At 39.2% G+C, this 126,090-nt stretch overlaps 2 protein-coding genes and 2 long non-coding RNA genes across 4 annotated transcripts; 2 read left to right on the forward strand and 2 right to left on the reverse strand.

The window, feature by feature from the left end:
* Positions 1-20,579: 20,579 nt before the first annotated feature.
* LOC130550679 (uncharacterized) lies at positions 20,580-22,556 on the forward strand. The gene is made up of 3 exons (XR_008962465.1): positions 20,580-20,604; positions 21,085-21,293; positions 22,338-22,556. It is a non-coding gene; the product is annotated as an uncharacterized LOC130550679 (long non-coding RNA).
* A 10,067-nt stretch (positions 22,557-32,623) lies between these two features.
* On the reverse strand, positions 32,624-43,385 carry alg11 (ALG11 alpha-1,2-mannosyltransferase). The gene is made up of 5 exons (XM_057328183.1): positions 43,058-43,385; positions 42,142-42,363; positions 35,352-35,723; positions 34,468-35,045; positions 32,624-33,330 (listed from the first exon to the last, which is right to left on the reverse strand). Exons 1-5 carry the CDS (start codon positions 43,102-43,104, stop codon positions 33,047-33,049), a joined length of 1,503 nt encoding a protein of 500 aa, XP_057184166.1. The 5' UTR covers positions 43,105-43,385; the 3' UTR covers positions 32,624-33,046.
* Positions 43,386-44,870: 1,485 nt separating this feature from the next.
* On the reverse strand, positions 44,871-46,675 carry LOC130550676 (uncharacterized). The gene is made up of 3 exons (XR_008962464.1): positions 46,389-46,675; positions 45,942-46,012; positions 44,871-45,830 (listed from the first exon to the last, which is right to left on the reverse strand). It is a non-coding gene; the product is annotated as an uncharacterized LOC130550676 (long non-coding RNA).
* A 5,999-nt stretch (positions 46,676-52,674) lies between these two features.
* pwp2h (PWP2 small subunit processome component) lies at positions 52,675-120,018 on the forward strand. Its single transcript, XM_057328182.1, has 21 exons — positions 52,675-52,794; positions 52,959-53,071; positions 53,186-53,280; positions 53,373-53,472; positions 61,336-61,479; positions 62,436-62,571; positions 73,976-74,241; positions 75,469-75,612; positions 75,771-75,841; positions 87,405-87,541; positions 87,615-87,763; positions 89,423-89,570; positions 89,784-89,934; positions 92,207-92,387; positions 92,647-92,794; positions 93,080-93,188; positions 95,265-95,330; positions 98,802-99,020; positions 117,402-117,552; positions 117,664-117,738; positions 118,121-120,018. The coding sequence occupies exons 1-21, from the start codon at positions 52,777-52,779 to the stop codon at positions 118,194-118,196; spliced, it is 2,697 nt and encodes an 898-aa protein (XP_057184165.1). The 5' UTR covers positions 52,675-52,776; the 3' UTR covers positions 118,197-120,018.
* Positions 120,019-126,090: the final 6,072 nt, after the last annotated feature.

Raw genomic sequence — 126,090 nt, forward strand, 5'->3', positions numbered from 1 at the left:
AGTCCACGATCATCTCCACTATTTTGAGCGTGTTGAGCTCCAGGCTGTTGTGATTGCACCAGACAGCCAACTCTGCAACTCCCTGTCTGTAGGCAGACTCGTCTCCATTGTGGATGAGGCCGATGATGGTAGTGTCATCTGCGAATTTCAGGAGCTTGACAGAGGAGTCTTGCAGTGCAATTGTTTGTATACAGGGAGAAGAGCAGTGGGGAGAGCTCGCATCCCTGAGGGGCACCAGTGCTGATTATGAGAGTCCCAGATGTGAGTTTACCCAGCTTCACTAGTTGCTGCCTGTCTATTAGGAAGTTAGTGATCCATTGACAGATTGGGGTAGGCACGGAGAGCTGGGTCAGTTTGTCTGAGAGAAGGTCAGGCATGATGGTATTAAAGGCCGAACTGAAGTCCACAAATAAGTTCCTTGCGTAATTCCCAGGTCTGTGAAGGTGTTGTAGAACATAATGCAGCCCCATGTAGACTGCATCATCAACAGACCTGTTTGCTCTGTAGGCAAACTGAAGAGGATCCAGCAAGGGTCCAGTGATGTCCTTTAGATAGGCCAGGACCAGTCTCTCAAACGACTTCATAACCACAGACGTGAGAGCGACAGGTTGTTAAGTCAAGTGATTTTAAATTTTTTTGGGGACCGGAATGATAGTGGAGCAATCTAATCAAATGACTGTAATGGCTGCTGCTACAAATGCTTCACAACCAGCTGTCCAAACAACTCTGTCTGCCGGAAACCCTCCAGGTGCACACCAGATCCCTGCCCCCATCGTCAATGTTTATACTCTGAGACCAATCGAATGGGGAAGAAAGCCACCAACACGTGGACTGAGAGACAGAGGCAATTATCCTCCAGGAATGTGCTGGGGATGTGGACAGATGGGACATCAGAAACAAAAATGTCCAATTAATCCATGGCAACAGGCACTCGGGGGTGGAAGGGGGATGGGTGGGGAAGCACCTATTCATGGTCTGTGAACCCATGGGGAGGTCCAAATCAAGAATACTAGAGAATCCCAGAGAATCCTATAGGGGAGAGTCAGCTTCCAATTTTAACAACTTTAACAAATCAAGAACCGATATTGCAATTTGAAGTAGAAGGGAAACACATACCTATGATGATAGACACAGGAGCAGTTTATACGTGTGTAAAATAAAATTATGCCTCACACCTCCCCATGTCTGGAAAATTTGTAAAGGCAGTAGGATTCTCTGGAAAAATACAACTAATTCCTATGAATGCTCCAATTTGCCTGCAAACGATAAATAAAAGTGTGACCATGCCAGTCCTAATATCAGATCAGACTCCAATAAATCTGTTAGGAAGAGATGCATTGTGTAAATTGGGTTTAAAAATTTGGTGTTCTACAGAGGGGGTATGTACTCAAATGCTTATCTCTGAGCCAAAAGCAAATGTATACTGGATAGGACAAATAGAGAATGCTGTGAGACACACAATCAATAAATGGGGCAGATTCATTGAAGCACAGACCCTGAAGCACAAATACCCAAGTCAGGATTTCACTGTACAATGAAATATGACCCCTCGAGAAATGCAAAAATAGAACGAATGGCAGGAAGGAACTAAAGAGCCAAAAATTGAAATGATCTCTCAATATTTCATAATAAGTAAACAGGGAGCAGCCATGACAATAACAGAAAATGAGTTCATAAAGAAATGGTTCAATGTAGATGATTCTATTCCACATATCTTTATATGTAGGGGAAAATTGGAAGCAAAAGATATAGGACCAATGAGGAAAAAAGCTGCACAAAGCAAATGGAAGCCTACAATAAAATCCATTGATTTTTCATTCTGATAACAAGAATTACATAAAAAAAAATTTACTTTGCTAGGCATTCCTCAGGAAGTAATCATTAACCAAAAGCAACAAGTACAAATGACGTCCGCACTGGAAGTAGAGACTAATACTAAACTTTTACAGGAAGTTGAACAACAAGTGCCAGCTGAGCTATGGTCTCAGCATGAGACGGATGTAGGGTGAGTAAAGTCAGCCTGCCCTGTTCAAGTGCAACTAAAACCAAATGCACGTCTCCCCAGGAAAATGCAATATCCTTTAAGCCATGAGGCTGAATCATTGTAGGTATAAAGGATACAATAGAAGGACTTATTAAATCCGGAGTGTTAATAGAAACATTGCAACAGTTATTTGCAATGAAGTTATTGCAACACTCCCATTTATCCTGTCCTTAAAGCAAACAAAACTAAATGAGGTCTCGTACATGATCTGAGAGAAATCAATGAGATTCTCTAACCCACACACACTGCTGACAAATGTCCCTCCTAATGCCAGTACTTTACGGTAATTGATCTTTGTTCTGCATTTTTCAGCATTCCAGTGGCAGAGGAAAGTAGACATCTGTTTGCGTTCACATATGCTGGTAAACAATATTCTTATAATCGTCTACCGATGGGTTTCACATATTCTCCCCATATATTTCATCAGATTATCAAAGCTGATTTAGAAGATCTTATGCTAGACAGCACATTGATCCAATATATGGATGATGTGATGATATGCTCAACATCACTGGAACAGTGTCATAGAGATTCCATTAAAGTGCTAACAAAATTAGCTCAAGGAGGTCACAAAGTATCTAAAACCAAGCTCCAATATTGCCTGCCACATGTTGAATACTTAGCGCGATTAATCGCATATGGCACGAAGGCAATTGCGCCAACGCACATAGAAGGCATAAGTAAAGCACCGTTGCCACAAACAGTAGGCCAGATGATTCAATTTTTAGGAATGACTGGCTCCAGTAGTGACTGGATAGAGGATTATGCAATAAAAACAGCTCCATTGAGAGACGTTATGAAACAAGCAGGACTGCAAAACTTAAATGCATTATTAACATAGCATACTGATGCCTTAATAGCTTTTTAGGTCTATTAAGAAAGAGCTACAAAAAGAACCTGTCTTGAGTGCACCTGACTATACCAAACCATTTCACTTGTATGTTGTTAACCGAGCTGATGGATTTGCATCAGCTATATTAATTCAGGAGACCTGCAGTGGTAGGAAAAAACTAAGTACTAAATTAGACAATGTAGCGCAAGGACACCCACTATGTTATCAACAAGGTCTTACAGCCATAAATCAAGCATATGAAAAAGCATCGAGGATAACTATGGGATACCCAGTTATCATATACTGTACACACATCATAAAACGGCAGAGTTAATTGAGCAATGAAAATTTGTTTTGACGTCCTGAAAAGTGAAGCTGCTGGCTATTTGATCATCCCCTGGTGGCTGGCTGCAGTACAGGTAAAAAAAATCCCACCCTCACCATGTAAACAAGTGGGACAGGAGCCAAACTATAAAATACAATTATACTTCAAATATTTTTTCCCCAAAATATGTTTTCTTTTATTATAGTCAGATTTTATCACGTTGATGTATGTCCAAGTGTTCGTTTTTTAATAAGTTTGGTTTTAGTAAGTAAGATGTTATAAAAAAAGTGGTGTGGTAAAATTATTTCTTCGTTTATGGGCAGGACCTTGATACTGGGCTCCACTTCATGCTCAATACTGCGCAGACTCTGGTTCCACTGCCGATTCCTTTTGCTCATACCCAGGCTCTAAACTGACGTTTTTGCTTAACATGTCAGCTCCCATCGTCGGACGTTTTAAGCTCATTTCATTAGAATGGAAGGAAGCGGCATCACGTTGTCCATCTTTTATACAGTCTATGGTCAGAACTGATCAAGCATAACTAACACGAACAACCGACTATGAAGCCGAAACTCATGGGTGACCAATTCACTAGTTGCACAAGATGGCGCCGGTGAGCTTTTGGGATGCCAGAGTCGGCAGACTAATTTCCGGTCGTATAACACTGTATGGGAAAAGAAGGATTTTGGGCCGGCAAATGTGTGTTTTTAAGATAAAAAAGTAGAAAGTATTATTTCAGCGATATGACAGATCCTATTTACATTGCTAAGCCAAAACAACTCGATAGTGTTATACGACCAGAAATTTGTTTGCCGAACCTGGCATCGCAAAAGCTCACCGGTGCCATCTTGTGCAAGTAGCCCATCCAGAGACATTGAGAGAGAGAGTTGCGTCAACTCTGTTGACTCCAATGCAACAGGTTTTTTATAGCAATGATGGTTCATGGAGCTTTTTTCTTTTTTGCTTACTGTGCATTATTTTAGTTGTTTATTATTGTACAAATGTTTTACTTTTTATATCAGTGCTTTCTTTATTAAAATTTTGAGTTGTCCCAATTATTCCTGACTATTATCCTGATTTCCTGATATTCCTATATATTGCTTGCTGGATTTATATGCTTGTGAGCTAGTGCCTGTGGTTCCCTTTCTGTTGGTCTCTCGACGTTGTGTCGAACCGACAGATGGGGTTTGACTTGAGAACCCATCATCTTCTGATTAGCTTTGAAAAGGCCAATAAAATTGGCGAATGAAATTTGCATGCCAGACTCCGCCCCGGATATCCGGGTATAAAAGGGAGACGGCGTGCTGCATTCATTCACCTTTTGTTCTTCGGAGCCTTCGATCTTATGATCCAATTTATTATCTACACTGATCTTCAAATACTGCTGGATTCTTACGACGTGGTGCAGCGGGACTGTCCCTTCCTGCAGCGACTTACCCTGGGCGTCTCGGCAGTTCCAGAGGTGTTTTCTATCTAAAAGAGCTAGGGCTGCAACTAATGATTATTTTGATAATCGATTAGTTGGACGATTTTTTTTCGATTAATCGATTAATGAGATAACATGTCATTACATCTTTTGCTTATAATAAGTAAATCAGATATGGGAAAAGTATACACAACTGAACTCATTAGCCTTCTCCCAAAATGTTGTGAATATCTCCATAATTAACACACCTGGTGAGTTGATTCAGGTGTGTCATATTAGAAGCAACTGACAATAGTCTCTCCCAAACGTGGGAGCGAGGGGAGGGTCGGCCAAGGAAATAATTTTTTTGTGCCATGGAAAGTGAGATATTTGTCATTCAAATGTAGTGAAGTACAGTAAAAAGTAAACAGAAAAAGTAATACTTCAGTACAAATACTCAAAAAGTGTCCTTAAGTACAGTACTCAAGTAAATGTACTTCGTTACCCACCTCTGAACTAAATAAACCTCCAAATCAGGGTATTTAGCCTATTATGTACTTTGCAAAGTGCAAACGCCACAAATTGGGTTTTACTAATATAATCTTTCATTTTGTCATTTAAAACACCTCTCCCCTTTAAACTTTAAAACTGCGCAGCTTAAAGAGATGCATGCAGAACACGTCGGACTTTAAAACTGCGCACCTCGCGCTGCACGGAGAGACGCATGCACCGAGAGACACGTCTGACTTTAAAACTGCGCAACTTGTGCCGCACGGAGAGACGCATCCACGGAGAGACACGTCTGACTTTAAAACTGCGCACCTCGTGCAGCACGGAGAGACACGTGTGACTTTAAAATTGCGCATCTCGCGCTGCACGAAGAGACGCATCCACGGAGAACCACATCTGACATTTAAAACTGCGCAGTTCATGCTGCACGGAAAGACACATCTAAAACGGTAATTTTAAAAGGGAAGAAGACGCGCTTGATTTGTAACTGCGCAGCTCGCAAGTGATGTCACAGACCAACTAATCGATAATGAAATTCATTGACAACGAATTTCATTATCGATTATTATCGATTTTATAGATTAGTTGTTGCAGCCTTAAAAGCTAATTTCTCCAGCGTGGAATGTCCCGCTGTTCTCGTGGATGCAACGCACTCATCGAGGAGGGGGACAGACACGATGTCTGCCTCAAGTGCTTGGGTGTCCGGCACGCTGAGGCAGCTTTCGTGGATACATCCTGCCGGCACTGCGGGCGGATGGCATTCACGGGTGGCTGTGTTCTTTATGGACCCAGCCACCACCTCGTCTGCTTCCCGTTCCGTGACAGCAGCGGCTACGGCCCTGCAGTCCGCTACGGCGAGCGGCGAGGGTGATATGGGGATTACCGTGGGCGTTAATCCGTCAGGCTCACAGACTGTTTGCGCCCCGTCTCGCTTGTCTGACCATTCCCCAGGAGGCGGTCCCACCCCGTCTTATTCCTCAGCCACGTATTCGTAAACGGTGCGTGATGATGATATGTCCCTTGCAGCATCGGAGGGTGACTTACTGGCATCCAAACCCAACGATTCCTCTGAGATCCATCCCTCTGGAGGTCGAGCCCAGGAAGAAGCGGACGTCGAAATGTCAGCCACGCTTGCCCGGGCTGCCACGAGGATTGCACCGCCCTTTCCCCAACGCTCGCGGCTGGATACGTGGTACCTCGGGTCTGAGCGCGGCCGGCCCCGGTGCCGTATTTCCCGGAAGTGCATGAGGAACTCCGTAACACCTGGAACGCCCCCTTTTCGGCGCATTCCCGTCAAACTAGTTCAGTAGCAGCTAGAGGCTACATCAATGTGTCCCAGTTGGAGCGTGCTGTACATCTGTGCCCGCAGACGGTGGCCACCTGGAAAGGTCGACCTAGACTCCCGTCCAAAGCGTGTAAGTTTTCGGCATCTCTGGTGTCGAAGGCTTACACTGCTGCGGGCCAAGCTGCCTCCTCTCTCCACGCCATGGCCAGCCTGCAGGTCCACCAGGCCAAGGCGTTGAAAGATCTCCACGAGGGTAAGACCGACCCAGTGCTTATGCAGGAACTCCGCACCGCCACCAACCTCGCCCTACGGGCGACCAAGGTGACCGCGCGGGGCCTGGGTCGGACGATGTCCACACTTGTGGTACAGGAGAGACACCTCTGGCTTAACCTTGCACAGATGCGTGACGCCGAGAAAGTCCGCTTTCTCGACGCACCCATCTCGCAAGGGGGGCTGCTCGGCGATACTGTCGAGGACTTCTCCCAGCAGTTCTCAACAGTGAAGAAGCAGACGGAGGCCATCAAGCACATTCTGCCCCGCCGCGACTCGGCCGCCTTCCGGCCGTCGAGATCCCATGCGGCATCTACTCCTCAACAGCATACTCAGCAGCCCTCAGCACTCTCAGTTCAACGGTGCGTTGAGCTGCATCATTGCCGGGCAGGTAAGTCAGCAGAGCCGATCTCCTCCCCGGGGGCCAGGGATCCGCACTGCCAGCCATCGAACCATTCCCCCCCCCCGGGGTTGATGAAGCAGATCGAACCCCTAGTCCCCTGTCTCGGTCCCTGGGAGCCTGGCTAGAGCTTCACAAACCATCACGCTGGCTAGGAAATACGATTCGTCTTGGCTATGCAATCGAATTCGCCAGACGCCCACCCAAGTTTTGGGGCATCCTCTCCACCTCAGTCAGAGGCAAAGATGCTCCCGTGCTTCGGGCTGAGGTCGCCACCCTTCTGGCAAAGGAAGCGATCGAGCTCGTCCCTCCAGCCGAGATGTTCAACGGGTTTTACAGCCCGTACTTCATCGTCCCCAAGAAAGGCGGGGGGGTTGCGCCCCATTCTAGATCTGCGTACCCTGAACTGAACAGGCATATACACAAGCTGCCATTCAGGATGCTCACGCAGAAGCACATCCTGACATCTATCAGATGTCAGGATTAGTTCATGGCAGCAATGCAGCTGCCAGAGTTCTAACCAGGTCCAGAAAATACGATCACATAACCCCAATGTTATCGACCCTTCACTGGTTACCCATTAAGTATCGTATTGACTTTAAAGTTCTTTTAATTACTTATAAAGCCTTAAACGGTTTAGCCCCTACCTACATAACAGAGCTTCTACCACACTACAACCCATCACGCTCTCTAAGATCTCAAAACTCCAGACTTTTGATAACACCTAGAATAACTAAATCCACCAAAGGGGGTAGAGCTTTCTCATACGTAGCACCTAAACTCTGGAATAGCCTCCCCGATACTATTCGAGGGTCAGACACACTCTCCCAATTTAAATCTAGATTAAAGACACATCTTTTCAGCCAAGCATTCACTAATACATAGCTAATGAACAGCAGCTACGCTAATTATTCTCTTTCTGTTTCTGCCCTCGCCTCGGGATGCCCATCCCGAGGTAGGGAGAGATTCCGCCAGACCCAGATGAACGTCATATGCCCATCCACAACTAGAGATTACGCCAGCTACATCTGAAAATCCCGTGCCATCCTCCTGCGAGAGCCTGCGGACTGACTGACCATCCAGCTCCATCCAAGGCAATTCCATCACCACCCAAGAAAAAGGCGACCATCTGGCCGGCCCAGCTCAGACAATTCCATCCCCAGCCGAGAGCAAAGACGGACTACCTGTCACATAAATGCTAAATTTACAATACTTGGTATTTAATGCTAAACTTACATCACACGACAGCAGTTTGAAGTTATGGCTGCACTCAGTGACTTTGATTGGAGGTAGCTGGGTGGGTGTTGTGGGGAGTGGGGGGGCTTGTTGGTTGTGGTTCGGGGCGTTTCATTTGTTGGGACTGTGTGGATCTGGTCTGGTTGGTCTTGTTTTGTGGTCGATGTCGGACAACAGAGGAATAAAGTTAATTATGCCATTACTACTTTTCCCTGGTTGTTCCTCTGTTGTCTGTTGTTGATCGCGGAATGGGACCGGGTTGGACCTGCACGGTTTCGGCGGGTGGGGCTTCCTGGGTCGCGGCTCGTGGGCTCTCCCTGTTCTTCGTGGACGTTGCTCGGTGGCTTTGGTCGGGGTCACTGAGTGCAGCCATGACACGTCAGAGGAGATCTGGCCCTCCCGGCTGAGCCTGGTTTCTCCCGAGGTTTTTTTTTCTCCATTATTCAGCATTGGAGTTTGGGTTCCTCGCCACAGCAGAGCAGTGCAGTGTTGGCTTGCTCACCGGGAGAATGCATTTATTTATTTATTCATTTATTTATTAGATATTATTTATTATAATGATCTTGCTTGGTCTATAAACACCATGCACTGTGCTGTGTTTTACCTTTCTGTGTTTTTCTTATTTGCTCCTGTAAAGCTGCTTTGGAACAATGCACATTGTGAAAAGCGCTATATAAATAAAATTGAATTGAATTGAATTCATGGCTATCGACCTGAAGGATGCGTACTTTGATGTCTCGATTCTCCCTCGTCATCGACCGTTCCTGCGGTTAAACAGATAAACGTCATGACTCGTCTTCATCTCACCCCTACTAAAACAAACGCCTGTAAGAAATTAAGGCCACAAGACGACGAGGACATCACTAATGCAACTCTTCTGCAAGCCATAACTTCACTGACAGCCCGTTTTGATTCACAGGATGAAAAGTTAGAGGAAATGGCGAATCAAATGCGAAGAAACAGTATCATGGTCGCAGAGATTTCCAAGTCTGTCAAGATCAATGCTGCTGAAATTAAAGACTGCAAAGAAAAGTGCATTGAGATGAGCAAATCACTTCTGGGATTAACTACATCGTACAAAGATCTGGCAAGTAGAACATCTAAACTCAAGCGGTATAAGAGAAGATAGACTCTTCGGATCAATGGTATAAAAGAAAAGCCTGTAGAGGATCCTCGCAGGGAAGTGACCTGTCTCATTGCTGAAATCGTACTTCATATGATTCAGAAATTAGAGGACATTGTTGACACAGTGCACCCAATCGGCAGAAAGGAACCAGGGAAACCAAGGCAGATGATTGTGCAGTTTACGATGCGGAAACACATGGATGAAATTTGGAAACAACAAAGAATTTGTCAGTTTTCCAAGACCGAGGAGTTCGATTCATGGAGGATCTTACGAAGGAGGACAGGCTGGCCCGTGCTGCGTTATGGCCTTTGATCGATCAGGCGCATAAAGAAGGAAGAAAAGTGTACTACCGTGGTCCTTTCGGTTACATTGAAGGAACACGCATCGATTCAACGTGACTCTTAACTTGAACTGATTACGGGTAGGATGGTATGAGACATGACTGTTTTGGAAATACACTAGGTTGTGAGGTATGTTCTAGGTTCGTGGTTATACGAACTTGTGTTTTTTGTCTTTTCTCATACAAGTGTTTGCACTTTTTCTTATATTTTGCATTTTTATTGTTATGTTTCCAGTTAAGTTGTCATTTTCTTTCATGTCATTGAATGTTAGGGGCATTCAAAATAAGGTTAAAAGAAAAGCAATGTTCTTATATTGCAAAAGTAGTGGTTCTCACTGCATTTTTCTACAAGAAACACACTCTGTTGTAACGGATACTGCCTTTTGGTCTAATCAATGGTGAGATAAGATGCTATTTAGCCATGGTTCTTCTCACTCGGCGGGGACTGCAATTTTATTTAATAACTGTCCAGGGAAAATAATTACTTCTAGGTCTGATCAAAGTAGTTAGCGGTTGTTTTAGATATTGAACATATTTTTTTCATTGTGGTTAATCTATATGGCCACAATATCTCTAAACTGAATCAAAATCTACTTCCAAGAGATTTCCCCAGTAATTTATGATTTAAAGGGAACGTACCCTACAGATAACATTGTTACCGGAGACTTTAATGTTGTACCTGACGAGACATCCACCCAAAAGCATTACTTCTCGGCCAAATCCTTTGGTCTCCCATTTTTGCTCTAGTCTTAAATTAATTGATTTCTGGAGATATCTAAATCTCAGGCAGTTCTCTTGGTTAAGACCCAATGCCTCCAGCAAATCGAGAATTGATTATTGGCTTATTTCAGATAACTTACTGTTATTTGTTAAAGACTGCACTATTTCGGCAGCACCTCTGACGGATCATTGTGCTATTTCTCTATTGATCAAACCAAATCACAACACTTCAAGCTAAGGGATATTGGAAATTCAATTCTGATTTAATTAATAACGAGAGATTCTGTAATAAAGTAAAATATTTAATCCTAGAAATTAAGAACAGTAAATTCAATTCTAATAAAGCCAGATGGGAGTTCTGCAAATTTAAAATTCGTGAATTTTCTATTAATTATTGTAAAATACTTGCCAAGGTAAGGAGACAACAGGAGCATAATATTATTTATGAGATTAACAAATACTGTAGTGAAAGTGTATTGAATGATACTGAAAAAAGCAAAATGGTCTCTCTACAATTAGAGGGTGAAAAAAGTACTTCTTACTTTTGCAGACTAGAAAAAAACGACAATCGAGTAAATCAGTCCTTTCACTAATGATAAATGGTGTTGAATGCACGGATCCTATTTTAATAAGTAAGAAAATCTATCAATTTTACAGTGACTTGTATTCCTCCAACTTCTCCCCAATAGAGTGTAATAATTTCTTTGATAAAATGCTAGATTTTATTCCCCACATTGACAATGATTGGAGAAATAGCTGTGATGCTGACTTGCACATCGAAGAAGCCAATTTTAAAAAAAAATTTGGAATGATATAAGGTTTTTGTTATTTAATGCTCTTGTTATTTAATCCATTGAAGATGGGTCTTTAGGCACCACTATGAATCAGGGTTTAATAACATTAATCCTTCAACCAGATAAAGATTTACGATATGTGGATAATTTTTGTCCAATCACCCTGCTAAATAATGATTATAAAATTTTTACACAAATATATGTTAATAGACTAAAAGTAGGCATTAATAATTTAATAAATGAATCGCAATCTGTCTTTCTTAAAGGAAGATCTATCCATAATAATTTAAGGTTGGTATTGGATTTGGTGGAGTACAGTCACTTGATTGAGGATGATGGATTCATCTTATTTTTAGATTTCAAAAAGGCCTTTGATATGATAGAGCACGCTTTTCTTTTTAAATCCCTAGAACTTTTTGGTTTTGGTGAAAAGTTTATGAAGGTTATAAAAGTGATTTACAAAGATATGAATAGTTCTATTTGTCTCACTTTTGGTACTACACAAAGATTCCAGATTGACTGTGGAATAAGACAGGGTTGTCCATTATCCCCTCTTTTATTTATCTTAGCTGCAGATATGCTATCTACTCTGGTCAGTCATGATTTATCGGTGAAGAAATTAAATGTATTCGGGAAAATCTTAGCAATCATTCAACTAGCAGATGACACTACGTTATTTTTACAAAACAAACACCAAATTCCTCTGGCTATTTTTTTTATTAATTCTTTCTGTAAAGCTTCGGGTCTTCAGCTAAATTTAAACAAATGTGAATTTATGGCACTACACCCCATTCAAGATTTATATTTGTATAACATCCCAGTTATAGAAAAAGTGAAATATTTAGGAGTTACAGTGTCCAAGGACTTGAAGATTAGTATGAAGGAAAATTTTGAAAGTAAAATGCAAAAAGCTAATGGTATCTTGAATTGCTGGTTGCAGGGAGATATTTCAATTTTCGGGAGAATAATTTTATCAAAAGTTGAATATTTATCTAGGTTGATTTATCCTGCTCTGGCCTTTGCTTGTTTTTATCATAACTGAAGAGGGAGCTATCAAAGAATGTATACAGATCTAAAAGGTGTGCATTATAGCTGACACACACATGAACACTGTACAGTTAGTCTTGTGGGTATAAATCATTCCCTTTAAATGCCATTGAAGTTGGAAAAAGGTATTTTAATGTGTACTTTAGAGATGGTCCCTAAATTCACGAAAGTTTAATGTCATTCCAACTTTATGCCAGTGAAACGCGGCAATGAACGCATGCTTTATATGCGCCACGCACTCGTGTGTAAACACATTAGGACAATTTATATATAAAACAGTATACAATATTGGTTAATATTCCTGTAGGAAGGAGCTTGTTCTGTTGACAGACAGAGGCTTCACTTCCGCGAGTAGGCTACAGTTTGCAAAACCGTGCGCACAGATTGCGAAAGCGTGGGCACAGATTATGAATTCGTGGGTACAGATTTCAAAAACTGAGGGGACGGTTTACAAAACCGAGAGCACGGATTGTAAACTCGTGGGTACAGTTTATTAATCCGAGAGCACGGTTTTGTAAACTGAGGGAACGAATTACAAAACTGTGGCCACGGATTTGCGAGTCTTGTTTTTTTTTCTCCGATGGGTGACCAGACGGGCTCCGTAGAAGGTCTGGTAACTTTGGCCGCTTTTATTGGTCAAGGCCCGCCCAAAAGACAATATGACTGACAGGTGAAGCTACCAATCCAGTATAGTTTTGTGCTGCACCATGTTTAGTGGCGTGGAAATGTCCCCACAATTACAGACCGATGTGCAACTAGTAAATCATTCATTCACGATCGTCTCCAAATTTACTTTTACAATGTCGCTTCAGTCTCCTAGAGCACCGGCTTAAACACACATGTAAATACACGTAACTAAAGCAAACTAATGTAAGCATAAAACAGCTGTTTAGTAAGTTTTATGCATTAAAACAGAAAATACACTAAAATACTTGGCAGAGAACAGCATTACTTACCATTGTACAACGGTGTGCACTTCGTCGACAGCCATGCCAATAAGACGTTCCCAGTAAACATTTGTTTGGAGCATATCTCTCCACTTTTTAACTCCAACAAGCAGTTCTGGAGAACCAAACACAAGACTAAACCGTCCAACTGCTATGTCAGCGTCTGTTCTTTCATCTTGGCCCGTATATGCGGCGGATATCCCCTTCTTGTTGAGGTACTTTACTTGATCTTCCATAATAGATATGTGAGAGGGCAAACAACAAGCAAAATTGGATCTCAATGGTACCCCTCCAAATTCTGGGAGACGGTCGGCCAGGCTCGAAAGGTAAGACTTTTCCCATATCCAGTCGGCAAACACGTTAAAACATATCTTTTAGACTCCACTAAGTACCTCAAACAAAAGACTTGGACGTCTTTCAAAGAATCTATACTATGAACCTCGCATACTTTTAAAAAAGCAGCGTTTAGTCGGTCTTGATGAACTTTCTAATTCGATCGGACCGCTTTGTTTTGTTTCCCGGCGGACCGTTAAAGAACGCAACACACACGTCTCCCGGACATCCTGTGGAATTTAGCCAATCAGACAACGACTTCGAACTCGTTGAAGTGTTTCCAAAAAAAGTGTGCCAAATGTATCAGACGTTCAGCCAATGAATCGTGGGCATGACGTCTGAGGCTGAGACTAAAGCATAACCTTCTCAATACTGTTAGGTTGTTGTTCTTGTTGTTTCCTTGGATTGTTTGCAATGGCGAAAACACTTCCTCAATTATTAATTTTCAGTGGGTCTGTAAATGACGCGACTCAGCGCTGCCCTCTGACGGTCCGGTAGAGCAGACATACTCATACTCAAATCTTATCTTGTATTTAAAGGGGCCGCAAGCAAACAAGCTTGTTGATCTTGTGCAGAGTGACCACAAGAGATTGATCGGCGGAAAGAACTTTATTGTAGTTACACATTTGCTAACGAAATAAACCAATTAAAAGCCATTTGTGTGGTGTGGCTTTTGTGTTCATGCTAAGTGCTAGTCTAATTTCAACATTATAGGAGACATTTACTAGCCTTGGTCTTTAATTAACATTATTTGTGTGCAACCTACATTACAAACTCTCCTGGTCGAAGTGTAACGTTAGCTTTAATGCAGTTGGTCAAAGCGGTATTATTTTGAGCAAATGAATTTCATTCCCGCTGGAAAACAAGCGTTCTGTTATTGCATATAAATGTTGCATATAAATAGTTAATTTAATATTCTGCAGCAGTAACACTGTTTTGCATGCTCTGGCGCTAAAGTTAGCATGAAATTCCCGCTTATTTACAGAAAATTTATAACGTTAATGCACATCCTCAGCAACTCACCAGGAAAACAAACAATCTCAGACACCTTGGTCCACGCATAATTTTCTTTATTTATGTCCCTGTACGCAAACAGGGACTCGTCGTATAGGATTGGGAAACGCGCCACAGCAATTAACTTCTCCATTTTGCTTGGGAACCCTGCTGGAAAATCCAGCTAATACCAGCTCAAGCTGGTAACTGGTTCAAGCTGGTTATGAGCTGGTCAAAGCTGGTTGTAGCTGGTTTGACCAGCTTGGCCGAGCTGGTGGAGACCTGGCCGAGCTGGTGGGGACCTGGCCGAGCTGGTGGACCAGCTTGGCCGAGCTGGTGGGGACCTGGCCGAGCTGGTGGACCAGCTTGGCCGAGCTGGTGGGGACCTGGCCGAGCTGGTGGACCAGCTTGGCCGAGCTGGTGGGGACCTGGCCGAGCTGGTGGACCAGCTTGGCCGAGCTGGTGGGGACCTGGCCGAGCTGGTGGACCAGCTTGGCCGAGCTGGTGGGGACCTGGCCGAGCTGGTGGACCAGCTTGGCCGAGCTGGTGGGGACCTGGCCGAGCTGGTGGACCAGCTTGGCCGAGCTGGTGGGGACCTGGCCGAGCTGGTGGACCAGCTTGGCCGAGCTGGTGGGGACCTGGCCGAGCTGGTGGACCAGCTTGGCCGAGCTGGTGGGGACCTGGCCGAGCTGGTGGACCAGCTTGGCCGAGCTGGTGGGGACCTGGCCGAGCTGGTGGACCAGCTTGGCCGAGCTGGTGGGGACCTGGCCGAGCTGGTGGACCAGCTTGGCCGAGCTGGTGGGGACCTGGCCGAGCTGGTGGACCAGCTTGGCCGAGCTGGTGGGGACCTGGCCGAGCTGGTGGACCAGCTTGGCCGAGCTGGTGGGGACCTGGCCGAGCTGGTGGACCAGCTTGGCCGAGCTGGTGGGGACCTGGCCGAGCTGGTGGACCAGCTTGGCCGAGCTGGTGGGGACCTGGCCGAGCTGGTGGACCAGCTTGGCCGAGCTGGTGGGGATCTAGCTGGGCTGGGGAATCATATGAAGTTGTTTTGACAGTTGGAAACAAGCTACATTTTTTAAGATCCACAATCTAAAAATCTTTAATACTTCTTGAATCACAGGCATGCAAACTTTGGGGGGAGTGCTTTTTCCCATTTTTGAACTGTCAATTTGGCATATAATTTTGCTTAAGGATTGCTGTAGTATATTAATTATGCTGTATTTTATTTATTCATATATTACCATTATTTTTTGATCGTATGTAAAGCTGCTTTGCAACAATGAGAATTGTGAAAAGTGCTATATGAATAAAATAAAATTAACTGTTTTTTAATAAACAAGTGTTAAAGCAACTTTGATAACTTTGATAAAATTGTTTTATATGCAAAAAAAGTTAAGCTATTTTAAAGGAAAATTAAGGAAATTTCCATAAATATTGTATTAATAAATATTGTATAAATATCGATATAAATATATATTTTCCATAAATATTGTATAAATATCGTATTATATTGTATTGTCATTGTGTTGAATGTCTGTACTAGAAGCTTCCAACACCAAAGAAAATTCCTTGTGTGTGCAAGCACACTTGGCAATAAAGCTCTTCTGATTCTGATTCTGATTCTGATAAAATATTAGTGGTTTATAGATTTGTTATCACTTACATTAATTTGCTGGAGTTAAACAATTCAGTGTGCGCCTGCTGCACTACCGGTTGCTGGGACAACAGCAGCTGGAGACACGTAACAAAATGTCACGCGCACGCAATTTTTTAACGGTTTTCAGTGGCTTTACATACAGGCGCATACAGAGAAAGCCCAGTGTCGTTCTTAATATCTATTTACACGGTGTTTATGTACAAAATGTTCGCGTATATGTATTATTTAGACGACGGTCTTAAAGACTCTGTTAATGTTAAAGACATTAAACATTTTGGTCGAAAAAGTACGACGGATTTCTCATCGACTCACACTTAAGCCTGGCTCAGATTACAAGATTCTCGGCCAGAATTTACCCCGATTTCCCCTCCCGAGAATCTTTGAAAAAATCGGGTCCAGAACCTCGATCGGGTCCGAGATTCGGCCCAGATTATCACGTAATGTGAGGCGTTCACAGATCGAATCTTACACCTCCCGATCTGCTCCGAGAGAAATCGGGGCTGCCCCGATCATATCAAACATGTTTGATATTTAGGATTTTAAATCGGGGTGATGACGTTGGTACTTTCGCAACAGCCAATGAGAGGCACATCTGCAAGGTGACGGAGGTGACTGACAGACCTTTAAAAATGTCGACCGCGAAAGCTCCTGCAAGGGTACGTTGGACAGCGGAGATGGAAGAACAACTTGTGGCAACAGCATGATTGTCTATATAATGTATCCTCCAAAACATACCACAACCGCACAGATAAGGAAAAGAGCTGGGGAGAAGTCGCGTCGGTTTTAAATGTACCGGGTAAGTTAACTGCTAACGCGCAGCTTGTAGTTTCGTTCAACAGATTGTTATTTGGCTATAGGCATACAGATAACATGCGTTTATGTGTTTGTTTTTATGCTGTATCTTATAATCACATTGGCATTCATCTTTATTCTCGGCAGTGACAATTTTTTTTCTTCCGTTATTTATTAACATTAAACTTAAGCGGCTTGCCCAAAGCACAGTCATAACTTCAGCCCTAGCAAAAAGCATTATAGCACCCCCTGCTCAAAATACGTTCCCGCGGCTTTGGACAGACAGAGAATCATTCAGAGAGCGACAAAGACGTTACACAATCGTTGCCAGGTGAGATCACGTGAAATTAACTTTGCGATGTCCCTTTGTTTACTTCTGTTTCCCGGTGAGATGACTTAAGAGGCGTCCTCTGGTATGATAATCTTAATATTATCCTGTAGTTTGGGTGTCGGATGTCTTTTGATGTGCAATTATGAATTAAAAAAACTTCCAATCAAACTTTCTAAATTTTTATTTTTGCACTTGCTACCTTTAGTCTTATTTATAAACACAACTTAACGCCCCAACGTTTTATTATCTGGACATTTCACATTCATAAATGCAAGTTTGCAATGGGCAAACCTATTTTTGTAGTGCTTGAAAAAGAGATTCAAATGTAGATGTGATGTCAACATCTAAAAATAGTAAACCCATTAAAACGGTTACTATTAGCTCCTTTTACAAAACTGCATATCCTATGGATATGTAAAATATGTGTAATTTAGTTGTACACTGATGAGTGTGAGCTTGTTTAAGATTTTAAATAAGAGAATCTGTCAAGATTCTCCTTATGTGTGTGCTGCAACCAGAATTTGAAATCTGTCAGGATTTTAAAACTCCTGTAGTCTGAGCCAGGCTTTACTGGATTCTCCGAAAAGGACGGTTCGCAACAGGACAAATTTTATTCATGAAAGGTAAAGTATGAAATTAATTATCTCAAATGTGTAGAAGAACAAGTTAGCAAACAATTCTGAGGACATTTGTGAAACATGAAAATGCTCAGCTGCTAAATCAGGCTAACTTGATGTTGCTAGTGTGACCTGACACCAATTGACCACTGAATAGAGAGCGACTACGCCACCCTGGATACTCGCCAGGGACGAGAAGGTATTTACACTTTAGGCACACAGGTTCATTTCAGTAAGTGGCAGGAGACGTGAGCGTAGAAATATAAATATTTTTATTTTAAAAGGTCTAACACAATATTAAACCAACTGACACAAAAGGAAACATAATAATAATAAACAAAGAAAATACAACAGTAAGCAATCTGGGCCAACAGACACTTTTCAACTAACCACAAAGGAACAGGAGCCAAGGCACGACCACAGGGGCACAACAGGCCACACCGCACCTCACACTGGTTACACCGGTGCACACGCGCTCACACACACACCCACACACTACAGCACTCGTGGGAGAACACCGCCACCCCAAACTCCGCCCCGCCTTAGGCACTCAGCTCCTGTAACAAAAATGGATGGAAATATGTTTGGCACAAGTTTTAATAAGGCTTCAGGCACTCTGCAATCCCTGTACACTGCAATGCAGTATAACAAGCAGACACTCTCCTTGCTCACAATGATGCACCGTCACAAGAATAGGAAACAATATAACAAACAAAAATAGAAACAATAAACCAACAAATAAATTAAATATGTAACTACAGCAGCACCATCAGGGCTAGCCAATGTAGTACGGCACAGCTGTTTAATTGCAACAACTGAACAAAAGAAAACAAAAAAAACATGAAAACAGTAGTGCCAAAGAAAACAATGTAAATGAAAAAAATAAAGCCAAACAAAACAAAAAGGGTAAAGCGGAATTAACACTAAAATAAAATATAGCAACAGCGCCCCCGGATAACTTCCACGTAGATCAGGAAACGCGGGACGTAATCACTGGTAGAGACGCAACCAATCATGAAGGTAGACTCTTCCCAACCTCAACCCAACAGGTAACAAACCCCCGATGAATGCACTGGGCAGTTGCGGCTCGTTCAAACTGTCGTACTCCTCAGATCTCGTAACCCAGCTAATCGGGTAACCGCACAAATGTGCGGAAAACCACTCGCTACGTTTGTTGGAGAACTGTGTACGCAGCCCGACCCAGAACGTCCGTAATATTAACAGCCACACAAGCTCGACTCAACTCACTCAAGCTTGCGCCTAGCAGAGGGGCAACGCTAACCAAGTGTCAGCCACAAGGTTTTTCCTCACGTGCCGCTCTACTGGCCGACCGGATATGACACCGACGCCAAGGGGCGTGACTCATAATCCCAAACCACTTCACTACCAGCTCTATATCTACACCCCTCTGTCGCATGATAGGATGGTCAATAATTACAACCCCACCAATCACCGCTACAAGGGAAGACCTATTGGTTCTACCACACTAGGTTGCTAAAATGTTCTGTCAGTTTAAAAACATTTGCTTCATGTATACATCTTACGGTTTAAATATTAAAGTAATCAAGTCATTTTAAAGGTTATGAATCAAGAAATACCTGAGTAAAAAAACGTTTCAGACTGAAAAGAAACATATAAAAAGCGCTTACAATCATCTTTTTTTTCAGAAACTAGCGAAGAAATTGAACAATTTCTGGCAAAAGAATTCGAGTGCCAAAGCTGCTTGATAAAATTCCACCGGAGAACAAAACTTCAGAAAGGATGGAGGCTAAAGAAAATGCTGTATGTAACATTAAAACTGATTGGCTCCATTAAAAAATGAAGAGTTCAGATGCAAAATCAAAGTCCATCAGACGACTTTTCGTTTTTATCAGGCTCCTACGTTTACTATTATTATACACTTACTATATAATTATATATATATTATACACTCAGGTTACTGAATTTACCAGCGTCTGAGAGTTATAAAAATAAATATAATGTTTGACTTGATTTTCCAGGAAACAACCCATCTTCAGCCTCCATCCAGGCCCTTCCAGTGACAACTGGTAAGATTTTGTGCATAATAATAATTACAAGAAGAAGAATAAATAAATATAAACCATTTATGGTAATAATATATTATTAATTTTTAAAGCACCACACTCATGTTACGGATTGTATACCGGTGTCGTTGTACACACAAATATAATAATGTTTGTGACTTGATTTTCCAGGAAGCAACATCTCCAGCCTCCATTCCAGACCTTCCAGTGACATCTGGTAAGATTTTATGCATTAAATAATAGAATTGCAGAATTGTTTTGTAAGTATGGAATATCAGCGCATTTGTTTGATTCTATGCAGAGAGCAGCCCCCCTTCAGAAAAAATAAAAAACCCTCAAACAGCAGTTGGTAAGATCCTAATGATATGATCTTTGCAGAACATTTTTATTTAATCAGTCACAATTAATATTATTAGTATTATTAGTATTGCCCATATGTTTAATCTGGCCCCACTCTTAAAACTCCAAATCCCTAACTTTACACCCTTTCCCACAGAGAACAGTTCTGCTGTTGTTACCTATCAAATCGCTGAACAAATTTTGGAAAACCAAGAGGTACGTATTTATTGAATTCAATAGTATTTCTGTTGGGCATTTTTGGAAATAATGTACAAAAACACCAGAACATTATTTTGGCTAACAATACTATAGTTAATTAATTGTAAAACACTACACCATATAAAAGTGTGGTCTACTTCTATGCACTTCTGTACATAACAGCAACAAAAATATTACACTGAATTGACTGAAATTTTTAAAACTGTTGACTAGCTCTTTAACCCTACTCCAGGGGACCCATTGCCCTGCAAATGTTATTTCCAACATGTGGCCTGCAATTCTTTTCAAGTAATCCTGAAGCACATGAGCTGGTTCATGTGTGTTTGATTAATGTTGTAAGTAAACTCTGCAGGACAGTGTGTCCCTAGGATCAGGACGGAAGATATTACTTTCTTTGAGTTATTGCTTATACATCAAGAATGAAAGACTACAATTCTTTCACATTTCTTGACTACTGTTGAATGTTCTTCCATACAGGTTGATATTGGTGAAGGTGTTGCAATAGACAGTGAAAAATGGAAGAAGATTCAGGCTAATTTAAAGGACAGCTTGTTTGTAAAAGAACTGGCAGTGTGCATTTGGAGAACAAGCACACTGGCCAACCGTAGCCTGGAAGGAAAAAGTTGCCCCACCACAAAACCAGATCCTAGGCCCTCTGACACCTCACAAATATAGAGCAATTAAAGGTAAGTAAAATGTGAAGTGCACTGAAAATAAATGATACTTTGGACAAACTTTACTCTAAATTACTCTAATTTGTTACAGCCATGCTACAGTTTTTCTCAAATTATATTAAGGATTTGGTTTAGACCTTTACTTTAATATGAGCCAAAATTTTGACATTGACACAAAGCAAAAAATTAATCAATTAAAATAAATTACTTTATTGTGTCAACACAATTTATTTGGTTTAAGTTAAATTAAACTGTAACTTCATGTCTCTTATTGTCAAGAGAAACTTATAATAAGTTTCCCTTCTAAACAAATGCATAACTCTTCATAACAATGGTAACCTCTTAAATCCACAATTAACAAAAAACTCATTAAAATACCAACTGAACTTAATAGTAAACATTAATAATCTGTTCTCATCTCGATTTATATGCATAAAATAACACTTATTTTGACATTACTCTCATTTACCACTCCATTGCAGAGCATGCTGGGAACTGAAAATCTTCCATGTCATAAGTAATTTCAGGAAAAACGAATAAAATAAACCACTAAAACCATAAAAGTGTCAGTGTCATTATAGGATCAGTATTGACCAAATACAGTAACCATTTACCTTGATAGTGGAAATGGAGGTTTATAAGATGCTTCTTTCACAGTCCTGTCTGGTCCCTGTTTCCCTATGTTTCTCTCCCTCTATTACCCATGCACTCCATTTCGCATCATCCTCCACTCTCCTCACCTATCTCCAGTCTTCAATCACCAACAGCTGCACGTCTTCATCAACCTCTTCTTCCTCTCTACATTGCTCCCTCTGTTGTCTGTTTATGTTGTAGTGTACAGTATATACTCTTGTTTTTGTAATTGTTAATAAAAACTCTGTTTTGGATTATTCGTCAATGCCTTCTGTGAAGTTAGTTCTGTGACAGCTAATACAGCAAACAAAATAATTGGTTCTTAGTAGATGTTTCTATCCGACAACTTTTATTATTTTATGTAACCTGTTAAATGTTTTTAGCTGTGCAATTGATTGATCTGTTGTATGTCCTTTCTCCTAGGTTGCTTTCAAAAGTGGCTGGAAGGAAAAGATTTCGAGGAAGCAGAGCTGAAAGCCAGAGCGGGAAAACTTGGGTGATATTTAACAGAACAAATTCAAGATATCAACAAAAAAATAAATCAAAAAAGTGAATTTGCATATATGTAAGCTGCTGAAAACTGTTAAGTATTTGTATTTCAGTTAGGTTATTACTGCCAATTATTAAGTAATGTATCTCATATTAAGGTTACACACACAAAAAAAGTGTTTTTAATGATTATATAAATAAACTGAATTCTCCTCCTGAATGTCTGTGTTTGTTTTACATTTTTAAAGCAGAACTGGCCTATGACATGTATTGTAGAAGCTGTTGTTATTAAACAATTGTTAATTATTCATCAATATTTAGCTTCTGGAAAAAAAATGAATTGAATTTAACATTGAAATAAAATGCAGCTACCAGCATAAGCTGGATTTGGCTGGTCTAACCAGCTACCATGTTCCAAAACACAGCTTGAGCTGGTTGACCAGCTTGAGCTGGTCTAGCTGGTTTTTCCAGTAGGGAACTAATGTGGTCGGAACCAAAGTTTACAGGGCTGCTTTCTCTAGAATCATCTCAAGCGATGGACTTCTACGTTCTGATTGGTTGCCGCCGAATCGCGTCATAGCTCATTACCATAAAGTTGACCTGATTTCAACTCTCCTTGACGCCCTCAACGGCGAAGACGTGCCGCTGCTCGCTGCCGGCTCACATTGAAAATGAATGACTTCCAGCCACTTTGATGCTCTCAACAGCGGCGGTGTGAACGCAAAGTTTGTCCGTGATGAGTATGCGCAAGAAACTGTGCTGACGCATTTGTGCGCGACGCGGAAAGTCAAGTATTACCGTGCTTTAACACGCCGAAGCCGTTTCCCATGCATTGTTTTATTTGTGGCGACCTGGTATAATGTTAACATTAACGGCCACAAGCCACCGATCCTTGCCATTCAGGTCCCGTGTCACACACAGTCGCGTACATACCGTTGACAAGTGACTTTGGTACTATATTTAGCGAATTTCAGACCCCTTTTGTCCACAGCTTTCATTCAGTTGAAAAAACTCGTTTGCTCAGCATTTATTTTGTGCAGTGTGTGCGGCGGATAAGCTAAACATTCAGTTGCCTGAAACTCGACGATTCATCAACGAGTACAACACAGAATTTAAGCATCTGTCACTGTTACTGACTGTTTTGGGTACACGTACATGAACATAGTAGGCTACCATAGGCGTAATTTGCGGGTGGATGGGTGGGTCATGTCCCCACCACTTTTTGCCATTGGTCAATTTTGTCCCCACTACTTATTGTAAGAAATAAAAAATACGGGGCGTCTATTTACCGTGCAAGTAGCCCGCTTTGTAAGCAGAGGCTATTTGTCAGTGTTGTAGTCGAGACCAGCTCATTCGAGTCCGAGTCAAGTCCGATTCCAGAGTAGGTCGAGTTCGAGTCAAGACCGAGTCCAGAGAGGGTCGAGTCCTAGGACAAGAGATCTGAGATGAGACCTATAGAAATCTTCAAGAATATGTTAAATGTTTGGTGGAAACATTAAAACTGGCACCGATCTCATAGAGTGCTCAGTGCATTAAATATACCATGGCATGTACACTGTGTTTTATTTACTTAGACTGATATTAGTTTAAAAATATTATTAGCTGAGGGTAAAAAAGGCCACATAGTAAGTGTTGTAAAGGTAATTTTATTACAATTATGACTTCCCCTGACCAAAGATATGTCCAAAAGACGTCTTTTCTGCATCTTTCGATGTTGAAAAGACGTCCCTTTATTGGCTCATTATTATGTTTTCTGAACGTCTGATATTGACATACAGGGGACCTTGGTACAATGTAAAAACTGGTTCAAATCTGGAGTTTATCAGACTACTTTCAGTTTTCACATGGAAATAAATGAAATAAGACTCTGTGAAATGAGTTTTGTACCCACAATAATAACCATTATTGTGATCAGTGTTTGCTTTAGTTGGACTCTTGATCCTTGACTTTTGTTAAATTAATTCGTTCAGGTCATGTAGTAGTGTTATAAAAACACTTGTGCACTGTGAAAGACAGACATGCTTTTACAAAAGTTAGGGTTGTTCTCATGGAAATAGTCATGCTGTAATAAAATGTATTAGTTTTAAACATTATTGATCAATTGATGACTGGTCTGAGTTCTCTGGCTAGTCAATGCACAAGTATTGAGAGAAAATAAACAAACATATTTCACTGACATCAACCCTCATCATACAACCCTCAACAATGATGACAATCGTCAAAATAATTCAGATAAACAGATCACCCAGCATGCATTGCAGCATGAAGCTTTCTTTTGTTGATTGTCACCATTGTTGAGTTTCATATGCAGATTCTTGATGTCGTTGTGTGTTAAAGTGGTTTAACAGATTGTGAATATGTTAATTCCTAAAAAAATCACAGTATATCAAACTACAGATCCACAGAGCTGACACATTAATAAACCAAACCCAATTATTAACAGTGATCTAAACAATTTCAAAATGCATGCATTACCATTCAGAAGTAGTCATCTCTTTGCCACAACTAATTTATTTTAACACACAGTTATGGCTGAAGGAAACCTAATTTAACATTAAAATAGAAGAGCCAAGAGCTCAACTAAAGCTAAAAAAGATCACAATAATGGTGATTTTTGCAGGTACAAAAGTGATACTGATTCAATGCAATGAACATTGACAAATCATCCATTTTTAACCTTGATTCAATGGTTGCTTGCTATCTTACTGCACTCAAATCATTCAGCTCAGTTTATTTCAAAGAGTCTCACTTAATTTATTTCCATGTGTAAACTCAAAATTTCAACCAGTTTTTACTTTGTACAGACTGGACATCAATATTACACAATCAGGAGACGCCATGAAAAGCTATAGAAACAACTTTCATTTTTGGCCCATAAAGGGACGTCTTTTCAATGTATTTAATATTTTTGCTGGGCAGTGTTAATTTTGACAGCAAATTTTGATTTAGTTTTAGTCTAGTTTTAGTCGACGAAATATGAAAAACATTTTAGTCGAATAAATATACATTATATTTAGTCTACTAAAATCTAAATGGTTTAAATCATTTACTTGGTGTAATTAAATGTTCCATACAAAGATTCAACTGTTTTGACATAATTTACTTCACCTTAGAATGAAATTAAACCAGGTCATTACCTTTATTTTTCAGAAAAGTTCAGTAACTAGATTTGCATTGTTGGAACACAGAATATTAAACCATGAACGACATGTTCCAGTTCATTCAATCCCATTTGACTCAAATGACTCGTTAAGTAAGGCGTATTCATTCAGTTCATTCAACCAATGAAACGCTCTGACAGGGCTCACACTCAAAGGCTATTGGCTCATGGCGTGTGTCTTTGAAGTATGCGCTGCACTGTCTTTGCTTGAGACAGCAATGAATGAGAAATAGCTTTCAAAAAGACATATTATATAAATTGCATTACATTTCTTTAGTCATGCAAACATGTTACATATTTGGTTGGAATGGACAGTTTGACTCACTTCATCACTTCTATAATCAGTAGAGGACAGCGCTGGTTTCTTTTGGCTGACTCTATGTTGCATTTCATGATATGCAGCAGCTCGTGTTAGCGGATAAGTTAACATTGGCATATAAAAACCTTTGTGCTCCTTCGTAATGTGTTTTGGGGTGACTCGCCTGCAGTCGCGCTTCAAGTTTGCGGCGTTTTACTGGCGATCGTGAAGGAAAGTAGACGCTTTGTAAACCGCGTGGAGACAGAATACATGTGTGTGCTTCCCCTTCTCCCAGAGACGTCTCTCTAACGTTTATATGAGATCAGCACATGCGCGCTGATGTCCGCCAGGTGGGACAAGAATGTTTTACTCTCGTTTTTATTAGTTGACGAAAATGTCAGTATATTTTTATTACAGTTTTCGTTATAATGCATTCATTTTTATTTAGTTATTGTCTCGTTTTCGTCAGTGAAAACATGTCGTTAACGAATACTTTTCGTCATAGTTTTCGTTAAATTAACACTGTTGCTGGGACTCGAGTGGACTCGGGCATAAGTCCAATTCCGAACATGTTCGAGTACGAGTCGAGACCGAGTCAAAATGCACACAAGTCCATGACAAGACCAAGACCATTAAAATAGGGTCTCGAGACCGAGTTCAAGACCGAGTCCGAGTCTCGAGACTTCAACACTGCTATTTGTACTAATTCCACCCATCAGGTTCAGATTGGAATAGACAAAATGTAAGAATGGCACACGAAACTTAATTGCTCCGGTGGCGTAGAGCGTAAAGCAAGTGTTACCTGCTTCATGTCGTTTGGGTTCGCGACTGCTGTTTGCTGATATTTTTCCCTATCACATATCAGATTGTAAAGGTATTTATCTTTTATAAAATGATGAAAATATTTGAAAATGGCTGTTCAAGTCATACATGTACCAAACATTTTGCGCTTAATTGCACTTTGGTGCTATATATTCGTCCTTATTGTTCTCGACATGCGGTTGCTATCGCCTATTGCAAGATTACATTTTGATACTTGATAGAAAACTCCAATAAATGGAAAAAGTCACAACTTTGTAGTTTCATGAGTTCAAAACAAAATTTAGAAAGTTTGTTGTATATTTGTAGCCTATCAGGCAATGCCCGTAGTAATTAGTGAAAATAAGATTTTTTAAAGATATTATTTTCCATCTGTTTCCCCTGTATACTTGAATGTTTGTCCTTATTAGCAGGGGGTTGTCAAACACCAAATTTTTAACATGGGGAAAACACACAGTCGTTTCAGTAGTTTTTTGTTTCATCACGAATTAATACGTTTAATTACGAACGGCAACAGCCATCCTTAAATAAAATAGAGCACAACATGCTTTAAATGCTCTATTGATGAAAACATGATATAGTTTAAAAACAAATGGAAGCAGATCTGATATGTGAAAATTTAGAATAGTGAGATCAGCGGATTCGAACCTGGTTCACGGCAGTGTCAATATTACTTGTCATGAGACTTTCGGACTAACGTTACGCCACTGAAGCCGTCGATAGAGCGGTGCAGTTTTTATACTGTTTTCTAGAGGAGTCACCTACATGTTTCGCGCTTGTGACGTCCATGAATATTCCCAACGAGTTCTTACAGAAACAATTTATTAAAGTATTGTTTGTGTCGTCTTTGTCCCCACCACTTTTCAAAACAAAGTTACGCCACTGCATACATCTATGCACAGTTTGTTGGCGGAGGCAGTGCACTACATGGGAAAATAACCACCGCTCTTTAATGTAGATGGTGACTTTGTCAGACAATGTTGCAGTATAAATCAGGATAAAAAATTTAAAAGTGTTTAACCCTCCTATAATGTTCAATTTTTAGCAACACTTTTAATATGTGGGGTCATTTTGACCCCAAACACTTCAATATATACAAAATTGCTCAAAAAGAAAGTTTTATGTTTTGTTATTTATTTACTCACAATTAACCTACCTACTATTTTACTTAGTATTAAGAAAAAACACTTCAATTATTTCATAATTTCTTAATATTTATATACATTTTTTTCTACATGTAACCTGTTGTGTTTACCTGGAAAAACAGCATTTTGCACCACATGAATTTATAGAATATTTAGGATAATATTAACATTTTTTACATTTGTTGCAAGTTTTTTTCAAAGGGTAAATGCATTCAAGCTATACATTATTTGTATACTGTATCTACAGTATACATTGTTTTATACACAATATTTGTATACCCTGTTCACTGCCTTTCATTTTGAATAAAAAGATCCACCAAAATGCAAAATTGTAAATGTAAACTGCACACTAAATACAATTTCACAATAGTTAGTACTTTTTTTGCTACTGGGAATCTGTTGTGCAGATTTTGTGTGTGTGTGTGTGTGTGTGTTCATGTTTGTATATCCCGGTGGGGACCTAAACCTGAATACACACCAACACATGGGGACTCGTGTCACCGTGGGGACCAAAATTGAGGTCCTCATGGGCACAAAAGCTAATAAATTGTACAGAACAATATTTTTTACAAATCTAAAAATGCAAAAAGTGTTCTATGATCTTTAGGTTTAGGGATAGGGTTAGGGATAGGGGATAGAATATACAGTTTGTACAGTATAAAAACATTACGCCTATGGACTGTCCCCACGGGGATAGTCAACCAAAGCCTGTGCGTGTGTGTGTGTGTGTGTGCGCGCGTGTGTGTTTCCGATGTTTGATACGATAACTACAAACTAAAACTAATATTTTACTTATGTTGGCGTGATGTTGGCAAGAGAGATTCATCAGGAAAAGGTAAAATAGAACAAAAAAAAATTATCTTAGAAAGTTAAGCATAAAGAATTTTGACCCCAAACATAAACGATTAGGTTTAAATGTGTACAGACATTCTGGAAACTCTGTAACATAAGATGAACATGTCTATGAACTATTTTAATGAAATTAGAAAAAGTCAGAAAGAATCAAGTTTTAAATATGTATTTATCATATTTAAAAAAAATGTAAAAGTAGGGTTAACAGGAGGGTTAAAAAGTGACTCATTGTTAACATGTAGTATCATGGGTAGTGTGTTTTTATACTTGTTTCCTGTCTTGACAACTGAGACAAAAAAAAAATGTAAATGGAAACAGCTTTATTAGGTGTTCACTTGTATGTATAGTACGTGGCAGTTCAGTTATAATATGACTGCACATCTGCATGATAAACCTAGGAACCTAGCGCATATTGTCGCTTTGTGACGTAGTAAGTACAATCCCAGCCAACATTGGTATGTGGGCCCCATGTGGGTTATATCTGGGCGACATGGGCTCCACATGGGCATGGGCTAAAAAAGGGCAAAATATATGGGCCCCATGTGGGATTACAAATGTGGGTCCCATATAGGTTTGCCCTTATGGGACCTTTATGGGCTGCATGTGGGCACACAGATTGTATGCTTAAAATACATATTATGCCTTTAAACTCCTTTAAATGTGTACATTTGAAAATTGGTATGTGGGCCCCATGTGGGTTTTATCTGGGCGATATGGGCTCCACATGGGCATAGGTTTAAGATGGGAAAAACAAATGGGCCCCGTGTGGCATACCAATATGGGTCCCACATAGCTTTGCCCATATGAGACCTTCATGGGCTCCAAGTGGGCATATGATTTCATGCTTAAAATACATTATGCATTTGAACGATTTAAAGTTCTTATATTTGGTTGATAATCCTTTTAACATACAAATATCTCAGATATTTAGGCTGATTTTGTTATGTATTTAATGCAAATGGAGTTTCTGGAATATTTTTTTTAATTCATTCAATAGGCCTGTATCAGTATTTTCTTCCTTTCACTGTCCTAACTGTATGAAAATCAACCACGATAGATAAATGCAGAAATCCAGGTCAATTTACATGAGTCTCACAAGCTACGTTCTTGCTCAATTCGACTTCGTGCTGAGCTGCGCAGACTGACATGCCTACGTCACACTACCGCGAGATCGATCAGGAAGCACTTGCCTAGAAACGATGTCGCGGTATCTTGATGTCATAACCCGATTGCTTTGCGCAGGTGATGCATGGAGTCGAGCACACCCCTGTCTGAGAACACTTTGTTCCGCTTGACAAAGTAGTTCCCTGAGTTTTGGTAGATTTTTCTTAATCACACAATTAAATATTATTTTGTTGAAAATGTTTAATGTTTAAATGACAGCTATGATTTAAATAAAATAAATAAAACAAACTACAGCGGAGTTTCTTTATCAGCGGAACGATATCTTTGGCAGAGCAATGGCGCGCTGGCAACTCCACCGAGCAGCAAGTTTATCGAGTCGGGACTGGAAATAATCAAAAATAAGAAGGTAAAATTCATATTTTCTTAAGCGTGTTTTTGTTATCCGTGTTATCAAGCACCGAGAACCCTGTTTTTGACCGTCATTTTCCTTTGCATTTTGTAACCTACCATTAGTTACCTGCCATTTTTCCACCCGAGGTAACATTTAATTGACTTTACCACAGCCTATGACGAGTGACACTAATTTACTATATTTAACCATTTAATCCCATTCTTTTTAATTCCTCAGACGTCTAAAGCTCAAAAGGCTGATGTCAGAAACGATGTGACATTAGGACATAAATTGTAATCTGTTCTGAGACCGGATTTATTCAGCCCGCGCTATCGTTGTCCGCTGCCTGTGTAGTGCTAGAATGCTAGTTCCCATTACATTTTAAATACGTTAATGTGTTCTTCAAGAACCTTGTTTTTTTATGACAATGTACATTATATAACACGGATTTGTTGTATTTGCGTGACATTTCTGGTTCGTGTAGTGCTAATTATAAATGAAAAGCCTTTGAGGGTTCTCAGCGTAATGTTACCAGAGAGTGATTGACAGCACGACGTGATAATTTCCCACCACTTATAACAATGTATTAAAATATGGGTGCATTAATAAAAAGCACAAATCTCAGGACATCACAAAATTTCTACAGGATTTAAAACCCACTCGGACCCCAGGGGGTTAAATGATTGACCTGCAAATAGATGCAGCATCTTTGCCTTCATTATGCAGACTACACATAACAGATTGTTCATAAGAGTATATAGTATATACTGTACTTGTCAACTAATAAATCTGTTATTGTGAGGTGATGCATTTTTGAATTGTTTGACATTAAATTGATAGCATTTAGAGTACTCATTTGTGCTGTAAACTATATGCTGGACATATCAAATAACTGTATTTGTGTTCTTCTGTTACAGGTGTGGACTGAAACCACTGGAGCACGAGACAGGGGTGGAAAAAGAGCCCTTAACGCAGTCTGGCACAAAACATCAGAACAGAAAATATTTTTTGTTCAGTTGAGTTTAAAGTACCCTTTCTAATCTGAAATCTATCAAACTATTTTTAATGAATTTAACATTTAAGACTGTTTTTAAGGTTGAGTTAAATATTCTGTATTAAGGATCAGAAAATGATAATACATTTGATATTGAACATCCATGTGTTTTTCATTTTCAGAATGCACCTATTATGTTTATGATGTACAGGCAAATGTAAAGTAGTAGATTATTCATTTTGAAGACTAACATCTAACAAAGCAACATCCAAATGCTGCAGTTATCATTTAATCCGTAAAAATTGGTAGTTGGTAGAGCATAAAAATGGGAAAGGTCAATTACAATTTAACAATAACAAAAATTGTACTGTCCAGGTAGGAAACCTCAAAAAACATAATCTAGAACCACTCAAGTATACAAAATGCAGGGCTCCTCCATTAAACATACAGGGCCTTGGTTTAATCCACATGGGCTTTATAAAATGGGACCAATATGGGCCTTATGCATGTTGTCCATTTGGGTCCCACATGTGCCCCACTCAGATTCTACGTAGGATTCATATGGGCTAATTCACATAGGGCCGACATGGAACCCGTGGACAAACCCACTTGGGGCCCATGCCTCAAGCCCATATGGGGCCTACATTTGCCCTTGAGAAATTTATGTTTATTGTCCCCCTCTACTGTTAAATGAGATTTACGCCCCTGCTATATACGTATAAATACAAGCTTCAGTAAATAAAGCTTTTCAAACTGATGATGCAAACATATTATCTTTTGACCTTTTTGTAAACCTATATAAATTATTTAAATTCAGTTGATTCTCTTGCATTGATATAGTCAACTCAGTAGCTGTCTTCTCAAACGTTCACCCCAGCAGTGTTTATTCCTGCATTTAAATGTTTCAATTCAGGAGATTTTTTTCATAATGATCTCATTATCTTCAAGTGAATTGCGTTGACACCCGCAAAAAGTCAATCCAATTTATGAACCTTTCCATGTACCCCGTGATTGGCTGTTTGCCCCATGTGTCACACTTTCAGGTGCATGTTCCTCACAAACCTGAGTTGACAGAGAACGTTTATACCGAGCGTTGTGCAACAGCTGAACCTGAACTAAACTAGGTTGGGTTTGTCTGGTTTTGTCATCTCTAAACCTACTCTCCAAATATATTTGGATTGTGAACAATGCAAGACCTTAAAAACAAACTGTAAAACCTTAAACTTCACCTTGAAATTAACTGGGAGCCTCTGCAGCGAGGCTAGGACTGGGGAAACACTGACCAGCTTTTTAGAGCCTGTCAAGAGCCTAGTAACAGCATTTTGTAAAAAAGTCCCAGGTATTAAGAAGTCTTAACATTATAAAAGCCTATATAATATTAAAATGTTTGAAGGTGACACTCAAAGAGAAGAATCGATTTATTAATAGACTGTGGTTTGTTGTGGAAGCCTCTTAAACTCGTACAGGTTTAGTTAAGGGACTATCTTGTAAACATACATGGATTTAAAATAGCATGTTTCTGCTTTTAGAAAAAAATTAACTGCATACTGTTAATCCGCAGTTGCTTTTTATTCAATGTCACTTGTGTCAAAGCATCAAGGAAATGTATGTACGTGCCCAACTCCAAAAAGGCGGGAGAGCTACAAGCAGGAAATACATACAAAGAGCCTAACCCTAACTGTAGATTGAATGCCTATCCTCATTAAGAGATGAGGGCAGCAGCCAGCTACTTGAAAACACCATCTCACCAGAGTCAAAAATTTAGTAGAAATTTGGCCAGCACAGACTGGATTACACTGGAGCATATTTGTTTAACTTACTATATTGAGTAAGAAAAGACAAAACACAGACAGTTACTCTCACTGCCCTCGTGTAGCCATCAGATGTTCCATGGCAGCAAGAAAGGAGTTTTCAAACTCTTGGTCTGAGAAGCGGGTGACAGATGAACGTGCCCGCCGTCGAATCTCCATCTGAGTAGCTGGAGTCAGAGAAAGGATTTTTTCCATGGTGTCTGCATAACTGTCTTCATCATCTGCCAGAAAGCCCGTTGGACCACCATCATATGGTACTACGATGTCTGACTTTGGACCACCAGATTTGTGAGCAAGAATGATTGTTCCTGCAGCCATGCACTCCACCACACCTGCCAAAATGAGGAAAAAGTTAAATGTTCTCAATGTCTGTTTATTAGGGGGTTACTTAAATGTATTGCATGACTGTAAAAATAGAAATTAAAGGGATACTTCAGCCAAGAAACAACATTTCCCCATGTTTTACTCACCCTCAAGGCATCCTGACTGAATATGACTTTATTCTTGAAAAATAATGCAGTCGGAGTTATAATACCATGTATCCTTTTTCTTCCAAGCGGTAGAATGGCATTCAACAGTGAATGAGGGAGCACAGTTTTGAAGCTCCAAAAAGAGCATCCATCGATCAAAGAACTTCTCGACACGGCTCCATGGTCTTAAAGGTCTTCTGAAGCGAATCGATGCATTTGTTTAAGAGAAATATCCATATTGACAAACCCTACTAACAATAATGTATAACTTCCGCTATCCCTCGGCTGCGCGTGAACCAGAGGCTTGTTTTTCTGGCAAATGATGGTGTTGAAAGCTCTCGCACAGAGACTGTATCCTATTAGAACAAAACGCCTGCGTTTATTTGCCGGAAAAGCAAGCCTCTGGTTCACACGCAGACGAGGGATAACGAAGTCAGACATTATCGTTAATAGCATTGTCAATATGGATTTTTCTCTTAAACAAATGCATTGATTCGCTTCAGAAGACATTTGTTAAGACCACAGAGCCGTGTCGAGCAGTTCTTTGATAGATGGATGCACTTTTTGGAGCTTCAAAAAAGTGCCCCCATTCACTCCCATTCGACTGCTTGGAAGAAAAAGGATATGTGGTGTTACAACTCCGACATTATTCTTCAAGAAGAAAGTCATATTCAGTTAGGATACCTTGAGGGCGAGTAAAACATGGGGAAATTTTGTTTCTTGGCTGAAGAATCCCTTTAATATGAAAAAGTCATTGAGCCACTAATTTCTTATTCACCAACTACCAGCAATGAAGGATAGGACTTCCAAGAATTGATTGGATCATTGGAAGTTGGCAACCTGTCAATTCATTCTTAATAAAATTAAAATGACATAATTAAAATTTTGATCTGATTTAACAATTTTATTTACTGGTTCCAAAAACATTTGACCAAATCTCTTATGTTTTTACAGCTTAAATGTTGTATTTGGTCATGCTTAAAGCATTAATATTCTTACCAATACCAAAATGTTCATTCCACATTGTGTGCAACCCGATGGTGGCATCTGTTATTTCTTTCTTCAGTTCCTCAAAAGAAATATTCAGTTTAAACTCCACCCTGTTCGCCACACCTAGCTCCTGACACAATCCTCTCAGCATCAATACCCTGATTTCATCATCCTCATGACGACATCCACCAATCAAAACGAGTTTCACAGTCTCTTGATCAGCAGATTCTGTCTGCATCCTGTCCAATAGTTTTTTGAAAGCCCTGATTTGCAGCTGATGGTTCTTCTCAGGCCTGAACTGACCCACTGAGACTATAGAGTGACACTTTTTGTCTTTTTTCAACTCATTGTCTTCTGTTAGAGGGACTTTAAGAAAGGCTTGGACATCGCATGGTGGGTAGACCACACTGGTGCGGTGAGGAGCATGCCACAGAGCCAGAATGTGATCTAACGTCCAAGTGGAATTTACCATGATCACATCACTACAGGAGCCAGACAAGCCATAGAATAGTGCGAAGACACAATAGTAAATCAATTTGATGATGCTCAGAACAGGATTACTGGAGATGTATTCTGCATTATTGAACCTGCGGATAAAAGTTAAAGAAAGCACACATGTAATTGTCCATAATACGTAATTTGACATGTCCTGTATATCAAATGCAAGTGTGCAAAACGTGACTGAGACAAAAAAAGAATTAATGCTAAGAATGGAGAAAGACCTGAAATGCAAGACTACTGTAGAGGACGACTCCCTTCTCTAAAACACTGAGAACACCCATACAGATTTAAAAAGGTTTTCGAACTTGAACAGGTGAAAAAAATGGTAATTCCCTGTTTGTACTCCCAATTTTAGGCTTTTAATCAATATATCTGAATATTTGTTTACTAACCTTGGGTTTCTTTCACGAATTACAGACAGCATATCAGTGCTGATGGTGGGGTAATGCACGTAGCTTACCACATGACAACCAGCAAGGTATCGGAACACAGGTAATGTAAAGGCATAGCCCATTGAGTCAATGAAGAGGTCTGGGACAAACTTAGTCAAGGCTTCCCATCCCAAGAACATTGACCCCAGGCTCTGCCCTAGAAGAGTAAAGTATGGGTAAAGTTTCGCATCCACTAGTTGACGATGTTTCAGGAACACAAACTTAACAGCTCGGGGGAGTCTGATATTGAAGTGCCGTCTTGCTCCATCTAAGATTTGTTCTGTTGTTACACCCTGATCTCCTGTGTAGACCACAAACGAAACATTCTGGTACCTGTATGTAATAAAACACAAAAAGGTAAAAAAATCTTGAACATGTTTCCATTATATAACAAGCTTGTGGTGTATCCCAGCCCTACTGATTTAAGTGTTTCAGGACAGCTTTGATTGTTGTTTTTTTCAACCCACTTAATACCATCGGTCATCGGTTTTCATTAATAAAGCTCTAATTATTGATTATTTCAAGGGGTAAATAATGACACATCATTTAGATATTTTGAAGTTTGGGAAAAATTTGGGATTAAATGGCTTAAAGCTGTAGTTCTGAACTTGGGCCTCTCTACTGCCGTCTCTTTTGGAAACATAAAATTGCAGATATTTTCTTCATGTTAGTTGTATATCTGCACTGCTGCTGTGCACAGATAAATCTAATGTCTGTGACCACCACATCAGAGCGAATCTGTCATTGCACATCAAAATGACAGTAAGAAGCACATGCTACAAAGCATATATCTAAAACTTGTCATCTAAATAGGTAATATCTGCTTTTAAATAAAAATGTTCATTAAAAAAGCCATCAATGCATCAGTATTTAATACTTTCTGATATCATAGCCACTCTTAAAATCCCTATTATCTCTTGCTTTAGCATGGACTCTATCACTTTCCCTTTTGACTGAAGGTCCTAACCCCTAACCCACAGCTTGAGCTTTCTTAGTCTGTAGGTGACACATAACTAGAGGTTGACCAATTGATCGGCCGGCCGAAAAATCGGCCGATTGTTGGGATTTTTTAATTAATCGGCATCGGCCGATTGTGCTGCAAACTAGGCCGATTAACAGGCAGGTGCATCTGTGAGCAGCTAAGCGTTGTTGTCTTGCGGCATAACACTGTGATGTACCCCTCTGCCTGCTAACTTTTTAACTACCTGATAACTTAACAAGAAAATGGTAAGACTTAAAGGAGAGGTTTCTTTCTACTTTTACACAAATGTAATATAAATCTTAGGGGTCCACAGAATGTGTCTGTGAAGTTTCACCTCAAAATACACAGCAGATCTTTTATTTTACCATGCCCAAATTGCCCAGTTTTGCATGTGAGGAAAAACGCGCTGTTTTGGTGTGTGTCTCTTTAAGTGCAAATGAGCTGCTAGTCTCTGCCCCCTTTTCACAGAAAACTCAGCCAGGGCTGTGAGCCTGTGCTTCCATCGACAAAAGAAGGGTCACATAAAGCGAATGAGAAATGCTGTTTCCGTCTTTAAACACCAAACACATTGTTTCATAAAAGTGTACAGACTCCTAACAAAGGCGTCATGTTTTCTACATGCGAAATTACACATGACAAACCGGTCGCGTGTTTACAGACCATACACACTGCTTTCTATAAGTGAAGATACTCAAGACAAACGCATCGCGTGTTTACAGACCATACACACTGCTTTCTATAAGTGAAGATACTCAAGACAAACGCATCGCGTTTTCTCTAAGTGAAAGTAACGTTACACAGGACAATCCCGTTGCGTGTTTACAAGCCATACGCAATGCTTTCTTTGCGTGAACGGACAAACGTTTCACAATGACGTTTTACCTACTTTTAAGTGCCACAGGTCCCTGAGGTCTTACTTAAAAAATAACGGTACTTACAATGTCTTTATTTGCAGCTTTGCGTCGTTCAGTCTGGTGGATTTCCATTGAAAACTAAATAAATCCATTGCTCTCCAGGCAGGCTGGGAACAGTGTTCTGTGCTGCTCTGTGCAGCCAACAACAGAACACTTAGCATGCTTTGCTTACTTTTGCCATGGTGTCGGAACTAATTCACATATGTCGCTTGCGAAAACAAAAATGGCGGCAGCGCCATGGGTGGACACATTCAGAAAAGGGGGCGGTAATATTATAATAAGAACGACTACCTACGTCAGAAAGCGAGCGAAATCTGAACGGCTCGTTTTCTCACAGGCTTGCAGAGATAGGCTCACGTAAACAAAGTTACTGGATTGGAGTTGGTAGATGCACCAGACACCCGATTATAGCACTTAAACATTGAAAAAGTCAGATTTTCATGAAATGTCCCCTTTAAATTCTTTTTATCCTTTGTTCTTAATGTAGCCTTGTATATTTCATTGATTAAATATGACGCTACTTGAGAATGCGAGTCACTTTTTGGAACTCTATTGTTAGCGAGCCTTCAACCACATAGTTTAGGCTAATGTTACATGTATGCACGGGTACGAAAACCTGGTGACGAGCACAGCGGCTAAATTATTACAGTTGTCCGCATTGTATAGCTAGATAAACTCCGACGACTGATCATTTCTCTCCCTCAGAGGCTGCGTGTGAGATGGAGTAGCTCGCACTCTGCAGCCATGCCTTGTTAAAAACTTTCCTGCTTAAATGTGTCTGTGGGTCGGACTCTGTTTATACTTGGTATTAAGATGTGTTTTGGTCGATCTTTAAAATGGACGAAATAAGTGCACACAATTTACAAATGAACGCGACCGGGGCAGATAAACATACAGAGAGAAGCAGGTTTTTTCTGCTCTGACAGCCGCGAGACACGCTGAAGAAGTGTTAGAAATCTGAAATGGAGAGTGTAACACGGTTCAATGTAAGGAAGGAAGGAGGCGGGAACCAGCGAACATTTAACAATAAACTTTTATCAAAAATAAACAAACAATAATACGGAAGTAAAAGGCCGGCAGCCCCTCACGGACGGCTGCCGGCCACACAAACATAAACACAAAACTTAACATTTCCGGGCCCGGTCCTCTCTCGTCGGCAGTCCCGTCGCTCGTCCTCTTATGCTCCCGAGCTCCCCCGTGAGGCATGCGGGACCGGTGCGCGTACAGCTGATACTCATTATCACTCACGCCACCGGCCCCGCCTTCCTGCCCCACAGCTCTCGTCCCACCTTTCTCGCTACAGAGAGAAAACATTCTGCTTGCTTGGTTTTTCTTCATTAAACCAAACTTTTAAGTCTTCTGCCAAAGTTTAAATCCTGACATGTTGTTTCCCCTCGTTAACGCATTATGTCTGTCTGCGGTCTTTTGCGGCTGTTTAAACGCATTCGACCACAAGAGCATCTATTTTTCTGTCGGGCTAGAAAAAGGCTAAAAGCTAAATATAACTAAAAACGCAGTTGTGAGCAGCAGGTTGTGTAATATGAGTGTTTTTTTTTATTTTTGTTCTAACTTAGATTATGACCATTTGACTATAGCAGTGTCTGCCAACAAACATAAACTAAAAGCATGCTTCAGAACAGTATGAGAAGGTGCTTAAAAGTTTTGAGCAACGTATTATTACTGCCATCTTGTACCCTGCAATAAACACTTACTCAATCTTACTCAATCTTTCTCAATCAAGTGCACTGATTTGAAAAGACATTTCTTCAATAAATGTTTCATTTAAGCAATATTCTGTATCACTTCTTATTACTTAAGTAGATTTAATGAGATGAAGGTGGAAAAAAGAAAATCAGCCAAACATATCGGCCATTGACTGGCCTGAAATCGGCATCGGCCAGAGAAAAACCCATATCGGTCGACCTTTACACACAACCACACACAACCATGTGATGACATAACAACTGTGACAGAGGCATGACAAATGACAGCTACGTGAATCTACTATTAGATAAATATTAATAACCTCTAGGTGTTGAGGAATACCCTTATTTTCTTTTTTCTGAAATATGGAAAAAAAAACTTCAAGTGGATCACATTGACTCACTATTCCAAATTCTGCATTAATTCTTTTTTTTAATACTACAATATATCATCTACAAATGCCTCAACTATCCTATCCCAAAACTAAGACATTAACACAGCTAAATTGAAAAAGACATGCTACAGATAAAGACCATCTCCTGACCATGGATGTGGAGGCTAGAGTCTTAGAATCCATTATTAAGAAGCTGGTTTCAGAATGTAAAGACATCATCTTGTCTGTACATCGCACATGTACAAATTGAACAACTACAAAACAGAGGTGTAACGATATTCGAACCGAACGATCCGCGATACACATCCTTCAATACGAACGGCGAAAGCTAAAGCAGCAGTGCAGCAACCGTTGATCATGCTCAATAATGTGATGACAGTGCATTGTCAATGGCCAAACTTCACAACGATTGACAGGAAAAAGTAATAAATTCTCATTGAAAGAGTCTAAGGCCCAATCCCAATTCTATTTTATACCCCTTCACCTAATCCTCACCCCTTGAAATAGAGTGGCAAGAGGAAGGGCTAAAAACATTCCCCTAAGAAATGGGACACCATTACTACTACTACTTACTGTCATACGTCATTATAATACATCACTGATCCTACGGAGTTGCGGCAATGTTTATCACTTCCAAGATGCTGCTGTCAGCTGTAGTCATATCAGTTTCGTGGATTACACCCTAAAAAATAACCCTGAACTTTTTCAGAATTTTTTTTTTTTCAAAAGCAGCTCAACACACATCCCTCCGTTCGCTGTCTCCGGAGTGCGGTCGTTTGCTTAACCTGGTGTTTGTGATCGCATTCCGTGGATCTCTCCCTCTGTCCGGGCATGGAATCGGAGAGCGATCGCGAAAAGACAACCCGGTCTGTTCGCCGCATTGGTCGGAGGCTTGGAGCGTGTTCTGCTTCCCCTGGTTCGTGATTTAATTCCGGAGAAGGCCCTGATTACAATTACTGTTTGCAGTTGTATGTGTTGCGGTTCTATCGTGCAACCAGTAATGCGTTACATTAGCACAATTTTGCGACTTTGTATTAATGTTTCAAGTATTCAAGACAAGAAACTGAACACAACATTAAATTTAACATAAACAAAATTATTATTTGTCGTTTAAATCCTTAAGAGATACAGAGAGATTTAAAAGAGAGCTACAGCTGTACCATTTTTTCCGGAAAAAGACGAGCTGCTGGAGGCAGGCAGGGGGACGGAACTACAGCACGAGCACACTATATGGACGTTATGGAAGACTTTTCGCGCGTTTTTTACGCCGTCAATCCTGACACCATCGGCTTGCCATAAGTATATCATGTGATACGTCTTAATCTGATAATAATAAAATGTTAATAAGAGCACTTTTCCACCATCGCGCCGAATTATTCTTGTTGCTTAATCGTTTCACTCCGTGCCGATCCATGCCAGCCGGTACGTAAATGGTTTCATTTTCCACCGCAGGGCTGATAACGGAAAATTTTAGAATGTAAACACAAACGCGCTGCTTCGGTAACACAAGAGACTGAGCTATAACGGCTCTGCGCGCATTCATTAGCACAATTCCGAGCCGAGAACAGTTTGTAATCGTGTCGTGTCGAACCAGGCTCATGTGGAAACATAACTGTAACCGTTTCAGACTGTGCTTAGAACGATTCGGCGCGATGGTGGAAAAGTGCTCTAATAATTTTTTTTGAAGGAAATGGAATCTAAATGTCTAAAATTGAAGATCAAAATAAGTTTATAATTCACTTGGAACATTTCCTCACCAGCACATCTCTAATGGGCTACAACTCGATTGTTACTTATATTTAGGATATTTAAAAAAGTTTTATTGTTTAAAACTGCCCAAGCTTTCTTGTTAAAGGTTTAAAATGTCAAGATTCTAGACTACATAAGTGAAACTCACTTTTCAAAAAATACAATAAATAGCCTTACTTGGGGTTTTATTTAGTTATTATAAGCAAAAGATCAAAATAAAAATTGTTTGGCCTTTATCCGATTAATAAAAAAAAACAATCGTCCGATTGTACGATTATTAAAATAATCGTTACTTTCAGCCCTAATTTATTGTGTATGTCTGAACATAAACTTTATGTACTTTTACTACTTTTTGCTCCTTTGTTTCATTATTTTTCAGATTGTTATTTATTTTTTCAGAATTGTGTATCTGTTACACTGTGAAGCAGTTGGAAAAGTGTTTATGTAAAAGGAAACCTTTATGCTTCTGTTATAGATGCAAATCTGATTGTCACCTTCACATGATGTAAAATATAACTAGAATGACTCCAAATGTAATATACAACTTGTCTGCAGATATTTTATTTGTTGTGTGTTTTCTATATTGGGGTGGCCGATGGGGGGAGCCAATACTGATCTCGCATACCCCTCAGAAAATGTGCAGTTGCACCCCTGAAGGGTATTACAACATATTAAGCCATACATCTCTATATACCTTTACCCAGGGTTCCCTTTAAATATGTTATTTAACATGCCATAAATTGATTGTTGTTGTAAATATGCCTGACAAATGTTTTAAACACCATTAAAGTACGTATCACTATTACACTGACAACAACTAAATCATCTTCTGTGAATCATGGTAGAAATGTATCAGCACCATAAAAAAAAATTTTCATAAAAAAATATTTAGCACATTTAATGTACAGACAAAAAGTTGTATTACGCTTTTCTATATTTACATTTTGTAAACCCCTTTTCCCCATATAACTGTTAGAATGCACACTCTTACGATGTGAAACATCTGACCTGTTTTGAAGTGTGCGTAAAGCACACCAAAGTACTCTCTCTCCTCCTCCTCCAGCATTGCAGTATGGGTGAAAGAACGCAACGGTCAGCTGGCTATCCTGAGCTTTCCTGGTTTTTCTTTTCATATGAAACCAGGTTCTCACTCCAGTGATAAGGAGAAAGAGGATGGCTGTGAATGCAAGACTCAGATAGATGCATGGTACCAGTAGAGACCACAGCAGCCTAAGGAACCGAAACATATACAATAACCCATTGCCATTTGCCATAAATATTAATTTACATACATAACCCATGTTATTAATATTAGTGCACATACAATACCTTATCTATATGCAAATATAACAAATGAGCAACACAAAACGTATTGTATTGTAGAATATCCACGAACGCTGTGGTTTAAGACACTAGTCATCAAACAGGAATGGCAAATTGGTGCGAATTGACCTGAATATTGAATAGTTGCTGTCAATTCGCTTGTGGATATCTGTACAGTAGTGATGTTACAGTTATACATAGCTACAGATTAATTCCCATCTGGTGGGAAAGGCAAATAATCGTTGTACTCGTTCTCCAAAGAGAATAGTGAGCGAGTAGTTAAGGGCTGTCCATTGAAGTTTCTTCATTTAGCATTAGCTTTAAAAATGTACACAATGGCTGGCCTGGTTTCACAGACAAGACTTGGCTTAAGACAGGACTGCCTTCGTTTAATTAGAATATTTAAGTTGCTTTTATAAAAATGCCTACGAAAAAACATTACTGGTGTGCATGTTGAGACAAAACAATGGCACTGACATATTTAAAGACATGTTAGTACAAGCTGTTATCGGTATAGACAGCTTAAGCATTAGTTTGAGTCTGGGACGAGCCTTAAACCTTGTCTGTGAAACCGGGCATAAAATTAAATTAAAGTATTTACCTAAATAAATCGCAAAGACATGTGGACAGATGTTCCTGCTCCGACATCTTTTTAGGTACTGTCACTACTCGATCCGTTCCGGTGTTATGGATCAACTGTGGATCGTGTTATCTGGGGGCATGCGCGTGCATGGTGACGATTTTACCCGATTTCACAGCAGATGTCGGACGGCGGCAGATTCGACGAATATGATTTTCCACGGATTTCCGGTTAAACACGAAGATCGTTTAATGTTTGTATCACTATCTATCGACGCATGTCCTCGATGGCCTTTCCCATGTATTTGACGCCATTTAAGAAACATTTAAACGAGTTTCAATGTCTGGCCGGAAACCACGCCCGCTTTCGTTGTAACGGAAACAAAATATTGTAGGTGTGTTCAAATTCATTCTACCCTGCGCAGACCAATCAGTCAATGACATCAAACAACCAATCACTCTCGGGTATGATGCCATACGCCGATCGGTCTGCGCAGCACAGCATGAAGTCGAACACACCGTTTGCGCTGCAGCCAAAGCTCGCGGATTCTTTTTTTTTAAGTTTCCGTCTCCTTCTCGGAGACGATATTAATTAAAAGCTTAGTTTAAAAATCACATCCGTAATTACTAACTTTAATCTACACAATGGGAACACCAGAATGGGCCTGTTTTTTCCAAAGATTTCACAGGTTTTTTTCTCGAAAAACAACGACTTTATTCTCAAAGTATGAGTTTATTCTTTACATCTTATTTCGACTTTTTTTCTCGAGATTTAACGAGTTTTTCTCGAAACACAAGGACTTTATTCTTAAAGTATAGTGAGTGTATTCTCGACATTTTATTTCGAGTTTTTTTTCTCAAAATGTAACAAGTTTTTTCTCAAAACACAACAACTTATTCTCGAAATTTATTAAATTTATTCTCGACATTTTATTTCGACTTTTGTTCTCGAAAAACTGCGGGTTTAATCTCGATTTATAATTACTTTAATCTCGACATGGTTTTATTATTTTTTTTATTGCTTGGCCCTAATACTCTTCCGTAGGTCTCCCAACCAAAAATCTAAATAATTTTTACAGAAACGCCAAACAAATAAAAACACATTAACAATAACCTAAATATATTTAACCATTTTAACAACATGCTGGGCATCTGTATGTGCCAGCTGAAGAAGGTCTGTCCACAAAGTCCCAATGCCACATTCCTTTCCACATTCCGAGCATTCAATCTGAAAAGTACAAACAATGCAGTTAGGACATGTTACTGGAGAAATGATACTGTGTTTATATTGTATAATTCTGCACTCACCCATTGGTCAGTGGGTCTATACTATGATCTGATACTATGAGCATCTGAAAGTGACACTAGCTTTCCTGTGGCTCAGTGGTAAGAGCATGGCACTAGCCATGTTCAATCCCAGGGGATTGCACATAGTCAGAAACAAATGTAAAGTATAATGCAATTTAAGTCACTTTGGATAAAAGCGTCTTCCAAATGCATAAATGTAAATGTATACTAGCTGCATAACATGAATGGCTACATAGCTTCCCATATTCTAGATGTTTTGGGAAAGAGGCAAGTTACCAAATAAGATGCCAAAAGTTATGAAATAACTTTATTTGTACTATGCATGTAGAATGTCATAAAGATATATCTGTAAGAATGTATCATGGATATGTTAATGCCAGTCATTAAGTAGTTGATGGCTTTACAGGGCATACATAGAGGACAGCTGAAAAAATATTTTTAAAAATTCCACGAGAGCTACAAATAAATAACAGGATATAAGAAAATCTTGTGAGTCACACAAAACTTTAGTAAGACAATATAAGAACAAGCAAAACAGAAAGAATATTTGCAGAAAGAATATTTTATTTGTGTTGGAAACCTTAACAATCATGAAAAGTAAGGTACTGCACAGTACATTTAGAGCTTTTGATCTCATATAGTACACTATTATAGTTTTTCACTTAATGGCTATATAGTCTTTAGTCAAATGTGTGAATGCAAGTTTCATGGTCATTTAAATTTAAAATTATATATTACTATATTACATGCTATTTTAAAGTACCTTAAATAAAACATTGAATTGTAAATATGCCATAACCATAAAATAAATCCCGCACCAGCAATATTTCTCATAGCCTGAAGAGCACCAGTGAGATTACTGAAGTCAAAGTATTCCCATACGTCCAATGACAGATGTCACAGACACAATGAATGCAGTGGCTTAAATTTCAGATACAATGATTTCTAATACTTTGAAACTAATACAAAGAAACTAATACTTTAACGTGATCGTTAAGTTAACCCAAAAACTAAAATTATGTCATTATTTATTTACTCATCCTCTTGTCATTTTAAACTTGAGTGACTTTCTTTCTTCTGCAGAACACAAAAGATATTTTGAAGAAAGTTGGTAACTGAACAGGTGAACAATCTAATTTTATAAAAAATAATTTGTATAATTGCAAAGATTGTAAGAAATTTAGAGCTGTTATAAACATAAGGTAAGTTATCAAACAAACCATTACAAATAACAAACATATGTCCTCGCCATGGTTACATTTCATCAGGACCCAGTGTAACGGAGGCCAGCTAGTGAAGAGCTGTGCAGTGTGTAAACCTCACTCCCCGACCAACAGAGACGCTCTAGCGACAGACGCTAGAGACTGCGGTCTTTAGCCTCCTCGTTAGAGCGCCCGTCTCCCATCCGGACCGTCGCCGGTTTGAGGCCCGCGCAGAGCGGTGCAAGTGGGACCGGTTACACCAGCTAAAGCATTCGCCTCATTCACCTGTAACAAAAACAAGATAATGAAATAAATCACACATACAGAATAAAGTCAGAATATTATAAACTTCTCATAAGAGTTACACACAGTAGCTAGTAAATACAGCAGAGTTACCGTTTTAACCATATAGCCATAGCTGCTTTACGTACAGGGCACAGCATATGGGGACATACACTCAGACAGGTCTATTAATACAAGCAAGAAAAACACAGATAATAAGAAGAGTGAAAAGCCACTTCAGTACAAATCAACTGCATCTTGTCTGTATGCTTCCTACATCTGAAATGAACAGTAAAAATGTACTTGATTAAAAACAGCAATGCACTACAAAGAGTTAAGTTAAGTCTTATATAACGTTACATGCATTTATTTAGTTAAAACAGAAGGAATTAGTTAAAAGAAGGAACCCCCGTTTGAAAAGCATGTTTGTTTGCCTTAGCTTCTGGTAAATTTAAACGAAACTATGCCACAATAGTTTGTGATATGCGATTGGGACACACGTCATGCACTATAGACGCATATTTGCCTATTATACGATAGTGTTGCAAAGAAAATACTTACCGTTTTACTTCAATTCGCAGACGAGTTTCATAAACACCCGATTTCACAGCAGATGTCGAACGGCGGCAGATTCGACGAATATGATTTTCCACGGATTTCTGGTTAAACACGTAGATCGTTTAATGTTTGTATCACTATCTATCGACGCATGTCCTCGACGGCCTTTCCCGTGTATTTGATGCTATTTAAGAAACATTTAAACGAGTTTCAATGTCTGTCCGGAAACCACGCCCACTTTCGTTGTAACGAAAACAAAATATTGTAGGTGTGTTCAAATTCATTCTACCCTGCGCAGACCAATCGGTCAATCACATAAAACAAGCAATCACTCTCGGGTATGATGCCATACGCCGATCGGTCTGCGCAGCACAGCATTAAGTCGAACTGTTAACACAGCAAACTTAAAGCGTGGCTGCTGGCGAGTCACCCCGAAACTCATTACAAAGGCAGCACAAACGTTTTTAAATGCCAATGTTAATTTATCCGCTAACGTGAGCTGCTGCATAACGTGATATGCAACATATAGGCCATAAGGTGAACTAGTAAAAAGTGGCTAGAAATTGATTTTCGTTCCCACGCCTGGGCACTACTTTTTAAATGCATTGTTGCATAGACAACACCCTTTTGGACTTTATGTTAAAAATTCTCCGCAAAATATCCTGCAGTTTTTTGTCACGATCCATAAATGTGTATAATTGTGAATACAAAAAAACGAAAATCTTATGCTGCTGGTTTTGCTTATAACTTTATTTATATTCATTTTAGCAACACAAAATCTCTCTTAAACTGACCTTTATACATGTACCTAAACATTTGAGAAAAGTTTTGGTGAATTAAATACTCAAGTGTGAATGTAGACCATAAAATATGGCAAATTTGTAGAAAATATGCTTCAACTTCATGAATTGGCACCAAACAAAATTAAACATACACATTGTAATTTTAGCAAAACTGTGATTTATTATACATCAAAATGTTCAGTAGGTACTGTGTAATCACAGAAACATAAAGCAGCACACTTTGGCCCAACTTGGCTGAAATGACTCAAAATGCGACCACACCCCCCTTAATTATGAATAATGCCAAAAATGAACAAACAGATTCCACAACAGATTAATTACAACTGAAAATCATCTTAAGATAATGCACATCACATCTTTACTCATCAGTACCATCCCTATCACTATCATCGGAGCCATCATCCCATGTTGCTCCTTCCTCTGTTTCCTTTGAAACATTTGCACAATTTTGGCACCAACAAAAATCAGTACAAGTACAAGACAGTCTTGTAGACATACAGGAACATCTTCCAGTCTCACATTTGCCTTGCTTGCAACTGCAGTAGACTACCTGCAACACACATTCAGGGGCAGGATTTCTAGTCACCCAGGTCACTGTTAACTCCCCATCCTCGAGGTGCCATCCATTGCCAACGGGTGAAGGGGCACACATTATACCTTTCAGAGAATGTCTCATTATGACTGCTTGGTAGTTTGCCCTTTTGCAGTGTTGGAGCAGGGCATCACGTGTCAGGGGGCATGGATAGTTCTGGAAGAAGCATCTTTAAAATCAATGCTGCACTATACAATGTCCTTGTGTCTTCTGTAGAATTGATGGAGGCCATTGAGGTTTGTCTTTGCGGACCAGCTGTTGTACTTGGCATGTTTTCACTGTCACTTTGGCTAGTTACCTCAGTTGACTCTGTTGTTTCTGTACCTGATGGATGAGGGAGCCTGTCGATCAGCTTATCTGCAGACAGTGTCTCGACAAAAACCAGCTCACTGATGTAGTGCTTGTTGAGCGAGTGAAACACCAGCTGGGGGAAATCACAGATCAACCTCCTCTTCAATTTATCCTGCCTGAAACAAAGATACAGCAAAATATGATCACAATGGTATAAAGATATATTTATACTGAAAACAATTGAGTTAAAATACAGTGTGTATGAGCTTCAACACTTTATAAAATATGATTATGGTTGTCATTTTTATAAATTAAAACTTTGTAATAAAATATAAAAATGTTGCAGAAACATTATTTCCAAAGCTGCATTTAAAAGAAACTTGTGGTATTTAAATTACCTGTAGTTTGAAGCATCAAGATCTTCATGTTTTTTCACAAGATTTAAAAAGATCCTTCTTAGCTGCATCATTGTCAGCACCTCTTGATTTACAATTATTCTATGACGGATGATCCTCTCACAGAATATCTTGTAGCTGGAATCGAAGGTTGGCTCATTTTTGAAAGAAAACACAGAAAAAAAAAGAAAAGATATATTACTTTATGTGCCATAACTATTTCACAATTACTTCTATTTTAGATATAAAACATAATAATTGTTAATAAAACATTACTTTTGTTGTGCAGTCAAAACGGTGTTTACAGACAAATATACAGAATATGCAGATGGTCAATGTTTTACCTCTGAAATGTACTACCATTTTTAATTATCATTTGATAATGCAATATAATAACTCACTGTTCTTCTGAGGTCCCAGTAACTGTTGCAGTAGACTTTGTCAAGAACCTGGTGTACTGTCTGTAACAGGACTTGTGGTATCGCACCTCCAGAGACACACAGTCTTTGTCTTGAATATGCACAAGAATGCTAGTGTCTTCATCACAGCAGCTTTCAGCAACTGGTCTGTAAATAAATATTATATAATTTTATATATTATGAAACAATGTTGTAAATAAAAATCATTATATAAAAACTGTGTTAACCGTTAAACAATATTGATTGTTCTGGCTGTAGCTATATGCAAAACAATGAAAATCTGTAAAAATTAAATATATTACCTAATTGTAATTAAAATTTTGCCATAGTATCCAACATATAGCATAAAACTTCAAAGCTAAACCGTGTGCGTGTGTGTACCCACCTGCTGACAACGTTTCTGCCTGTGAAAGATGGTCCTTCTGGCGTTTGCCTGCCACAGTAATGTACTTGTCCGTTTACTTACAAATTATGCACAAGGCAGGAAGCACAGGACCTGCACAAGCTACTGGCAGGCCCGTCCTGGACCTAAGTTTCTTTTTAGGACATTCAGTTGTTGAAGTACCATTACTCGATGACACAGACTGATTTTTGTGAGCATCTTGAACTTCAGGACGCTGTATGACACGTTTCTCTGCCGCATCCAGGCGCTTTTTGTCAATGAAACGCCTGTAGTAAGTGGAGTGAAACCCAGCGTCTTCGGGAACATTTTCAAACTCGATTTCTAGACAATGTTTGTATGTTTCTGCTATTCTCTGATTCTCACCGTGCAAAACAAGCCACCGTTTGACGCTATTTCTGTATGTATCCCATCGTTTGCGTGTAAAATCCTTTGTTTCTTCTTTCTTTATGGACGTGAGATGCATATAGTATTGTTTATAATCCTTTTTACGGAGTTTTGAAGGAGGTCTGGCCGTAATTTCCTCTTCTTCGCTACTCGAGATTGATAACAAGGGCGCAGACATATTGGACTGTCGTTCCAAATAGCGGCCACCTCATTGGCCGTGCTTCCTACACGTGACGCGACGCCTAATCACTCATCATCAAAATATGATTACGCGAGGAAGGAACTATTGCCGATTTTGAACACTAATAAAAAAAAACTGCAGGATTATACATGGAGAACTTTTATTTTCTCGCTCAAAAACAATAGCTCTTTTTATTGGAATGAAAATAATTTAGTGCCCCATATATGGGAACGGGATTAAACGAAAAATGGCTTCACTTTACTGCCTAATAAAGCCAAAAGAAACCAGTGCTGTACCGATTAGAGAAGTGATTAAGTGAGTCGTACTGTAGATTAAAAGATTGAATGACATCCTAAAAATCGAACCAAGTATGTGATTTGCATGATTGAAGAAATGTAATGCAGTTTATGTAATATGTCTTTTTGAAAGATATTTCTCATTCATTACTGTCTCAAGCAAAGACAGTGCAGCTTGAATGAGACATGAGCCAAAAAAAGTTACTGAAATTGTTAATATTTTGAAAATAAATGTTATTTGAATTTCAGTTTCATTTTTTTATTTTTGTTCAAAATATTGAGATGTGTATCATATTGTGAACCCAGCATCGAGATATGCACCGAATCATGAGCTGAGTGTATCGTTATACACCCCTAGCCGAAAGTTCTCTAAACATGTTTAAAGTCATGTGGGTGATTAAAAAATCACACAAAGTTGATTTTTGGGTGAACTTCCACTTTAAAGGGATAGTTCACCCAAAAAAATGAAAATTCTGTCATCATTTACTCACCCTCTTTGTCTCAACCTGTATAACTTCTTTCTTCTGCAGAGCAGAACTTCCATTGACTTGCACTGATTTTGTGTCCATACAATGGAAGTCAGTGGGTGCCGCCGCAGTTCGGTTAGCAACATTCTTCAAAATATCTTCTTTTCTGTTCTGCAGAAGTAAGAAAGTCATACAGATTTGAAATGAAAAGAGGGTGAGTAAGTGATTACACAATCTTTATTTTTGTGTGAACTATCACCTTAAAATGTTATAGTGCACTGCATTGGGAAACCTTTTGAGGTCAATGTGAACAATTCTTGAACAACCCTTGTTTTGTTTTTAGCATGTTATTCAATATGTTATTTCTTTCCCACTTACACGCTGTGACCAAATGCATCCAGCCCACAGAATGTTAAGCGGACATCGTAATGCAAGAGATAGAGATGGGGTACGGCAGGGAAGAGTCAGAACTGTAACAAGAGATAAACTTACTGGTGCCCCTCATAGTATTGATTTTTCCTTTTTACAATACTTTTAAATGTTCTGTGGTTGTGTTTTTGTGTTTACTGCTGTTTTAAATAGCTGTTAAGTGCTGTTTTCCTGCATGCTGTAATAAAACAAATCTCGATATATTTTGTTATTTTTATTAATGTAATTATAATTTTTTTGGGCTGTAAATAAATTATTTTAAAATCATGGTTTATTACTGTTACTTTTTACAAGTACAGTTGTTCTGCATACGCATCAATAGTAATATTGTGGTGTTCTGCAGGTATTAAGGAGAACCACATTCCCCACTCTTTGTCAGTGTGCGTACAATAAGCCCACACTTTGCCCAGTGTGCCCAGAGTATGTCTACACTTCGCCCATTGTACCCACAGTAAGCCCACACTTCCCCCAGTGTACCCACAGCATGTCCACACCCGGCCCACACTTCCCGCAGTGTACCCACACCCAGCCCACACTTCCCCCAGTGTTCCCACAACCAGCCCACACTTCCCCCAGTGTTCCCACACCAAGCCCACACTTCCCCCAGTGTTCCCACACCAGCCCACACTTCCCCCAGTGTTACCACACTATCCCCACACTTTGGGCTGTCCCATTAGGATCCCACCTGGGCCCTATAGTGTGGGGCCCACACGTGCCCCGCATTTCACGCCGGTAGCTGGGCCCACATTTTCTGGCCAACTAGAGAGTCTAAAAATAACTTCTAACAGTATACCAAATAACTAAAGGGTTACTTATAAAACTTATAAGTTCAACTTTGAACCTTTTTGATTATTACACGTTCATATTTTAACTTTAAAGTTCTTTTTCTAACTCTAAAGGTTCAATCTCTTCTAAGAGTGTAGATCTGCTAGATAAATCTTTGTTATTGTAAACCACAGGCATTAGTTTTGTGTACAATAGAAGTGAATGGTTATTTGGTTACTTACTTTCTTCAAAATATCTTTGTGTTGTGTGGAAGAAAGCCATGAAACCCTGAAAGGAACCTTTTAAAATAGCTACACCTGTATAAGTATTGCTTCCATACTTGGAGCTCCCTCTTTCAACAGCTCTGTTCTACCCAAGCTGTCTTAACTGACTTCATCAGAGAAGGATAACCACTAAAGGGAGGGAGTGCATTTTCGGATTTTGGTAAAAGATTATGAGAGCACATGAATTAAAAAACAATGCCCACATGGATATATTATATTTATAATAAATTCAGTTTTGAATTCATGGTGTTCTACTAGTTGAGTAGTTTTAATTTAATAAACTTAATATACAATAAAGTATATACAATACATATATTTACATTTATGCATTTGGCAGACGCTTTTTGAAGAATGTGAAATCCCTGGGATTGCATCCATGACCTGGCGTTGCTAGCGCCATGCACTGAGCCACAGTAGGCATTCTAAATGTATATTTCTGTAAAAAATTTGGGACTGTAGTATAAATTATTGATACATTTTTTAATTTTAACTAATATTAAACTATTTTTTTCGTTAGGGTTTTTTTATTTGTCATTTCTAAAGCTGAGATACTTTTAGTTTGGAATGTTATGCTCCGGAAGTGTATCTGTACACACGTGCGTTCATGTATTGGAGGTTTTTCACGTGTGGGATGTTTGCTTGCTTCTGATTATTAATAACATAGCACGTCTTTTCAGAGAATATGAAGTTTGCTTACAAGGTATGAAAGGATGTATTTAGCGTGTGTTTTTCACGATTTTACTAGTATTTGTGTATTAAAAGTCGCGTGTGTTGATACTAATTGCAGGTTCAAGGCAAATAAAAAAACGTATGGCTTATATTAAAACAGAAAAAACTTGAATGATGAGGTGTTTGTCTTTTCAGTTTTCCAATTTATTGGGCGCATTTTATCGTCACGGGAACTTATCTTTCTCAAAAGATGGCAATTCTGTCATCAGTCCTATCGGCAACCGCATCTCCGTTTTTGATTTGAAAAAGTAAGTGTAACTTAAAAGTGTGCATTCAAAGACTTGCTGTTTGAACAATCACATAAACAAATGAAAGTGCTACTGGTTTTACTTAAGGTACTGTTATACATTGTATTTCTTCAGCAACAAATCGGAAACCTTACCTGTGTCCACCACAAAGAACATCAGTTGTGTTGGAGTATCTCCAAATGGGAATCTCGCTATTCTTATAGATGAAGGTATTTGGAAAGCATTTATGTTGTCGCACATTCCTGTCATAACTTGATAAAGATATGTTCTGGCATAGTTTGGTGTTTAACATGTGTTTCAGATGGAGCAGCTATACTGGTCAGCCTGGTCACTCGGGCAGTACTCCACCATCATCACTTCCATAAGCCTGTGAACAGTGTTTGTTTCTCTCCTGATGGCAGGTAGACCATTAACACCTTATACACAGTGCAACTCATATCAAAAAAACATAGCTGTGTGCATGAGCTGCTGCAGTGGCCTGTATCATGAAGCGAGGTGAACAAACACTGAGTTGCAGAGTAAGTTTTGAGTTGACAAAACCAGAAACCCAACCTGGTTTAGATCAGGTTCAGCTGTAACACAACACTTGGTATAAACCTTCTCTGTCAACTCAGGTTTGAATCAGAGTCTGTGAGACGTGTGCACCTGAAAGTGTGATACGTGCGGCAAACAGCCAATCACACGGACATGGAAAGCATCATCAGTCTGATAACATTGACTTCTCGCTAGTAACAGCATAATTCACTTTTCTGTTTAAGATGAAGAGATCATTATGAAAAAATGTAATGAATTGAAACACATTTACAAGGCAGGCATAAACACAGCTGCAGTGAAAGTTTGAGAAGGCTATATCAATGTCTATATCAATCAAAGAACTGACTATATCAATGCAGAATTGACTGAATTTAAATTATTTATATAGGTTTACAATAAGATCTAAAGATAATATGTATGCTTCATTACTTTAAAATTCTTTATATATTAAAGTTTGTTTTTATACGAATATAGTTATATTAATTTATATTTTTAATATTAATTAATAAATATTAATGATCAATCAACTCATAATAATTATTTGAATGTGTTTTGAATTCAATCAATAACATCAATAAATGTAAATATTAAGGCTGTCAACGTTAATGCCATTAATTTTTTCAGATTAAAGAGTTAAAAATATTTATTACACGGCTCGTTGGTATGCTTGATTCTGATTGGCCAGTCGTGACATTTGCAGGTTTGTTATTCCCAGATAACAACCTCTCAAAACTAATAACACACGGTGACCCGGACGCAACAAATCATTTTGACAGGTTTTTTTGACATTTGAAGGTTGTTTCTTACCTTAAAACCGAAAGTAAACAGATTTTCGGAAGGTCTGCATTCAGTAAAAATGAGCTAATAAAATATTTCAAATTCACATTTCATGTCCAGATTTTTCTCATGTGGCAAGTAGCCGTGTAATAAGCAGGATAATGTACAAGCAGCCGGCTGTTATCGCCGGATAAGCCCCTCCAGTGTGAAACAAGACCCTCCGCTTCGCGTCGGGTCCTGATCACACTGTCGGGGCTTATTTCTACGATAACAACCGGCTGCCTGTACATTATCCCTTACTTAACGCCATTAACGCAACATCCGTTTTTTTCTGTCATCATTGGCTAGCGTTACAATGTATAATCAATAAATGGTTGTAATGACACGTCCAGTATAGATTGACAGCTTCTGGCTGTGGAACATGGCTAAACGCAATGCGACAGCGGTCCCGTCTGGTGTACACATGGGCTAAAGGCTGCGTCAGAATCTGTCATACAGCGCACCAGTATTAACTTCTCTTTCGCGCTAATATACACAAAAACACAATCTTATGCCAGAAACCACATTTTATCTAGTATTTTCGCAAGCACTGTCTTCAAAAAGTTAAATAAAGTCTTAAATTAATGCAAAGAGTTGTGAAAATAGGAAGCGCATTAGACCTGCTTAGAGTGGCAGCCCTTAAAGGGGCCGCGTTCTTAAACGTGCTACTATGACTCCTGTCACTAATGTTAATCAAAGAACAAAAAAAGAAGTCAGTGTGATTTTGTAGCTTTAATGAGGATTATTCTGTATTTCATGTATTTAGCAGTAAAGACTGTAAAGTGTTTGAGAACTTTCAGGGCTGCAGACTAACCTTTTTTACTAGGGGCACTGTAGCCCCGACTGAAATTTTTAGGAGCGCAAGCAGATAATTTAGGGGCACACCTTAAATCAGCCTGCAAAGCAATTATTGACATTTTCCCCCCAAATAGCTGTATTACTGTCAAATACTTTGATAATAAATAGACTCAACTCACAGAAATTACAATGTGCAGTTTTATTTTGTTTCAGAGGGATATGAAATTACTCAATACCAGGGTCATACTTTTTGTTTTTTCTGCAAAAATTTTGGAGAAATCTGATGAATTTGCGTTGACATTTGTACTGAAATGTAAATTTGTAAAAATGGTTTTAAAATACTACCTGTCTAATAACTGCAGGTGACATGGTTTGGGTCTGCTCATCATTTAAAAAGAGGCAGAGCTTACAGAGAGAGAAGTGCTAAGTAAAGAGACTGTTTAAACTCTGAATACACCAGACCAAATTAGTACTGAATTCATTTGAACCAACAGAAAATGTGCATGTCATTTTGTATGAAAAAGTATATATTTTATTGTTTGTAGTGTTCAAGCAAAACGAAAGGGCTCGTCTTAATACGTTCTTATGATGATTTTATTGTGTATTAAGGTCACTTTTCATCTTGTTCACAACAAGAGCATTCACCTGTCGTTCATTCTTGTTGTGAACGGATTGGAAATGATTCAGCGCTGTCTCAAGTAATCAACAGATAAATGGCATATTCTGAACTTCTCTGCGGTTAGTTTAGTTTTAAACGTCTCAAATATCAAATTGTTCATCCTCAGGCTCAAAAAATCCGTCACAGCAAACAGCGAATCATAGTAATGCGCTCACATTGTGTCTATTAACTTGTCAATGATGAGCTCGCAGAGCTGTGACCGACGCGACTCACCGCTTCTCACACCCATAGGCCTACACTGGTGGGCTCGCGATCTACTTGTATTTTCACATGAGATTTAACAACTAGACACGTCACACTATACGTGTGAGATTAATCTATGGAAGTAAAATAGAGACAAATGTGTTTGAAGCAAAAAGACGTGCTGAATAGCACTAACTGAAAAAAATGCATTGTATTAACAGAGCTTGCATTTTAAGGTTCTGCAATTCAACATGGTTGCATATTTAAGCTGTGATTTTTTTCAAATGTAAAAATTTTACACACAGTTTCACAGTTTAAAAATTCAATAATCAAAATTCACCTTTTAAATTTCGTTAAAAATTTCAGCTTGTTTTAAAATACAACCTTTAATATTTGATAGACAAATTTCAGTTCATATTATTTCGGTTTAAAAATTTGCTTCTACAAAATCAGTGGTTCAAATTCAGCTTGAAATTCAAAGTTTCACATCCGGGAATCCCAGGAGTAGCAATAGAGCGCCGATTCCGCCAATGCATGATCTCTACCTGCTGCCTGACCGCTTCACCAGCAGGTGGTGCAAGTCGGTTCTGAAGAAGACCAAAGCAAGAAATGCAGATACTTTTTATATGTTTGCAGCACAGTCCACTCATCTGCTCGATTAAGTGAATTTATTTGATCTCATAGATCTCTTCTTATGCATCATCAAGAAAAAATTTATTGTTTCTTGTACTGGCAGTTTAGCTCACCACTATCAGCCCTGGAACGGACATGGAGCACGGGGACAATTCCAGGTGGCCTGGAATCAGTGGACTAGTCATACATTTATAATATTAATTTAATTATTTAAATATCCTACCCGATCTACTAGTACTGCCCATCTATAGTAAGAGTTTATGTTTGTATTTGGCTTGCTATTTATACGCATTCATTACTTTTTACGGGCATATGATTACCCCCTTGGTTAAGATGGTGTGGGTTAAGTCGGTATGTACATAAAAAGTGCACGCAAAACACATGCGTATCATATGCACGCAAAAGATAATTTCTGTAGCTCGCCAAATACAAACATAAAATCGTGCTTTTGATAAGCACGATCTTTAGTCATCAAATAATGGTTTGAGTTTCAGGGATGAGAAAAATTGTATGTTACAGTGAATTACTGAATCATACTGTGTTTGATTGAGTTTGACTGAGTTTTTTAAATAAAATAAGGGTGCGTTTACACTTGGCATTAACATGCGACCTGTATCTGGATGTTGTCCACATACACATTGAAAAGACAAGTGTAAACGCGCTTCTGATCGGAATGTCAGCCGTGTCCTGATCCAGAGGTAGTCGAGGACGCATTGTGATCGGATCTCAGTGTAATGTAAACGCAATCCAGACAGTTTATCTACATTTACCAGTACAATTTCACAGAAAACCCTGCCCGCTATCATTATTTTCTCGTCTGTCCGAAACCTGTCAGACTGCGGAGCAGCTGACAAATGCAGCGGAAAGTTTACTCTTGCTCCCGAACGTTGCACAGTCGTTCGTTTTCCCACGAAATTATCATGGATACTTTAACCTACAGAGGATTTATGTCAAATCACGAGATGTTTTACTTGACCACTTCAGCTGTATCATCGCTGTATTTGTGACTGCCATGAATGGCGTTGACTCGCACACACAGCGCCAGCTTAAAACGCATCATTTGTTTATTTTCATGTCACAGACACGAATGGCAACACTATACCAGCTTGTTTCTAAGATACGTGTGTGTGTTTACTGTAGCCTATACGGCGTAATCAACTCTCCGGTTCCCCGAGGGCTGCTGCCGCTTGTGTCTCGTACGGCTCTCACTAAATCCTTGGTGTTTCGAGTCTGACGTCATCACCCAAACGTGTTTTTTCATCAATTTTAACAATCATAGGTAGTTTAGATGGTTAGAGTAAGGTTAGGGTTAGGGTGTGGGTTAGGGTAAAGGTTTCGTAAGACTTGAAACACCAAAGATTTAGTCAAAACCAACAAGCCACGCCCACGGATCTGACTCAAAGTACCGTCCCCGGAAGACAGATTAAGCAGACGGGCAGCTTGAAACGGAGCTCTGAATACACATATATCATTTACACACAGAAACAAGATTGTATAGTGTTGCTAATAGCTGATGTCAGTAAGCACGCTATTTAGGGCGCAGTCCAAAGAAACGACGCACTGTCACTTTCAGGCGAACCAACCCAAATAGACGAGAACGATGTAAGTGGTCGCTTTTGATCATAGGAACTTCGGCCTACTTATGTGATTATTTTATGTGTCTGTGAAATGAATAAACAAATGATGTGTTTAAAAACACCGTTAGAGTCTGTGTGTGTTTGTGTGCGTGCTAGTGAAACCCGCCACAGCTCAAGTACAAAAGCGGTTGTTTGTCATTTTACAAACATCCTCTGCTTATACTTTCACATATAAGATCATTAATCGTTTTAACCGCGGTTTACTTCCCACCGCTGCCTCGAGTTCAACATGGCTGCGTATCAAATGTGTAACATGCTCATACTCCCCGTTATACGTGTTGTGTGAAATCTCCCCGCACCGGGGCTATTTTTAAATTGCAGGCATATTAAAATAATCGGCGGGAAACTACAGAGATCCGATCAGTTATCCAGATGTGGAAGCCACTTGTTGACAAGTGTAAACGCGCTGTGTCCTGATTGTCTGAAGATCCGATCTGCTTTTTCGGATCACCGAGATCATGTTAATGCCAAGTGTAAACGCACCCTAAGCTAATTGCATGAAGCTATTTGAATGACACATGCAATGGTATCTGATTAAATGTGCCAGAAAACAAGACAACAAGATTTTAAAGCATTGCATTAGTTACATAACACCATCACAATAAACTTAACATTTAAATTCAAATAAAACATTTTAGTTCGGTTTAAAACTAAATAGGAAAATAGCAATAATTATACATTTTAAACAGACAATAGTAGTAGGCTAACTGAAATAGTAGTGCAAACAGATGTAAGAACAAGCCATGAACAATTTTTCATCAGAACGTAAAATAATCTACAATATAAATAAGTCTTTTCTTAAAAACGTAATTGTAAAATATTTAGTAAATGTAGGATATAAATGTAACTTAAACAAACAAATAACTACACCACTTAAAAGAGAAATATCAATGGAAATAATTATGCCTATACTTTTCATCTGAAATCTCAGAACGCAAACAAAATAAATCCAATTATAGCCTATTGTATGAACGAATGAAGAGCCTAATCTAAAAGTATACGAAATACAATGCGTCAAACAGCAACATCTACAGATAGTTGTGTATATTGCCATGGAGCACTCATATTGTTCTCTGACCAGTAATTAAATATATTTTTTCACTGCTCGGCCATGCAAACTGACTTGCGTTGAGGTGTATGTTAGAGAGGTCCTCATGTGTCCCAGCGGCTTCGGGTCTAAAACGTTGACAAAATATGCCTTGGGCACAGGTCGTGTCCGATATGGCATCGGGTCTCTGGTAATTTATAATGAATGTGCTTTTACCATTCGCCCGAAAGACACAAATTAAATACATTTTATGGTTAGGTAAACAACAAATATTTGTTATGCCAAACTTTACAAGACATAATTAGGTTAATATACCGTGATGGATTGACATTTTAGCATTTAATGAACAGACAGCAACTCAAGCAATTGGCGTGTAGTCATACTCGCATGTTCGTGTGTGGCACATTATTGAGAAACGCACACAGCATGCAACAAAAGTTTTTATCTTTGCGCTTAAAAACCATCTTACAGCTGTATACTGTAGATCCTAACGCCGTGAGGTATCTTGCTTGGCTGCAGGCTGCACAAGACGTTTCGGGTCTAGTCGGGTTCTAAAGAAAGTGCTGTCTATTTTTATCTGGTCTATTTTATCTGGCCTGCTCAAGAAGTTCGCTTGGCTAAAATATCAGTTTTTCTGGTTTCCACAATTCCACAACATCCAGCATTTTCTGAGAGTCTCAAATTAAAACAAGATCATGCGAGGAAAATAAAAAGAATGTTTATTGAGATTGCAGCTATGTCATATAAACAGAAGCACATAGGAGAGTACGTTAAAATCAGAGCATTTGTCAATAAGCTCCTAGTTGAGATCTCAGTTATTTGACCGCTTCAAACACAATACATGTCCTGTAAATGCTGATGATGCATGGTATTTATGTGAACACGATGTGCTGAAGTAAAAAATAACTTAATTCCTTGAAGCCAGAGCAGGAAACCTAAAATTTCTGATGTTGATGATGCATAAGAAGAGATCTATGAGATCAAATAAATTCACTTAATCGAGCAGATGAGTGGACTGCTGCAAACATACAAGAAGTATCTGCATTTCTTGCTTTGGTCTTCGTCAGAACTGACTTGCACCACCTGCTGGTGAAGCGGACGGGCAGCAGGTAGAGATCATGCATTGGCGGAATCGGCGCTCTATTGCTTCTCCTGGGATTCCCGGATGTGAAACTTTGAATTTCAAGCCGAATTTGAACCACTGAATTTGTGGAAGCAAATTTTTTAAACCGAAATAATATGAACTGAAATTTGTCTGTCGAATATTAAAGGTTGTATTTTAAAACAAGTTGAATTTTTTTAATGAAATTTAAAAGGTGAATTTTGATTATTGAATTTTTAAACTGTGAAACTGTGTGTGAAATTTTTACATTTGAAAAAATCACAGCTTAAATATGCAACCATGTTGAATTGCAGAACCTTAAAATGCAAGCACTGTTAATACAATGCATTTTTTTTCAGTTAGTGCTATTCAGCACGTTTTTTTTGCTTCAGACACATTTGTCTCTATTTTACTTCCATATTAATCGCACGAAAAGAGTGCGATTAATCGCGATTAAAATTTTTAATCTATTGACAGCCCTAGTAAATATGCAATACAAATAAACACTTTGCAGCAAATATTTTCTCTAACATCTTATCACTTTAAACATTTTTTAATTTGGAGCGAGAGATACATGGGGAGTGGCTTCACTGCATCAGATAAACGTCACTTTTCCCAGAGCTGATTGGTAGAGTTTTGGTTTCCGATCTCTAACCCAGAATAAAACCTGCTCCGGAGAAGGTTAGCCGTGTAGCCTAAGTTACCATGGCGACGAAACCCGCTCAAAACCAATTCTTGAGCCCGAAAACTTTGAGTACGCTCAAACTAAACCGAAACCGGCTGCGTGATACAGGCCACAGGTGTTTTCATGTGTTGTCTTTTGTCTTTTGAAAGGAAATTTGTGATAACAAAAGAAAATGTGGCTCTGTTGTACCATGCCCCTGGAAGAAACCAAGAATTTAATGTGTTAACATTAGACAAGAGCTATTATGGACCATTTGATGAAACAACTTGCATTGACTGGACAGATGACTCCAAGTATGTAACAACTTTTTTATTTATTTAAATGTATTAACACTTGTGAGCGCTTTTGCAATAGTGTAGGATAGTGTAGAAAAATGTTCATGACAGAAAATTATGTCATTGGATGCATTGTCTTTAGCCAAAGATTTAGAGGAAAAACTTGGATTCTAGGACTTACTTTTAAAAGTTAAAATTTTAACTGTTGGTAGTGCTAGAGGGTTTAAGAGGATTCAGTTTGCCATGGTAACATTTTATACTGTCCTCTATAGCAGGGATTCTCAACTCCAGTCCTGGGGACCCACTGCTCTGCACATTTAACAGTACCTAATAACATTATTACAGTAATAATGACATTAATTTGATCTGAATGGATTAATCTTTAGATGTTATTACTCCTCCACCTGTGTGACGTCATCAACTATATTGTTGAACGAACGTGTTTCAAATGACAAACGTTTTCGTACTATGTTTTTGGAAAACAGTTGTGACTAGCTAGTTAGTTTCTCCAGTGATGCGTTGTACTATGGTGGTTAAGCAGCAAATTACGCCGTTGTTTGAGAAACGCCCCCCAGCTCAATATTAGTTATCTCCATGCACTGTAGTGCTGCGTTCCATACACTGAGATTTCAGATAATACCTCAAACTCCGAAATAAACATCTGGAACAGCAGTCGACATCACACATGGCCCGGGTCATTCGATGACACAACCACCTTATAGAGATGTGTCATTTGATGTCATGCCCAAGTTGTTTCCAGTGAGGTTAGCGCAGCGCTACCTATTGTGAAATCGTAAAAATATTCTACCAGCCTAGACTGGTTTAAGCTGGTATCCCAGCCTGGTTTTAGCTAGTTAAAGTAAAAACAAAATGTAAACTTACATTGTCTGTCACAGTACACTGTATTTGCTTTATACACAATAACAAGCAAGCAAAGCAAATGACTAAGAAAATGTTATCTAACTCGCACTCAGGTGTTTTGCGGTTGGTAGCAAGGACATGACCACATGGATTTTTGGAGCAGAGAGATGGGTAAACCTCATCTACTACTCATTGGGTGGACACAAGGACATCATAGTTGGCTGTTTCTTTGAGAAGGACAGTTTGGATGTAAGTATACAAGAAGTTCTTTGGTTATAATCAACCTTCAATAAATAACTAAACTAAATTTCCACCTAACATATAGCCCGAACAAAAAAAAGTTATGTGAGTTGGTGCACCTTTTTTGAATTAATACACAGAATCCTTTTCACGCAATATGATCAGTAAGGACAGTGGACTTTATGTAAACGATGTATAGATTTTAACGCATTCAAGTTTTAAAAAATCCATTCGCAATTTAGCACCTTTAATGTCACCAAGTTCATGCAACCCATTCTAGGAGTCGTTACAGAGCCCCTCTGCCACACCTTTGTGCCAGCCTTTGCCCGGCCCTCTGACATTTGTGTAAAGTAAAGGCTTTTGAGTATGTTAAGGGCCCCAAAATGCACATTTTGTCTAACAATAATAATAAAACTTAGCCATAAGAAGAATACGCCATGGCAAACAAGTGTGTCTTTAGTTGTTTTAAAGGTGTGATGAACTGGGCTTGTTTATTGTTTTATACTGTTGTATGAGGTCTACTTATGACGTTCGCGTCGTTTTTACTTTTAAAAACATCAAAATCAATAAGTAATAGGATATTTCTACCCGGGTTTTGAGCCCAGCTCTACAAACGCTCGGTTTCAATGGGCGTTCCGCCATGAAGGCTTGGAAGTAAACGCCCACTGCTTTGATTGGATAGCAGTTTGCTTAGTAAACTTAGTTGAAGCCTTCTGTGAATTTGGTTAGAGACATAACGTTTAGGTTACACATTAGCACCATTTGCACGAGATTAGCATTATCTGGGGACCTCGTGTGATTTATAAATTACCTCCCCACATCAGTGTTTCATGTGAAGCATTCGCACGGGATGATTTTACTCAAATTTACTGACTTATTTCGCGGATGTGATTGCAAGGCTTTGCGTATAGTTTGTATAGCCTATAGTTGTATTGCGTTTTATGATATATGACCAGTGTTTCCCACAGAATTTTGTGAGACTATGGGCGCTAAACATATTTTCCTCTAGGGGGATCTGGGGGCATGCTCCCCCGTAAGAAAATTTAGCATATTTTAAAGGTAAATGCTGCAATCTGGTGCATTTTAAGAGCAAAATTAAGTGACTCAATCTATAAGAATACAATAGCTATAGTAGTAATTTAATCATTGGCACCATAGATATAAATGGGGATAACACATGGTAAAATGAGAGTTAAAAAAGTCAAAAACATGTAGAGCATGAGCCATCAAAAAATGAAGCAAAAAAGTGTTTAACAGTTGAACTAATTTATATATTACCATATATTAAAACGCAGGCTGGGCAATCAGGCCTTTTTCACAGTGCCATTGTCCCACTACCCCGCATGGCAGTAGGCCTATCACTTTACTATCCGGACCAGAGCATTCATACATTATTATGATGCAGCGACTGTTTAGAGTTAACCCGTAAGAAAAGCGCACACTCTCTCAGCACAACAGAGTAATGTTAAGTTTGTGATTTATTATGTTTTCAACTTTATGCGCGCGTTGCACAGACCTAACACGCGAGCAATTAATGACAGACGCTTTCTCCTGCGGTACACGCCTATCGGTCTGAGCAGCGCTGCTTGATGTCCGACAAACCAAATATTGACAAGTTTTGGACACGGTGACACACAGGGCAGCATGTAATCGTGTGTGGCGCGCCCCCGTATAATTTATTTTTCTTACGGCGACAGCCGAAGCTAAAGGAGGAATTTAAGCAGACTCATGCCCATCATGCATTCAAATCATTAAAATTGGCGGTTGGCAATCAAACTACGTTCTGTGCCTGAGCAACAAACAAATATACTCAAAACATTTTTCTAACCTAATAAAGAAACGAAACGAAATATAACTTTTTAACTGTTTATTTATTCTAAACTATTTTAACAGTTTAAACAGTGTCATTCACAATTCATATTTGTGCTCCAGCACATTTGGCTATCAAACTATGCGTCATAATCATTATAAATGTCATGGGTGCGCGTGCTGCGTACAGCTCCGTTGTGTAGACGCGCTGCTCATTTTAAACGACAGAAATGGTGTATGTCAAATGTCCCTATATGCAGACTGCTATTTTAGCTGGAAATAATATGCTGCTGAAGCTGATGAAGCTGAGCATAATGATGTTAATGCCATGAGGTAATGCTATCTGTTTTCTGTCTTACACTGATAAAATCATGTTTGTACTGTGGATAACCGCAGTGAATACTGAAACATTAGATTTTACTTCCCTCAAACGATGTTGTATTCCGTATGGCTTGGCGACATCTTAAATCCTGGCCAGTTCACGTGTCTGCGTTTCAACCGCGAAAGCTGAAACAGTAGCGAGCGTGCGTTTGTACAGAAGCAACAGAGAGGGGGGCGCATTTTTAGCCGTGAACAATGGCACAACAACGAAACAGCGGTGCAGAATTCAACATTACAAATAGTTATGTTGTTGTAAGAAAAACAATTCGGCTCGCTTTAAGACTGTGGCTGAACAAAATAGTCTATGGCAGGCCGCCATAGTCTCGTCAATGAATGGGAAACACTGTATGACCGTACCTGTCAGCATTTGAGACCCGTGATCGTGAACCTGACAAAAGATCACAGCGAACGCGGGTCTCAAATGTTACGAGAGTTTCCATGATAAATAAACAACGGGAGACTCCCGTTAACTTATGACAGTGTTGGGTAAGTTACTCTGAAAAAGTAATTAATTACTAGTTACTAATTACACATTCAATAATGTAATTAGATTACTGTACAAGTTATTCTCTTCAAAAAGTATTTAATTACTTATTACTAATTACTTTCTATATCCTACATCAACCTTGATGAGTTAAGTGATTCAAGGATGAAACGGCTCTTTTAATTCATTCAAATAAATAATATAAAACTACATAAAGTATTATTATTAATTACAAATGTGGGAATTATACATTAAAGCACGGATTTTGAAGTTAGACTTTGAATTTTGATGTAAATTCCTCTTCTGCACACACACATATTACACAAAGTATTTAGTTTAATTACATCAGAAGTAACTGTAATTAAATTACAGAAAAAATAAGAGTAATCCCTTACTTTACTTTTCAAGGGAAAAGTAATAAATTACAGTAACTAATTACTTAGTAACTAGTTACACCCAACACTGCTTATGGATATGACCCAGCACCCGAAAGAATATGAAATATAACTTTTTAACTGTTTATTTATTATAAACTATTTTAACAGTTTAAACAGTGTCATTCACAATTCAAATTCGTGCTCCAGCACATTTGGCTATCAAACTATGCGTTCTGCACGTGAGCCACAAACAAAAAAATACTCCAAACATTTTTATAAATTAATATCGAAATTAAACGAAACATGAATAATTTGCCATTAAAAACAAAACTGAACTATTTTGGCGATTTGGAAATGGTTAAACGAAGTGCTTTTGGCTCTAAATAAGGACGGATATTAGAGATATAGCACCAAAAGATAATCATTATAAATGTCATGGGTGCGCGTGCTGCATACAGCTCCGTTGTGTAGACACGCTGCTCATTTTAAATGACAGAAATGCTCTCTATGCTCAAAACATGCTCTCTTTGAGTGAAACGCGTTATGTCTTTACAATGTGCACATTGTTTTCATACGTGACAATACACGGGAAAAACGCATCATCTATAAAAACGAAAACATGCTCTCTGTGAGTGAAACGCGTTATGTCTTCACAACGTGCACATTGTTTTTATAAACAATACACGGGACAAATGCATCATATCTATAAAAACCGAAAACATGCTCTCTATGAGTGAAACCGAAACGCGTTATGTCTTCACAACGTGCACATTGTTTTTATACGTGACAATACACGGGACAAATGCATCATATCTATAAAAACTGAAAACATGACCCATTATGAATCCAGCATTTTACTAACATTCGTTTATGAAGTATCCCAGTGTAAAGTGACTTCACCTGATGTTTTTTGCACACCGATGAGAAATAAAACGAATCCACAGTGTCTTCAGAGGCATTGCATCATCAATTTTAAAAATCACTGCACAAGTAAGTCTGTCTCCCTGCACTTTGTAAACTTGCAATTGCAACTTGCAGTGAAATGTTCATCTGGTACACAAAGAGGGGAATATAAAAAATATATGTTGGAAATACAAAGGAAAATAACAATGTATTTACATACTAAGAAGTTTAAAGATTGTTCTCTCGCCGTCAATCTGTAATAAATCATCAATAAGTGCATCTAATCTGAATGACACATAGTCATTTGATGCATGGTTATCGACTTCATTGGCTAAATGCTGTAACTCTCTAGCTAATTGTGCGCCCGCCATAGTTACTTAACGTTATACACGAAGCAAACGATCAGTGAGTGACGTGACGTTAGTCCAAAACAAGTCAAGAGTAATCGATCAAACGCTTCAATCTACGCTGAACCAATAGTAGGCAAGACCAACCCATCTAGTTATCATACAAGATGCAGAAAAGTAAGAATAAATACAAGAATAAATAAATAAAAGTGGAAATAAATACATGCGATAATGAATAAATATAAAAATAAATAAACGTATAAATAAATAAATGTAAAAATAAAAGGAAATGATAAATAAAATAATCTAAAAATAAATAATAATAATAATAATAAATAATTTAAAAATGGACACAAAAAATAATAAATCAATTTAAAAAATGAAAAGAAAAGTTAAAGCTAAGATCAATAATAGCTAAAACGAATTATTTTGTTTTATCAAACCATTCATTCCTTTATTTATTTTCATATTACATTTATTCGTTTATATATTTATTTATTTATACATTTATTTATTTATAATTTTTGCAGGTTTAGTCCTCCATACATTACACTGTCAGAGTCCTTAAAATGCGTGATGTTTCCATATTAAGGAGTCTAATGGCCTGGGGTCTTGAGCCTCTCTGTTCTGGCCAACCGACTGCGAAAACCAGACTGCAGTAGACAGAAAAAAGAATTAGCAGGGTCTTTAATGATTTTGACAGCTCTGGCTTTGTATCGCCTGTTGTAGATGTCGTGCAGAGAGGGGAGAGCAGACCCAGAGATGCACTCAGCTATAAGCGCACCACTCTGTCTGGGTCGCACGCGAGCAGCGCTGTGCGACACGACAAAAGACAACAGAAACCATTAAGAACAAGGCGTTTATCGCACTGCATCCAGTGGGGACGGAATTTCTGTATACAATAGGTTCTGTAGTCTTTTGTCACGTCGCAGCGCAAACAAGCCAAAACTTTCACGGCTCTTTCTTATCAAAGCCCCGAATATATACTTCAGTGGCGTGAGTTTCTTTAATGACGCGAGTAGATGCTTTTAAACGCAGTGTGGCGTCTTTAACATGTCGATCGATTGCTTTACATCTTAAACAAATTTAAACAGCAGTTCAAGTTAAAAAATATATGAAAATGCGCTTTATTTACAGTACACGCTAGGGATGGGCATTTAAAGCAAAAATAATATTCGAAGATTGATGAGAACTATTAGAAAATTATTCGAAATTCGCACCCCTCGCCCTCATGCACGCATGTACAGTATTACATACACATAAACAGAGAGAGAGACCATTTACGCTTTAAATCCGTATGACGACACACTGCTTTATTTATTATGGAATAGGCAATCTTATATCAAGCTATACATGAAGATAACGTGCTGAAACATTAATATATAATTAACAACCGAATGACGGCACTTATTAACAGTACGTCGATCAGCATCAACTGCTCATAATGCTAGTACATTTCCTTGTAAAATATGAGCATGCACATTTATACCAATTAAAAAGGCAGTGTGATTGATCCAGGAAAATATTAAAGCCATAAGGATTTTAGACCAGACTTAAAATGCGTTAAAACATATTTACCGAATGACGGCATTTATTAACAATCCGGAACGATTTCATAAATTAACAGCTCAAAAGGCTTCCTTTTCTAATGGAGGTTAGTGAAATGGAATAAGTCATGAAAAAGTTATTAAAGTTGATCAGTCAGGAGCAGTGAGTCTGTTTTGTCTTCGTTTTTTGTTTGATGAGCATTAAAACAGATATATGTATTATATGTATATACTCACTGCTCCTGACTGATCAACTTTAATAACTTTAATATGGTTTGATCTATATTTCAGTGTACTGGGAAGACTATGAAGTGGTATTTTACATTTGTCTCCTTTAGTAGGTTTCTGTACCTAATAACCACAGACCAACCTGAAACGCCTAAAAAGCACTGTTCATTTTATTTGTGTGTTTGCTTTATTACATTTATTTGTAATATTTGACTTACCTGGTTAAATAAAGGTGTGTATATTATGCTGCTGTCCCTTTAAGAGCTAGCTCACACGGCTCACATGCTTTTTTTTCCCCACTGTTTTCGTTTACAGCAAACTATAATGGATTTATCCCAATGTGATATAGAGCCCATTCGCCAAATAATAACATAAAATAAGTTAAATTGGTTCAACTTTGAATTTGAATTTGAGCTTGCGCATACAGAATGTACTCATCCTGTGAGCTGTCCTCGACACGACGCTTCTTGTCCGGTGTGCTAATCCGTTAATTTACATGCCGCTTGCACTGAAAGCCCAACTGTCACTACTACAGCCTTGATTGTAAATGTACATGTAAGATTGGCTGTTTGGTCTCTCTGCCATAGTTAATCTAGTGTGTGTCGTGTCCTCCATGTCTCTGATAAGCACGGCTCTTTAAGCTGGTGCACCACTGGTGTAACTTTGTTTTCATTTTGTTCAAGTTGCAATGTTTCCGTATAGTGAAACAGAAACATGCAGTGTAACGGAGCTCTTACGATTAATTAACAGTGACGTTTTTAAGCGCGGTTAATAGTGAACCACGGACAGGGAGTAAAGTTGTATTGGGACGTTCCTTAATGCCTTTCTGCCTTGGAATGCAGCCTCCGAAGGCAGCACTTAGCTGACGGACACAGCCTGTGTGACTGTCAGGACTCATTATATGATACTTCATATTCACGTAGCAGCAGTGATGACAGAACACGCTTGTGAAACAGTTCAGAGAAATCAACCTACATATTTTTACCGCTGCAAATATGAAAGAAACGATGCATCGCGTTGCAAATGGCAACTTGTATCCGATGCACAACTTTTTAAATCGATGCTTTTTATGCTTTATGCATGAAAATCGATTAATCTTCCCATCCCTATCACGTAGAAATGATATTTATATTGCGTTATCATGTCTCCTGAAGATGTCCATATAAAGTGAAAAAAGTGTGGGGGCCAATGTAGTGTGCCTTGCGGCACACTGCATATTAGAGATGTGGATCTCAATGTATGCAGCGTTTCTCATACAATGCATTTACTTGGGCGGTCTGCCCAGGTATCTTTATGGCCACCCAAGTATATTTGGCAGCACATTTTGTAATTTTTTACCCATCCGGGATAATGACCGTATCTGTGACCGATTAACTAGTGGATAAACAGCACTTCTGCCTCTTCTCTCTTTCCTGACTTGTTAAGCAGAGCGTTAATATTTCTCACGGAGCGGAGAGCGCCTTTTTGAAGATTCTGCTCCTCTCACTCAGCCCAATTAACTTTTTTGCTGCTGGATTATTGTCCCATGTACACCGCATGAGCCTGAATAATAGCGCAACGGCATGCGCATCAACTACAAACACCTCATCCATTTGCGGAGGTGCGCGGGCAACAAGAGGTTTGATACAGGCTCATTTCAGTTAAAAAAACATTATAACATTTATATTTATTTCTCTTAAGAAGACATTGTGTCACTTACCCAATGTAACAGTTGCTTTTCTGAAATAAAACCTGAATAAACCTTGATGTCATATGCGGCTGAGGCCGACAAATGTGAACTCCGGAGGACAGATGCAGCCTTCGAAGACGCAGCTACTCTGTCTAAGTTTCTAAAAGTACATTCTAAAATGCTGCAACGATTGAGGTTTGACGTTTTAAGACCGCATTTCCCCTTGTTTTGTTCTATTTTTCTTAGAGCTTGTTTGTTTTATTAACCCCAGTAATAATAAAGGTGTTCATAGTGCATTTCATCTTTTGTGTGTTTATTTTGAATGTTGCACTATGGCAGCTATATGTTAACAGAAGTAAAGTAATGAAAATCAGATATACTTTATTAGTTATTATACAGTTATTTTAGGCACTCTTTAAATATATAATTACTAAAAATATTGGCTATAGTGTCACAGAATGTCGGACTGAACATAGCTACTCTTTTTTAGCCTACTACTTAAACTAAGACAAACTGATTCAAGACGTTTATTATAAACTGTAAACAATTAGGCTTACTAGACACATTTTATGTCAGAGCAGGATCTGAGCGGGATTTAATTTACCAGTTGGTGTAATGTGAGTGTAGCGTTTGCTTGGTCCATGAGCGACTGAGCGAAGAAGCGCACAGTCATTGAGCGAAATATTGAGCGGAGCGACACACCGATCCGATTCACTCACATGCCGAGTGGCGCGTGGCTGTCCACGTGCACGTCTTCCTCTTCCTTGTTCGCATGCACTCTCTTCCGATGAGCTCCATGTGTGTGCGAGCCCTCGGACTCTTGGCCGCGCGTGTAGTTACCTCTGTGTAGTGAATTTTACTGTCACTTGCATTTAAAATCAAAGAAGCGTTCGTAATACAGCAACACATTGTTACAACACAACAGCATATAGTCGCTCTTTAATGTAGATGTATTGTATTGTGATTTTGTCCAATGATGTTGCGTTTATAAATCAGGATTTTAGCAGCAGTTAATACTGCTGGTGGCATTCGGTTGTAAAATACAGTATAATGTGACAGATCAAAGAGTAGAAGAAAAACAGATATCAAGTGCTAACTCTAACACAACGCAAACACGACGTGATGACGTCACAAATATGCTAATTTGTTCGTGACGTCACCAGCGCCACAAGTCTGTCAAAATCCTGTGGGAAACACTGGTATGTGTGCCAAAACTCACTGCCATATTTCTAGCAGTGAGGTATGACTTAAACCAATTTTATTTTTATTACTTTTAATAATTCTGAAACATGTCAAATAAAGCTCTGATCGTTTTCTTTCAAATTTTTTTAATTATGCTCATACTTCTAAGGGTTAAGGAAAAATAGATGATTGAATGAAAGTAGGTCTTTTTTATGTATTCCTGTCTGGGGAAAAAGCAGATATTCAATTCAAGAATATGTATTATGTTCCTATTTATTATGCATGTTTAAGTGAGCCATTGTTTTGTCCTTATCAATACTTGAACACATCTCACAGTAGACTCAAGGAGACCTAGTCTGGGTCTGCCAAAAGTCTACTCCATTACAGAGGCCCATTATCACTAGCTGCTCTAGCAGGGAAGTAAACACGGTGGACTGTGTGTGGCCTGCTCAGGTCAGGATCTATAAGGCAGAGTTTGTCATCTGTCATGGCTGGGCAGGGCTCTAGAGTGCGACTAATTTGGTCGCACATGCGACCTAATTTCTCAATGGTGCGACCAGCCGTTGGAGGGAAAAAAAAAGTCTCTGCGACAGTCTCCCTGTGGTTCAACAACAGACACATTAGGCCCATATCGTGGTCTAAACCAATCAGAGATAGTGAAGGGCGGACCCCCCTCTGATTGGCCGTGGTCCAGATATTCCTGTACATGTGTACGTTTGAAAATGCTGTGCTGCAGTCGGACAGAGAGGTGAGTAGCCTAGGCCCGTCAGATAAACAGAGTGGATGTAGCCGCGGATGATGAGAGAAGATGAAAAGAACGATTGACAACTTTTTCGTTAAGAATGTTAAGTTAAGGCCTGATCCGTCCGAAAATCATAACCAATGCTCTGACACGCTAGACTGCGACTAAACGGTCTCATTTTGCGACAAATTTTCCTGCCAGTGCGACAAGTTTTTCTTAATGGTCGCACCGGTGCTACTGTCAAACTGATCAATATATAATTTTTGTGTATTATAAATTTAATGCGCAGAAACGTTATATTGCGCAAGCTGCGCATTCAGTCACTCATTTTCGTCTCCCCTCCTTCAACCATTCACTTATCTATCAGTGCCCCGCCCCCAAAGACGTAATTCGCGGGTAAGAGGCGAAGGACCGAAAGAGCAGACGAGTGAAGCGCTCAATCTTGCAATTTAAATAAATATGCAGAATACAAGAATTTCCCCTGCTAAGGTACATAACAGCAAAGATAACGAAATGTGTTGCAAGTATTGTATGCATGTGAAGCTAATGCAGGAAACATGTGTTTAAACTTTATGCACTAAACTATTATATAAAGATCTCTATATTGATAGAAGCCAAACGTGTATCAATGCAGCTTTCATGAATAATAATCACTAAAAGCCTTCAGGTCTCACGGGTTGTTTGAGATATGCGCGCGCCCAGAGAGTCAGAGCACAGAATACTAAACGGAGTTCTCTTTCACGCCTTCTTACTCTGAAACGGACATATTAACACAAAATAACCTAAAAATTCCCATATTAACAAGAAACCTTGTAAAGGTATTCAGTTTGTTTCGTGACCAAACAGTTGGGAAACAAAACACGTGTTCCAGTATATTGCGCGAGCTCTTAAAGGGGCTGCAGCATAATAAAGATATCTGTTTATAATGTTCATCAAACAACAACGGACGGGCCCAAAAACACTCACTGATATTAAAGGAATTGTGTTCTCTTATAGGAGTCGTTCACAACAAATAAAGGAAGAAAGTAGCTTTAAGAAAGATGTGCTTTAAATATGGTAAAGTGTTGAAAGAGAGTTTACATATACAATAAAAATAATTCAATCATAAACAATGATTTGTATTAATTTCTAATTGATTTATTAATGTATTAAACACATTTTAATGAAGTTTTAGTGATTCTTTTTTCTTACCTCACCCCACGACTCTGGTGCTATCAAATTAAGGGCTGGTGCCACCAACTGAATAACTTGGTAGCACCAGTGCCACCTCTCTCAAGTGTTAGTCTAGAGCCCTGCTTTCTTGTAGAATTGTGCTTCAAATAAAGAAATTTATGTTGACCAGATTGTTAGTTAATCGTTTACAAGTCAATATTGCCTATATGGACAGCGATTTAAAAAAAAAGTGAACTTGTAAAACTGCGGTGTTAAATGCGATGCGGTCAAAAATTTGGGTGCACCTAACTTTTGTGCTGGTGCACCTAAGACAAAAAGTTAGGCGCACCAGTGCAACCAGTGCAAAAAGTTAGTCTAGAGCCCTGCTGGGGCCTGTGCCATTGTGACATCACATAGGGACAAAAACTCAGATGACCCTGTTTGAGAAACTTTTAGACTTATTGGCAAAATATATTTTTTTGTATTTTTGTCAGGTGGTTATGTACTTACTGCAAACAGATTTGTTCAAACACCATGTAAATGTAAATTTTGGATAATAGGTCCCCTTTAAGCCTTTTCTTTTTTACAACAGATGTACACGGTTAGTCAGGATGGCACCCTGTGTATATGGGAAAGTGACACAGAGCTAGAGGGCTTACGGAAAGGCCCAAAATTCTCTGAGAGAAATAAAGTGGATAAGAATAAAACAAAAGACACTGAGGACAATGGAGGGTATGATGATATTGAAGATGTTGGAGAAGAGGATGGAGAAATGAGAGGAGAGGTTATTAAAGGAGGCGCAAATGCACCCAAAGAACTGAAAGGCATACAAAATGTCTGCTATACACAAATAAGCAAGTAAGTCACTTTTTATAATCTACTCTTTTCATTATGTGGTTTTTCTTCTAGGCTAGTAATAAACCATGGCTAAAGCTTTTGGACTATTTGCCTGAAAACGGAGTAAATGACAACTAAATTTAGATTTTTGTGGGCTAATTGCGTAAACTGAGATTTTAAAGGGTTAGTTCAGAGTTAGAAGGAAAATGCAGTCGTGATTTACTGAATTTTACCACGTTAAACAGTCCCAATAAACAACTAATGAGTAATAACTATAAAATAATATTATGTTAGACTGTGCTCTTTTGTGGTGTCATTATGTGCGTTTGGGTAGAATAGGTGCATGTGTGCATTTGCGTGCAACATTTGTATACTTTAACCACCTCCGAGTATAGTGGGGGTCTCGAGTCACTGGCACTGTTATTTTGGGGGTCGCGGGCTGAAAAGTTTGGGAACCCCTGCTTTAGCGCCACCATGTTGCCCATTTGTGTAATGCAGTATCTAAAGCTCAAATCTCAATTGATGCCGTATGAGTGGTTATGTTCAATGTAGACAGCAACGCAACGTATACTCAAAACACAGAAAGTTAGTAAAGACATTAAAAAGTCCATGTGACTACACTGCCCTCCAAAGACAGTGCAGTAACTATGCAAACACTGGAACTGAAAAAAAATCCCTTTAAAGTTTTACTCGAGTAATCAATTTAGTAGTTACTGCAATTTTGACACACTTGTTTCTCTGAAATGGTACAAGATTTAACCAGGAGACTTTGTCACAAGACAAAGCAGGTGTCACAAAGCCCATTTCAAACCTTAACTCAATTTTGAGTAAATGTGTAGTTGCTGCGCTTTGCCTTTGTAGGGCAGTACAATGGTTCAACCCTCATTTAATGAAGCGACAAGAATACTTTTAGTGCGCAATAAACTTTGTTCAACAATTTTCTGACTTTGTCAGTTTTTAATGCAGTAAATTTGCAGTGCTTTAGCGCCACCATGTTGCCCATTTGTGTAATGCAGCATCTAAAACAGTCAAATCTCACTTAACGACCCGTTTCTTCGCCAAACGAGTGGTTGTGTTCAATGTGAAATGGTTGTGAAAGGGACATTATGCAAGTAACTTGAAGACCAGTTTAAAAAAACGATTGAATGATTAAATTGTAAGCCTAGTCTAAAACATTTATGAAACGAGCCCTAGGATTGTCTCTCTAAGTCCATTCAGTTTTGTGTTTCTTATCTTCCATTGAAATAGACACTATTTTAACAAGGATGGTGATTTCAGCAAATTGACAGCTGCAACCTACCACAAGAAAACACACATCCTGGTGACAGGCTTTGCATCTGGAGTCTTTCACTTGCATGAGCTGCCTGAATTTGACCTCATTCACTCACTCAGGTTAGGCATCTCAAGTGAATGCTCTATTTGTTAGTATCTCAAGAGCATCTTGGACAAACAACTGTTTGTACTACTAAATTGTTGCTCTATAGTTTCTTCTAATATAATGATATCAATTACATTTAATGTAACCTTAGATATTTAATGTTTCTTTTCAGTATTTCAGATCAGAGGATTTCTGCCATAACTATGAATCATACTGGTGACTGGATTGGCTTTGGCTGTTCAGGTAATACACTTACTGTAACTAGTTTTTTTCATCAGAGCAGAATGAATGATTGAATGAGTGAAGTAATCATTTTGAAAAACACTATGGTTTTTATGTTTTTTTAAACACTTGTTTCGTATTCTGGCCTTATCTGCTTGCCTATACATAGTATACTTTATAAGGTGTGTACTAAATTCAGTCGTTTAATATCAAGTTTGACCAACACAGTGTTAATTATTTAAAGAGTGAAAGTGAAGTGAAAGTGAAAGTGACCTATTAGTCAGATATGGTGACCCATACCTGAAATGTGACCTCTGCATTTAACCCATCCAGAGAGTAGTGAACACACCCATCAAGTGGTGAACACACGTACACCCGGAGCAGTGGGCAGCTATCACTGCAGCGCCTGGGGAGCAAGTAGGGGTCAGGTGCCTTGCTCAAGGGCACCTCAGTCGTTACCCGCCGGCCCTGGGAATCGAACCGGCAACCTTCTGGTCACGAGTCCGACTCTCTAACCATTAGGCCACGACTGCCCCTAAAGAGGTCCTATTACTCCCTTTTACAAGAGCTTCGTCTTTGGGGAATGCTTAGAAGGGTTGAGTTCCATTCACTATGAAGCCTCTCCTTCGGAAATACTCTGATTGGTGACTGTTTAGACTGTGTTTACGGGAATGTCCTGATCGTTACCATAACTGCAATATGCTCATGTGTAATGTGTAAATATAGTATTAAATATTGTCATTTATCTTTTAAGTTAAACGAACTGATCGACCAGAACTGGTATGCAAGCTCAGCGAAGGCCAGCTAGTGGGTTAAGGATGTGTATGCGTAGGGCTGGGCGATATGTCAAGTTTTGGGAATATGTTGATTAGGGGTGAAATGAATTCGTGGACTGGACTTGGTTCAGGAACCGGCTCTTGGACTTGACTAGACTCAGAAGCAGACTTTTGGGTTTGACTAGACTCAGGAACGAACTTGTGGACTGGACTTGGCAGAGGAACGAACTTGTGGACTGCACTTGGCACAGGAATAAATTTGTGGACTGGACTTGTCTCAGGTTCGTGGGCTGCAGCAACCTCTGGGGAGTCTGAGGAACAGAGTGTAGAGCATACACACCACAGAGCTGTAGGCACCACAGGAAGCACAGTAGATAGGGGACACACCTCTACCATCTCCCCTGCTGGAAACATTGGGATGCCAGCTGCTCTCACCGACCTCAAAAGTGGGTCCGCCAAACTGGAAGCCAGCTTCAAACGCCTAGGGAAAACGTTTCATCTTCAAATGCAACACTCATGACGATCGGGAATTCTGGCTTGGTGTCCATGATGACCGGAAACTCTGGAGTGTCATCCATGACACCTGGGAACTCAGGTGTGTCGTCCATGGTGGCTGAAGACCTTGGCGTGGCTTCCATAACAGCTGAGGGCTCTGGCCTGGCAAACAAGACAAGTGATGAGGCAACTCTGGCCGATGAGGTGGCAGGTGAAGTAGCTGCTCTGGCAGGTGGTGGCTCTGGCTGTGGACTGGCACCCATCATGGATGCTGACTTAGGCAGGAGCATGGTGGCCATCTTGTCTGTTAACACTGGAGACGCATCTTTTCTGCTGATACTGGAGACGCGGCCATCTTGTCTGCTGATACTGGCTTTGGTGCGGCGGCTCTTGTGAGTGGGCTCTGGACTGGTGGCCATCTTGTGAGTGGGCTCTGGTGAAGCGGCGGCCATCTTGGCTGGGGTCTCTGGTGTGGCGGCCACCATGAACACAAGGCTTGTAAACCTCAGTGTGGAGCATGCAGGCTTCCATGACTGGCCCAGCTCCTTGGCCAGCGGAGCCGGACACCAGCTGTCCTCCTCAGCCTTTCTGACTGTAAAGGGTGAGCCACAAAGCTGTAACTCAAAATCAATAAATTTAGCCAGGGTCCAGCTAGGGTCATCATCAGGTACCTTTAAGTCCTTCATTATCTCATCTGCAGGCAAATATTGGCTATGCCAAAGGAACTCATCCACAAAATCTCATGCTGCTATTCGGACGGTAATTGTTTGTCATAGGGACATACGATTTACTGGGGTAAATGGTGATTTTATTGCCATCCGAATCCAGAATGTCGGTGTTTTTCTGTGAAAAATCCCCGGCCGAATTACCTACTGTTTTTTGACAAACACCAAGGTCGTGCGGTAATTTAATTGCCCTTCTAATCGACATTTCTGAGTTTATAACAGGTGTTAAATCCAAAATACGTTTTGTAAGTCCGTTATGACCACTTAAAAGCACCGCAGACTGTTGCACTTTAGGAGGTTCAGGGATTATAGTAAATGGCAGCATAAACAGCACAACATGTCTCACACAACGTGTCTCACACAACGTCATATCACACACGCACCTGAAGCGCTTGTGCAAACAGAGAGAAACAGTTCACCGACTGCAGAAAGTGCATCCTTCAGGCTTTCTTTATTTTGCAAAAGCACAATGTTTTGTGGTTATCGTGGATCTACTCAAATAAATGTAAATCTTTTACAGCTTCGAACGATATCATACGTCTGTATGATGACCAGATGATACTGAGTTTAATAAGTTTCGGCTGTAAACGTGGTCACGTAGATGCATGACGCGAGCACACACAACATATACACACATGTGGTTCACATAAATTCTAGCTAACTTGACCGATAGATCAGGATCGCTGCTTCACTACACAGGGAGAGAGATGATAAGAACAGAAAGAAGACAAGAAAAAACATGAAAACATTTGCTATTGGCATTTTAAAATATCAGTTTTATTCCATTATAATTATTAAATACGTGCAATTTGTCATATGACTGTGTGCACTGAGTGCATTTTCCAGATTACAAACTCGCACCTACGCCGTGAATTAATGTTTGTCCGAATGCATGAGTTTTATCACCAAGGAGCCATGCAGATTTATTCTTACAGATGTCCTTATGAGAAACAATTACCATCCGAATAGGGCTCAACACAGGTGAAAACAATAATTGCTGATGAGTCCGGGCAATGGATTATGGGAACTGTAGTGAAAACTGTAAATTCGGTTAATGTCTGTAGTGCCCTCTGGTAGAACTCGAGGAAGATCATAAGGATGATCGTAACAATAGTAGAACTTAGAATCTTTACTTGTCTCAAGATTATATAGACCTCCTCCTCCAATTTTAATGTATTATTAATGATACAAACACTTTTATTTACAAGCTTTTTCAAACTAAAGAACATGTTTTCCATGTTTTTTTCTCCAAGTTAGTCGGCAATAATATTGGACAAAAAACACTTCTGTAGTGCACTGTAAACAGTGCTCTAAATGACTCTTATGGGGGATTTATTAGCTTTGTGGGGACTTGCAGAAAGACAAGGGCACGCGAGGGTTACGGTCATGCGCAGGTGTTTAAACGGCCTGAAGCCAGGTGCTTCCCAGATGTATCGCCACGGCGTCCAGTTGGGTCTGATCACCGGGCAGAAGGTGATTACGATGGACGCGTCTTTGACGGGATTGGGTGCCCTGTGTGATGGCATCCTGGCCTCGGGCTCCTGGTTGAAGTCGGAGAGGCAGTGGCATGAGCTGAGAGTGGTTTTCTTGGCCCTAAAGTCCTTTCTCCTGCAGATCGAGTCGCAGCATGTATTGATACGTACGGACAACACGTCGGTAATGTCATACATAAATCAGCAGGGCGGTGTTCGTTCGAGAGCCCTTTTCAAGCAGGCGGTACACCTCCTCCTGTGGGCCGATCGTCACCTCCTCTCGATCAGGGCAGTACATGTTCCCGGTCAGCTAAACCACGGTGCAGACATGCTGTAGAGGGATGGGCTTAACCCTCAGTCAGTGGGCTTAATCCCCGCTGGGGGGAGACGCGCTCATGAGGCCATGGCGAAGAGTCAGCCTGTATATGTTTCCACCAGTGAACATTTTACCATTGGTACTACGCAAAAATCAGGGCAGAAAAAGCTTCAGCGACACTGATTGCCCTGAGATGGACGATTCAGCCGTGGTTTCCTGACCTAACTGCTGCTGACGGTGCCTCCATGGCCGATCCCGTTAACAAGAGATCTACTGACCCAACCGAGCGGCACGATCTGGCATCCCAACTAGGGGTGCGGGAAAAATTGGATTCTTAGAGGCATCGCGATGAAGACGTGGACGATTCTGAATCGATTCACAAATGTCCAAAATCGATTTTTAAATGTATTAATAACGTGATGTTAGCAGAACAAAAAAGGCAGAAGTCATTCGCGGATGCGGACAGTTTAGAGTGCGCACACCTCACGCACAGCAGAAAAGCTACACGAGCAGTAAAGATAGAGAAAATGATCCAGCCCCCTTGGACTAAACTGCAAGATAAACAAAATAAATTTTAGAATGGTCTTTCTCGGTCTATTCTCTGCAGTGAGCGGAAGGTAACAGCAGCGCATTTAATTCACTGTGCCGCAGCATACTTGTCACTAAATGAGTGCAAATAGCGTTTTCCCAAAACCTGTCACTAACTGTTAAGATATAAGAACATGAACATACTTCTGTAAATATGCACAGTTTGTTACCAGAGGTGCTGGGTGCGCTGCATTTGATGAATACACTGCTCCATAGGTGTATGATGATTTTGTAAGACGATCAGGCAATTCCTGAATTTACTGCCGGTGTCCTGAAAAATTTTTTTTTTTTTTGTAAATGAAAGTACACAGCTACTGTACCATAGTAGAACAATTAAAATGGTGGGCAAAGGTGCCCCAGAACTCTTTGTTTTCCTAAATTCTTCGAGTTATATCATTTTGTGTTCAGAACAAAAAAATGTACTGTTATATACTAGGGCTGCACGATATTGAGAAAATATGCGATTTTGTTGTTGAATATTGCGATAACGATATTTCTTGCAATATAACATTTCCTAGAGAAATGCTATTTTTATTAGCTATTTTTTTATTATTTATATATGTAATTATCATACTGAAATAAACAGGTAATAGATATTCTTCTGATGTAATTAAATCTAATTCAGTCTAAAAAAAACTATCTAGGAAGAGGCAAACATTTAGACTTAACACTACAGTGTGTGTTCAATTCAACAGGACTTTTATTTTGACAGGTTTTCTGGGAAGTTTTTGTGTGTTTGCCAATAGCTTCACTCAAACAGTAAAGCGCTCCAACAACTTTAGAGATGAAGTTCATGTGTTCATATCCTCATACAGTGCAGACGCAGATAAATCCTCGACCATCACCCGTGTTGAATGTTAAACTGTGCACATAATTCACTCAGACACGCAGAACAGCCAGATGACATTGAAATAACAGGATTCCGCGTTCATATCTAGTTAACGTACGTTACATGGACTCAGTTCAGTGCACTATTGTTTATTGTTACACAGAAACAAGCGCAACCACGACAAACGCACGTCACACATACACGCAGCTCTGTCTAATGCACATATTCGTATTATTCTACTGTACATATATGTCGCACTGTTGTTATTCATTTTTTTTCAAGGTACTTGTCCGTAATATTGAATATTGTAATATATAGAAACCATTTCTAAAATAGAAGCGGCCGTTGCTCGTCGCGGCTGTTAGGACATGGTGTTAGAGTCTGTGTGCGTGTGTGTGCAAGTGAAACCCGCCACAGCTCAAGTACAAAAGCTTGTGTAATTTTACAAACGTCTTCTGCTTATACTTTCACATATATGATCATTAATCGTTTTAACCGTGGTTTACTTCCCACCGCTGCCTCGATTTCAACATGGCTGCGGCGGATACTTTCCAGTGTATCAAATCCGTTATACGTGTTGTGTGAAATCTCCCTGCACCGGGGCTATTTTTAAATTGCAGGCTTATTAAAATAATGGGCGGGAAACTATAGAGATCCGATCAGTTATCCAGATGTGGAAGCCACTTGTTGACAAGTGTAAACGCGCTGTGTCCTGATTGTCTGAAGGTCCGATCTGCTTGTTCGGATCACCGAGATCGCATGTTAATGCCAAATATAAACGCACCCTTAGATAAAGCCTTGCAAAGTATTTTTGTGTCACATGACATTAAAGATATTGGCCTATAGGATGACTTATCGTTAGGTGGCTTGCCTGGTTTTAATACAAGAGTTATAAGTGCTGATCTTAATGAAGGGGGTAGGATTCCTCCTTCAAACGACTCATTGAACACTTTGAGTAAGTCTGGCATAAGTTTTCCTGCAAATGTTTTGTAAATTTCTACTGGTAGGCCATCAGGCCCAGGGGCTTTTCCACTGTTCATACACTGTAGTGCCTCTAGCAGTTCATCGATGCTTAGATTTCTATCCAATTCACATCTAGCCTCTTCTGATAATTCAGGGAAATTTAAGTTTATCTAAAAAAATGTTTTGCCTTTACAAGGTGTTTATGTATTCAGATTTTTATATAGGTCCTCATAATATGCCTTCAAAACATTATTTATTTCCGCTGGATCTACAATTTTCTCTCCGTTCTCAACTGTGATTGAGTTAATGCTTCTATCTGTTTGTATTTTTGTAATTCTCCATGCAAGTAGTTTCCCAGGTTTTATGCCCTGATTATAATAAGATTGTTTTAACCATAACAATTTTTTTACTATTTTGCTAGTAGTTAGTTCATTATATTGGGCTTTAAGTACTAAAATTTCTTTTTGCTTTAAAGCAGGGGTCTCAAACTCAAATTGGCTGGGGGCCATTGCTGTGACGGACATCTGATAGGAGGGCCGTTTTAACATTGAAGCACAAAAAGATAGCACAAAAGTTCTGGACATTTACTTTAATTGCTGAGATGTTAGCTCACATTTCTTTTAAAACATTACTAACATATTTGTGTCATGCTTAACAAAAATACAAACAACTGTGTCTGTGCATTGTTATATAATTTAAAAATTTTAACAGTTACCTACTTTATTTTAACTTAAGTAACTTATCAAAACTGTGCTGAACCTTACATTGAACAACTGCGATCTCTGAATACATTTGCAAACTATTCTATTTCTTGCCAGACACTTGGCAGCGCTTCTGCTCACACAACTGAGCCACGTTTGCCCTGATGGAGTTCACAGTTGAAACCCTGAGTACAGCTTCAAGATGAGCATCACTAAGCCTGGACCTGAATTTGCATTTATTGAAGTTCATAGTTGAGAAAAGTTTCTCACACAGGTATGTGCTTCCAAAAAGGCACATTAACCGACTGAACACTTTGGAAAGCTCTGGGAAGCATGGAGGTACTGTAATTCTCTTAGAAACTGTGCAGTCTTGTCTGCATTTCCTTGTGCCTCTCTGAATTTAGTTTTTAGCTCACTGTTGCACTGCAAGTCAATAAGTTCCATTTGCAACAAATTTGGGACACTCTCCACATCAGCTGAGAAGGGGTCTGCAAACAGTTGGAAAGTGTCACGGTGTGCCTTGAAGTCAGCAAAACGCTGATCAAATTCCTGAAGTAGGTTTTCAACAGCAGAGGCATATTCATCACCATTGAATGCTATGCCCTCCACAAGAGATCTGCATGTTGTGAAATGACTGTGGAAAACTCAGTTTTCTGCAAAAAATCTCAATTTTGTGGAGAAGGCTTTCACACTTTCATACACTGCTGTGATGAGCTGACCAGGGCCCTGGAGCTTCAGGTTAAGGATGTTCAGTTCCTGTGTAATGTCCACTAGGAATGCAAGGTCCATGACCCATTTAGGATCATCAAATTCAGGAACATCCATTCTGCCATCTTCCATAAATCTCTTCACCTCTGTTCTTAACTCAAAAAATCTCTTCAAGACATTTCCCCTGCTGAGCCAGCGTACCTCAGTAAAGTAAAGTACATCACCATATGTTGCCTCAATGTCTTCCAAAAAGGCTCGAAACTGACGGTACTGTAAACTTCTTGACCTGATGTAATTGATGCATCTTAGGACAACAGACATGATGTGTTCATATTTTAAGCATTTGTTGCACAGTGCCTGCTGGTGTATAATGCAGTGCAGAACAACTGCTGGATCTGCATTTTCCTCTTCCAACTTTCTTTGTACCAGCGCTACCAGTCCATTTTTTTTACCTAGACGGGCGCCATCGGTGGTAATGCCTAGTCTGCTCCACGGCAAACCAGCGCGTTCAATTGCGTTGCACAGCTGCTGAAATATATCTTTGGCTGTTGTACGGCCGTGCATTGGACACAAACTCAGCAATTCTTCCGTCACCTCAAACTGGTCATTAATACCTCTGATGAAAATAGCTAGCTGAGCAGTGTCAGTTTTGTCTGTACTTTCGTCAAGCGCCACAGAGTATGAAGTGAAAACTCTATCTTTCCCGCATAGCTGATCATAAATGTCACTCGATAACTCTGTAATCCGCTCTGCCACTGTATTTGCCGATAAAGAGAGATTGTTGAACATGTTCTTCTTTTCTGGACATAGAATATCAGCGACCTTCAACATGCAGTCTTTCATAAACTGCCCTTCAGTGAATGGCTTTCCTGCTTTAGCGATCATTTCACTCACCACATAACTCGCTTTAACGGCAGCATCAGCATCCTTTTTGGCTCTGTGGAAAAGGCTTTGCTGAGACGTTAGCTCTCTCTGCAACTGTGTGGCTCGTTTTTTTCTCTCGTCTTCCTGGTACTTCTCATATTGGTCTCCGTGTTTAGTCGAGTAATGACGCTTGAGATTGTATTCCTTCAGAACGGCAACTTTTTCTTTGCATATCAGACAGGTGGCGTTTCCATTAAACTCCACCAAAAAATACTGCAGCGTACATCTTTCTTGAAACAGTCTGTGTTCATCATCCACTTTCCTTTTCGGTTTGGAATTAGACATATTTTCGTTCACAGCCAAACAAAAAAAGAAACTGCTAAAGCCCAGAAACCAGCTAACGTCTTATCAAGTCTTCCGGCAAGCGTGGGTTTTTTTTTTTACCGTGTTTTTAGTAGCTACATATTGAATTGTGTAGTTTAAATTGCTATAAAACAACTACAAATAATAATAATAATAATTTTAAAAATAATAATATTTTTACGGGCCGGATTGTGTTATATTTTTGATGTCAGTTGCGGGCCGGAGGGAGGGAGAGTGGGGGCCGTAAATGGCCCGCGGGCCGGCAGTTTGAGACCCCTGCTTTAAAGAGTCATTAAAGAGTTGTTGCTCCAAAGCTTTGTATAGCTTAATATCTCTCCTCTTATATAGGCTTTAAAGGCCTCCCATTTCACTGACGCGTTCGTCTGGTCTGTATTTACAAGAAAATACTGGTCTATTTTAGTATCTAAAAATTTCACAAAATCTGGATCTTGAACCCATCTTGCTTGAAATCTAAATCTAAAAGGGGAGGATGGAAGGTTGTTTATCTTAATTGTTACTGTAATTGGGGCATGATCAGACAGTATGATACTATCATAACATTTAGCAACTTTTGAAATTAGACTATTGGAAATTAAAAAATAATCTATTCTAGAAAATGTTTTGTAGGTACTTGAGAAGCAAGAAAATTATTTTTTGTTATGATTAAGGTATCTCCAGATTTCAGTTAAGTTCAAATCTACCATATACTTTTCAATTACCTTTTTAGACTGTTGATGAGTATTGCCTGTTCCTATAGAGCGGTCATATACTGGGTTCAGTACACGGTTGTAGTCTCCTCCTATTATGTAGTGCCCACTGTGTGAAGATATTGTGAGAAACAAATTCTGATTGAAATTGGGGTCGTCTTCATTGGGTGCATATATATTTATTACATTAATTTGTGTTGTTAAAATTGTACCATTGAGAATTATATACCTCCCTAAAGGATCTACATATTGTGTTCTTAACTGAAATGGGATTGACTTATGAATAAGGATCATGACTCCTCCAGCTCGAGAGGTGAAAGAGGCATAGTAAACTTGTCCGGCCATCGCTTAGTAACTCTGGTGGTATCATCTTTTACCAGATGTGTTTCTTGTAAGAAAACAATATTTGATTTCATTTGTTTCAGTCTAACCAATACTTGTTTAAGTTTTACAAGATTATTCAACCCTCTTATATTCCAACTACTTATTTTGATCTCTGAATTTTTAATCATTAATTACTTTACTTTGTCCTGTATATATTGCTGCGACTGAAAAGACAATAAAAAATAACATCGATCAAACTTTGCAGGCCTTTGTTTATTATATTCCCAATGGGCTCACTGCCCAGTATTAATCTAGCTTAGACCCGAACTTTAACTGTTTTAACTTTCGCTCATATAGTGGAACATACTGAACCGTGAACTTTCACTTTTCATACACTAACATGTTAAACCCATTATTTACTAAGTAGAAAAAAAATAACATTTTGGAACGCTATTCAAACTGACAAGAGCTTCTAGGGCTTTTATAGTGCAGCCTGATTCACAACTTTTATATAGTTACGTACTTCGTTAAGCATTACCTTTGCTTCATTGCACATCAGAGTCAGGAGCTAAGTTCGCCATTCCCTTTTTGCATTACAATGTTCATCCAGTATCATTTATTGATTGGATAAAGTCGACTGCTTTAAAGATGTGGCATCGTTCAGCGTGTGTTACTATCAGGTTCGCAGGGTAAATCATGCCGTAACGGATCCCCTTGTTTCTGAGCTGTGCCTTTACTTCGTCAAATTGGCGTTGCCGCTGGCGAGTCTCCGATGATAGATCCGGGAACAGGCTGATTCGTTGTCCTTCATGCCGCAGTTTTTTAAGTCTCCTTGCTGCTCTCAAAGATTTCTCTTTATCCTTGTAATTCAAGAACTTCACGATCGGTCGTGGGGCTGTCGGGCGGTTATGGTTAATTTGTCCGATCTGGTGTGCTCGCTCGATAACAGGCACGCAGTTGAAAGCGTCTTTGAAAAGTTTTGGGAGCCAGTGTTCAAGGAAAGCGCAAATGTCGGAGCCTTCTGTTTTTTCGGGTAGGCCCACGAGCCTCAAATTTGATCGTCTTCCATGAGATTCCAGATCTTGTACTTTATTGCGCAGAGAGAGTGTTATTCCTTTGAGTTCTTTAACTTTGTGCTGGAGAGATGTGACGTCTTCTTCGGTTTAAGCGATTCTCTCCTCGGCCTCCCCTATTCTTTTGGAATGAGCTACTAAATCGGATTTTATGCCCTTTATAGCATCTAGCATGTCGGTGGTTTGTTTAGAAAAGTCCGCCCTCAAAGAGCAGATTGCGCCTAAAATGTCGTCGTTTGTAGCCACACTAGCAACGTTCTGTACCTCATCCACTTGTTTGCTAGCCTGCGCTAGCTTTTTTCCATCAACTTGTGTCGGTGGCTTCGCTTGTTGTCCTGGTTTAACAGCTTTTTGCGGCATTTCGTCCCGTAGTTCTTTATATTAGCTTTCGAATGATTACATACAAATTTGGGTCTTTTGAAAGAATTTTTCCACAGAAATTAAGCAGCGAGCCCTCCTCGTGCGTTTTAACGGCTGCGCACCATAACCGGAACACCTGTAACAGTAGTTAATAGCATACTTCAAATCCAAGTTTCAACATAAACATTGGTGGGCCTCAAGTGTTTTTCCCCTCATCTAAAATGTTGTGGTTTTGGGGATATGAGGTTTCCACATAGTGACAATAGGGATTACAGTCCACATGTTGTTTGCAATGATACCTTATTGTTCTTTTGTTGGAGGTCTGGGTCAGTTGCTGGTTTGGGAATGGCAGAGTGAGTCATATGTGTTTAAACAGCAAGGACACTTCAATAACTTGAACTCTTTGGCTTATTCACCTGATGGACAGTATATTGCCACTGGAGGGGATGATGGCAAGGTAAGTCTTCTACAGTTTTTTTATTATTAGGAGAAATAAGTGGCAGATTAATTTTTTTGTTTGTTCTTTTCAGGTTAAAGTGTGGAACACTAACAGTGGCCTCTGTTTTGTGACATTCACCGAACATTCCAGCAGTGTAACCAGTGTTGCCTTTACGTCCAGCGGCTTTGTGGTGGTTAGCGCATCACTAGATGGCACCGTTAGAGCATTTGATCTACACAGGTATCTGTATATTGTAAGAAAAAATGTTGTGAATGTTAAAGGTAAAGAAGTTTATTGTATTAGCAGTAGCGAAGTACATAAAACTCTGTGGATTCAACAGGGTCAGATTCTAACCCTTCTTTTAACACTTAATATTAAGTGTTTAATATTAAGTGTTTTACACTTAACACTTAATATTTACACTTAACACTTAATATTTACATTGACAAATCTGGAGCCAAATTACGGGGGGATAATGAGTTTTACACAGTGGTTGTTAGGCCTATTAGTAGAATCTGTTGACTGTGGAAGCTGTTTTTGATGCGTTACTGGCTGATGGTAACAGTTGAAAAGAAGAAAAAATTATATTACATGCCAGTTAGTTCATAATTATTAAAGATGTAAGAGATATAAAGATATTTTGAAGAATGTTGCTAACCGGACAACAGCAGTACCCATTGACCTGCATCGGTGTCCATACAATTGAATTGAATGGGTACCGCCGTGGTTTGGTTACCGACATTCTTTAAAATATCTTCTTTGTATCTCTAACATTTTTTATAATAATTTTAAAAATATATAAAAATACCAATGTATCAATTTACTTATTGGATGTATATTTACTATCAGGATGTTAAGAGACTGCCAACCAGCATGACAAAAAAAGTTTCTGGACAGGGTTGCCTACTCAACCTTTAACTGCGATAACAACAGCTTTAAACAGCGCTTCAAGTGCAGAAATACAAATGAAACTTGATTTGCACACAGCTCGTCGAGAGAGAGAGAGGGACTCAATCGCCGGTCTGCTCCCGCTTTGTTTTTGAGCTGCCCTTCACGTGCCTGAGTTACATGATAAATAACTAATGACTAATGATAAAATAACTGACTAATGATAAATAAACAATAATAAAAACTTTTTTAAAATTGCACATAGGCTGAGATGTGTTCCGTATTTATTAATCATGTATTAAACATTTGAAATTATATTTAAAACACGAAATGTATAGCCTATAGAGTTTACTGTCGTGTCACGTACCACCAGGGTCTATTCAAGTACCACTTGTGGTATGCGTACCACAGTTTGAGAACCACTGATTTAACTGATTCTTTCATTTTCAGAAAACAGCACTCCTGCTTATTTTCTATTGCTAAACTGTGTTTTATTTAATTTTCCAACTCTGACTGAAGGAAATGTCTGGAGAGAGTATTGCACGTCACCGCGTCAGCAAACGACAGAATACAGTCTTCTTTAAAGATAGTTTGGTGTATTAAAGTAATGTTTGAGCTGCTAAGACTCATGATAAAATGCAGCTCAAGCAACAATGTGCAACGTGAAAGTAATTCCAGATTTCACTACGTGAATTGCTCTTTTATAATAAAGTCTCACGCTCAAAAGTCGTGTTTGAATCGATTTTAGGCATACGAGGGAAAGACTCAAAAAAAGAAGTAAAATCAGATGGACCGAAAAATGAATAAGCTATGAATAAATGAATAAACAAAACGAAGGTGTTTGTATGTAACTGGCTTGCGCACTTGCAACATAAGTTACGGTACTACCGTACTGACGATACACTGTGGCATCGCCAGTATTTTTAAGCTTTAGCATTGCGATCCTACCGTGGCACCGTGCAACCCTATTTTGTAAAGTTCGAATTAAGATTTTTTACTTTGTTCTTTCAGGTATCGTAACTTCCGTACTATGACATCTCCACAACCTGCTCAGTTCTCCTCACTGGCAGTGGACAGTAGTGGGGAGTTGGTGTGTGCAGGTTCTCAGGACTCTTTTGAGATTTTCCTTTGGTCTTTGCAGACTGGGCGGCTGCTAGAGGTCAGAGACCACTGAATTAGTGTGCTGTTTCCTAGTCCCTTGTTATATGCATGTGTAATACAATTTTTGATAGTGTGGATTATGATGTAAATTCGGAATGTCCAGCAAAGGCAAACACCAATTTGAAATATGTTTAAGAGACTGTTAGAGTTCCATCAGATTGTTCAACTACAGTCAGTTCATATGTAATGCAGTTTTACTCATCTGGTACAGGTGCTCAGCGATCATGAAGGTCCTGTCAGTAACTTGTGCTTCAGCCCAGTCCAGTCTGTGCTCGCCAGTGTGTCATGGGACAAAACTGTCCGGCTGTGGGATATGTTGGACAGCTGGCAGACCAAAGAGACTTTGTGGCTTACCTCAGATGGTAAATTCACAACATGTCAGGTGTATTCCTGGTATCTGCATATTACATATTTTTTTATAAATGCCACCAACTGGCAGCAGAAAGTAACTTTAGCATTACTGGTTTATAGAGCTTATAACAAAAGGGGAATACTTCATTTGTCACACCTTTTTTTGTTTTTGTCAAAGACAGTCTCCCTTTGGTATATATCTGCTAAGGTGGGCGTAGCAGAACATCATGAAATTACTTTAAACATATCAAGTACCACTGTGGTAACAGATTGCAACCATTTTACTTTTTTGTGGGGGAAATCAGGCTCTGATGGTCCACTTTTACTTATACTGTACCACCCTACACACCCCACAACTAAATGTTTATGTTAAAAAGTATTTAAAAAATATATAAAGTAGTAGTCTTGAAATATAAAATCTTAAAGGGACAGATCACCCCAAAATAAAAAAAATCTGTCTTCATTTACTCACCCTCGAGTTGTTCCAAATCTGTATAAATTTCTTTGTTCTGAAGAACATAGAGAAAGATATATGGAAGAATGCTTGTAACCAAACCATTGACTACCAAAGTAGGAAAAATCACAATGGTAGTCAAAAGTGCCTCAGAACTGTTTGCTTTTCTACATTCTTCAAAATTAGGGCTGCAACGATTAGTCGACATGATTGATAACGTTGACAATAAAAAATTGTTGACAAATAATTTTGTTGTCGAGTAGTCGTTTTGATTTCACATAATATATTTTGAAGGCCCACAATAATGTGGCTTGACCTGTGGGGCGCTGTAGCGGGCCTACCTTTCAAGAGACAACGCAATAGAAGAACATGCCGCTTGCCAATGCAAGCTGAACTAGCAGAGTGGTCTGTGACAATTGGCACAGAGAGATTTTTGCATTTTACGCCTAGCATATAAACACATTAACCCACCTTCAGTTGGTTTATTGAAAGGCACGTGTGTAATTTAATGTGACGGGTGCATCTTTACTGTGAATTTAAAATGCATCCAGATTCACAGAGTGAGCATTTTGCAGTGAGTGAGGAGGAAATGTACTGTAAACTCTTTCTTGACCCCCCAAAAGCATGTTCTCTTAGAAGCTGAAGTGTATAGTTTAAAATGCTCCATCTGTACATGCATAAGAGGATTAAACGTTCCGGCAATAAACAATAGAACCCTGCCCAAAATACCATAGTAAATGTCATTGATTATGGTAATTGAATTGGTTTTAATGGAAACTAAAAAGGTCTAATGTTTATTGGTACGTGATGAATTCTATTGGTGGGAATAATTAGTTTTGAATTAGTTTTGTAACGGTTTTAATGAAAAAAGTGTATTGTTTATAATAGTATTTGAATGGAAACCATTCAAATTTCTTTGATGGGTTTCTATTGTTTCTTTCCAGCTGGGGTAGCCTATATTTATCTTAAATAAATCATGTAATTGATCAGTCTTTAGAATCATTAGTTATTAATAGAACATGAGTATTTTAAAATCTACAGTATATGGAGTTGTGTACAAATAAGACTTTGGTTCCCTGTATAGTTTTTACATCATTAGTTGCGTTTTTCCGTAAGAAAAAAACTTTTTTTACATTTATGCATTTAGCAGACACTTCTATCCAAAGCGACTTACAGTGCATTCAAGCTATACATTTTTAATCAGTATGTACTCTAAGAACTTGCTTTATATATTCAAATAAATTGATATAGAATCAAATTGCAAGCTTAGAAATCAAACTGTGAAATGTGTCAATACCCTACCTTATTTAAAACACAGTAGCAGCAGTTTGACTATTGATGACTATTGATGGAAGACAGAAAAGGAAATTTCTCCATTCAGCTGTCTCGAAGTTCACTCAGCTATTTTCAAAAGCTGAAATAATGTCCTTGTTTTATTTATTAGTTAAAATAGGTCAAACTCAATATTTTAATGAATTGCAAAAACTGAATAATCGATCAAAACCTACAGATTAATTGTGAAATAATCGATGATTAGTCGAATAATTGGTCTAATAATCACTAGATTATTCGATTATCAAAATAATCGTTTGTTGCAGCCCTATTCAAAATATCTTCTGTGAAAGCATTTTTTTTCTACTATGGTAGTGAATGGTGGCCAAGAACTGTTTGGTTACATGCATTCTTCCAAATATCTTTCTCTGTGTTCATTCGAACAAAGAAATGTATATAGATTTGGAACAACTTGAGGGTGAGTAAATGATGACAAAATGTTCATTTTTGGGTGAACTGTTCCTTTAACATAGATTCTTTTTCCTGCACTTTTTCAGGACTCGCTGTAACATTTCGTCCTGATGGTCAAGAATTGGCAGTGGCCTCCCTAAATGGTGAGATCACGTTTTGGGACCCTCAGACTGCAGCACAGACTGGCACAATCACTGGCCGCTCTGATTTGCAGATGGGACGTAAAGAGACAGAGAAAATCACTGCCAAGCAGTCTGCTAAGGGAAAGTACGTTGTAAATTTTAACCAAGAGAAACTATAAACCGCTGAATGGATTTTTTATACAGCCTGCCAGCAGTATGATAATAGTAAATAAACTAGGTTCTTTGTTCAATTGGAAAAAAACGATGATTGGAATTTTTAATTAGTGCTATTTTATTGCAAAATGATAAGCAGGACATTACAGTACATTTGAGGTGCCTAAAATGTTCTATACCTAAGAATCCATACCTAAGTATTTATCGTCTCTTCTTATTGATCTTTATAGGTCCTTTACCTCCTTGTGTTACTCAGCGGATGGTGAATCGATCCTTGCAGGTGGACAGTCAAAGTTTGTATGCATTTATAATGTTAAGGAACAGATTCTGATGAAGAAGTTTGAGATTTCCTGCAATCTCTCTCTGGATGCTATGGAGGTACAAATTTATATGCAAACTCAACCCAGATGCAGACAATAAAGAACTACATAGCTCCTTTTTAATCGTATGAAGAAAAGTGTAGGAAGTTGAAGCACATTTAAGTGGTCATTCAGTTGTTCATTTCTGTTTTGAGAATGATCTTAGAATTCACTATTTTAAGGATTAAGTGTGTTGGTCATGGTGTGTTGAGTAAAACATGGCAATTAAGAATGTCAAACAACAAATTTCATAATATTGTTTGCTGTTTTTTAATACGTCAATTCTGTTGTCTCCTTTTTTTAGGAGTTCCTGGATAGGCGCAAGATGATAGATTTTAGGCATCGCATTTTAGCAGACGAGGGAGCAGGTGATGGAGATGAAGTGAATCTCAGTCTTCCTGGAGTCAGGAGAGGTGAACCCACATGTCATATCCATTAAACAATACACATAGTAGACATTATAGACTGATTACACTCTGCCGCCATGTTGAAATCCAAAAGAGGCAGAGATTGCAAGAAAACCGGAAGGGCAAATAGACTACAATGGTTTGGACTAGGGCTGTGACGGTGGCCGTGACAACCGCACCACCACGGTGGTAAAGTGCCATGACGGTGGTGAGCTGCCACCGGCGGTAGTTCACGTCACTGTGACAAATATAAGTGTAATAAAAATGATAGTTGCGATCAGGATTGCTATTTGTACCCTTTCAGTTGTAGATGGTTTCATTTAAAATATTTTACATTAACACAGAAATTATTGGCATACGTTTCTGTTGGCGCATTCGAGTATGGGCCTGCCCGGCAAAACCCAGGTTATTCTGCGGGTTCTGCAATGGATCTTGTTGTAAAATTAACAGTTACATAAAATCACAACCGGCTATGACCCGCTTGCTTAGTGTCGGAGCGCGCGCAGGTTTTGCCGCGGTTGCGGAGAGACATGAATTCGTTTGCGCTCTTCTGAACGCACATTTATTGCAGCTGTAAACATTTTAATCTGGACAATGTCACCATGTTAGTTTTCCACCAACGAGTAGGAAAAAGTAACATTTTAATGGCAATCTGAATAGGAAAGCCAAGGTAGGTTTAAACAGTTTGTTTCAAATGGAATTGTCAAGGACTGTAAGGGTTAATACGCGACTGACTGAAGTTGTCACTGCAACAAGAGCTTTTTTATTTGATATTTAACTTTCTTATATCATTTAAGTTTTCATTATTTACTGATGTTTATTTAAATGTTTTATGTGCTGTATTGTGCCGTTTCACTGATGGATTTTTCATGCTCATTTATTTCAGATATCATATTTCAATTTCAAGTATTTAACTATTTAACAATTTCAAGTATTTAAATAAGGTCTATATTTCTCTTCCACTCGTCATGTGGTTGCTACACGCAAATGTAATAATATAAATATTATTTATATAAATAATATATATTTCCCAACCACTGCACCACCGCGGTTCATTTGTCCATTACCATCGCGGTGGTAAAAAACTGCCACCGTCACAGCCCTAGTTTGGACTACCAACCTGGAGTTATTAAAACGATTTATGATCTTATATGTGAAAATATATGCTGAGGATGTATGTCAAATCACATGAGATGTTTTACTTGACCACTTCAGCTGTACCATCACATATTTGTGACTGTTGAAGCTTTCATAAGCGGGTTTCACTCGTGCACACAGCTACTCCAACAGTGTTAATTTGTTTATTCATGTCACAGATACCCAAATAATCACATAGAAAAAAAAATTTTACCAATAGAAGTGATCACTTGCATTGTTCTCATCTATTTGGGTCGGCTCGCCTGCAAATGACAGCGTTTCCAGCTGCGCTGCCCTGAGGGCTGCTGCTGCTTCTGTGTACCGGCCCTGGTACAACACAGAAAAGCGGCAGCAGTGCAGCTGTAAATGGAGCGTTGATTACACTGTATACATAAGTATTTACACGCACGTATTAGCAACAAGTTGGTATAGTGTTGCTAATAGTTGATGTCAGTAAGCACACTATGTAGGCCGCAAACCTCCATTTAAAAGAAATGACACGCTGTCACTTGCAGATTAGCAGACCCAAATAGATGAGAACGATATAAGTGATCGCTTCCACTGTTGGAAAAAACTTTGATCATAGTCATTGTTATTTTCTGGGTATCTGTGACAGGAAAAAACAAATTATGCGTATAAAACACTGTTAGATTAGCTGTGTGCGAGTGAAACTCGCTTATGGCTGCTTAAACGGTCACAAATATGTCATGGTACGGCTAAAGTAGTAAACAGCTTGAGTGATTTGACATGCATCCTCAGCTTATATTTTCACATATAGGACCATAAATCGTTTGAATAATTTCAGGTTGGTAGTCCGAACCATTGAAGGTTCTCTGCCCTTGTGGTTTTCTTCCCACCTCTGCCTTGTTTTCAACATGTTGGCGGAGTGAAATCAGTCTAAAGCTAAATCCTGCATACATCTTTTTCTCTCTCCTCATCCCACAGGTGATATGAGCTCACGACACTTTAAACCGGAAATCCATGTTAGCTCTCTCTGCTTCTCACCAACTGGTAATGTTTTTGCTCTTTTAACACAACATAATACAGATACTGATAGAAATTGCCCCAGCAATAATGCAAGGATTAAAGTTCTCCGTCGCTATGACGGATTTCCGTCAATTGCAGAGTTCCAGCCTGGAACCCTGTGTAGCGTACGGTCACACCGGTGTGATTAGAACATTCAGCGCTTTGGCTGGCACTGAGCCAGAGACAGACTCAATCCTGTCACATATCACAACTGTGCAGACTTTAGCCTTCAGACATATACACGTGCCTACAAGCACAAAATACATTTAGAGATTGCATAATACACACTGATGTCAATGGAAGCGGTAATAACAATCTCCTCAAATGTAATTTAACGGATGTGTTTTATTCAGATCAGACACAGTATCTGCAATTTAAGCAATTGTTAAGATCACTCAATTCTTCTACCAGTTCACCAGGCACTTACGTTTGTGTTTTTAAGAGAAGTAGATGAATTCACGTGACGTAAATCCGACAGATCTCAGACCACGGCAGAAACAAACATGGCGGCGCCCGCTTATAGCTCAACTTACGCGATCATTATAAAAGTGTTTAAACAACAAAACACATTCACATGCACATATTTGACAATCGGAATGTCAGATATTTCATGACATAGTTAACAGTTTGTGAATTTTTTTGAGTAAAAAAGAAAAATTATGTAAAAGCAATGCATCAGTCATACAGCTGCTGTGGCTCTGCGGTGTGTCACATGATAAGCAGTGCCGCGTCGCTATGGAAATGTTAAAGTGATAGGCTACCTTCTTAACGGTCGCCTTGGGAAAGCTAGTCAAACACTGAAACTAGTCACTGTAGCTTGTCAAACACTGAAACGGGTGTCAGGTGTAGCCAAGCTTCAGGAATATGGTTTCACAGCCAAAAGGCAGAAAAAGTGAAAAGCACTCTGGAGACAAATACAAACAACATTTTTGGTCTTTCGTGGTTCTTTTTTTTGTTTTGTTATTATTAAGAGTTTCAGAAAACATTGTTTGGTCTTATAAGATAAATTAAAAAATGCACTGAAAAGTTATAGATGGTTGATTATTTGTCTAGGTAAGTATATTTTTTTCATAGATTAAAAATAGCTTTTAAAATACGCAAACTGGCAATACTATGGAAAGTGGTTCAAAACACAGTTTTAAAACGCTATTGGTTAAAGCACATGTGTCAAATACAAGGCCCGCGGGCCAAATCCGGCCCGCCCCCTCGTTTTATGTGGCCCGCGAGAGCTTACAAATTATTGTATTGTTATTATACATTTTATGTCCACGACCTGAAAATGCAACTCAACTTTATTACCTTCGCGATGACGACATCTAGCCAGTAGGTGGCAGTGTCCGTATATATCGCAGAAATAAGCCCCTCCAGTGCGATCAGGTTGTTTCTTGTTTCACACTGGAGGGGCTTATTTCGCGATAACAGCCGGCTGCTTGTACATTATCCCGCTTATTACGCGGGATACTTGCCACATGAGAAAAAAACTTGACATGAAATGTGAATTTGAAATATTTTATTAGCTCATTTTTACTGAATGCAGACCTAACAGGAAAAGCTGTTTACTTTCGGTTTTAAGGTAAGAAACAACGTTCAAATGTTACGAACATTCAATTTGGTTTAATAATTTGTAAATATAATGTCATATATGTTATTAAAATACATAATTATATTTAATTTGTCAAAAAAACCTGTCAAAATTATTTGTTGCGTCCGGGTTACCCTGTGTTATTAGTTTTGAGAGGTTATCTGGGAATAACGAACCTGCAAATGTCGCGACTGGCCAATCAGAATCAAGCATTCCAACGAGCGGTGTAATAAGTGAGTGATATGATATAAATATTAATTAGACACATCGTGTCAAACAAAGAAAAATTGATGCAGAGGGGAGGCTGTTTCAAGAGGGATGGGAAAGCAAATACATGTTTGTGCTTAATGGAAACAAGCCGGTGTGTCGTCTTTGCCAGGAGGCCATCCCTGTTAAAAAAACCAGCATATGCTTGTTTGGTATGTTTTGATGGTGGTTTGTGCTGGTTTAGTTGGTCTTTAGCTGGTCATGTGCGGTCCATAGCTGGTTTAAGATGGTCCAACCAGCATCAAAACATACCTAACCCAGCATATACTGTTTTTTTCAACAGGGGTGGCTGTGCTCAAAGAATACAGTACAATTCACGTCGGCACTTTGAAACCAGACACGGAGCAAAGTATATGCTAACCTTAGCCTCCTAGAAAAGCAACAAAAGGTACAAGACTTGAAAAAAAACTTACATTTTTGGCAGAATTTGTTTGCAAATGCTTCTGCAAAAAGTGATGCAGCCGTGAAAGCCAGCTTTATTGTGGCTGAAGAAATCGCCCGAGTTACCAAGTGTTTTTCAGAAGGTACATTTTTAAAGCAGTGTATGCTGAAGATATGTGAGCAAGTGTGCCCTGACCACAAAGGCCTTTAAAAATGTTAGCTTGTCAAGAAACACTATGCAGACCGACTATGTGTTCATACAGAAACATATCATTTTTTTAAAAATAAACTGTACAATCGTTGTACACTTGAATACACTTTATTTTACTGGTCTTTTACTGTCAAAACTAGGTATTAATTGAGTTATTACCAAAAGGAGTAATTAAATGCAGATGTAATTATGCAGTGTGATAAAAGAGTAGATACATTTATATAGTCTTACAGTTACAACCGGCCCTTTGAGAGCAACCATAATACTGATGTGGCCCGGGATGAAATTGAGTTTGACACCCCTGGGTCACTTTAACCCATGTGCCCTGGGTTAAAGTAATATGACTTGGCCTGAAAAAAAATCAGTCACAAGAAATGTTTTCACTTTAATCCATGAATAATGGAAAACCTGAAAATATCAGAAAAATTGTGATATAAATAAGTCTTGAAAATGTGAAAAAAAGTACCTGTGGTTAATAGAATTTGTTTTCTGGCTATGCTAATTTCTCATATTTATTTAATTGTCTTGAAATGTTTGAAATTATTCCTAAATGTTTATTACAAATCATTATCCTGTAATTGAAAAAATCATTTAAATCTTTCTCCAAAATTGTGGGATCCCATAAAGGACTGCTGAGGCATGTAGGCCCGGTTTCAGAGACCGTCTTGAGCCTACACCCAGACTGAAATGTATGTTTCAGTTGACTTAATGAAAGAAAGGAATTTACACTAACATGTTTTAATATGTCAGAGCCATTGTTTTGCCTTAGGGTTCAGACCAGGAATTTTTTAAAGTATTTTTTGTATAATTTATTTAAAGTTGTGAAATTATATTAACAAACACACAAAAGGTAACCAACATAAAATAACAAAACACCCCCAAAAATGTAATAAAAGTTGCTAAACCCTGTCTGTAATTCTGTGCTATAGTCTCCTATACTTAATCATGCAGCATCATGTTTCCTGGGTTGCATCATGGTATAATTGAAGGACTTTTTTTATTATGCTATTTTCAGGGCGCAGTTGGGCAGCAGCCTCTACTGAAGGTTTGCTCGTCTATTCTCTGGATGCATCACTTGTGTTTGACCCCTATGATCTGGACATGGATGTCACTCCAACATGCATACAGCAGCAGACGAAGAAGAAAGAGTGGGCATCGGCCATCTTGCTGTCCTTTCGCCTGAATGAAACGTCACTCATAAGAGAGGTTCTGGAGGCAGTGCCATATGACCAAAGTGAGTTCCATTTTACAACAGTCAAATCTGTTATGATCTTGTCTTAGACCTTTATTTGTAACTTCTCATGCCTCTGCACCACGGACAGTTCAGAATTGTATTTGTTGTTCATAACGTTTGACCTGTAAGTTTAAAGACGTGATTTTCTGTCATTAAAATTTAGAATTTTTGAAAAAAAGCTTTCTCAAACTTGTCCTAGAGTGGTTGCCTGACTTAAACAAAATTTTGTTATGCAGCATCTGGAGATTATATTTCTATAAAGGTGTTTGATAATTTGGTGGTGGTGAGTGCACCAAAATGGATGAGGCTGTTTTCGTTTGAGTTTTGTTCATTGGTACGAAACTTGATATGACATCACAATCATGACATGATTGTAAAGGCAGTTTTGTCATAGCGCCACCTACTGGTCAAGACATAAAAATGGCATATTTTCCTTCCACCTTTTGAGTTATTTGGTGTAAAATCATAGTCTATTTAGATTATTCGAGTTATGAAGTGACAGGATACCCAGTTTTCAGATTTTGCCATTAGCCATTTTGACTTTTGTTGTAAAAAAAAAGGTTTTAAACAATATTGCCATAATATTTGGTGGGGTGTTCCAGAAAGCAGGTTATGTTGACATACCAAGGTATGTTTAAAGGGATAGTTCACTGAGAAATAGGTTTGGGCGATAGATGATGCCATTGTCCATAACCTATTGTGATTCCAGGAACAGTTAAGCAGGTCGTACAGTGTGACAAATGACACAGACACAGTTATAAAAATCTGGCGGTGCACGTATGTACAGGCGCACTATTGTGATGGTGAAATTAGCTTCTAACACATTGTACGCGGAACCTCACGTACATGTAAAAAATCAGGCATACTTTGGCCTTTATGTGAAAAATGCTGGTTCATAACACCATCAGAAATCTTTTCCATGGTGACTTGAGAAATCATGATCCATTGACAATGGCATCCATCAGTGTGGTTTGACTGGGTAACTTTCAGTTGGTTGATTAAACTTACCCTTCGAACAGGTTCTGGAACCAACATACCGCTAAGTAAGCAAGGTTTGGGTGAATAAACACAGAATTCAGGGTTTAGCTAATGGTAAGTTAACCATGCTTACTGGAATACATACCCCCTGCACCATGCTCTGAGTACCTGTAAAGTTTTAGGCTGGTGCCCCATATGCAGAGTATCATGATACCATTTTTGACCATACCTGTCTTCTGCCATTATTAATCTTCCGAAAAACTTGTAAATAGCATCTCGCAACCTATGGCTGTTACAGCAACACTTTGGTGTACTGGCATGAAACTACAAGTGTCAGTGTCACAACATCCAGACTGCCTCATAATAGAGGATATGCATAGACGTCACTTTCCCATGAACACCACATGAACATGCTGGAGCACACCTCCTTGAGTGGTAAAGCACTAAGCAACTCGACAGTGACTCGACAATGATCCTTATGACTGATAGAGCGTTCCCACCAAACGTGACTTGCGCGTATAAATCGCGCTATTCGCGCGTAGTTGGACGCTTGAACATTTTGAGTTTACTCGCTTCATTCGTGCGTGAAATTCACTTCACAACAGACGCGAATTTGCGCGAGTTAACCAATCAGGAGCTTGCCCTAGTAGTGACGTGATTATGACGCAGCGAGCGAATCACGCGTTACGCACGTCAAACACCTGAAACGCTTAGTTCGCGCGAATCGCGTCATTCGCGCAGTCTCATTTGCGCCGCAGGATGTCCTATCGTGTCTTTGCATTGACTTAACATGTAAATCACTCGCGCTTAACACTTCATTCGCGTTTGGTGGGAACGCAGCATGAGAGCTAGACCTTATCATTATTATATAAATATAAAAATTCGTTAGAGACATCAAATGAAAACCCCACTATAATCGGGTCCCCGGTGCATCTAGCAACCCAGAAAACGTGAAAAATAAGAACCCAGTAAGTTTGTTTTGGTGTGCCTTTCCCTGCAAGCATGTTGAGAAATCGAGCCGTTTAGATTTCGCTCCGATTGTGACGTCCAAAGCGGATTTATTATAATGTTACCGGCCTTTAATCTACACAGTTCCACCCACCGCGCTCCGCCATTGTTGTTTTCACAAGCGACAGCGGTGTACGTGACGCCATGGCTAAAGTTTGTGGACAACATGCAATGTCGCTGCACAAAGTCCAAACCTAGGAAGAGACAGGAGTGGATTTATTTTATTTTTAGTGGAAATCCATCAGAAACCATAAGTAAAAACCTGCTTGTTTGTGCGAATCACTTCAAGCCAGAGTGCTTTATCAATTTGGGACAGTACAAGCAGGATTAAGGTTAGCTTCAAAGTTGTTCCTCAAGAGGGATCGAGGCCAACTGAACGAGACAAAGCTGGCGATGTAAGTAATATTTATCAACAGTCTGAATTGATGTACATGTACCGTATATACAGTATATAGGAGGATAACGTTAGCATATGATAGCGAAGGGAGCTAAGTCAGTGACGGGCTAAATAGAACATTCAAAGTCAGTGTTAAACTTACTGTATGTAAGTGCAGATGGACACTTGGAGTTTAGCTGTATGAATGTTAATACTTTATGTGCGTTAATGTGTTTAGCTGCAAGCTGTTTGTTTTGCTAATGAACAGGGGCAAACACTGGGGTTAGTTTCGTTTTAAACGTCTCAAATCATTCGTGCTTAGGTTGGAAAATCTGTCACACCAAACTAGCTCTCACGTTGTGTGTGTAATGTTATAACTTGTCAATGACAAGCGCTAAAATCCATGTAATTCCGCTGAGATATGCAGTGGATTCCGTGGATTTTAGGTAAGCATACACGCACAACGTAAACGCATTAGGATGAGCTGTTTGCTGTGACTGATTTTTTTTGTCTGGACAAATGATTTGTGATGTTTAAGATGAAACTAACCGCAGAGGAATTCAGGAAATATCATTTAGCTAAACCATTGCCATGGCAGTACTACACGTGTGTTGTGTTGACACGCCGGACAAAAGCGGGTGGGGTTCGCTGTAACTCATTATCAGTTAAAGAGACATGCACCAAAACGGGTTGCTGTGAGCATAGCTGTTTTTGACGAGGCAAGAAGGGTTTTGTTTCCACAGCCATTGAGTGTTTTTAAGCAAAATATGCTCCAGACATTTCACGAAGACCCTAATAAATCATACCAACTTGTTGAAAGTGCTCGTCTGAGGAGACCTTTTATGGCAATTAAACGTCAAAATTATGATTCTCAACTCAACTTTATTTATATAGCGCTTTTTACAGTTTTCATTGTTACAAAGCAGCTGTACATGAGACATATTGACTATAAGCAAAACAATTAAAGTTGTACCTGTAAAAACAAGAAAAAATGTGAAAACACAGAAGACAGACATACCCACATACAAAACACTCCACACACACAATATGCACACGTACTAACACACATAGACATAGACACACACACGGATGCGCAGATACACAGATGGACAAGCTCGACAGAGCACACACACGTACACAGACAAGTACGCACACACACAGACGCGTGCGCACACACAGTGAGAGCACACATTTAAGATAAAGGAGAGAGAAGCACAGGTCAAATATAACAGACTATAAATTCCTATATGCAATATTAATTAAGTAAAACTTTAAAATTCTAGAGCAGTCCCCCCGGCCAGGCAAATAGTGCAAAAAAACAGTATGCAAACGGTAGCGAGGAACCCAAAACTCTAATCGAATAAAGAAAACTCAGGAGAACCCAGGCCCAACCGGGGGATTCCAGTTCCTCTCTGGCAAAAGCTGCTGCCTCCGCACAAGCTCGACAGAGCTTGCACAACAAGGTTAAATAAAAATAAATAAACTTACTAATAAGGTAAATTATAGTTTTAAGATTATCATTAATAATCTAATAGCATTTGAAATTTTGTGGTGAAGACGTTTCAAGTGACTGCGTCCTTCTTTATCCAGCTCTATCATCTCAGCTCTTGTCAGGTCGCCGCTTTCCATTCTCTGCTCTACCATCAGGTCTGGCCATGAACTGCATCCTGCTCGCTGTGGTAACCTTGGAACAATGAGACAAGACTGGCTGAGAGTAGAGTACTGTTCTGCACTCTTTGATGCAACAAGTACTTCAGTTGTGTTTTTGGTTCCGGTTGGTCTAACTAATGCAGCCTAAACCCTCAGAGGATTTATATTATGGAAGTGTAGTGTATGCAAGATTAAAAAGATGCGTCTTTAGTCTAGATTTAAACTGACACAGTGTGTCTGCCTCCCGGACAGTGCAGGGAAGACTATTCCAAAGTTTAGGCGCTAGATAGGAAAAGGATCTACCACCTGCACTTGATTTTGAAATTCTAGGTATTACCAACTGACAGGACGCCTGAGAGCATAATGCACGTGAAGGACTGTAATACAAGAGGAGTTCACTCAAGTACTGAAGAGCTAAACCATGTAGGGCTTTATAGGTAATAAGCAAGATTTTAAAGTTACCGCGATGCTTTATAGGTAACCAGTGCAAGGTTGACAGAACCGGGCTAATATGTTCATACTTTTTTGTACGTGTAAGAACTCGAGCTGCCGCGTTTTGGACCATTTGGAGTTTTTGTAATAAGCCTGCAGGGCAACCACCTAACAGTGCATTACAGTAATCTAGTCTTGATGTCATGAATGCATGAATTAACTTCTCTGCATCTGACATTGACAGCATATGACGTAGTTTAGATATATTCTTAAGATGGAAAAACACAATTTTACAGGTGTTGGTGACGTGGCTCTCAAATGACAGATTACTATCAAATAGAATGCCAAGATTCTTTGCTGACGACGAGGGTTTTATGGAACATCCGTCAATAGTTAAGCAGTATTCTTGGTTGTTACGTATAGCAGTTTTCGGTCCAATAAGTAACACTTCTGTTTTGTCCGAGTTCCGTAATAAAAAGTTGTTACTCATCCAGTTTTTTATATCGACTATGCATTCCATTATTCGATGGAACTGCTGTGTTTCATGAGGCTTCGAGGAAATATAAAGTTGAGTATCATCAGCATAACAGTGAAAGCTAACTCCGTGTCTCTTTATTATATCTCCTAGAGGTAGCATGTATAATGCGAAGAGCAGAGGCCCTAAGACTGACCCTGTGGTACACCGTACTGGACTTGCGATGACACGTCATTGTTTATTGCTACAAATTGAAAACGGTTGGATAAATAAGATTTAAACCATTTCAAAGCTATTCCTTTAATGCCGACATAATTTTCGAGTCTATGTAGGAGTGTGCTGTGGTCAATGGTGTCAAATACAGCACTAAGGTCTAGCAGCACCAATAACGAGATACAACCTTGGTCAGACGCCAATAGCAGATCATTTGTAACTCTGATCAAAGCAGTCTCTGTACTTTGACATGCTCTAAATCCAGACTGGAATTCTTCATTGATGTCATTCCTTTGGAGGAAGGAGCATAATTGAGTTGAAACTACTTTTTCCAGAACTTTAGATATGAAAGGTAGATTCGATATAGGCCTGTAGTTCCTTAGTTCTCTAGGGTCGAGTTGGGGTTTTTTGACAAGGGGCTTATAACAGCCACCTTATATGCTTTAGGCACATATCCTAATGTCAGAGATGAGTTAATAATACTAAGAAGAGGATCTATAATTTGTGGGAGCATCTCTTTCAGTAGATTTGTAGGTATAGGGTCTAGCATGCATGTTGTTGATTTAGATGATCTAATGATTTTAGACAGCTCATCGTGATCTACGGTATAAAATAATTGCATTTTCTCCTTAAGGGCGCTGTAGTTAGTTTGTTCAGCGGGTTTCACTTCTGATTGCATTGTTATAATTTTTTCTCTAATATCTTGGATTTTATTTGTGAAGTAGTTCAATAATTCATCACTGTATCATAATTCATGCTGTTATACAGGATCAGAAGTCACTGACGATTTATTTTTTGTTAATTTAGCCACTGTGTTAAATAAAAACCTTGGGTTGTGCTGGTTTTCTTCTATTAGTGATGAAAAGTAGGCGGATCTAGAAGTTTTTAGGACTTTCCTGTATTTTTGAATACTATCCTTCCATGCTGTACGAAATACCTCTAATTTAGTTTTCTTAAAGTTGCGCTCCATTTTTCGGGCCGCTTTCTTTAGAGCCTGAGTGTGTTCATTATACCACGGTGTGGGACTGCCGTTTTTAATCTTCTTTAAACGTAGAGGAGCAACTGTGTAGTGTTTCCGAGAAAGTGGAATTAAGATTTTCAGTGGTAGTGTCAAGATCCTTAATGTTATTTCTCATGTTAGCGATTTGAGACAATTCGGGCAGATTATCGAGAAACGCATCTTTGGTAGTTGAAGTTATTGTTCTACCATATTTGTAACAATGAGTTTTATTTGCAGCCGTAGGCCAGTGAAGCAAACATAATACCAGATAATGATCAGAAATGTCTTCACTCTGCTGAAGGATTTTAACGTCGTCCACATTTATACCGTAAAACAGTATTAAATCTAAAGTATGATTACGAAGGTGAGTGGATCCTGACACATGTTGACTAGCCATTCCTAAGGCATCTGTATCGTTATCTACATGGATGTTAAAGTCACCAACGACAAGGACTCTATCTGCGGCCAGTACTAGTTCTGATAAGAACCCACCAAATTCTTTAATATAATCTGTTTGGTGCCCTGGAGGCCTATATACAATAGCTAGAATATTTAAAAAAAATGTTTTATCCTTAGTATTAGGTGTTGAAACATGAAGTACCATGACTTCAAAAGAATTATATTTAGAGTTAGACTTCTGGGAAATGCTAAAAGAGTTATTGTAAAGTGCTGCGACACCTCCCCCTCTGCCTTTTAGACGAGGCTCATGTTTATAATAATAATCTTGGGGGACAGATTCATGTAAAGTAATATAGTTATCTGGTTTTAGCCATGTTTCTGTCAAACAAAGCATGTCTATTTTATGATCTGTTATCATATCGTTAACAAAAAGTGCTTTATTAGAGAGAGATCTAATATTTAGCAATCCGAGTCGTAACAGTTGATTATCTGTATTTTGTTCATGTTTAATTTGTTTAACGTTTATTAAATTACTTTCAAGAGGTTTACGCATTATTTTATGTTTGCTAATCTGGGGGACAGACACAGTCTCTATTTTATGATGTTCGTGAGAAGGGATTATTACGTTGTACATTTTGTGTATTCTGCGACGTGAGACTGCAAGCAGACAGTTGGTTAAGCCATTCTGTCTGCTCCCTGACCTGGGCCCCAGCGAGTCAAGCTTTAGCATTAGCATTATTAAGACTTTTTGCCATATTTCTAGACAGGATGGAAGCCCCAGCCCAGGAGGGATGGAGACCATCTCGTTGCCGTCAAAACTCTTTCAGTTATTTATAAAAACTATATAATTCTGCAGGCACCACTCCAGCCATTTAGTGATGATATTCTGCTATAAATCTCATCACCACGATAAGCAGTGAGGGGGCCAGAGAATATTACAGTGTCTGACATCATGCTTGCGAGCTCACACACCTCTTTAATATTATTTTTTGTGATCTCCGATTGACGTAGTCGAACATCATTTGTGCCGATGTGAATAACAATCTTACTGAATTTACGATTAGCCTTAGCCAGCACATTTCAATTTGACTTGATGTCAGGCGCTCTGGCTCCCGGTAAACATTTGACTATGGTGGCTGGTGCCTCTATGTTAACGTTCCGAACAATAGAATCACCGATAACTAGGGCACTTTCAGCAGGTTTCTCAGTCGGTGCGTCACTGAGTGGGGCAAACCTGTTCGAGACTGTAATCGGAACGGTTGAGTGATGTTTTGTCCTGTGACTACGCCGTCTCACAGTCACGAAGTTTCCCAGCTGCAAGGGATTTTCAACCGGAACCGAGCTGTGTGCGCTAATGTTGCTCGCATCCAAAGTGTTTTCTATGGTCCTTACACTCTTACTATCCTCAGATAATGATTGGATGCGAGACTCTAATTCTAAGATCTTCTCTGTCAGCCTAACTATTTCCCTGCAGTTATCGCATATAAAACCCTCGCAGCTGACAGAGAAGGCTAAGCTAAACATATGACATGAGGTGCAAGTAACAATAATAGGAATAGAAGCCATAACTCACCGGGTTTGAAGTGAAATTCCAACTTACCAAGGTTGCTCGATGAATCGTAGTATACTCACTTAAAAAGAGAAACAGTTAGCACACAAGACAAACCAGAGGCAAGATGATATTCCACAGTGTAAACAGAAAGTGAAAGTGACCTATTAGTCACATATGGTGACCCATACCCGAAATGTGACCTCTGCATTTAACCCATCCAGAGAGTAGTGAACACACGTACACCCAGAGCAGTGAAAGCAAGCTAACACGCTATTGCTATGCTAACGTTAACTATCAATTTTGGTTTAGAATCTTCAAGTAAATAACAAGAACAGGGTTATTGAGATATCAGGATAAGTTAGAAACGACAATGATAAGTAACGATAATAAAATAATAAAATACACTAATATTAGAGCGAAGTGTAAGTGCAGGGATACAAACAAACCGCCGGCAGCGATTACACAACTTATTCTGATTCTGGCTCAGTACATTACATGTCAAATGTGAAACAATCAAATACATAATACCATAATCTCATAATCTCATAAATTGAGATTTAAGACAAATGTGAGGTTGTCTTAATTTTAAGATGGTATTTACGACAGCTTTTGTTTCGAGAATTTGGATTCTTCTTCATTTTAAGAACCGTCTTAAAAAAAATTGGGAATACGTAACATTCCTAACTTTTTTCTTAAATTGGAATTCAAATTTTCTTCTTAAGAACGTCTTGTGAATCTGGCCCCAGTTGTCCTTGTACACTGAAATATTGCACAGAATTGTGTTTCCTGATATTTCTTTTCTACCCAATTTCAATGACAGGTGAAATACACAAAGTAAAACTTTAGGTAAAAAATGTTCTACTCAAGCAAAACACGTTTAGTGGTTTAATAAACCGAATCTTACAAGATTTACATTGCTCTTCTAGATGTCTACAGTGTTGACAATACATTAATCTTTAAATTGGTATGAAATACATCTGCTTACCGTATGTTCACACCGCCACCGTAGAGAGCGTCAAAAATTGCTCTGGCCGCCCTGCCAACAAAGCTGTAGAAAGATTCAAGGACACTCTGGCGATCTGACGTAGACCAAAGTTTACAGGGCTGCGTTCTCTGGAATCCTATCAAGTGGTGGACTTCTACGTTCAGATTGGTTGCCGACGAACCGCGTCATAGCTCATTACCATAAAGCTGACCTGATTTCAACTCTCCTTGATGATTTCAACTCTCCTCAATGCCCTCAATGGCCAAGACGCGCCGCTGCTCGCTGCCGGCTCACATTGAAAATGAATAACTTCCGGCCACTTTGACGCATGATGGCGGCGGTGTGAACACACAGTTAGAATGTTAAAAGAAATACATTTACACTTACTTGGCATATAAAGGTATAGAAAGTAGGTAACTTGGGTAACACTGTTATGGTGTGGTTCAACAATAACAACTTTTCATCAACTTATTTACTGGCTAGCAAACATCCACAATTCAGTATTCCATTTGTTTCAGCAAATTGCAGCGATTAATTTGCTTTTTTCCATCCTTCAGTAGTCTTTAAAAATAAATATCTGATTTTGTGCTCAATCTGTCTGTACAATCAATCGCACAACAACTTTATCCCGTTCTAAACAGAGCACAGATAATGGTAAATACTTCTGCATTCAGTAGGGCTGGGCAAAGAAATAGAAAAATCGATTCATTGTTTTTAAAAATGCGGTCGATTCAATATCGATTCTCAAAATCTGTGAATCTATTTTTATTCCTTCACATTTCCGCAAGCACTGAATATTCATTAAAGTGAATGTTATTGCTACTACTATCCACTAGATTATGGGTATTTAATTAAAGTTCCAAGAGATCCGGTCTTTATATTTTCTTCCAAACGGAGGTCCGGGCAATATGTTTTTGAAAATAAATAAATATTTAATCAATTTAGCCCAGTTGGATATACTGCATATACTGTATAAAATATATGATCTTTTATCAGGCCATTTATTTTATATTTAGATATCCACAGTATGCATGTATGTATTGTAGGCTCTGTGGCTTTAGGGGAATACCCTCTTAATAGAAGTCTGATAATTAATATTTGTAAATTAAAAAAAACTACTGACAACACGCAAACAGCAAATGTAATGTAACAATTAAAATGCTCTCATCATAAACCGAAAACAAAGTTACTAACTAAATTAGCCTTTCCATGCCATTCATACCAGTACTACTTCTATCTTTAAATAATTTCCCAATTAGAACGTTGTTCATTACAAAATGTGACCCTGCTTGTGAAATCCAGCAAAAGTCCTTCATAAAATCGTCCTACAGAATATTCCGTGAAAAATAACAATATCTTCAATATTGACTGAATAATGCCAAAATCTTGGTGAAATTAATGCTTGAAATGAATCTTTGATGGTTATCTAATAATCAATTAGATTATGAGAGTTTAGCCTGGGTTTTAAGAGGGTCACAAATGTTTACATGCTGATCAATAATGTTAATGCTAAATGTAGATAAAAATGTTATGGTTCATAAAATATCACAAATCTGGTTGAAAGGTTGGAGACATATAGCAAACCGTAAACAGACTGACAGATACAAATGCTTTAAAATTGCTGCATTTTGTTTACTGTTGTGTGTCCATTTACCTGCTCTGTTGTTAAAACAAGCACGTGTTTGCTGCTCTTCATGCGACTCGTCTTTGGCGGGAGAGCACGCAGAGCGGAAAGGGTTCAAATTAAGCGCGTTTGGCGCTAGATAAAGATATAAGAGGATATAGCGGCAAAAGATCAATTACATGCATGTTCCTGAGAGCACGTGTGATGTGATTCTTCATTGTGTAGATGCGCGGCTCAATTAAAACAACCAAAATAGTCAAAAGTTTAAATGGTTTATTAAGCTATGTCTGGATCCAACCGGTCTGGATGGAACAAAACAAAGGTCCAGATCCGGACCACGGTCCGCCAATTGAGGATGACTGCACTAGATGTCACTTTTCTTTTTACAACGGATGGATGTTACAACAGGGAGCATATCTTTCATTGCTTAATTAACATGGCGGATGTGGGTGTGTCCTCGAATTTAACATCACCTTCACATAAAAGGCAGCGGTTCATATGATTGCAGCCCGTCTTTACAGCTAATTTTGTTAAATTTTGTTTGTTATACTGTATCTTAAATGTGAAATAACATGTTCTGTTTCAATATACCCAAGTGTGTTTAAAGTTTAATATACAGGTTTGTGGCTCTTCATTTCATTTTCTGTGATATTTTCTGATCTTTTTTAGAAATATCTATAGGATTTGTCTTTGGTGTGTTATAAGTTTCCCATGCATGTATTAGATACGTAAAATTGCAAAAATTAAAGTGTCGGAACAAAAGATGCATTCTATCTAAAAGCGAATGCTCACCCAGACCTGCCTGAAACGCCTCGTGTAACCACACCCCCACAAATCTACGCAGTTCGTGGTATGATTTGACTGAGACCGCCCAAATGTATACGCAAGTAAGGTATTCGTACCTGTCAGTACAGTTGCTTTGGAACCTGATGTTCCAAATATGGTAAGAGGCGTTATATTTCCGTCACATGCTTGCAGTATTCGACCAATCACTACGCACTGGTTAACTGGCCAATCATAGCACACCTCGCTTTTCAGAGTGATGAGCTTTGTAAAAAATCTGCGCGTTTCAGATAGGCGGGGCAAAGAGGAGATACAAACATGCATGGTATGTGGAAAATACAGCATTTTTGAAAGTTAAATTTTGTATACACATTGCATTACATCGAAAACAAATGATAATATTAGTTTTAGCCGTGTCATATCACCCCTTTAAATCTATAATCATTGACTCAAATCGAATCGAGAGCTTGAGAATCGGAATCGAATTGGAACATCAGAATCGATACCCAGCCCTAGCATTCAGTCTTTCTACCACTCAGTGGGTACGACTCGCTTGACTTCACGTAACGTGTGTGGTGACGACGTGCATATTAGGGGTTGCACGAACTAGTCAACATTAATGCTAGTCGCAGGTCATGTGATTTTGACACTGTACCTTTAAAAAGAAGCTGATTTTTCCAAAAGAGCTGGGCAAAGGACGGATGCCATTTCCACCCGCTTCAGTGGGATTCTGTCACACTCCTGGCAATAATATCTTGTTCTGCTTCCGCATGCATCATTCATAACGTGTCCTGTTTTCGTCCGCAACATTCATGATTTGTTCTGACGCTGCAAAAGCTCGCAGGTAACGTTAAAGCGTAACGTTACATGTATTTCAGTGCGCTGTGCTTCTACACGCAGATCTTTTAATATTATATTTTTGTACTTGTTCCCCGTTTAATAAAACATGACAGAAACAGAATAATAAAAATGTTTCTGATTGGCAGCTGTGTCACTGAGGTGCTGCGTTTGTAAGTCCGCTGATAAAGCATCTGCTGCATTAGGCTAATAAATATATTGACGTTGTTTTAAAGTCATAGGCCATCACAAACAAACTTGACACATTTTACTGTTGTTTCATCTATTAGTGCACATGACCCTTTCAGTTGACTTGTTGTAAATGTCAGGGAAGTTTGGTCTGTACACGAGTTTCAGATCTGAAGTAACGTTAGGCTGCTGTAGAGATCCACCTGCTTCTCTTTTACTGCATAGCTCCGCTACCACCGACCTCGTGCATTAAAATAGTTTTATCTTAGTTTAGTTGTTGTTGTACTTGTGCAATAGATGAATAAAAGTTTATTTGTATTTGGATACTATATATTTAGAGCCTATCCTGCTATTCTCCCCGCAGCCCGCACACATGAGTGTCTTACTGCCCACACCCATCAAATCTTGTTGCAAAACATTCCCTAGCCCTTATTTTATATATTAATGATGTCATCGACTAGTCGATGTCGAAGCGACTTTTATCACATAATAGTTGACTTCAAACATCTGAGGTCGTTTAACCCCTAGTGCAGTCATCGTCAACTGGCGGACCGCGGGCCGTATCCGGACCTTTGCTTCGTTTCATCCGGACCGCGAGACATTTAAAATGTTGACTCTTTCAGTTGTTTAAATTGAGCCGCGCGTCTACACAACGGAGAATCACATCACTCGTACTCTCAGGAACATTTATGTAATTGATCTTTTGTCGCTATATCCTGTGATATCTTTTAGCTATAAACGCGCTTCATTTGAACCCTTTCCGCTCCACGTGCGCTGCTTTTCTCCCGCCAAAGACGCGCCGCATGAAGAGCAGCAGATAAATGGAGACAACAGTAAACAAAATGCAGCAATATTAAAGTATTTGTTTCTGTCAGTTTGTTTACTGTTTGCTATATGTCTTCAACCTTTCAACCAGATTTGCGATATTTTATGAACCATAACGTTTTTATCTAGCCTACATTTATCATTAGCATTATTGATCAGCATGTAAACATTTGTGTGCCTGTGAAAACCCAGGCTAAAGTCTCATAAACAAATGAATTATTAAATAACAAGCATCAAAGATTAATTTCAAGCATTAACTAAAATTTTAATCTTTGAAATGACATTATTCAATCAATATTGAAGATATTGTATTTTCACAGAATATTCTGTAGGATGATTTTATGTAGAAAACAGTAAAAAGACTGTGTTTTCACAAGCAGGATCACATTTTGTTCTAATTGGGAATTTAAAGATAGAAGTAGTTCTGGTATGAAAGGCATGAAAGGCTAATTTAGTAAGTAACTTTGTTTTCTGTTTATGATGAGAGCAATTTAATTCTTACATTAAATTTGTTGTTTGTAGCTTTTTTGTTTACAAATATTAATGATCAGACTTAAGAGGGCATTCCCCTAAAGCAGGGGTCACCAACTAGCGGACTCCGGTCCGGATGTGGACCGCGAGATGCATCCGTCCGGACCTCAAAGCCTTTTGACATAATAAATAAATGAACGCCTAACATTATTTTCTAATGCAATCAAATTTATACCAGGCACATCAAGGTCCGCTCAGTAGCAGTTTGGGTCCTACGGCGCCACGGACAGTTAACATATGCGCACTGTTGCTACGTAAAGACGTCAACGTCGTGGAGAGAAGAGAGCCGAGACAGACTCGCTGCACAGCGCACAGACAGATGTAACTCTCAGTGACTGAAAAACAATGTCCTTTTCAAAAGTTAGAAAAGTTGACGCTGAAAACCATGTTTTCCGAGATGAATGGGTCGAGAGATTTGCATTTATTCTTCCTGCATCGAGATGCACGAGACCGGTTTGTCTCATTTGCTCGGAGTCTGTCGCGGTTGTCAAAAGTGGAAACTTTAAACGGCATTATGAAATTAGACAGAGACACTTTGAAGAAACTTACACGCAGCAGTCCGATGTAAGGACACGGAAAATATATGAGCTCAAAGCCCAGTAGGAGCGATTTACACGGGTCCTCCCTCCCTCACTTACCGCCCAACAACCAGCATATGAATGTTCATTAAGAATACAGAGGATCTTAGGAAAACATAAGCCCTTTACTGATGGGAAATAGTAAAAGAGTGCATGGAGCGTGCATGTGAAACACTTAGAAGGAAAATAAAGACATGAACTAAAAGAAAATATGACACAAACCCCCTTTCAGCTGCAACGGCCACCAGAAGAGCTGAAACGTTATCAGATGATGATCAGTCACAACTTGATGCTGCTATTTGTTCATCTCAGTTCAGCAGAAAACAACACTTTAGTTTTCTTTCAAAGTTGTTAATGTTGAAATGAATTAACACTCACCTAAAGGATTATTAGGAACACCATACTAATACGGTGTTTGACCCCCTTTCGCCTTCAGAACTGCCTTAATTCTACGTGGCATTGATTCAACAAGGTGCTGAAAGCATTCTTTAGAAATGTTGGCCCATATTGATAGGATAGCATCTTGCAGTTGATGGAGATTTGTGGGATGCACATCCAGGGCACGAAGCTCCCGTTCCACCACATCCCAAAGATGTTCTATCGGGTTGAGATCTGGTGACTGTGGGGGCCATTCTAGTACAGTGAACTCATTGTCATGTTCAAGAAACCAATTTGAAATGATTCGAGCTTTGTGACATGGTGCATTATCCTGCTGGAAGTAGCCATTAGAGGATGGGTACATGGTGGTCATAAAGGGATGGACATGGTCAGAAACAATGCTCAGGTAGGCCGTGGCATTTAAACGATGCCCAATTGGCACTAAGGGGCCTAAAGTGTGCCAAGAAAACATCCCCCACACCATTACACCACCACCACCAGCCTGCACAGTGGTAACAAGGCATGATGGATCCATGTTCTCATTCTGTTTACGCCAAATTCTGACTCTACCATTTGAATGTCTCAACAGAAATCGAGACTCATCAGACCAGGCAACATTTTTCCAGTCTTCAACTGTCCAATTTTGGTGAGCTCGTGCAAATTGTAGCCTCTTTTTCCTATTTGTAGTGGAGATGAGTGGTACCCGGTGGGGTCTTCTGCTGTTGTAGCCCATCTGCCTCAAGGTTGTGCGTGTTGTGGCTTCACAAATGCTTTGCTGCATACCTCGGTTGTAACGAGTGGTTATTTCAGTCAAAGTTGCTCTTCTATCAGCTTGAATCAGTCGGCCCATTCTCCTCTGACCTCTAGCATCAACAAGGCATTTTCGCCCACAGGACTGCCGCATACTGGATGTTTTTCCCTTTTCACACCATTCTTTGTAAACCCTAGAAATGGTTGTGCGTGAAAATCCCAGTAACTGAGCAGATTGTGAAATACTCAGACCGGCCCGTCTGGCACCAACAACCATGCCACGCTCAAAATTGCTTAAATCACCTTTCTTTCCCATTCTGACATTCAGTTTGGAGTTCAGGAGATTGTCTTGACCAGGACCACACCCCTAAATGCATTGAAGCAACTGCCATGTGATTGGTTGATTAGATAATTGCATTAATGAGAAATTGAACAGGTGTTCCTAATAATCCTTTAGGTGAGTGTATGTTCAGTGCAGGTTTAGAGATTAGGGCATTTTGCACATTTTCCTTCATTATATTGTTGTCAGACATTGTTATGCCGTTGTATAGATATGAAAAGACATGTTTATTTCTTTGGTCTGCCAAAAACCATCAATTCATGATTTTAGGTATTTAATTATCCGGACCTCGACTGGCAAGGTGGGTTTGTTTACTGGACCTCAAGCGATTTTAGTTGAAGACTCCTGCCCTAAAGCCACAGAGCCTACAATACATACATACTGTGGATATCAAAATATAAAATAAATGGCCTGATAAAAGATCATACCTTTTATATATACAGGTGCTGGTCATATAATTAGAATATCATCAAAAAGTTGATTTATTTCACTAATTCCATTCAAAAAGTGAAACTTGTATATTATATTCATTCATTACACACAGACTGATATATTTCAAATGTTTATTTCTTTTAATTTGATGATTATAACTGACAACTAATGAAAATCCCAAATTCAGTATCTCAGAAAATTAGAATATTACTTAAGACCAATACAAAGAAAGGATTTTTAGAAATCTTGGCCAACTGAAAAGTATGAACATGAAAAGTATGAGCATGTACAGCACTCAATACTTAGTTGGGGCTCCTTTTGCCTGAATTACTGCAGCAATGCGGCGTGGCATGGAGTCGATCAGTCTGGCACTGCTCAGGTGTTATGAGAGCCCAGGTTGCTCTGATAGTGGCCTTCAGCTCTTCTGCATTGTTGGGTCTGGCATATCGCATCTTCCTCTTCACAATACCCCATAGATTTTTTATGGGGTTAAGGTCAGGCGAGATTGCTGGCCAATTAAGAACAGGGATACCATGGTCCTTAAACCAGGTACTGGTAGCTTTGGCACTGTGTGCAGGTGCCAAGTCCTGTTGGAAAATGAAATCTGCATCTCCATAAAGTTGGTCATTCAGATCAGGACTCCTAGAAGGCCACTTCAGAATAGTCCAATGTTTTGTTCTTATCCATTCTTGGGTGATTTTAGCTGTGTGTTTTGGGTCATTATCCTGTTGGAGGACCCATGACCTGTGACTGAGATGGAGCTTTCTGACACTGGACAGTGCATTTCGCTCCAGAATGCCTTGATAGTCTTGAGATTTCATTGTGCCCTGCGCAGATTCAAGGCACCCTGTGTAAGATGCAGCAAAGCAGCGCCAAAACATAACCGAGCCTCCTCCATGTTTCACTGTAGGTATGGTGTTCACTTGTTTGAAAGCTTGATTATTTTTTCCTCTGTGAACATGGAGCTGATGTGACTTGCCAAAGGACATTCTCCCAGAAGGATTGTGGCTTGTCAATATGAATTTTAGTAAATTCCAGTCTGGCTTTTTTATGTTTTTCTTTCAAAAGTGGAGTCCTTGTGGGTCTTCCATGGAGCCAACTTTTGCTCATAAAGCGATGGATGGTGTGATCAGAAACTGACGTACCTTCACCTTCAGTTCAGCTAGTATCTCTTTGGCAGCTATCCTTGGTTCTTTTTCTACCATTCGCACTATCGTTCTGTTCAATCTGGGGTCGGTTTTCCTCTTGCGGCCGCGCCCAGGGAGGTTGGCTACAATTCCATGGACCTTAAACTTCTTAATAATATTTGCAACTGTTGTCACAGGAACATCGAGCTGCTTGGAGATGGTCTTGTAGCCTTTACTTTTACCATGCTTGTCTATTATTTTCTTTCTGAGCTCCTCAGACAACTCTATCCTTTGCTTTCTCTGGTCCATGTTCAGTGTGGTGCACACAATGATGCCAAACAGCACAGTGACTACTTTTCTCCATTTAAATAGGCTGAATGACTGATTACAACATTAAATACATGTGTGATACTAATTAAAGAAACTAATTAGTTTGAAATATCACTATAATCCAATTATTATCTTTTCTAAGGGGTACCAACAAATGTGCCCAGGCCATTTTAGAATATCTTTGTAGAGTAAGCAATAATTCATCTCTTTCCACAGCTTCTTTGCTTTATTCTATGACATACCAAAGGCATGCAAGTATACATGATACAATAGCTTTTAATTTCATCACTCTTCAGGAGGAATGAAGCATTATTTCAATGAGCTTTAAGGGTACTACCAACAAATTTGAGCACGTCTGTATATAAACCTACAGTGAAATAATAAAAATCTTATTCTGAAATCTTGAGAGAATTTGCGAGATTTCCTTTGTTCATAGTCAGGACTTTCTTCGTCACATCACGGCACACCACACATTAAAGGAGCAAAACGATTAAATCTAGGATTTTTTTGTTCTCATGTTTATGGTCTCTCACAGTTTGAAACTCTTATAAGGTTTTAAAAATATTTTGGTGACTGTCTGATACTTTAGTTGCAGTGGTATGTGGCTCACTGCCAGATGTCTATGTGGATAAACTTCTGGACTTTGTGGCATCAACACTTGAAAAATCTAACCATCTGCAGTTTTACCTAACTTGGACTCTGTGTCTGCTCACCCTGCACGGACAGAAACTCAAGAATAGGTCAGTGACATTGCTCAGTTGCATGGTTTAGAGATTTTTGTATAATTTCACTGTTATAAGTTTGTAAAACAGATGTCAATCTGTATTATATCGATTGTGTCTCATATCCAGATCTCGAACCATACTGCCTAGTGTACAGCAGCTGCTGAAGAGCATTCAAAGACACCATGGTGATCTCTCTAAACTGTAAGCATTACCCCATGTAGTATTTGCCACAGTCTTTGCACAGCGTAGATTCTAAAATAGAAAAAAGATTTCTGAGCTTATGCATTTAGTAATGTTTCTAAATTATTAAATGTGTTGGAGCCAATCGCCCTGTGGGCAGTGCTCCGACACATTGCACAGCTGTGCCTCTGGGGACCCGAGTTCAAATCCCGGCTCGAGGTCCTGTGCCGTTCCCACACCCCTCACTCCACCCTGGTCTTTCCTGTCAGAAATCTTTACTGTCCTGTCAAATAAAGGCATAAAAACACCAAAAATATAACTTAAATTACTAAATGCAAAATTCAGATATGCTTCAGGCTGTATCTTAAACTTGTTTAAAAACAAATTGTTGTTTTCTTTGCAGCTGTGACTGGAATATTTACAACATTTGCTATGCCACTGCTCTGTCTAAACAAAATGGCAGAAATATACAGGAATAGACTCCTGAGAATGAAGAATAGTACGTGATGGGTCAGCCTATAATGATGGAGTGCTGAAATGAAGGTGGTAAACAGAGCCAGCACATCATCAAAAGAAATTGAAAGCACAGTGGAGTGCGAGACAAGAAACTGATGTAATTTTTTTTAAAGAAAATTCTAAATATAGAATGGTAAATTTCAGTGGTTCAGACTCTTTCATTTGATATTTTATGTTTAATCTGCTTGATGTTTAGGGAAGCAAGTATGGCTTTATATTCTGGATATTTGAACATTTGAAAACGGGTTTGAAAATGCAGCTTTTTGCTTTTGTAAAAACTGTGATGTCATGCACGTATATTATGTGTTTAGTCTATAGGCTTGCTCGAGCATTGTTGCCCGATGTGTGAGGTTCCCACCCAATTGGACGGTTTTGAATGTGCGGTTAAATATAGGTTTGGGCGGGTGTACAAAATTTGGTCTGTTTTGGGAATAGCAATTTTTCAGACTGTAACGAGGAAGGCTGGACGAGAGCCGTGAGGCAACGAGGCGGGGCCGGTGGCGTGAGTGATAGTGGGAATCAGCTGTGCGCACACTGGTCCTGCATGTCTCACGGAGGAGATTGGGAGCATAAGAGGACGAGCGACAGGACTACGGATGAGAGAGGACGGGCCCGGACATATGTTAAGTTTTATTCTTCTCTTGTTTTTTTCTTTTTTCTTGTTTTTTTAAGATTCAAAAACTTTAATCAAAATAAACAAACAATAACACTGAAGTAAAAGGGCAGACAGCCACCTCACGGTAGACTGCCGGCCACACAAACATAAATGAAACTTAACACATGTCCGGGCCTGGTCCTCTCTCATCCGTAGTCCTGTCGCTCGTCCTCTTATGCTCCCGATCTCCTCTGTGAGACATGCGGGACCGGTGTGCGCACAGCTGATTCCCACTATCACTCATGCCACCGGCCCCACCTCATTGCATCACATTGCATCACGTCTCTCGTCCCGCCTTCCTCGTTACACAGACATTTTCAAACGTTCAGATATTGTATTCATGTACTTAATCCAATGTTTAGCTGTGTTTGTCAGCATCCTGTTCATGTAAAAACCCATAACCTGTTTCTGCTCTGCATTTGAAGGTAAAATATCTTTCAACAAGCTGGTGTACAACCAAATTCTGTGACCATTGAATTATTGGGGTTAGGATTAGGGCAACAGAAATCACACTGAATTGAGTAATATTTACACATTTTGAGTATCCATGTGCACATTTATAGATCGTTTATTTGTATAGCACTTTTTGCAATTTGCATTGCATCAAAGCAGCTGTTCAGGAAAAACAGCAAAGAAAATCAAATGCGTACACATACTGTAACAGTTTACTAATATAATAATCCTTAACCTACAGTAAAATTCAGGAACTCAGACTGTGTTTTCAAAAAAGTGAACCGCGTATTAAAGAGAAAACACTCATTATTGAAGTAGTACTAGGTGGGTGTATTAAAATGCAAATGCAGTAATAAGAAACCCTTGACATGATGAAGGTCCAGGAGATATATCAAGAGGAAAGAACCAAAATCAAACCCAATGGGCCTCATTCATGAAACGAGCAGAACACATTTTTGTGTAAATCGTTCATGAAGTAGTTCTGATGTAATTTTTGGATTCATACAAATTTTCTAAATGTTAGTTGGTACGAAAACAAATTACACCTTCTCCCTACCACGTGTAAACTGCGCGTCAAACATTCAAATGTTCTGGGTTTTTTTTGACAAACTGAATACACTTTATTTTGATGCACTGTGTATCATGATATTTCACGAGTTCCTTTGCCCTGTCTTTTTTACCCATTTTTTTACTCTTTAACGTTGGGAAAAACGCAGACCTCGTCGCTGTCCCTTTTAACACCGCTGTCCAATCACAGTGGAGAGGCGGGACAAACAATACAACAGGACAACAATGGAGTTAACATGGCTGGTTATTGCATTTTTATACTCGTTACGAGCATTTTATTTTGAAGATTACTAATATGTTACTGCCATTGATAATCATAGCAATGTGTCTCCGGAAAAACGCAAAAGGCACCAGCCACAAGCTGGTTATTTTCAGAAGAGCACCAGGCATTATTTCGGCTAAAAATGCTTTGGTGGACACATTAATTTATTGTTAGGCATATAGCCTATTAGTCTTTTATGAATTTATGCAATATAGCGTGTCAAACCCCAGAATGGAATTCCTATATACGTAATTTGTTTATCTGTAATTAATAGGTGGGGATTATGCTAATTATGAATGAGCGTGCTTGCACGCCTTATTTACGAATGATTGGAATTCATTACATTCACATACACACCTTTTACAATCAAATCTTACGTTTACGAAGTATTTGTGAATCCGGAGTACAGTTTTCATGATGGTCTGTTTTACACGCAAATCAGTAATACACTGCGTTCCAAATTATTATGCAAATTGGATTTAAGTGTCGTAAACATTTAATTTTATATTGTTCAATTAAACTTATGGATGGTATTGTGTCTCAGTGCTCTTTGGATCACTGAAATCAATCTCAGACACCTGTGATAAGTAGTTTGCCAGGTGAGCCCAATTAAAGGAAAACTACTTAAGAAGGACGTTCCACATTATTAAGCAGGCCACAGGTTTCAAGCAATATGGGAAAGAAAAAGGATCTGTCTGCTGCCGAAAAGCGTCAAATAGTGCAATGTCTTGGACAAGGTATGAAAACATTAGATATTTCACGAAAACTTAAGCGAGATCATCGTACTGTGAAGAGATTTGTGGCTGATTCAGAGCACAGAAGGGTTCGTGCAGATAAAGGCAGAATGAGGAAGGTTTCTTCCAGACAAATTCATCGGATTAAGAGAGCAGCTGCAAAAATGCCATTGCAAAGCAGCAAACAGGTATTTGAAGCTGCTGGTGCCTCGGGAGTCCCGAAAACCTCAAGGTGTAGGATCCTCCAGATGCTTGCAGTTGTGCATAAACCTACTATTCGGCCACCCCTAACCAATGCTCACAAGCAGAAACGGTTGCAGTGGGCCCACACATACATGAAGACTAATTTTCAAACAGTCTTGTTTACTGATGAGTGCCGTGCAACCCTGGATGGTCCAGATGGATGGAGTAGTGGATGGTTGGTGGATGGCCACCATGTCCCAACAAGGCTGCGACGTCAGCAAGGAGGTGGCGGAGTCATGTTTTGGGCTGGAATCATGGGGAGACAGCTGGTGGGCCCCTTCAGGGTCCCTGAAGGTGTGAAAATGAACTCTGCAAGGTATGTAGAGTTTCTGACTGAGCACTTTCTTCCATGGTACAAAAAGAAGAACCATGCCTTCCGTAGCAAAATCATCTTCATGCATGACAATGCACCATCTCATGCTGCAAAGAATACCTCTGTGTCATTGGCTGCTATGGGCATAAAAGGAGAGAAACTCATGGTGTGGCCACCATCCTCCCCTGACCTCAACCCTATTGAGAACCTTTGGAGCATCCTCAAGCGAAAGATCTATGATGGTGGGAGGCAGTTAGCATCAAAACAGCAGCTCTGGGAGGCTATTCTGACATCCTGCAAAGAAATTCAATCAGAAACTATCCAAAAACTCACAAGTTCAATGGATGCAAGAATTGTGAAGGTGATATCAAAGAAGGGGTCCTATGTTAACATGTAACTTGCCCTGTTAGGATGTTTTTGATTGAAATAGCTTTTGATTTCAGTAAATATGACCTCCTAATGCTGCAAATTCAACAAATGACCATTTTCAGTTTTTTACAACCTATGAAATGTTTTCAAACTCTGTTGTGCGTAATAATTTGGAACAGTGCATTTTGAGTTTTTCATTTTTTAAATAAATACTGTTGTCAGTGGGAGGTTTGTTCAATAAAATTCCAAATGTACCCTAACTGTTGATTACTTGAAAATTATACTGACTGTCATTTGCATCGACAAATTAGGAAAACCAGAGAAAGATATCATTTGCATAATAATTTGGAACGCAGTGTATTTACTCAAAAATTTACCCAATGGGCCTCATTCATAAAACATTTGTAAATATACGAGTCAATTCGGAGTAATTTGCACATAAAACAGACCTTCCTGAAAACTCCTCCAGATTTACAAATACTTGGTAAATGTCAGATTTCGTAGTAAAATGCGAGTATGTTAATTAATTCCAATCATTCGTAAACAGGGCGCGCATGCACGCTCATTCACAATTAGCATAATCCCTACCTATGAATTACAGCTACGCAAATTATGCATCTCGGAATGCTGGAATCCTCTGGACTTCATTTTCTGGATTGGCTACAATATATTGCATAAATGCATAAGAGACTAATTGGCTATATGCTTACCAATAAATTAATCAATTAAACTGTGTCCACCAAAGCGTTTTTAGCCAGCTGAAATAATACTTGTGCTCTTCTGAAAATGACCAGCTGGTGGCGCTGGAGAACGCTTTGGATGCACTGCGCATTATTCTGGAGATGCATTGGTTGCTGTTATTTGAAATATCTGCAACAGTTATCATACTTGTTACTAGTAACTTATTTTGAAGAATATTACTGAATATGAAAATGCAGTTATAATATTAACTTTTCCATTGATGTGTATGATGGTTGGTCAATGTAGTGTTTGTCCCGCCTCTTCTCCACTGTGATTGGACAGCTGTGTTAAAAAGGACAGTGACGAGCTCTGCGTTTTACCAAAAGTTAAAAAGTTAAAAATAATAAAAGACAAGGCAAGAACTCGTGAAATATCATTGATACAAAGTGCATCAAAATGCAGTGTCAACAGTTTGTCTAAAAGATTACAGATTGTTACATACGGTTTTAAGATAAATTTACACGTGGTATGGAGCAGGTGTACATTTCTTTCATACCAACTAACATTTTGAAAATCTGAACATTTTAATGAATCCAAATACTTATGTTAGAATGACTTTACGAACAATTTACACAAAAATATGTTCTGCTCGTGTTTCATGAATGAGACCCATTGTGTTTAATTGTCTCCTGAATATCACTGCCAAGTAATTCCACAAATGAATCCAATGAATGAGACGAAAAGATCCTCTGACAGGAGGTCCCTTGGACAGGTAATCCTTCAGAACAGGTGGTTTGTTTAGAGCGCAGCACATGTCTCAGCTCATGGGTTTATGAACCTACAGTAACCTGTAGCTGCTTAAAGGACCAGTCTAAGATCTAGTGACATCTAGCGCTGAGGTTGCAAAGAGCAACCAACAGGCTCACTCAACCCCCTTTCGTAGCACTACAGAGGCTGTCAAAACATGGCGAATTACATGCAAGGGACCTGTGGTGTATGGACACCCTTAAAAATAAAAATGTGCTTCAAATAGTTCTTCCATGCCATGGAAGAACCTTTTTTGTCTAAATGGTTCCATAAAGAACATCTTCAACATCCTAAGAACATTTCTGTTTCATAAAAGGTTCTTTGTGGCGAAAAAGGTTCTTCAGATTATGAAAAGGTAAGAAAGAGATGGTTCTTTAAAGAACTTTTGACTAAATAGTTCTTATAAGGTAATAAAACACAACGCTTCATTTTGTAAGGTCTGAAGACATAGTTATGTACACTGCTCAAAAAAATAAAGGGAACACCTGATCATGATGTGGTAAAAGTCGATCTTGAAGTTCAAAAAATCTCTCAGACAAAGAAGGTTCAGGTGTCGAGTTAACTTTATTTGATCAGGCCAAACAAAGTGAGATGTCCCTAGTCATCTGAAAACCAAGTGTTTTCTAGCCTGTAGTTATAGTGAAACTTAGGAAAGGAGGTGCTTTCCTAAACCAATCAGGAAATTCCCTTTACCTTTTATTTTTTATTATCCAATCATTCTCGTCTGCCACTATTATTTTCTAGGCAACAAGGTTTGTATCTAATAGTGGAATCTTGACCTTTACTTGGTTTTTAAAAATAAGTTTTCCTGTTGGTACCAGTTTTCAGGCCACAAAGTGAACTACATGTTCAACCTTCTGAACTTTATCTAGGTCAGGCCTTAAACAGATCCAAAGACATCACTGAATTTTATATTGCTGAAATCTGGTCTATACTTGGTTAAAATGATTAAAAATATACTTATATGTTCAAACAACACTCAATCAATGCTTAAGTATACTGATTATGTCATTAAATCATTAAATCATCTTCATATATTCACTTGTATAATAGTTATTGGTCTGATTATTAACACATCTATGGTAATATCATTCCTATGAATACTTCTTATAAGTGGGGTGTACAACAGAGCCCAAAAGTGCATATATGCACAAAATGATCAGAATTATGCACAATATATTCCCCCCTTTGGGGCTCCATAAGAGTCCCACACATGATTAAGTCTACTAATTTAAGAGGAATATCTACTACAAAGAAAATATATCTGCATGAGCAAAATGAATCAATATCAATGATTATACTTATTGTAGGTATATATGCAAGCTATAAAAGATAAAAATCCAACTGACCCATCTTGGTCATCTCGTAACACGGATAACACCTGCTTTTAACCAATTACTTTAGTAACTTTTCTTACTCAACTGCAAAGAGTTGATCAATTGCAAAGAGTTGATCATCACTGACTGAATAGACCATCATCTGATGATGAGGACCAGATGGAATAACTCTCTTACATGCATGCATTATGCAAGGCCAACAACATAACAATATCAGAATTGGTGATATAATACACGCAGCAAACATCAATATGTTATGCAGATTAGGGAATATGCTGTTAAACCAGTTCCAAATGGAAGAGTCTGTGTTCACTTCATTCTTTGCAATCATTGTAGACAACAATGTAATATTCTCTATTCCTTGTTCGATAAGATGTCCATCCGCGTCATTGTCTGGTATGTAGGTACAACAAGTCTCTCCTACCATAACACAAACACCTCCTTGCGCTGCAGTGAGTTGATCCAAAACCATCCGGTTCTGGAGAGCAGTAAGTCTTATTCCTCGCAGTTCCTCTCTGATTCCCTCCATCATGATTTTCGTCGTGTTGATAAATGAAGACAGCTCATATCTGGTGATTTCCACTTCTTCCATCAGTGATTCCATTCCCAGTGCTGGAAGGAAAGCAGCCACAAGCTTCTCAGCAATAGTCCATATGTGATGATTCTTTGGCACTGGGCTTTCTCTCATGAAGTTGATTAGGTCTCTTCTTGTTCGTTGTTGATTCTCCATTGATCGATGTGGTAAGATAATGGCACCACCATGCAGTTGGACTAAAGCACAAAGTCCTGTCCACCCCTCTGGTAAGGATAAGTACACACGATAGCCACACAGCCAATAGTGTCCCTCAACGACACCTGTACCTTGTTGATCTGGAACATGCACAGTTGAACATAATGGACATTTTGCTCGTCCTCTCTCTGAAGTCAGAAGATATCGGTAGGCCACAAGTGGTTGTGGTACTTCATGGGTAGTTGTAGCAGGTCTAGGATTCTCTTGATCTGCTGTACGAAGACATGACATACAATTTTTCCTCATAGTTGCATTTGTTTGCTTGTAGATATCTGAGCATTTCTTCTCTGGTAACTTTCCCAAGAATTGTTCTCCTGTAGTTTTTGAAACTCCTGGAACTCCTGTAGGTCTGGAACTAGGTATATGCTTAACAATCGCAATCTGAGAAAAAAGTATTTTGGGGAGAGTGATTGATTTCCAAGTGCTATCCACTCGAGTCATCATAACATCTTTAGTATCTGCATTTGGGTTCCTTAGTAGTCCTGCAGCTGCTATTGCAACCTTAGCTATTTCAAATGTTGTATTTAGGTCCTAATGTGGCCACCAGTCTCCTCCAACTGCACTATGAGGAAATTGGACACAAACATAACAGTTTCTGGAAGCATACATCTTAACTGTATGATTAGTAAATCTCCACCACATGTTG

The sequence above is a fragment of the Triplophysa rosa genome, unplaced genomic scaffold (genome assembly GCF_024868665.1).
Source record: "Triplophysa rosa unplaced genomic scaffold, Trosa_1v2 scaffold395, whole genome shotgun sequence".
Classification (NCBI taxonomy): domain Eukaryota; kingdom Metazoa; phylum Chordata; class Actinopteri; order Cypriniformes; family Nemacheilidae; genus Triplophysa; species Triplophysa rosa.

What these genes read in the sequence shown, in the direction of transcription:
- alg11 (XM_057328183.1), bottom strand. Translation starts at nt 43,104, where the DNA reads ATGTCGGAGCAGGAACATCTGTCCACATGTCTTTGCGATTTATTTAG. An exon ending in TGTCTTTGCGATTTATTTAG is followed by an intron (nt 42,364 to 43,057) that starts GTAAATACTTTA and finishes TCGGTTCCTTAG; the next exon opens with GCTGCTGTGGTCTCTACTGG. An exon ending in GAATGAACATTTTGGTATTG is followed by an intron (nt 33,331 to 34,467) that starts GTAAGAATATTA and finishes TCATTTTGGCAG; the next exon opens with GTGTGGTGGAGTGCATGGCT.
- pwp2h (XM_057328182.1), top strand. An exon ending in TGTTTCTCTCCTGATGGCAG is followed by an intron (nt 53,473 to 61,335) that starts GTAGACCATTAA and finishes GTCTTTTGAAAG; the next exon opens with GAAATTTGTGATAACAAAAG. An exon ending in GGACAGAAACTCAAGAATAG is followed by an intron (nt 117,553 to 117,663) that starts GTCAGTGACATT and finishes TCTCATATCCAG; the next exon opens with ATCTCGAACCATACTGCCTA.